This window comes from Capricornis sumatraensis, chromosome 7 (assembly GCF_032405125.1).
Source record: "Capricornis sumatraensis isolate serow.1 chromosome 7, serow.2, whole genome shotgun sequence".
Lineage (NCBI taxonomy): Eukaryota > Metazoa > Chordata > Mammalia > Artiodactyla > Bovidae > Capricornis > Capricornis sumatraensis.
The window spans coordinates 22,280,804-22,424,982 of record NC_091075.1 but is presented as its reverse complement, the minus strand read 5'-3'; the positions used below and the strand labels follow the sequence as shown (position 1 = coordinate 22,424,982).

Below are 144,179 nucleotides of genomic sequence, written 5' to 3'. Positions count from 1 at the left end.
GGAATATTGATGATATTAACCAAATTTACAATGTTAATATTTTAGAATACATGTAAAGTGAGTCCCTTGGACTGCAAGAAGATCCAACCAGTCTATCTTAAAGGAGATCAGTCCTGGGTGTTCATTGGAAGGACTGATGCTGAGGCTGAAACTCCAATACTTTGGCCACCTCATGAGAAGAGTTGACTCATTGGGAAAGACCCTGATGCTGGGAGGGACTGGGGGCAGGAGGAGAAGGGGAAGACAGAGGATGAGGTGGCCGGATGGCATCACCAACTCGATGGACGTGAGTTTGAGTGAACTCTGGGAGTTGGTGATGGACAGGGAGGCCTGGCGTGCTATGATTCATGGGGTCACAAAGAGTCAGACACAGCTGAGCGACTGAACTGAATTGAAAGTGAAAGTGAAGTTGCTCAGTTGTGTCTGACTCTTTGTGACCCCATGGACTGTAGCCCACCAGGCTCCTCCATCCATGGAATTTTCTAGGCAAGTGTACTGGAGTGGGTTGCCATTCCCTTCTCCAGGGGATCTTCCCAGCCCAGGGAACCCAGGTCTCCCTCATTGCAGGCCGACACTCTACTGTCTGAGCCACCAGGGATTCCCTACATGTAAAGATACATGTGATTTAAAAGTTATATAGTTCTTGTATTTGTTTTATCTACTGTTTTAGGTGTTCAGTCATGCTAAATGTGGAATTGCTGTTTATCTTTTTAAAGTAAATTTAGTTAACTAACCCATCAATGTGAATATATGAGTTTAGTAAGTAAAATTATGAATTCAGTAAGCTCTCCAGGTGTCTCATTGGTAAGGAATCCTTCTGTCAATGCAGGAGCCACAGGAGATGCAGGTTTGATTCCTGGATCGAGAAGATTACCTGGAGAAGTAAATGGCAACCCACTCCAGTACTTTTGCCTGGGAAATCCCATGGACAAAGGAGCCTGGCAGGCTATATAGTCCATGGGGTCACAAAGAGTTGGACACTACTGAGTGACTAAACAACAACAACAAAGCTGAAAATCAAATGAAGGGCAAACACTTTTAGTTGTTCCTCTTCATACACAAAACTCAAGGGCATCGAAAGACGTGTAATCAACTAGAAATATATGAGGAGCTTACCAATACATAAAGCTCAAGGTTAAATACTTTGCTCCTAGCACAGAGCCTGACACAGTAAGAATCTGGTAAATATTTGTTAAATAAATAACACAAGATAAACTGTGAAGAGGGAATTAAATTACAAACAGACTTCTAGGTTTACAAGCCATGACATGTTTCATAAATGTATATTTTCTAATGGCTCCACAGAGCATGATGGATTGCAAAGGGAAGCCAAGATAAAATGTTAATTTTTTTAAATAAATGAAGCACAGTGTGACTCACTTATATTTAGCAAATTACAAATTAATTGTGATAAAAATTGAGAGACAGTGAGTTTTCTTGAAGAACAGATGTAAGATTCTCAGTTACAAATCTAACCCTTGCTGGACTAAATTAGAATATATATTTATCACTTCATTCAAAAAGATAGTCACCATGATGGTATTAACATATATATTTCAATGAAAAATTCGATTTACATTTTTCACATTGTTCCAAATTTGTTTCTTAGTTTGGAAATCAAGAACAACTGCATAAATTACAATGCATTTAAAGGTGGGAATTTTGTTTCTTATACAATGACTTTCAGAGCAATGTTCTGTTAGTAACTAACTCAGCCATGAGGGTTTTGGAAAGAAAAATATGTTGCAAATAAGTATAAGTATATTGTCCATAAAATGCACACAGCTTTCAGAGATACAGTTTTATATCTCAAGGAATATAAAACCTCATAGAGAGAATTTCTGTACTTTCTACAAACTAATAAAAAAACATAAGATCCTGGAAAATGTTTTGTGTTAAAGTTTGAGAGACAAAATTAAATTTGTTACTTTTCCTAAGATTTGGCTTATCAAGGAAGCTTATATCCCACAGGTTTAGACCTTTGACACATCAACAGTTTTAATGTTTACCAGTAACACTGAACTTTGCCTTCCATTGAGTGGCATGCTTTGCTGAAAAGGGTGTGTGTGATGATCATAATTCAACAGTTCTAAGTATTGTGGTCGTTCAGTCTCTCAGTTGTCTCTGACTCTTTGCAACTATATGGACTGCAGCATGCCAGAATTCCCTGTCCTTCACCATCTCTGAGTTGGCTCAAACTCATGTCCATTGAGTTGGTGATGCCATCCAACCATCTCATCCTCTGTCACCCGCTTCTCCTCTTGCCCTCAATCATTCTTAGCATCAGAGTCTTTTCCAGTGAGTTGGCTCTTTATATCCGGTGGCCAAAATGTTGGAGCTTTAGCTACAGCAGCAGTCCTTCCAATGAATATTCAGGGTTGATTTCCTTAGGGTTGACTGGTTTGATCTCCTTGCTGTCCAAGGGATTCTCAAGAGTCTTCTCCAGTTTGAAAGCATCAGTTCTTTGGTGCTCAGCCTTCTTTATGGTCCAACTGTCACATCCATGTGTGATTATCGGAAAAACCATAGCTTGACCTATATGGACCTTTTTCAGCAAAGTAATGTCTAAGTATAGTGACTGCTTTATTTTCAGGAGGCTATTTAGGTCAGTGGAAACTCTGCAGCCATGTCATTTAATATGGCCCCAGAATCACTCAACATTAACAAAGTTGCAGAAGTGGAAATTGCCAATATTCTTTTGTTTTCCAGCTTCTTTTCAGACTTAAGTACATTTGCCTTTTTTTTTTTTTTTTTTGCTTATATTCCATAAAAGCCCTCAAAAAGTAGCTGTTGGAGAGTTGTGTATTCAGATAAATAATATTTTATCAAAGATCAAAGGAGCATAAATGTAGTATTGTCAAATGAAGAGAATTTTAAGGAGGGACTTCCTTGGTGACCCAAGGTTAAGACTCCATGCTTCCACTTAGGGGGCACAAGTTTGTTTCCTGGTAGGAGAACTAAGTTCCCATACGCCTTATGCAGCAACGGGCACGTAGGGGAGAGGGTGTTAAAGAGGCTCATCCCATCGTTAGCATCTCATCTCATTCATTTCTCACAGTATCCATCACCACTTCCCCCTTCCCTTAACTCCTTCTCAAGTCCTTATTCCCTGTTACCTATTCTACTTTTCTGGATTCTTTTACCAGAGCATAGCCTTGTAGATGCTTGTAATTACCTATACAATATCATTTTCTACTTCTTCTTTAGGATAAAACCCTCAGAGCTACAATACGCCCAGCTAGAAAAATCATTTGCCAGCCTTGCTTGTAGCTAGGCAGAGCCACATGATGAAGTCTGGCCAAAGAGATGGAAACAAAAGCGGTGGGGGAGACTGCCTAGAAGGCTTCTTGAAGATGCTGAGAAGTGGACCCTTTTTGCCCTCCTTCCTGCTGGATTCCCTGGTGGCTCAGATGGTAAAGAATTTGCCTGCAGTGCGGGGACCTGGGTTCAATCTCTGGGTCAGGAAGATCCCCTGGAGGAGGGAATGGCAACTCATTCCAGTATTTTTGCCTGGAGAAGCCCACGGACAGAGGAGCCTGGTGGGCTACAGTGCGTGGGGTCACAGAGAATCGGACATGACCGAGTGACTAACACTTTCCTTTGCACTGCTGACTGTCGGGTAGAGGTAACAGGCAGCGTTTCCACAGGCATATGGGAGCAGCGCTAGTGTGTAAAGGATTATGGAGCCAAGACACAAGACGCCCACAAAACCACCACACTGGCCCTGGAATGCCCACTTCCGTGACTTCTTTTGAAAGAAAAGTGAAAGACCAAGTTTTAAATACCAAGACTGGACTGTTTTCTGTGGCACACAGTTGCAGTTTTTGTGGCAAATGGATAGCTGGCTTGAATATGGTAACTGCGGACAGTTTGGGCTTCCCCTGCGGCTCAGAGGTAAATAATCCACCAGCAGTACAGGACATGTGGGTTCAATTCGTGGGTCAGGAAGATCCCCTGGAGGAGGTAATGGTAACGCATTCCAATATTCCTGTCTGAAGAATCCCATGGACAAAGGAGCCTGGTGGGCTATAGTCCACGGGGTTGAAAAGTGTTGGACACGACTGAAAGGACGGAGCACGCACACACACAGGGGACGGTTCAGTGAGGGGACTGTTTACAAGCATGTGAGCAGGACTAAAGAAAGTGAACACATTTACCAACTTCAGAGAAGCCTGTTTGGCCTCTAGGCCTAAGAAATCAAGGAAGCAGACACACCCGGCAGGGAGTGAGTGACTCAGGATAACAGTCACCCTGGTCTCACCTTCCACCTGCTCTTTTCTTCTGCTGTGTCTCCTATTGGCCAAATTAACCATAAATTAGAAGGTAAAGGTAGTCTGTCGAAATAGTCTATAAAAGTCAGCCTCCAAAGGCCTAAGGCAGGTCGGAGGACAGAGAATGAACCTGGAGGGGCAAATAGGAACCGTTCAGCACAATGGCTTCATTACTTTCCTGCTTTCAACTCCATTCCCTTACCTGCCCCCAGTTCATCCCACATTCCATTGTGGGCCTAATATTATCAGTAATATTATCTCTTTGCTTAACATTCTGCAGGGTATCCTAGTTGCCTAGCAAGTCAAGTCCAAGCTCCACTGTGCAGACAAGGCCATCACACTCCGGCTCCACCACGCTTTCCCAAATCTATTTTTCCGCAAGTTCTGGCATGTGTTACAACCTAACCACAGTGATCACCATTCCAAGTAATAGCCCATGCTTTCACATTTCGTGTGCCTTTTCTCTCTGTGCTTAAGAAACAGAGTATGCTTCTTTCTACTCTATGAAAACCTTACCCATATATTAAGGCATAGCTTCAGAGTATGTACTCTATGGCCCCTTCCTGAACCTTTGGGCAGAGTCTCTACCTCCTTGTGAATATTAGCACTTTGTTTCTCTCCCCTGTATGGACTGCCAACTACCAACTCCCTCCTTTATTCCCTGCGTGTTCTTTCTCAGTGAATGGCCTGCTGGTTGCCTAAGACAATACTTTGGAATCATATTTGACACCTCTTTTCACTCTCACTTCTCATATTCAATCCTCCAGCAAATCCTAGTTCTTGTATCTCCAACACATATATGTAATTCAACCCCTTGTCCGGGTCCACCACCCAGTTCCTGCTGTATTGTTAATAGTCTTTACATCAGTCCTTCTCTACTGCCACTCCCTTAACAGCAGAGCAGTGAGACTCATCCTTCTAAAATCTAAATGAGATAAATCACTCTTTTGTTCAACATTGTCCACTGGCTTCTCATCTCACCCAGAGGAAAAGCCAAAAGTCTTGCAATGAACTACAAAGTCCTAAGTGATATAATCCCCACTCCCTCACACACACACACACACACACACACACACACACACACACGCACACAACCTCTTACTTCATTAGCTCTTTTTTCTTCATAATTCCTGTCTCACTTACTTCATTCCAGTGATGTTTGTGTCTTGCTATTACTAGAGTCATCAAGCCTATGTCCTCAAACTTTTGCACCACTCCGACTTAAATGTTATCATCCTCCCTACTCCCATCCCACATGGTTTATTGTGAATTCTTGAAGTTTTCTGTCCAATTATCTTCTTTCTAGTGAGGCCATTCCTAACAACACTATGGAAAATAGAAATGCCTCTGCTCCCCTCATTGCTGGCATGTCCTCTTTTCTTTACCACAGCTCTTATCCACATCCCACTGAGTGGCTAGAAAAACAAGAATGGGGGGATGAATTCAGGAAGAAGTGCAGAGAGGCCTGTCTCTCTGCGGTGGTGACATCAGGTCAGAGAGATGGGAAGCACTATAGCGTTTCCTGGAGAAGGAAATGGCAACCCACTCCAGTGTTCTTGCCTGGAGAATCCCAGGGACAGAGGGGCCTGGTGGGCTGCTGTCCATAGGGTCACACAGAGTTGGACACGACTGAAGCAACTTAGCAGGCATGCATGCATTGGAGAAGGAAATGGCAACCCACTCCAGTGTTCTTGCCTGGAGAATCCCAGGGACAGAGGAACCTGGTGGGCTGCCGTCTATGGGGTCACACAGAGTTGGACACAACTGAAGCAACATAGCAGCAGCAGTAGGGTTTCCTGGTCTAAAGTCCCCAGTGGAACACCAGTGAAGTGTGTTTTTCTGTTCTGGTATCAGTAGAGGCTAATGGTACTCATCAGTGGCCTGATGAACAGTCACAGAACTTTGTTCAAAATTGCAAGTTAATTTGTGGTCTCCTCAAAGCAAATTCACAGGTTGTCATTCAACTGAATCAGAATGACAACACAATGGAAGAAAGCAGATTGGTCAAATTTATCTCTAATATTAAGCTTTTAGTATTTTATAGAAAGCTTTTTACTCACTGTTTAACCAAGAAGAGTGTCATGGCCATAGCAGAGGAGATGCAGGGTAGTTTTCCCTATAATTCTTTCAGAAGGTTTGGCAAAGAAATCAATGTTGGCAAAAGAAATAATATCCCAGTAATAATACTATTTGAAATAATAAAACTTGAAAGGATAAGAAAATTTTGCTATTTCTCCTATCCACTATGCTACCCATGGATTTTCTAAATATGGTATGGTGGGAGGGAAAGGGAACAAAGACAGGCACACTGTTATTTAGCTAGTATAGTTTTTGCCATTTGGTCCATCAAAAAGTTGATGATTTCTTTCCCTGGGGCTTCTGTTGGGGTCAACTCACCTTCCCAGGAGGTCATCTTGGGGGTCCCCTTTCCAGATAGCCCAAGGGATCCACACTTGGTCCATGTGACATCTGGATGCATCCTGTCCTACCAAATTGTCCCATCAGAGTCACGCCTTTTCTTTCAGCCATCAAAGCTACCTTCAACTTGCCTCTCCTTTAGACATTCATGGGAACTGGACAGCATGTCAGCCCTGAGCCTTTGACTTCAAGTAAGAGGGAAGCACCCCATCCTGTTCCCTAGGTAGAGAGGAGGAGAAATGTCATAGCACTCTGAAAATAAATAAAGACCACCTTGATGAAAACAGATCCTATTTGTTCACAGCCAATTAGAGTAAGGAAGTCAGCAGCATCACTTGAGTTTGGCAGAGAATCAAAGGCAGGCAGAGGAATAGGCAAGCTCCAGAGTATGGGACGATGAGTGACTTCAGGTATGCCCTGATTGGAGATGGTTGCTGTAGGGAAGAGCCAGAGGAGACCTAACTAGAAGCAGGGTATCTTTTTTTAAAATTATTTTTAATTGAAGTATAACTGTTTTACAGTATTATATTGGTTTCTGCCAAACATAAACATGAATCAGCCATAGGTATACCTATTTTCCCTCTCCTGAACATCGCTCCCACCTCCCTCCCCACAGAGCTGAAGCAGAGCATCTTTATGTGATGGGTTTGAGGCGCATATTTGGATTTTTCTGACTAGTTCTCAGTTGAAAGTGAGGTTAAAAAAATAGGAAGCTGGCAGTAATGGACCAAGTCCTAACTAATCTGGCTGATTGTTGCAGAGGTTGGTCTTTGGCTTTCCCAGCTGGTTGCTGCAGAGAATGTGGGTGAGTGTTCTTTTGATATATACGATCTAGTCTTTGTTCATTTGTATATTTAGTCTCTTATAATTCTCCCCCTAGGGAAGTTCTACTTACTCATTTCCATTAATTTCTAAGCTTCTCCTTAAAGTGTCTTTAAGGTAGGCTAAGACTGGTCCCAAATAGGAAAAGGAGTACGTCAAGGCTGTATACTGTCACCCTGCTTATTTAACTTATATGCAGAGTACATCATGAGAAACGCTGGACTGGAAGAAGCACAAGCTGGAGTCAAGATTGCTGGGAGAAATATCAATAACCTGAGATATGCAGATGACACCACCCTTATGGCAGAAAGTGAAGAGGAACTAAAAAGCCTCTTGATGAAACTGAAAGTGGAGAGTGAAAAAGTTGGCTTAAAGCTCAACATTCAGAAAAGTAAGATCATGGCATCTGGTCCCATCACTTCATGGGAAAATGATGGGGAAACAGTGGAAACAGTGTCAGACTTTATTTGGGGGGGCTCCAAAATCACTGCAGATGGTGACTGCAGCCATGAAATTAAAAGACGCTTACTCTTTGGAAGAAAAGTTATGACCAACCTAGATAGCATGTTCAAAAGCAGAGACATTACTTTGCCGACTAAGGTCCATCTAGCCAAGGCTATGGTTTTTCCAGTGGTCATGTATGGATGTGAGAGTTGGATTGTGAAGAAGGCTGAGTGCTGAAGAATTGATATGCTGGCGACGGAATGAAACACCAACACTGCAGAGTGGTTTGAATCTTTATATTTTAACACTTGTTTCTTACAGCTGCTTTATTTTATATCTCTTGCACAACAACCTACAGGGCAAGCTGCCAAGCACTAGGATTCAGAGACTATACAGTGCGCAGGCGCAGGGCGAGATAACCTTTACCTTGACTTATTTACTGCAGCTAAGACTTTGTTTTGGGGAACTTCCTTATCAACTTAGAATCCGTTTTGTCCCAGGGTCTGTTCCTTTTGAGGAATCAGAGAAACATCCTTGTGTGCAAGAAATGTTCTTTTCCCACAGGAACAAACAGGATTCTTAGCTGAACATCTCGTTTGCAAGAATGTTCAGCCCTGGCTGAGAGTCTCGTTTGCAAGCACTTCTCAACCTTCTTTATACCTTGTTCCCTACATCTCCCCCTTTCTTTTCTTGTAGATGCTGAATAAGCACTTGAATACGCAAAGCTTCTTTGTTTAATTGTTTCCCTTTTCGCCAGCGCCAGTAGACTATAAAAGCAATAAAACATAAAGCAACAATTAACAAAGTATTCACAAAGGCTGTTGTTAACAATGCAGACACATGCCCTAAAGGGTTAAGGGTATCTAATCTTTCTTGAAGACTCTTCAGTATATCAGAACCAATAATATCAGGCAGCGTCTTACTAAAAGTTGACAATATAGTTTGTTCCAATTCCATAATTTCAGCAGTTAAATTCTGGTGTCCCACTAAAGACCTTTTCACCTTTTCCCAACCCTCACTCATATTAAAGGGAACAGGGGTTACACATAGGTGAGATGAGTTCCAATCACATTTTAACACACTCTTTGTAGCTAACACAGTCACTTGATCTCCTAACCAGGAAACAGTATGTTGTAAATTCAATACATCAGTAGCCAATTGAGAGTCCAAATCATGCTGTTGTTGCCACAATAAATGAGCATCTTTATGCCATTCCCTGACAAAATCAGCAGTCTGTATGCCCTGATGCAAAGCAAGACCTGCTATAGTTGCTGTTGCTGTTACTGAAGCCACGGCGAGAATTGATGCGATGACAATGCCAAGCATTCTTCGAGATCGATGGAGAAGAGTTTGTACAGCATTCACAAGATGAGTGACAGCAAAAGAGTCCGACCAAGGTCGAGTAAGATTAACAGGCAACCAAAGTTCAGTCCGTGCTTTCACAATGACCAAAGAATAATTACTGGAATGGACCATCTTGTTTTCAACATTTTCCCACCAGGAACGATTTATACATTGAGTCAAGTTGCAATCAGAACATGATATCACTCCCAAAATTTCATTCCAAATCCTGGAATTATTCACAGAAATAAAAGCATACCCTCACCCCAAGAAGTGAAGTACTGATGGAATCCATCTCTTTATCTCATCTTTATACCATACCTGGGAATGTTCAAAGCTTTTTGTCTTTTCTGAATTGCCAAAATGCTGTTCTGCTGGAGTAATCTTACTTTTTCCCCAGACATTCAAAAAGTTAAGAGTTAATAGTGTTTTATTTAATACATCCCTTGGTGATATCACACCTTTTTCCCCCTTTCTTATTTTTTCAATGTATTCTCGAAGAGTCCGATTAGCTCTTTCAATTATAGCTTGTCCTTGACTATTATAAGGAATACCAAAAGTGTGCTTAATATGATATTGTTCTAAAAATTGAGATAATTTAGAGGATTGATATGCGGGAGCATTATCAGTTTTTAATTTTATAGGTATGCCCATAATAGCAAAACAAAATAGAAAGTGGGTAACAACTGAATCTGCCTTTTCTGAACTTAAAGCTGTAGCCCATTGAAAATGAGAATAAGTATCTATAGTATGATGAACACATTTCTGTTTACCGAATGAAGAAATAAAAACAACATCCATTTGCCAGATTTGGTTAGATTGTAGTCCTCTGGGATTTACTCCAGGAGGGGCAAAGGGCAAAATAAATGGTGCACATATGGAACAAGAACGAACAATGCGTTGAGCTTGTTTTCGTGTTAACGAATAAGTTTTTTGTAACCCTTTAGAATTAGTGTGATGTAAGCAATGTTCTTGTGTTGCAGACTGTAAAGGATAAAGTAAGGCATCTATATTTGCATTTCCTTGAGATAATGGTCCAGGGAGAGAAGAATGAGCTCGAAGATGAGTAAAAAAGACAGGGTTAGTTCGCCTAATTAATAATTGTTGAACCTGAAAAAATAATTTATCAATATTAGTTTTTAAAGTTACCGGTAGAGTGGCTTTAGGAAGATAAATACATGAAAAGACTGCATATTTAGAATCAGAAACAATATTAATAGGAATATCAAAAAAATCCTGTAATGCCAAACAAATGGCCCAAAGTTCAGCAGGCTGCACAGAAGAAAAGGAATGTGGAACAACTTTAGAAGTAGTATCAGTCCAATAGCCAGCAGTATTTTTATTGGCATCTGTAAAAATAGTTTTTCCTTCAACTGGAATATTAGATATAGGAGATTTACAAACCATTGATGTATGTCGAAGAAAATCTATCATTTTAGATTGAGGATATTGATTAGAAAAAGTCCCTGAATAAGATGCAAGAGCTATCTGCCAATTTTCATTAAACTGTAAGCAATTAGAAATTTGGGTGGAAGTAAGTTGAGTAATAATTGTTTGAGGGTCACTTCCAATTAACTGAGTAATACGGCCTCGACCTTTCAAAATAAGGAAAGCAATTCTATCCATATAAGTAGTAAGCTTTTTTGTATAGTTATTGGGTAAAAATACCCACTCAATCAACCCTGCAGATTGAGCAATAACTCCAGTAGGAGAATAGGGAGTATGGAACACTATGAAATATATAGGTTGATCCTGTTGTAGATAAGTAAGAAACCCTTCATTCAACCGTTGCTCTACAAAGTGTAATTCCTCTTTTGCTTGAGAAGTAAGAGATCAAGGACTGTTAAGAGCAGTATCACCCTCCAAAGTAGAAAATAAATGATGCAATTGATGTGTAGGAATCCCTAACATGGGACGTAACCAGTTAATATCACCCAAAAGCTTTTGAAAATCATTAAGAGTTTTCAAATTATCTTGTCTAATTTGGACCTTTTGAGGTTTTATTCTTTGTCATTCCAAAATAGCACCTAAATATGAAATAGGAAATTCAGTTTGAATTTTTTTAGGAGCAACTTGAAGATTAAAATCATTTAAAGCTTTCTTTACTTGAATAAAAAATTTATCTCATTCCTCTTTACTAGGAGCTGCCAATAGAAGATCATCCATATAATGATAGAGAAGACAATTAGAAAATTGTTGTCTCACAGTAATAAGAGCACGATCAACAAACTCCTGACAAAGTGTAGGGCTATTAATCATTTCTTGAGGCAACACTGTCCATTGATAACGTTTTACAGGCTGTCCATGATTATACACTGGAATAGTAAAAGCAAGTTTATTTCTATCTTTTATTTGCAAAGGAATATTAAAAAAACAATCCTTCAAATCTAAAACTATCAAAGACCAATCCTGTGGAATCAAAGCAGGAGAAGGGAGACCTAATTGCAAAGCTCCCATAGGTTCTATACATTTGTTAACTTCCCTTAAATCAGTCAACATTTTTCATTTACCAGATTTTTTCTTAATGACAAAAACAGGAGAATTCCAAGGAGACGTAGAAGGTTCAATATGGCCAGATTGAAGCTGTTTTTTTACTAATTGTTTTAAAGCCTCGAGCTTCACTTTTGGAAGCGGCCACTGCTCAACCCATTTAGGGACATCAGTTAACCATTTCAATGGGAGAGCTCGAGGAATTTGAGCAGTGGCTACAAGTTTTCCGACGAGATGGTAAGCGTTGTTCCTAAAGAAAATAAAAGATCTCTTCCCCAGATATTAATAGGTATATTAACAATGTAAAAAGAAATAAATACTTTTTTTCCATTAGACAATTGGCATGACAAAGGTTGAGGGCTTCTCCACATATCTGCTATTGATCCTAAGCCTGTTAAAACAAGAGGAATTTTTTCTTTTTTCCAGTCATTAGGCCACTGCTGGAGAGAAGTAACCGAAACATCTGCTCCTGTATCCACTAATCCTTCAAACTGTTTACCTTCAATAATCAGTGACACTAAAGGATGAGAGTCATTAATAAGCATTTCCCAAAATATACTTTTTTCCTGTACTTCCAAAACCATTGACTCTTTCTCCCTACCTCAGCCTTGTCAGCAGCTACTGGAAATAGGGATGTGTAAGGTGGTGCAGAAGGGTTAACAGCCTTGGAAGTTCGCTTTTTATTTAATAAAACCTTCCAAAAGGCAGTAGTCATTGCCTCTACAGAATCTGAATCCTCCCCAGAACTCACTCTCTATCTGGCTCAGTGGATGAATCTTTACTATCATCTGGAGGTTTGGGCGGAGGCGGAGGTGAAGCCCCCTCCTCAAGATAACATGAGGCGGCCTCACTATCAGCAGCCATTAATTTTAAGGCCTGTGTTATAGCGCTACATAGAGTCCACAGCCTTAAAGGAATCACATTTCCTTTTTGATGCTGCCTTCTTAACTCTTTTTGTACCACTTTCCATTCCGTCAAATTCAGCTGTACTTCTGTTTGATATTGAAACCAACAGCAATGCTGCTCTATAAGACAGAATAACTCACTCAAGCGGCGAGTAGAGGTTTTAATTCCTATAGAATGCAGGAGCCCCTTAACCAGCTCCATATATTGTGACTTTAAAGACGGGGAATTCCCCATAGTATTTTCTTTTTCTTTTCTCTTTTTTCTGTCTTTTTTTCTCTTATTTTTTTTATTTTCTCGAAAGTCCCCCTTTCAGCGTTTCGCTCCGGGGTGCTCTCCCTTTCGGATTTTTATTCTTTTCTCTTTTTCTCGAAAGTCCCCCTTTCAGCCTTTTGCTCCGGGGTGTTTACCCTTTCGGATTTTTATTCTTTTCTCTTTTTTTCTATTTCCCGAAAGTCCCCCTTTCAGCCTTTTGCCCCGGGGTGCTTACCCTTTCGGTTCCGTCGAGCCCCACGTTGGGCGCCAGATGCTGGCGATGGAATGAAACACCAACACTGCAGAGTGGTTTGAATCTTTATATTTTAACACTTGTTTCTTACAGCTGCTTTATTTTATATCCCTTGCACAACAACCTACAGGGCAAGCTGCCAAGCACTATGATTCAGAGACTATACAGTGCGCAGGCACAGGGCGAGATAACCTTTACCTTGACTTATTTCCTGCAGCTAAGACTTTGTTTTGGGGAACTTCCTTATCAACTTAGAATCCGTTTTGTCCCAGGGTCTGTTCCTTTTGAGGAATCAGAGAAACATCCTTGTGTGCAAGAAATGTTCTTTTCCCACGGGAACAAACAGGATTCTTAGCTGAACATCTCGTTTGCAAGAATGTTCAGCTCAGGTTGAGAGTCTCGTTTGCAAGCACTTCTCAACCTTCCTTAAACCTAGTTCCCTACACTGGGCAGAACATCTCGTTTGCAAGAATGTTCAGCCCTGGTTGAGGGTCTCGTTTGCAAGCACTTCTCAACCTTCTTTATACCTTGTTCCCTACATTGATGCTTTTGAACTGTGGTGTTGGAGAAGACTCTTGAGAGTCCCTTGGACTGCAAGGAGATCCAACCAGTCCATTCTGAAGGAGATCAGCCCTGGGATTTCTTTGGAAGGAATGATGCTGAAGCTGAAAGTCCAGTACTTTGGCCACCTCATGCGAAGAGTTGACTCATTGGAAAAGACCCTGATGCTGGGAGGGATTGAGGGCAGGAGGAGAAGGGGAAACTGAGGATGAGATGGCTGGATGGCATCACGGACTCGATGGACGTGAGTCTGAGTGAACTCCAGGAGTTGGTGATGGACACGGAGGCCTGGTGTGCTGCGATTCATGGGGTTGCAACGAGTCGGACATGACTGAGTGACTGAATTGAACTGAACTGAAGAATGCATCACCTCATTAATTTTCAAACTGTCTCTTTTTCAGTGATTTAGTCACTAAGTGTGTCTGACTCTTATGATCCCATGGACTGTAGCCTGCCAGGCTCCTCTGTCCATGGGATTTCCTAGGCAAGAATACTGGAGTGGGTTGCCATTTCCTTCTCCAGGAAGGATTCTTTTTTAGTCATCTCTTTTTATAATTTGTCAGCAATTCAACATTCTGTTCTCAAGTTTAGAGCCTCACCTGAAGCTGAGGAAATAGTAACCATCCTACTTTCATATCCTGCTACATAGGCCTCAGTACAGAGGACACATCTGAGAAGTTTGGCAGCAAGAAAAGGAAGAGAAATTAAATGGAACTTAGAACGCACAGGCAGGCAAATGAGTCCTTTTTCCTTCTCTTCTTGTTTTCTTTTCTAAACTGTAAGCCTTCACAATAAAGTTCAAATTCCTCAGCATGGCTAGATCCTTTGACCCCAAGACTTGGTCCAGCCTTGCTCCTCTGGTCTCATTTGCTACCACTTCCAAACACCACCTTGTGTGTCCACTGCCAGAAGTGAAGCTGAGCAGGACCCTGAGGGGTCTTGCCAGGGACAGACCCCTCCCTGCAGTCCCCTGCCTCTTGTTTGCAGAAAATCTGCAGGCTCCTAGGCCTTCCCTGAGTTCCAAAGAGAAAATTCAATCAGAAAAGTGAGAAAATGGAGAAATAAAGTAAAATAGTCAAGTGAGACAAGATAATACTAGTTTAGGCATAAAACAAAGTGGAGGATTTTTAGTTCCCTGTCAAGGGCTATAGAGACTATTCTGAGTCCTATCCTTGAGTTGTTTTGCAGATATTAAAACCCTCACCAGGTGGAAGAAATTAACTGGATGCTAAACACCCTCACATAGACCCCAGGCCAGTTGGAATGCAGAAGACTGATGATGTTGACCCCTAAACTACTGGCTGGGTTACCTCCCATCAACCAAGAATGTGAATGAGCTGATCACTCATCCTGCAACCATTTCCTTATCTTGCCTTTAAAATTGCTTCTCTGAAAGCCATTTGGGAGTTCATGTTTTCTGAGCGTAAGCTACCATTCTCCTTCCTTCGCCCCACAATGGGCGCCTTGCAATAAATGCTGTACTTTCCTTCACCACAATCTGGTATCAGATTGCTTTGCTGTGCATTGGGTAGGCAGATTCGAGTTTTCAGAGTTCCAAAGAATATCAAGGAGAGATAAGAGAGTCCTCCTCAGTGATCAATGCAAAGAAATAGAGGAAAATAATAGAACAGGAAGGACTAGAGATCTCTTCAAGAAAATTAAAGATATCAAGGGAACATTTCATGCAAAGATGGGCACAATAAAGGACAGAAATGGTATGGACCTAACAGAAGCAGAAGATATTAAGAAGAGGTGCCAAGAATACACAGAAGAACTACACAAAAATGATCTTCATGACTCAGATAATCACAATGGTGTGATCATTCACTTAGAGCCAGACATCCTGGAATGCAAAGTCAAATGGGCCATAGGGAGCATCACTATGGACAAAGCTAGTGGAGGTGATGGAATTCCAGTTGAGCTATTTCAAATCCTGGAAGATGATGCTGTGAAAGTGCTGCACTCAATCTGTCAGCGAATTTGGAAAACTCAGCAGTGGCCACAGGACTGGAAAAGGTCAGTTTTCATTCCAATCCCAAAGAAGGGCAATGCCAAAAAATGTTCAAATTACCACACAATTGCACTCATCTCACACATGTCCAAAGTAATGCTCAAAATTCTCCAAGCCAGGTTTCAAGTAGTACATGAACTGAGAACTTCCATATGTTCAAGCTGGATTTAGAAAAGGCAGAAGAACCAGAGATCAAATTGCCAACATACATTGGATCATAGAAAAAGCAACAGAGTTTCAGAAAAACATCTGCTTTCTGCTTTATTAACTATGCCAAAGCCTTTGACTCTGTGGGTCACAAAAAACTGTGGAAAATTCTTAAAGAGATGGGAATATGAGAACACCTTACCTGCCTCCTGAGAAAGCTGTATGCAGGTCAAGAAGCAACAGTTAGAGCTGGACACAGAACAATAGACTGGTTCCAAATTGGGAAAGGAGTACATCAGGGCAATAAACATATTGTCACTCTGTTTATTTAACTTATATGCAGAGTACATCATCATGTGAAATGCCAGGCAGGATGAAGGACAAGCTGAAATCAAGATTGCTGGGAGAAATATCAATAACCTCAGATATGCAGATGATACCACCCTTGTGGCAGAAAGCAAAGAATTGGAGAGCCTCTTGATGAAAGTGAAAGAGGAGAGTGAAAAAGCTGGCTTAAAATTCAACATTCAAAAAAAGAAGCTCATGGCATCCTGTCCCATCACTTCATGGCAAATAGATGGGGAAATGATGGAAACAGTGACAGATTTTATTTTCGTGGGCTCCAAAATCACTGCAGATGGTGACTGCAGCCATGAAATTAAAAGACGCTTGCTCCTTGGAAGAAAAGTTATGACCAACCTAGACAGCATATTAAAAACCAGAGACATTGCTGACAAAGGTCCATCTAGTCAAGACTATGTTTTTTCCAGTAGTCATGTATGGATGTGAGAGTTGGGCTGTGAAGAAGGCTGAGCACCAAAGAATTGATGCTTTTGAACTGTGGTGTTGGAGAAGACTGTTGAGACTGTCCCTTGGACTGTAAGGAGATCCAACCAGTCCATCCTGAAGGAAACCAATCTTGAATATTAATTGGAAGGACTGATGCTGAAGCTGAAACTCCAATACTTTGGCTTCCTGATGTGAATAACTGACTCATTGGAAAAGATGTTGATGCTGGGAAAGACTGAAGGCAGGAGGAGAAGGGGACAACAGAGGATGAGATGGTTGGATGACTCGATGGACATAAATTTGAGCAAGCTCCAGAAGTTGATGATGGACAGGGAGGCCTGGTGTGCTGCAGTCCATGGGGTCGCAAAGAGTAGGACATGACTGAGGGACTCAACAACAACAACAACAGAATACTACATAAATTTACTTGATAAAGCAGCATCAGGGATTCCCGAGGACTGACTCCAGTTTTGAAAGAAATTCTACTGTAGACAAAATGTTATCAAATAGCACTGCATGCTACAGAGAAATCATTCATGAAAAGAAGTCAATCAGTGTGGCAACCTTCATCACTGTTTTATTTTGAGAAATTTCCACAGCCACCCAACCTTTAGCAACAATTCTCTGATAAGCCAGCAGCCATCAACAATGAGAAAAGACTCTTCTCTGGCAAAAAAAATTATGACTTGCTGAAGTTTCAAATGATGGTTACCATATTTTAGCAATAAAGTATTTTTAAATTAAGATATGCACATTGTTTATTTAGACATAATGCTATTTCTCATTTAATAGGCTACAATATATTGTAACCATAACTTCTATATGCACTAGGAAACCAAAAGATTCATGTGATTCCCTTTATTATGATATTTGGTTTATAGCAGTGGTCTGGAACCAAACTTGTAATATGTCCACATGCCTGTATTTAGAAAGAAAATTTTCTATAGTTTCCCTAATTTGTAGATCTTTTCAGAAAGGCTACCTTAGGGTGCAAATAGTCCATTAATTCAGTCAACTGACCAACAACCAAAATGCCAAATATACATAGGGCCATTCTAGGTTTGAAATACTAAAGTGTGTAAAACATAGTCTCTGTCTTCAGTGAGGTTTCATTTCAAGGTGTGATAGCACTAAGAAGATAAAATGTGGGAAAGCCATTCAGACTGAGTGAGGGGGTTGCTTTAACTAAGGTAGTCACTTCTTTGATGTTACATTTTGATCGATACTTGAATGATGAGTAGGAGGCAGACATGTGGTTAAGGAAAAACAGATGTCAAAATCCTGAGATGGAAAGAAGCCGACTGTTTAAGAGGCAGAAAAAGCACTGTGGCTGGGGAGTATGGAACAAAGGGGAGGCAGGGCAGCAGGGGAATGAGCACGCGGGCATTGCAAGGATGGCGGATTCTTTTTTCTGGTTATAAAGAGAAGGCATTGGGTGATTTTAAACCCAGGTATGGCAGGGATTGTATCACCCTGTAGAAAGCTCACTTTGGCGTCTGCGTGCAGGATTAAGGAGGCAAGCATTCTCAGAAGCACAAGATTTCCCTACTTAAGATTTGTTCTGCTAGAAGACCAATTTAGAGGCTGTTGCAACCCACTCCAGTGTTCTTGCCTGGAGAATCCCAGGGACGGGGGGAGCCTGGTGTGCTGCTGTCTATGGGGTCGCATAGAGTCGGACATGACTGAAGCGAATTAGCAGCAGCAGCAGCAGCCAGCCGTAGTTTGAACAACAACAAAAAATGGTAGTTTTGCAGTATTAATGGCAGAATATATTGGAGGAATAGAACTTGTAGATTCTTATGTGTGTGTGTGTGTTAGTCACTCAGTCACGTCCAATTCTTTGCAACCCCGGGGACTGTAGCCCACCCGTCTCCTATGTACATGGGATTCTCTAGGCAAGAATACTGGAGTGGGTAGCCATTCCCTTCTCCAGGGGATCTTCCCGACCCAGAGATCAAACCTGGGTCTCCTGCACTGCAGGTGGACTCTGCAATCTGAGCCACCAGGGAAGCCCAGATCCTACTGATGAATTAGATGAATTAGAAGAAATCAAATACTTGATTTCTTGGTTCTCCTAATTGTCCTATGTGCAGTAGTATCTTTCTGAGCCCTCTATAAAAAAAAAATCCCAAACTCCATTTTTGCTGAGTATTCATCCTAATTTGATAACCAAGGGATAATCATATTAGGTGTTTTGTCACAGAATAAAGATTTATCTAAAAGTGACATGTAATCTCCACTCTTAAATACAGGGAGCCCAGCTTTATTTTTAAGAACTCCCAACCCACAGAATCGTATTTACAGTTTTAACCAACACTTATTTCAATATACTAGAACAATTTTTCCATTTCTTTTTCATTTGTTTGGCTTCTCATTTGGAGTTCAAATTCCTATGAAAGCACACACACATTATTTATCCCTGATTCTCAGACCCAGTTCAGTTCAGTCGCTCAGTCATGCCCAACTCTTTGTGACCTCATGGACCCCAGGATGCCAGGATTCCCTGTCCATTACCAACTCCCAGAGTTTACTTAAACTCAGGTCCATAGAGTCGGTGATGCCATCCAGCCATCTCATCCTCTGTCGTCCCCTTCTCCTCCCACCTTCAATCTTTACCACCATCAGGAACTTTACAAAGGAGTCAGCTTTTTGCATCAGGTGGCCAAAGTATTGGAGTTTCAGCTTCAGCATCAGTCCTTCCAATGAATATTAAAGATTGGTTTCCTTCAGGATGGACTGGTTGGATCTCCTTGCAGTCCAAGGGACTCTCAACAGTCTTCTCCAACACCACAGTTCAAAAGCATCAATACTTCGGCGCTCAGCCTTCTTCACAGTCCAACTCTCACATCCATACATGACTACTGGAAAAAACATAGCCTTGACTAGATGGACCATTGTTGGCAAAGTAAAGTCTCTGCAGTTTAATATGCTGTCTAGTTTGGTCATAACTTTTCTTCCAAGGAGCAAGCATCTTTTAATTTCATCGCTGAAGTCACCAATTGCAGTGATTTTAGAGCGCAAAAAAATAAAGTCTGTCACTGTTTCCCCAAGTATTTGCCATAAAGTGATGGGACAGGATGCCATGATCTTAGTTATCTGAATCTTGAATTTTAAGCCAGCTTTTTCACTCTCCTCTTTCACTTTCCTCAAGAGGCTCTTTAGTTTTTCAATTTCTGCCATAAGGGTGGTGTCATCTGTATATCTGAGGTTATTGATGTTTCTCCCGTCAATTGATTCCAGCTTGTGCTTCATCCAACCCAGCATTTCTCATGATGTACTCTGCATATAAGTTAAATAAGCTGGGTGACAATATACAGTCTTGACGTACTCCTTTCCCAATTTGGAACCAGTCTGTTGTTCCATGTCCAGTTCTAACTGTTGCTTCTTGACCTGCAAACATATTTCCCAAGAGGCAAGTCAGGTGCTCTGGTATTCCCATCTCTTTCAGAATTTTCCACAGTTTTTTGTGATCCACACAGTCAAAGGCTTTGGCATAGTCAATAAAGCAAAAGTAGATGTTTTTCTGGAACTCTCTTGCTTTTTCGCTGATCCAGCGGATGTTGGCAATTTGATCTCTGGTTCCTCTGCCTTTTCTAAAACCAGCTTGAACATCTGGAAGTTCATGGTTCACATATTGTTGACGCCTCGCTTGGAGAATTTTGAGCATTACTTTATACTAGTGTGTGAGATGAGTGCAATTGTGTGATAGTTTGAGCATTATTTGGCATTGACTTTCTTTGGGATTGGAATGAAAATTGACCTCTTCCAATCCTGTGGCCACTGCTTTCCAAATTCACTGACATATTGAGTGCAGCACTTTCACAGCATCATCTTTTAGGATCTGAAATAGCTCAACTGGAATTCCATCACCTCTACTAGCTTTGTTTGTAGTGATGTTTTCTAGGGCCCACTTGACTTCACATTCCAGAATGTCTGGCTCTAGGTGGGTGATCACACATCATGATTATCTGTGTCATGAAGATCTTTTTTGTAGTTCTTCTGTGTATCCTTGCCACCTCTTCTTAATATCTTCTGCTTCTGTTAGGTCCATACCATTTCTGTCCTTTATTGAGCCCCTCTTTGCATGAAATGTTCCCTTGGTATCTCTAATTTTCTTGAAGAGATCTCTAGACTTTCCCATTCTATTATTTTCCTCTATTTCTTTGCACTGATCACTGAGGAAGTCTTTCTTATCTCTCCTTGCTATTCTTTGGAACTCTGCTTTCAAATGGGTATATCTTTCCTCTTCTCCTTTGCTTTTTCTCTTCTCTTCTTTTCACAGTTGCTTGTAAGGCCTCCTCACACAGCCGTTTTGCTTTTTTGCATTTCTTTTTCTTGGGGATGGTCTTGATCCCTGTCTCCTGTACAAGGTCACGAACCTCTGTCCATAGTTCTTCAGTGCTCTGTCTATCAGATCTAGTCCCTTAAATCTATGTCTCACTTTCACTGTATAATCATAAGGGATTTGATTTAGATCATACCTGAATGGTCTAGTGGTTTCCCCTACTTTCTTCAATTTAAGTCTGAATTTGGTAATAAGGAGTTCATGATCTGAGTCACAGTCAGCTACCTGTCTTGTTTTTGCTGACTGTATAGAGCTTCTTCATCTTGGCTGCAAAGAATATAATCAATCTGATTTCAGTGTTGACCATCTGGTGATGTCCATGTGTAGAGTCTTCTCTTGTGTTGTTGGAAGAGGGTGTTTGCTATGACCAGTGCGTTTTCTTGGCAAAACTCTATTAACCTTTGCCCTGCTTCATTCTGTACTCCAAGGCCAAATTTACCTGTTACTCCAGGTGTTTCTTGACTTCTAACTTTTACATTCCAGTCCCTTATGAAAAGGACATCTTTTGGGGTGTTAGTTCTAGAAGGTCTTGTAGGTCTTCATAGTACCATTCAACTTCAGCTTCCTCAGCATTACTGGTCAGGGCATAGACTTGGATTACCATGATATTGAATGGTTTGCCTTGGAAACGAACAGAGACCATTCTGTTGTTTTTGAGACTACATCCAAGTACTGCATTTTGAACTCTTTTGTTGACTATGATGGCTACTCCATTTCTTCTAAGGGATTCTTGCCCACAGTAGTAGATACAATGGTCATCTGAGTTAAATTCACCCATTCCAGTCCATTTTACTTCCCAGATTCCTAAAATGTCGATGTTCACTCTTGCCATCTCCTGTTTGACCACTTCCAATTTTCCTTGATTCATAGACCTAAAATTCCAGGTTCCAATGCAATATTGTTCGTTACAGCATTGGACTTTGCTTCTATCACCAGTCACATCCACAACTGGGTGTTATTTTTGCTTTGTCTCCACTGAGTTTTCAGTGAAGAAATAACTCAGACCCAGAGAGAATATCAAAAATTGGTAGAAGAGAGAGGAAGAAAGGTGGTTTTTGAGGGGAATTACCTAGCTAATTTTGATTTATGGCTATACCCATTACTAAATGGGACATCTTTTCTTATTTGACACAAGAAATATGGGTCACTTGATCAGAGAGAAACATAGAACTCAATTGGTGCTAATTTTTTAAATATATTTTTGGGGACTCATCAGTTAAGAAAACTGGGTCTACTGAATACTGATGTTACAAAGTATCTTAAATGCCACATTCTCTACACTCTTTAGCCATTCAACTTTCCCAAATAATCACCATCTTCAATATTCTATTTTTATTGCCGTCATTCCACTCATTTAGAAGTTTCTACTCTTGTCTACTAATATTTCCTATATTGTCTACTAATACACCACCCGACTAATATCTTGAAATGAATATTTTAAAAATTTCAAGTTACTCTGTTAGCTATCACTGAAGTGTCAGGTAAATACAGTAATAAGAGCTATTCAACAGCATTAACTATTAATTTCTTTCTTAAAAATTTTGTGTTATATATTTTAAACAAATGATAAATTTAAAATATGTAAAATTATATGTATATATAATATTTAGGTACAATAGTGTTACATGCCCACTGTAAAATATCTAAGCAATATTGAATGTATAAGGTAAGAATTTACTTTTCCACAATTCCACCCTCAAGAGACAATCACAAGTTTTCCTTTGAGACACAGTCTTCTGGATTTCTTAAATGCGTGTTTAAACCACTGTATCATGGATTTCATAAAAATGTGATCAAATTATACATACTCTGTCAGTTTACAAAATCATTTATGTAGTTATCTTTATCTTTTCTTGTCACTAAGTATAGATACATTATTTTAGAAATTGTGTTATATTCCATAGATGACTGAAAGTGAAAGTGAAAGTGAAGTCGCTCAGTCGTGTCCGACTCTTTGCGACTCCATGGACTGTAGCCCACCAGGCTCCTCCGTCTATGGGATTTTCCAGGCAAGAGTACTGCAATGGGTTGCCATTTCCTTCTCCAGGGGATCTTCCGAACCCAGGGATCGAACCTGGGTCTCCCGGATTGCGGGCAGACGCTTTAACCACTGAGCTACCAGGGTAGCCCCCATAGATGACTAGTATATGTTTTTTAACTTGATCTCAACTGATGGCCAATTAAGTGGTTTCTTTTTTTTTTTTTTTAAACAAAGTTGCAATGAATACCTTTGTACATACATCTTTTTACATTTGTACAATTATTTCTTCAGGAAGAATTCTTGCAGTTTCTGAATCTAAAATTATCAATATCTTTGATTTTACTTTAAATAGATTGTTCCAAAGTGCTTTTTATAAAGTTGATAAAGTACTAATTTACACTCCCATCTCCTAAAATGGTCTGTTTTCACCACTAAGATATCACTTATTTTTAACCTTTTCCAAGAAAAAAAATCTTATTGTTTGAATTCACATTTCTTTCCTTAGTAGTCAGATGGAGCATCTTTCATATGTTTAGTGGTTATTTGCACTCTTTCTTTGTATTGTTTTTTCTGAATTTTGCCTTTTCCTTATTTTATTTGGTTATTTGATATTGATTTGTAGTAGTCATAGTAATTTATGGTAATTAACCTGTCAATCATATATGCTAAAATATTAATTCTGAGTTCACTGTATCTACTTCTTCCTTTGTTAGGCATTTTTATCTGCAGTTATTTTAATTTTAGGTAGTCAATTTATCTCTTTTATATGTTATATGTTTTTATATGTTATATTGATTTTTATGTTACAGCTAGGTAGAATTTTGTCAACTAAGATATAAATTATTTAATCATATGTCTCCCTAGCATCTTATTCTTTCATTTTTCATTTAATTATGAGCTTACATTTAAAAATAACCTTGTTTATACACTTATTTGGTAGTAAATCACTATAAATTTCCAAGTAACATAATAGCAGAATATATAATTTGTGCTTATAACTTTCAAAATAGAGAAATACTTAAAAAGCATCATTTGAGAACTAATGAAAATACTTCTAGTAAGAAAGGTTCAAATTTAGAAAACAAGTGAATAAATTATTTGTTAAATTTTATAAGAGGAAAAGTATTTTGCTTCTAACAAATATTGAGCTTTTGATACCCTGCTGAGTGTTTTGTGACTTTATTATTTGTGGAGATTCAGGTCAGTTGAACAGTTTTAACTGAGCTCCTCCACTTTACCTGGTGCTGGGGATACAGCAGTGCAAAGGCCCTGTGATAAAGAGATTTCTGGAGGCTTCTGAAGAAAGATTTCTCTTTTCTTACAGAAGGGCTTCTGTGTCTCTCCCCGGTCATGAACCGGAGAAACACTGAGCTTGGAGATTTGGTAGTCATGTGGCACCACAAGGGGGAGCCCGCAGTGGAGGTGAGGCTGAACTGACCCGGGAGGACTGCAGAATCGAGGGAGAGAAACTTGCGGTTTGATGTTTTTAGTTGCTGAATCAAACCTATCCTGATCCATCTGTAAACTTGCCAGCTATTTAAAGCAATATATCCCTGTAATTGTGTAAGCTATTTTCTGTTCCTTACATCTAAGACATCGTAACTAACACAAGGGTCGGTCCTCTCATATACCTACCTTAGTACTGTGCACTTCTCTATGTCCGCACATTTCTCATGGTATTATATCAGTTTACTTGTCTGAATATTGTATGCTAATTCATACACATGGAATCTAGAAAATGGTACTGATGACCCTATCTGTAGGGCACACATAGAGTCACAGGTGTGGAGAATGGGCTTCTGGACGTAGTGGGGGGAGGAGTAGAGGGAGGAATCTGAGTAGCGCTGACATACATACGCTGCCACGTGTGCAACAGACAGCTAGTGGGAAGCCGCTGTATAGCACAGGAAACCCAGCCTGGCGCTCTGTGACAACCTGGAGGGGTAGGATGGGGGTGCGGGGAGGAGCTCAAGAGGGAACGGATATGTGTACACTTTTATAGCTGATTCACATTGTTGTACAGCAGAAGCCAACACATTGTAAAGCAATTATCCTCCAATTAAACATTTAAAAAAATTACTTGTCTGTATAGTTTCAACGTTTTAAGCAGCAGTTGTATTTATTCTGTGTACTGATTTCTACTCACTCAGTAAAGAGCTAACCAGGTCTAGACACCTCAGGTATTTGTCAAATGTGTAAGAAGAAATTGTGCTATCAAGAGATCTTGTATTAGTTGATTTCTTAGCTTCCACTTATTATGCACCGTTTTCTTTATTCTCTTTTATAGTCAAAAACACAGAAAATCACACAGATCCATGTAGATTTGTGTTGCATGTGTTGCACAACCCCTAATTTTCTCTCTTTTTATCCAGAAAAAAAAATATTATCATCATCTGCCAGTTTAGGCAGGTCAAGATTTTAGAATAGTATTCTTTTGTATATCTTAAAAATGCATACAAAAAGAATTATATTATATATACTATTCAGGTCAATTCAGTTGCTCAGTTGTGTCCGACTCTGCGACCTCATGAATTGCAGCACGCCAGGCCTCCCTGTCCATCACCAACTGCTAGAGTTCACTCAGATTCACGTCCATTGAGTCCGTGATGCCATCCAGCCATCTCATCCTCGGTCGTCCCCTTCTCCTCCTGCCCCCAATCCCTCCAAGCATCAGGGTCTTTTCCAATGAGTCAACTCTTCGCATGAGGTGGCCAAAGTACTGGAGTTTCAGCTTTAGCATCATTCCCTCCAAAGAAATCCCAGGGCTGATCTCCTTCAGAATGGACTGGTTGGATCTCCTTGCAGTCCAAGGGACTCTCAAGAGTCTTCTACAACACCACAGTTCAAAAGCACCAGTTCTTCGGTGCTCAGCCTTCTTCACAGTCCAACTCTCACATCCATACATGACCACCTGAAAAACCATAGCCTTGACTAGACAGACCTTTGTTGGCAAAGTAATGTCTCTGCTTTTTAATATGCTATCTAGGTTGGTCATAACTTTGCTTCCAAGGAGTAAGCGTCTTTTAATTTCATGGCTGCAATCACCATCTGCAGTGATTTTGGAGTCCCCAAAAATAAAGTCTGACACTGTTTCCACTGTTTCCCCATCTATTTCCCATGAACTGATGGGACCAGATGCCAGGATCTTCGTTTTCTGAATGTTGAGCTTTAAGCCAACTTTTTCACTCTCCTCTTTCACTTTTATCAAGAGGCTTTTTAGTTCCTCTTCACTTTCTGCCATAAGGATGGTGTCATCTGCATATCTGAGGTTATTGGTGTTTCTCCTGGCAATCTTGACTCCAGCTTGTGCTTCTTCCAATCCAGCATTTCTCATGATATATAATATTAGGCAACCTATTTTTTGGTAGCTCATTCATTTTAACTGCTGCATAGTTTCTTCATCACAGGAAGATATCATATCTTATTTATGCTGCCATTTATTAGTGGAGATTTGCATTGGTTCCAGTTTTCATTATTAAATGATACTTCAATGAATGACTCTGTTTAGGTCTTCTGTGAGAGCTTTGCTGTGATAATAGGCCTAAACAAGAAACTGATGGTCAAAGGGTACCCGCATTTGAAAGTGTACTGTATACTGGATATTGCCAAACTCCTTTCTTTCCAAAATGGCTGAAAACTTTCAGATTTTTATGTATTTAAAATTACTGTCCAAAATAGTTGTACCAATGTATACTTTAATCAATAACCTGAAAAGGTAATCATTTATCCACATCACTGCATCACTGCTAAAACTTGGAATTGTTAGAAGTTTTATATTTTTGCTAATCTGATGGATGTGAAATCATTATTATTGTTTTAATATTTTGCCCAAATTACTAGTAACAATGCAATCTTTTTATGTATTTAATCATCAATATGCTTTCTACTATTTCAAGGACTAACCTGCTCAAATTCATTGCCTATTTCCAACTCTGGATTGGAAGGGGCTAGATTTTTTACTCTTTTTTCTACTTTATATGTAATAATTTATTAAGTATGTTTGATATGAATCCTTTATTTTTTATGTTGTGAATATATTCTCCTTGTCTGATAATTAACTTTTCAGTCAGTCAGTCAGTTCAGTTACTCAGTCATGTCCGACTCTTTGCAACCCCATGGACTGCAGCACACCAGGCCTCCCTGTCCATCACCAACTCCCAGGGTTTACTCAAACTCATGTCAATTGAGTCAGTGATGCCATCCAACCATCTCAACCAAAGTTGTTCAACATGTGGCTTATAAATTCAAAACATATTAACAGAAACAACTGCCACCATGTATACACCTGGGTAATGATTAGATGAAAAACAGCATATAGGTAAAGAACAGCCAATCAAAATGTTGTTCATGAAATATTTGCTAACATGGGAAATTGGATATGCTTTAGCACCAATTATTTTACATATATATATGCATATATAGAACAAGTTCCAGTACTTGGTGATGGACAGAGAAGCTGGCGTGCTGCAGTCCATGGGGTCACAAAGAGTCAGGCATGACTGAGCGACTGAAATGACTGACTTGATACATATATAGAAAATATGTATGAAATAGTATATCAATGAAAATTTATATAATGATATAGATGTACAATGATAACCATGATTTTTAAAATGACGCCAAAATTAAGAAATAGCTTCTGGGCAAATATCAAACCCAACCACTCTCAGTAAAACATGTTCTAAAGATAAAATTGAAAGTGTGACTTTAAAGTCTTCTGGTGAAACCTCAGAAAACTCTAAGGGGAATATTTTTGTTGAACATAGGCTTTTAAGAAGCACATGGTATTATTCTTAGGCCATCTTAGCAGAAGTCTAAGGTAGAGAAGGATTTATCTTAAAAAGATTTGTGCGTGTGACTTTTGTTTAATGAGCTACATTTCAATGAGATTCATGAAAGACAAAAAAAAATTTTAAGAGACTTAACACTGCAGAAACATCACCTGTTTGGATGACAAAGGTTAGAAATAGCACAGAATGAAAACAGGCCTTACATTATCTCAGATTTATAGAGAAATGTAGTATCTCATGCGTTGCTGTTGTTCAGTCACCAAGCCATGTCTGACTCTTCACGATTTCGTGGGCTACAGCCCACCAAGCTTCCCTGTCCCTCTCAATATCTCATACATATTAAAATGTAAAGGGATTCTATAAAAGGTGTTGAAATGAATTCTCTAAAATATCACTACTGTTTCTGGATGGTGGGACCTTGGGATGATGTCTTCTATCTCCTTATACTAATCGGTACTTCTCAAATTTTCCATGAGTGTGAGTTATATTGCTTATCCTTCTAAAAATGCATAGAAACAAACTAACAGGAATGTAGGAAGCCAAAACAAGATCAACACTCAGTGTCTGCTAGACACATGGGGAGGTTAATAACCATTTCCCCTCCTTGTTATTGGGCTTCCCTGGTGACTTAGATGGTGAAGAATCTGCCTGCAATGAGGGAGACCCAGGTTTGATCCCTGGGTCAGGAAGATCCCCCGGAGTTGGAAATGGCAACCCACTCTAGTATGCTTGTCTGGAGAATTCTGTGGACAGAGGATCCTGGCAGGCTATATCTATGGGATCGCAAAGAGTTGAACACAAGAGAGCGACTAACACACAGTCCTAGCCATTGTTGTGTTTTACTCCCTTTCCTTGACAAGCTTCTCAAATGTGTGGATTATATTTATCCTGAAGTTGTTTCTTACAATTATTTCTTTAAACCTCTGAAATCTAGCTCATGTCACTCTACTCTTCTGAAAATGATCTTCAGTCATCACCAATCACAGACTGCTGTTTAATGAACATTCTCTCAGTCTGTGATACTGTAACCCCCTTCTTACAAAAGTTGAAAAGCACTTAGAATATGGAGAAAAAACTGCATCAGGGGAGTAAATATGATCTTGTTTTAGAAAAATGACTCTGTTGTCCTTTGTGAGGTAAAGGGAGCACAGTTGCAGAAGAATTACCATTTGCACTTCCTTTTTTGGGAGATGTCTATTCATGATCTTTGCCCACATTTTATTACTGAGGGGTTGTCGTTGTTAAGTTGCTAAGTCATGCGGGACTCTTGTGATGTCCTTTTTATCAGTTCGCTTGAATTCTTGCCGTTAAGATATTATTAATGATCTCAACTCTTTCATATTTGTGATTTTCTCATTTGCCTTATGATTCTATTTTTGCATTTTTGAGTCTTTGTTTTTGTTATAAATATATGTTCCGTATAACAAACTCAAACACAGACATGCATAAAACACAAAGCAGAGGACAGGATAACATGGTATGAAAAAATCATCCTAAACTAATCCTTCCCCCCTTTTCATGCCTCCTCAGTTTGTTTACAGCATTGTTTAAGATCATGTGTGTATCAGTGTGCTTTCAATAGAGATTTTCATTTCTCCAGGATGGCCTGGTGTTTTGGATCGGAAGGAGAAGAGAAGGGAAGGCTTGGTGCCTCTACTGAACCCCTAGTGTCCTTTCTGCCTGAACTCTGAGTGGAAATGGTACTGATCTAGAACTTCCATGGAAAGTATGGCAAAATATTTTGGTGACTAAAGAAACACTATGAAATGACCCTTTGTTTCAGACTTGATTTGTCAAGTCATCTATGAAAACAAATTGCAAAACCATTAAAAAGCATTAGGGAAAGCTATATTAACGTAGCTTTATTAATACGAGTTCCTCTGCAAACACAAACCCACCAGACATCTGTTTCCACAAGAAAGCACTAATGAGTCTTCTAGTACTGGTCTCTACAGTTCTATATAACGCATTGTTCGCTGCAATCGAGGGAACACTCTAAAGCTTGGCAGGCACACAAAGACAGATATTTTGGCTGCTAGTATTTGCTGATCTTTGTTTCCTTTGAGAGAGGGAAGAAAGGGAAACAAATTTGTCCAAAGGACCCAGATATACAATTTTTATTTTACCTAGGTTTAAAACCTCCATGAATTTGCTACTGTGATGAATTTCGATTATACTGTTGAGGTTTGTATTTTGTCTACTTAACTGAGCAGATTGTTTATCAGGTCCCTGAACACAGACAATGAGAGTCATTGCAGTCTGCTTTTAAGACTACAGATATAGAACTCTCTCCCTCCCTTTCTTTCTTCCCCTTCAGGGAAAATAAGTCCAGGAGCCCAGGCAATAAATTCTCCTAACCTTCTCCCCTTATCCCAGAACAGAAAATATAGCTTCTTTGTGGAGATGGTAGACTTTGCCATTCACTTATTCATTTATTCTTTAAACATTTATAAAATAACATTTATATAAGCTCTCCTTTAGTCACCAGAGATGCAGAGATGAATAGAATACAGGCCTTATCTTGAGTCCCTGCCAGAGGACAAGTCAGAGCTACAAAATATTATTGCCAGTGAGGTCAAATTACAATACACAAAGAAAAGAGCCAGGATTTGTAGAAAGTGGCTAAGAGAACTCACACATAGAATCACCACATAGACATGGGAGATGATGTTACAACTGCATGGAGATTTAGGAGGCTGAAAAGCGTTGCTTAGGTAGACAAGACAGGGACAAGTATTCTAGAAGAAGAAAAGAATGAATGAAGCACCAAAGATTACTTCCCCTTTTTTGCTTTCTCTATCCTCTCACTCGGTAAACTCTTTCTTGCCACTTTCTTTCATTCCCTTCATTTAAAAAAAAGCTGACCCAACAAACAACAGGAATTAAGTTTAATGTATATGAAACTTCTCAAAATGCTCAAAGGAAGGATGCCCTGGAACTATAAATATATTCAAATAATTTACAAAATATCATTATGTTAATGAATTAGTGTTTCTGGAATCATATTTTAATTTTATGCAAAATATTTCTAGTCTATGGAAAGGAAAAAAAAAGAGTGTGTACACAAAGATTTATGTGCAGGGAAGTTTAATGTTACATCATTTATAATAAAAAATGGGAATATCCAAGTTCTAACTTGAGACAACTAGTTATATAAATTATACATATTAATATGACACAGAGAGATGCTCATTACATTTTCTTAATTGAAATAGTTACAAAAATCTGCAAAAAATGGTCTCATATTTGTATCAGTTCAGTTCAGTTTAGTCGCTGAGCCATGTCCAACCCTTTACATACCCATGGACTGCAGCATACCAGGCTTCCCTGTCCACCACCAGTTCCTGAAGCTTGCTCAAACTCATGTCCATTGAGTCAGTGATGCCATCCAATCATCTCATCCTCTGTTGTCCCCTTCTCCTCCTGCCTTTAATCTTTCCCAGTATCAGGGTCTTTTCCAATGAGTCAGTTCTTCACATCAGGAGGCCAAAGTATTGGAGTTTCAGCTTCAGCATCAGTCCTCCAAAGAATATTCAGGACTGATTTCCTTTAGGATGGACTGGTTTGATCTCCTTGCAGTCCAAGGGACTTTGAAGAGTCATATTTGTACAGAAATGCATAAAAGAAATTGCACAAAGGATGTACTGTCTGTGAAAGAAATACTTTTATTTCCAGGTCCTGGAGTTGCAGTTAATTTTTATTACCTCTTTCTGTGTTTTCAGTACTGTCTATAATAAACGTGTCTCATTTTATAATCATAAGAAAAATCATAATAAATTTCAACAGCAGGGGTTGGGTCAAATAATAGTTTAATGGACTTACAGAATTTTAACTCGAATCTTTGCTTTCTGAATGAAATATCAAAGGGAAATATACACAAGGAACATCTGCTTGTCTCGTAAAGGAGAACTGTGACATTGGGTTTTAATCGATTGGATAAACATTTGAAAAAACTAAGTGGAAACTGTTATTCAGATTCAAACACTTTGCTTGCAATCAAAATTTCAAATATTTTTCTGTCTTCAACTTTAAGTAAAAAAAACTTTTAAAAGCATAGCACATATTTTGAATTAAGCCTGTTCACCTTCAGATGAACTTCAAGATATAATTTTAAAACATATCTTTCAAAAGATAATTAAGATTGAATTATTACTGGCTTAAAGAGTATTCTTTTCGTATAGTACAGTTTAGCAGCCAGATACAGATTAGTATTTATCAATCCAAGGTGACCTTTGCTCTGTCAATAACATTGCTTGGAAATGAACTCTCAAAATTTGTCTTCCTTAGCACCTGTTCTGATTTTTAAAGTAAAGTTCTAGCATTGTAAAAGCTATTTTCTTCTTTCACAGATGACAAATATGTCATCAGTGAGGTTGTGATGTATTGATTTGTTGAAAATCATAGTAATAATTATATTTCCTTGTCATTAACTATATGCCAGTGTCACAGAGGTGGTGAGGGAGGTCTAATTATGAGAATTTAACTGGGCCAAAAGTTATGACCAACCTAGATAGCATATTGAAAAGCAGAGACATTACTTTGCCAACAAAGGTCCATCTAGTCAAGGCTATGGTTTTTCCAGTGCTCATGTATGGATGTGAGAGTTGGACTGTGAAGAAGGCTGAGCACCGAAGAATTGATGCTTTTGAACTGTGGTGTTAGAGAAGACTCTTGAGAGTCCCTTGGACTGCAAGGAGATCCAACTAGTCCATTCTAAAGGAGATCAGTCCTGGGATTTCTTTGGAGGGAATGATGCTGAAGCTGAAACTCCAGTACTTTGGCCACCTCATGTGAAGAGTTGACTCATTGGAAAAGACTCTGATGCTGGGAGGGATTGGGGGCAGGAGAAGAAGGGCCCGACAGAGGATGAGATGGCTGAACGGCATCACTGACTCAATGGACGCGAGTCTGAGTGAATTCCGGGAGTTGGTGATGGACAGGGAGGCCTGGCGTGTTGCAATTCATGGGGTCACAAAGAGTCTGACATGACTGAGCGACTGAACTGAACTGAACTGAACTGGGCCAAAATAATTAGAATGTAATTTCTTTAAAAGATAAGTATTTTTTCAATAATGTTACATGTATATGGCATAATAGTTAGAAATTTATACCTGAGTTTGGATTCTGACTCCATAACTTACCGTTTATAATGTTGGCAAATTACTTAAACTCTCTAACCTTAATTTTACTCTTTGTACATCAAGAGTCATTGTATCTATCTCATGAGGTTCTTGTGAGAATTAAGTGCCAGGATCCATGAGAAGTACCTTGCTTATAGCTTGCACATACTGAGCACTCAATAAATCCTAGCTAGTGATATGTTTCCATAGCATCCTTGACACAAAACACAGAAAGAAGCATAAAGCACCTCTGTTTATGTTTTGAATCTCTTTTATTCAATTGCATGCTTACAGGATACCTTTTCTCATTCTCTGGTACGCAACGTACTAAACAGAAAAGGTAAGACATTAACTTTCTCTGGCAAGTGTTGAAAGCTCTTGTGATTTTCCTCAAGTAGTTGTTCTTAGATCTGGGCTAAAAGATTTTAAATTGTCAGACTGTCCAAACTGAACTAACTCAATATGGGACAGTTCTGAATATGACATACAGGGTTCTGAGAATGTGCTCATGGATCCTGCAACAATGAAATGTTTTCCACTTATTAAAAAACAAAACTGTAGTCTGCCTTACAGATCCATTCTATTCTTCCATTTGTTTAACATGTTGGATGCACAGGAATTTTTATTTAGGGGAAAAAATCTTGCCCTAACTGCCACCCCACCACACCATAAATAAATACATTCTATATTCTGGTCTAAGAAATAGTAATTTAGGTGCCAACTTGAAGCCATTGTTTTCTAGGCAGTCCTGAAGCCACAGTGAAGACACTTTTCCTTTCTTTTATCTAGAATGCTTACACTGACAAAAATAAAAATAAAAAGTAGAGCGTTGAAAGCTGTTCTTTACTGATAGGAGTTTTTTGTTATCTTTTTTTTTTTTTTTCTCCAATCACAGTGCTTTGATGTAATAAGGTAACTGAGATACCAACCTTCAGGAATGAGAAACTTTCATTTCTATCTCTCCATCTCAAGTTTTCATAATTGTGCTAACACTTACAGCTTTTGTCCAAGACTCCAATCAGATGGTATTTGAGAAAATATTTACTTTTCCTTTGAGTTTATATGCAACTTTATTTATTGTCACTTTTGTGGATAAATATGTAGAGTGCTGCTGCTGCTGCTACTAAGTCGCTTCAGTTGTGTCCAACTCTGTGCGACCCCATAAATGGCAGCCCTGCAGGCTCCCTTGTCCCTGGGATTCTCTAGGCAAGAACACTGGAGTGGGTTGCCATTTCCTTCTCCAATGCATGAAAGTGAAAAGTGAAAGGGAAGTCACTCAGTCGTGTCCAACCCTCAGCGACCCCATGGACTGCAGCCTACCAGGCTCCTCCGTCCATGGGATTTTCCAGGCAAGAGTACTAGAGTGGGGTGCCATTGGCTTCTCCAAAATACGTACAGTATCTCTCTTCAAATCACAAGATGAAGAGATAGAGAAGCTACCATACTGATCACTCTTTTCTTCTCTGTTTTGTTTACAATTAAATCAGTATCACCTTCTTCATTATTAAAGGGAGGAAATAAGACCTTGGTGATTTACTCTGAGAAATAAATCATCCCAAAGACAGAAATTTCCAAAATTAAAGTCTGTATTTTAATATGAAATGAAACTTGGTAACTCAGCATTTGTATTTAACAGGAGCTTTTTATTGACTAAAAGAAAGATACTGATTTGGATTTAATATAACAATATACTTCTAGAAATGTTTTCTATGAGGGTTATACAGATATTCACTGGTAAAGTTAGAGGTACCCCATTTTGTCTGTTTTGTTTAACATTTTAAGTAACTTTAAAGATACACCTTAAAGGAAATTTAATCATCTTAAATTATTAGGTTCTTTCTCAGCTTCATAGTTGCCGACTAAGGTCCGTCTAGTCAAGGCTATGGTTTCTCCAGTGCTCACATATGGATGTGAGAGTTGGACTGTGAAGAAGGCTGAGCGCCGAAGAACTGATGCTTTTGAACTGTGGTGTTGGAGAAGACTCTTGAGAGTCCCTTGGACTGCAAGGAGATCCAACCAGTCCATTCTAAAGGAGATCAGCCCTGGGATTTCTTTGGAAGGAATGATGCTAAAGCTGAAACTCCAGTACTTTGGCCACCTCATGCAAAGAGTTGACTCATTGGAAAAGACTCTGATGCTGGGAGGGACTGGGGGCAGGAGGAGAAGGGGACGACAGAGGATGAGATGGCTGGATGGCATCACTGACTCGATGGACGTGAGTCTGAGTGAATTCCGGGAGTTGGTGATGGACAGGGAGGCCTGGCGTGCTGCGATTCATGGGGTTGCACAGAGTCAGACACGACTGAGTGACTGAACTGAACTGAAGCTTCGTAGTTATCACTAGTTATCACTTAGTGGAGAGTTCCGTAACGAAGACAAGTCTCATACCATATTCCCATTCTCTCTCTCTCTCTGTCACACGCACACACATACATACACTCACATTTACTAAACAATATTTGTTAGCAAACAGGTAAAAATCAGTTAATACAATGTGTATTAAATTGGGTGATGCAGCCTATCACCCCTGTGGGTGGAGACAAATAGGAGACACTCAGTGAGTTTTCAATGACTGATTCTGTGACTTCACCTTTCACCTTAATTTCCCTTCAGAACAAACTATTTAAGTAACGTAAATAATTTCTTGAAACTAAAATCAAAATGAGTCTCAGTTAAAGTGATAAGATAAAGTACACAGGTACATGTTGGTCAATTGACCTTGTCGCTAGTTTATAATGACTACCTACTTCTGACTTTCTTGTGACTTTTTCTAAATCTTCACATGAATTGTCACACTCATCTTTCTATTTACCCTTGAGCATTCTCACTTTCCCCTTCTACCTCCTGATACATACGCAGCCCTGCACCTTGCCATAATTATATACTCAAGGTTTCTCTTGTAACCTGTCAGCAGAGTCAAGATTCCTTCTGTTTCCTTGGTAATAGGTTAAAGCAGTTATCCCAGTCTGCCCAAGTTGGATTAAGTATCACCTTGTTGAATAGTCTGCTTACTGAATTTCCCTGTATAAACTTCTCTCTTTGGGTGTACACAGTCCTAGTTCAGAATCTCTGAGCAGTTTCTTTTCTTGCTTTTGATAGTCTCACTAAATCTCTGATTATTGCCTTCTAAAAGGTCCTTCTATTTTCTCAACTTACTTGCATTCTAAAAACTTTTGGCTTTCTTACGATTCTTATTTCCAGCCTTTATAATCTCACCCAAAATGGTCTGCACACTTCATTTATACATTATTCATACTAATATTAGGGCAACACTTAGAATATTTAAAATCAAGTGGCATATTTGTTTTTAAGTTTGTCTCTGGTTGCTCTGGATTACTCTTAATCTACATATATATTGTCACAAGGAAAGGAGGAGGGAGATATCTGTGTAAAGAATGCCTACAAAATGAAATTTTTGAATATGAGAATCTAGGCCAGTTATATCACAGTTTGCAACCATGGGGGCTTCCCTGATAGCTCAGCTGGTAAAGAATCTGCCTGCAATGTGGGAGACCTGAGTTCAGTCCCAGGGTTTGGGAAGATCCCCTAGGGCAGGGAAAGGCTAGCCACTCCAGTATTCTGGCCTGGAGAATTCCATGGACTGTATAGTCCATGGGGTCACAAAGAGTTGGACACAACTTTCACTTTCACTTTGCAAACATGAAATAGAGAAGAAATTGTGTCTAGATTACCAACATATTGTTGAAAGAGGGAGAAAACAGTTTTGGCATCAGAGACTTCATTTAGTTCTGGGTTTGCAACTAGTCAATTGGATGAACTTTCACAAGCGCTCGAGTTTTTTGGATGCCAGTTTCCTAAGATGTGAAATAGTGAAATATGTAGCTTAAGGTTGAAAATCTAATTCAATATTCATTCACTCTGACAATCAGGCATTGTTTTCTTCTGGAAACACCTGATCAGAGACTACAGAACAGGCAGGGACTTCTCTTTTTATGAGGAAAAATGCTCTTCGATGGAAAAAGCACAGGTTTGAGAGCCTAACACTCCTGGGCTAGAATCTCATGACTGCCCTCAGCCAGACATTCTAGAAAGAGGTCTGGAACTTCCTTCAGTCTCAGTTCTGCATCCAAGCAACAAGAATGGCAATATTTGCCTCCTGGAATTGTTTTGAGGATTGCCTGAGTTATAGTATGCAAATAACATGAAGATGGTCAGTGCTCTATAAATGGTCACTAGTCTTGACACTCTTTTTGGCTGTTTGATTTGAAGAGGAGACAGTATTTTGACTGGGGTAGTGACCTGAAGAATTCAGTGCTATAGAGAACTTGGTAACTTGTAGGGTGTTTAAGAATGTCCAATACAACCATGAGAACAAATGAAATAATGCTGTTTGTAGCAACACGGATGGACCAAGAGATTATCATTCAAAGTGAAGTAAGTCAGAAAGAGAAAGACAGATACCACACGGTATCACACGTGTGGAATCTAAAATACCACACAAGTAAACCTGTCTACAAAACAGAAACAGACTCATGGATGTAGAGAATAGGCTTGTGGTTGCCAAGGGGGACGAGGAGCGGGGAGGGCAAAGGTAGGGAGTTTGTTATTCGCAGATGCAACCTATTATAAACAAGATGGACAAACAGGTCCTGTTGTATATAGCACAGGGAATGATATTCAATATCTTGTGATGAACCATAATGGAAAAGAATATGAGAATGTATATACATGTGTGTGTGTGTGCAAAACTGAATCACTTTGCTGTCTAGCAGAAACAAACGCAACATTGTAAATCAACTATACTTCAAAAACATTTTAAAAATTGTCGAACACAGAGATATTTAAATGTTTTAAGAAAAAAAAGAAAATTCCCCTCTGCTCCCCTCCAGGTCCTCTGTTCATATATGTATCTGTCCAAACTTTTCCCAAATGTGCAATTTTATGTACATAAATGTAATTGCTTTCTTTCTTAGAAATATATCACATTATATATACTGTTAAATAAAAATACTTAAATGATGAGTGGAAAGGTACAATGATTATTTCTTGGTTTAGTAAGAAAATAGTATCTTTGGGAAAAAATATTATCTGTGACCAAAGTGGAAAGAAGAGATCCACATGTCACTCCAATTCTTTTTACAAGAATTCTGCAGGTGCTATTTTCATTAGACATTAGCCACAATATTTTAAAAGAAATAACTCTCATTTTTCAAATAATCAAGGTGGTTGGGGGATTTATATAAAAAATCATATACACATTATCTAATTTGCATGAAGTTTTCTGAGCATGTGGATCACAAATAAGAAAATAACTCTCCCAGATGCTACTAGGCCCTTTTCCTGCAAAGCCACTTACTTTCAGCAGCCTAACAGAGTTTTGAAAACAGAGGCTGGTTGGGAAAGGATATAGATGTTCTGCTGTTATTTGTTACTTCAAGTGCAGACTGACCTAGTTATGGTTGCCATGGATACTGTAATTTTGAATTTTATAATATTCTCTGAAGGAATAGTAATACAGATCCTGAAAATGCAGAGCCTGTCCTGAATCTCAGCCTTGAGAGGTAAAGAAACTGAGTCAGACAGGCTGAAGGATATATTCCATGGCAAGACAGAAAGTGAAAGAGTCACAGAGAAATCTCAGAAATAGTGAGACTAATGTTTTTGGTTAGTGCAGTAGCCAATGTGCTTTTAAAAAGCTTCTGCACAACAAAGGAAACTATAAGCAAGGTGAAAAGACAGCCTTCTGAATGGGAGAAAATAATAGCAAATGAAGCAACTGACAAACAACTAATCTCAAAAATATACAAGCAACTTATGCAGCTCAATTCCAGAAAAATAAATGACCCAATCAAAAAATGGGCCAAAGAACTAAATAGACATTTCTCCAAAGAAGACATACAGATGGCTAACAAACACATGAAAAGATGCTCAACATCACTCATTATCAGAGAAATGCAAATCAAAACCACAATGACTTCACACCAGTCAGAATGGCTGCAATCCAAAAATCTGCAAGCAATAAATGCTGGAGAGGGTGTGGAGAAAAGGGAACCCTCCTACACTGTTGGTGGGAATGCAAACTAGTACAGCCACTATGGAGAACAGTGTGGAGATTCCTTAAAAAATTGCAAATAGAACTGCCTTATGACCCAGCAATCCCACTGCTGGGCATACACACCGAGGAAACCAGAATTGAAAGAGACACGTGTACCCCAATGTTCATCGCAGCACTGTTTATAATAGCCAGGACATGGAAACAACCTAGATGTCCATCAGCAGATGAATGGATAAGAAAGGTGTGGTACATATACACAATGGAGTATTACTCAGCCGTTAAAAAGAATTCATTTGAATCAGTTCTGATGAGATGGATGAAACTGGAGCCGATTATACAGAGTGAAGTAAGCCGGAAAGAAAAACACCAATACAGTATACTAACACATATATATGGAATTTAGAAAGATGGCAATGACGACCCTATATGCAAGACAGGAAAAAAGACTCAGCTGTGTATAACGGACTTTTGGACTCAGAGGGAGAGGGAGAGGGTGGGATGATTTTGGAGAATGGCATTCTATCATGTATACTATCATGTAAGAATTGAATCGCCAGTCTATGTCTGACGCAGGATACAGCATGCTTGGGGTTGGTGCATGGGGATGACCCACTGAGATGTTATGGGGAGGGAGGTGGGAGGGGGGTTCATGTTTGGGAACACATGTAAGAATTAAAGATTTTAAAATTAAAAAAATAAATAAATAAAATTAAAAGCACAGACAAAAAAATAAATAAATAAAAAATTGTGTACCAAAAAAAAATAAATAAAATAAAAGTCATTCAATCCATAAAAAAATTCTTCTTAGCTTAACCAATATATGAGACCTTGCTGTGCTTACTGAAAACACACTCCTTCTTCTAGTCATCTACAAATACTGGTTTTCAACTCCAAACTAAGAAAGCACAAGCATCTGCTTGGAGTCAATGTACTAAGCTCTTACAACAAACAGGTTTCTGCACAAGTGAAAATGAAGTGAAATAAAAAAGAAAATGCCTTGGAGGTGGAAGAACAAAAGGTCTTTCCTTTTGATTCGAATCCCTAAGATCCTTTAATGGTCATATATTATGAGTCTGCAGCATACAGTCCCGCCTATAACACATGGTACAATGGCATATACAATTACATATTTAACTGAAATATTAAGACTTGATTTTTCAATAAATTGCTTCTGAATTATTCACATCTACAATAAAAGAAACAAAGTTGACCACTTACAACTAAAATTCTTTACAGTTCTATCTCCTACTTAAAAGCTCCTGCTGCTGCTAAGTCGCTTCAGTCGTGTCCGACTCTGTGCGACTCCATAGACGGCAGCCCACCAGGCTCCCCCGTCCCTGGGATTCTCCAGACAAGAACACTGGAGTGGGTTGCCATTTCCTCCTCCAATGCATAAAGTGAAAAGTGAAAGTGAAGTCGCTCAGTCGTGTCCAACTCTTAGCGACTCCGTGGACTGCAGCCCACCAGGCTCCTCTATCCATGGGATTTTCCAGGCAAGAGTACTGGAGTGGGATGCCATTGCCTTCTCTGATTTAAAAGCTAGTTAACATGAATTAAGCCTAGATTTTAGGGAATAAAGATAGGAAAAATCAAAGAGAGGGAGTCAAAAATAAAAATCTTCTGGATTCTCCCTGGGAAATGAGAATACCTCATCTCCTATATTGATCATACTGACCAAAGTTGCTGGCCTGCTGGAATAGCTGTTAGATAAAGCCAGAAGAGCATTGGAAATTGAACCAGTGCTCCTAGATACTGGCATCATTAAATAGAGGGTTTCAAAGATTCCATGGACACTCTCTCTTGCTTACACAGCTGGTTTCGATCATACCAAGGCTATCCCAGGCATTTGCAAAGATTCTTCCCCTTCCCAAGATAGATTTCCCCCTGGACAACCTTGAAAATCTTGTAATGGATGAATCATGACAGCTGAGACAAAGGCCCAACTGTGATCATATGTCATTGCCAAAATTTCTTCAGTCAAGAGGATCAAAACATTAGAAGGTTTCCCTCCCTCCAGAGCTCAGCTCCCATTCATTGTTTGCTGACAAGATCGTTATGCGGCTGCGTGGTCAGTGCATTAACAGAAATTGTTGCTTTCAGGAAGCACAGCAGTGAGTATAAAAACCCAGCTACAAGATAACAGGGTCACTGTGAACAATTTATAGTTGAATAGGGAGCACTCAGAGCTGGCTTTATGGTCATATCACAGATGCATTAATGACCTCATATCTGAGGAAGTAATGTTCCCTGATTTTCTCCTTTGTTTTCAGAGCCATATCTTTCTTTTCTGGGAAAGAAAATACTAATCAGAGAGAGAGAAAAAAAATTACAGCAGTTTATATTGATCTCATATTACTCGTCATAAGATTTCAAAGGCAAATACCTCGAAGGGCTCATAACCTAACAAGTCACAGAATATACGAAGCTCCCTCTGCTACGATGATAGATATATGCTGCTTTGTATTTCCAGAGGAGGGTGTGAGTAATTGTTCTTAGGGGACAGGAAATCTATGTCACAGAAGAGGGGACATTTAAGCTGGGCCTTGAAGAATGAGTAGGACTTCATAGGGTGGGGAGAGTGATTCCAAGTAAAAAAAGCAGCTTGAACAAAATCAAACCTAAAAGAGAACAGAAATTGGTGTATGTGATGGGTATATATGAGTCCAACTGCATTTTCTAAAGATAGCCACAGCAATTTCTCCCCTTTGGTAAGCTCTTCTCATAATAGGACTTTGATATTCCTCCCGTTGAGAAGGTAGGGGTCTATGTTCCTTCCCCCTGAATCTGGTCAGGCTCTCAGACTCTGGTGGAAGTGACACTATGTGACTTCACAGGATAGGTCATCAGAGTGCATATAATTTCTGCTTGGATTTCTTGAAGCCCTGAACCACAGTATAAGCATTCTGATTTCCCAAAGACTGCCATGCTGTGAAGGAAGCTCAAACCAGCCACATGGAGAGATCAAAGAGGCCCTGAAACCACAGGAGGAGAGAAGGCTGCCGGTCCACCCACGGCTGTTCTGACTGCCTGCTATTTCACCTCCTGCCAACATCTATCTACTAGGACATGAGAGAGCTGAGTCAGTACTGCTTGGCTGAGCCTTCCCTGAATTCCTGACCCACAGAAGCTGTGAGCATTAATGCAATGATAGGCATTGTTTTAAGCAACTGTTTTGAGGTGATTTGTTGCTCAGCAATCGATATCTGGAACAGTAAGTAATGGACACAAAACTGGACAGTCTGACTGAAGCCTAGAGAATGTTTGCACCTCCTTCTCTGTGCAGTGGTGAACCATCCATCAAGCTTTTTAATCTGAAGAATGACATGACCTGATTTATGGTTTAGGAATGAAATTCAAGAGGCACTGGACATGATGAATTGGAGTAGAGACTGGGAGAAAAGGAGAATGCTTGCAGGAATTGTCCAAGTTTAACTATGCATGGAGAGGAAGTGAGATGTTGATAAGATTTCAGATCCCTCAGATTCATCCCAAAAAATAAAGGATAGGTAAGAGAGAATTGTTCCTAGATTCTCTTAATGCTGAAAAGTGCATTTGTGAGTACTTGTTTTATATCAGACAATTTGCTGGCACTTTATATCAAACAGAGTGGCTAAGATATCAGGCTCTGCCATAAAAGAGAGGTCTGAATTTGAGTATTTATTCCATTATTTATGAGTTGTGTCATCCTGGGAAAATTACTCAACTTCTCTGAATCTGTTTCCAATTTTGAAAATATGGATATGATCCTTCCTTTCTCACTATTCTACCTAGATATAATCCTTATGTATACTAGCTGTCTAATAATAAATTATTGCAAACTTCTTCAGAAGGGTTATTCTCTTGGATTTCAACTTTCTTATCTCCTTTCATGGAGTTCCATCCATTCTGGCTTATACTTCTACCCCATCACTGAAGCTACTTTTGAAAAGCTTGTAAAACAGCTGTGTCAAATTAAAACAATCATTTCTTGTGTGTGTGTGAAATGGCTTAGCTTTATCTGGAAAACATAAATGTTCAGACCGTAAAACTCTAAAAATAGATACATTATAATTTTCTCATATGCCTTAAACCTAAAATTAAACAAAACTAAAATGATAAAATTGTATAAGAACTACATATGATAAAAGTAATATATGTACTTGGTTAAATAATTCCAAAGGTATAGAATGGTAGTTGGTGGAAAAATTAGAAGAAAAAAAAAATTTCCTGCTTCATTCCTCAAACCTCTCCCCAAGCCCCATGTCTCACCACCCAAAAGTAACCACCTTTAAGAAAGTTTTTAATTCTTTTGATGGTTAGCACTATAATTATATATATATATATATATATAAGCACTATGCTTATGTCACTGTTTCTTAATTTATATATTTTATCCAAGGTCTGTTAACCCCAAGCTATGAATGATAATAAATCTAGTTCACTGAAAGTATCTCTCTGTTAAAGAATCATTTTCTATTTTCATTTTGTTTAGCCTCTCAGCAGACTGACTACTGGTTCATTTTGGAAAAACATGCTTCCAGACTTCTATGATGCAATATCCTTCTGCTTTCTTCCCACCTCAATGGCATTTCTGCCTCTTTTGCTGGGTTTCCTTCTTCAAGGCTTGATTTTGATCCTTCTCTTCTGGGTACATTTTCCTCCTAAATGATCTCATCAATGCATGGTTTTAAATATTGTATATATTATGATGACTTCCAAATTTAATCTAAAATCTAAATAGTGCATCCAGATTTATAAATCCAATGTCTACCTGACAGTTCCCCTGAATATCTTACAGCCATCTTAACCTTAATCTATTCCTAAGCGGAATTCTTGACAACCCCATCAAACTTCCGCTTCCTCTTGTCCTTCTGTTTGAGCATATAGCACCAATTTCCTCACAATTAGTCACTCTTAAAACCTGGAATTCATCCTTCATTTCTCTTCTTACTCACCTCCATCACACCACATACAAGTTCTGTCAGTTCAACTTTTAAAACGTATTTGAGTCCATCAGCGTTTCTCCATCTCTACCACCACTACTGTAGTCCAAGCGTTTCTTGCCTGGACTCTTGTAATACATTTCTAACTTACACTGATAAGGCCTTTTCCTTTGTCCAACCCAATGTATTTATGATTTTATTCAGAGATGTGATTTCTGTTTTGGAATTAGGAGTTTTACAAACTAAAATCACTGGGTCTTATAAAGATTTATATATCATTTAATCTATTGGCTCAGTTCAGTTCAGTCGCTCAGTCATGTCCAACTCTTTGCAGCCCCATGGACTTTCCTGTCCATCACCAACTCCTGGAGCTTACTCAAACTCATGTCCATTGAGTCAGTGATGCCATCCAACCATCTCATCCTCTGTAGTCCCCTTCTCCTCCCTCCTTCAATTTTTCCCAGCATCAGGGTCTTTTCTAGTGAGTCAGTTCCTCACATCAGGTGGCCAAAGTACTGGAGCTTCAGCTTCAGCATCAGTCCTTCCAATGAATATTCAGGACTGATTTCCTTTAGGATAGAGAGACTATGCCATTGGTAATGTCACACAGAAGAAATGGAGTAGCCGTTATGATCAACAAAAGAGTCCAAAATGCAGTACTTGATCTCAGTTCATTTCAAAGGTAAGCCATTCAACATCACAGTAATCCAAGTTGATGCCCCTACCAGAGATGCTGAAGAATCTGAAGCTGATCAGATCTATGAAGAGCTAGAAGGCCTCATAAAACTAACACCAAAAAGAGATGGTCTATTCATCACTGGGGATTGGAATGCAAAAGTAGGAAGTCAAGAGATACCTGGAGTAACAGGTAAGTGTGGCCTTGGAGAACAAAATGAAGGAGGGCAAAGGCTAACCAAATTCTGCCAAGAAAATGCACGGGTCATAGCAAATACCTTTATTCAACAACACAAGAGATGACTTTACACATGGACATCACCAAATGGTCAATACCAAAATCAAATTGATATTCTTTGTAGTCAAAGATGGAGAAGCTGTATACAGTCAGCAAAAACAAGAGACCTGGAGCTGACTGTGGCTCAGATCATCAACTTCTCAGAGTAAAAATTTAGGTCTAAACTAAAGAAAGTGGGGGAAACCACTAGGCCAGCCAGGTATGACTTAAATTAAATCACCTATTAATATGCAGTGGAGGTAATGAAAAGATTCAAGGGATTGGAACTTGTAAACAGTGTGCCTGAAGAACTATGGCTGAAAGTCTGTAATACTGTAAAGGAGACAGTGAACAAAACCATCTCCAAGAAAAAGAAAAGCAAGAAGGCAAGTGGTTATCTGAGGAGATCTTACAAATAGCCAAAGAAAGAAGAGAAGCTAAAAGCAAGGGAGAAAGGGAAAGGAATATACAAATATATGCAGATTTCCAAAGAACAGTACAGAGAGACAAGGACTTCTCCAATGAACAGTGCATAAAACTAGAGAAAACAACAGAAGGGGAAAGACTGCAGATCTCTTCAGGAAAACTGGAGATATCAAGGAGACATTTCACCCAAAGATGGGCTAAATAAAAATTAGAAATGGTAGACCTAGTAGACGTTGAAGAGATTAAGAAGAGAAAGAAAGAATACACAGAAGAACCGTACAAGAAAGACCTAAATGAACCAGATTACTATGAGATGGTGTGGTCAGCCACCCATAGAGCAAGGCATTCCAGACAGTGAAGTCAAGTGGGTCTTAGGAAGCACTTCTGTTAATAAAGCTAGTGGATGCAATGGAATTCTAGTAGAACTATTCAAAACCCTAAAGGATGATGCCATCAAGGTGTTGCATTCAAAATGTCAGCAAATCTGGAAGACCGAGCAATGCCCACGGGACTGGAAAAGGTCAGTCCTCATCCTAATTCCCTAGAAGGCTACTACTGAAGAATGTGCTAACCATCAGACAGTTGCACGCATCTCTCATGCTAGTAAGGTCATGCTTAAAATCTTGCATGCTAGGCTTCCCAGGTGGTGCTAGTGATAAAAAACCTTCCTGCCAATGCAGGAGAAGTAAGAGACATGGAATCAATTCCTGGGTTGGTAAGATTCCCTGGAGTAGGAAATGGCAACCCACTCCACTATTCTTGTCTGGAGAATCCCATGAACAGAGGAAACTGTTGAGCTATAGTCCATAGGGTCACAAAGAGTCAGACACTACTGAAGCAACCTGGCAAGCATGCAGGCTTCAGCATTATGTGAACAAAGAACTTCCAGAGGTCCAAGCTGGGTTTAGAAAAGGAAGAGGAACCAGAGATCAAATTGCCAACATTTGCTGGGTCATAGAGAAAGCTAGGGAACTCCAGAAAAACATCTACCTCTGTTTCATCCACTATGCCAAAGCTTTCAACTGTGAGTATCATAATAAACTGTGGAAAGTTCTTAAAGAGATGGGAATACCATCTGCAGATGGTGACTGCCGCCATGAAATCAGATGTTTACTTCTTGGCAGGAAAACTGTGACAAATGTAGACAGTGCATTGAAAAGCAGAGACATTACTCTGCTGACAAAGGTCCATGTAGTCAAGGCTATGGTCTTCCCAGTGGTCACATATGGTTGTGAGAACTGGACCATAAAGAAGGCAGAACGCCAGAGAATTGATGCTTTTGAACTGTGGTGTTGGAGAAGACTCCTGAGAGTTGTTTGGACAGAAATGAGATCAAACCAGTTAATCTTAAGGGAAGCCAACCCTGAATACTCATTGGAAGGGCAGAAGGAGTAGAGGGAGTCAGAGGAGATGGCTGGAGCGCATCACTGATGCAATGGACATGAACTTGGGCAAACAGGGAGATGATGAGGGACAGGGAGGCCTGGTATGCTACAGCTAATGGGGTTTCAAGAGTCAGACACAGCTGTGTAACTGAACAACAACAACAATGTCACAAAGTTGATTTATGTCATGAAGCTATTTTAGCTGAAACTAAAACTGGGTCCTGGATTCACTGTACAGTGCTTTTTAAAATAATGAGCCATGAACTGCATGTTCTTTACTCCTAATAAAATTAATTTAAGAGAATTGATATCAATATTTTATTAAGTAATATAAAAACCTCATATGGAAATACTTTTGTACCTCTTCCGTAAAATATAAAGCAGACAAATTAGAAGCCTTGTTCCTTCAGTCTCATTCATTTTCTAGCAAAATATTCCAGTGACAAAGCACTCAAAATCTCTTTAATCTAGCCATTCATACAGGCAGAAAAACTAAACCATGTTTTTTACGTTGATGATTCTAAACACACTGGCTTAAACCATGTCCAAAAGATAAGCAAGAGAACAGTGATTCATTTTATTTCAAGGACTCTCTGTTGAATCCCTTAGAAATGTGTTGAAAAGAACTCCAACTAACAATATCTGTAGGATAGAGGTTCCTTTTTATTCTCATAACAAGAAGTCTAAAGGTGGATGGCCACTCATATTTATTCAGTAGCTCAATGTAACCAGAGCCCATGGTTCTCTGGTCTTTCCTTTCGGACACAGTGTGGCTGTAACTTCATGCATTATACCCGGAATCAAGTTTAGATGAAGGTGGAAGGTTGAAGCCAGCTGTAGAAAAGAAATGCTTTCCCAGAATCAACTCCTTGTCCCCACATCCTACCAGAGGTCTCATTTGCCAGGACTAAGATTACACAGCCACCTGTAAAGGACTAGGATTACATGGCCACCTGTACATGGTCAAGGAGTACGTCAAGGCTGTATATTGTCACCATGCTTATTTAACTTCTATGCAGAGTACATCATGAGAAATGCCAGGCTGGCTGAAGCACAAGCTGGAATCAAGATTCCTGGGAGAAATATCAATAACCTCAGATATGCAGATGACACCACCCTTATGGCAGAAAGTGAAGAGGAGCTAAAGAGCCTCTTGATGAAAGTGAAAAAGGAGAGTGAAAAAGTTGGCTTAAAATTCAACATTCAAAAAACTAAGATCATGGTATCCAGTCCCATTACTTCATGGCAAATAGATGGGGAAACAATGGAAACAATGACAGACTTTATTTTCTTGGGCTCCAAAATCATTGCAGATGGTGACTGCAACCACAAAATTAAAAGACACTTGCTTCTTGGAAGAAAAGGTATGACCAACCTAGACAGGAACTAGAAAATGGACACAAAATTATCATTATAATTGGCCAAGCCTAATGTCACCTGGAACAAAGTAAGGGTCTGTTGACAAGGAATAGCATGCAGTGGGAGGTGGTAGGAATGAACATTGAGAAAGCTACTAACAAGGTCTGCCCCATTCGTTGATTGATTAAAAGATGGTTTTGAAAGAATTTATCTATTATTTTTTAAGTTGACAAAGAAACTGTTGTGAATAAATTGCAAAATATATTTACTAGTGAATTCATAGTGTGTGTGTTAGTCACTCAATTGTGTCTGACTCTTTGTGACTCCATGGACTGTAGCCCGCCAGGCTCCTCTGTCCATAAAATCCTCCAGGCAAGAATACTGGAGTGGGTTGCCATTTCCTCCTCCAGGGGATCTTCCAGATCCAAGGATCAAACCCAGGTCTCCTGAATTGCAGGAAGATTTTTTTTTTTACTGTTTGAGTCACCAGGCAATTCATGGTAGCAATTCAATTCAGTTCAGTTCAGTCACTCAGTCATGTCCAACTTTTTGCAACCCCATGAATCACAGCACACCAAGCCTCCCTGTCCATCACCAACTCCTGGAGTTCACCCAAACTCATGTGCATCGAGTCAGTGATGCCATCTCATCCTCAGTCGCCCCCTTCTCCTCCTGCTCCCAATCCCTCCCAGCATCAGGGTCTTTTCCAGTGAGTCAACTCTTCACATGAGGTGGCCAAGTATTGGAGTTTCAGCCTCAGCATCAGTCCTTCCAGTGAACACCCAGGACTGGTCTTCTTTAGGATGGACTGGTTGGATCTCCTTGCAGTCCAAGGGACTCTCAAGAGTCTTCTCCAACACCACAGTTCAAAAGCGTCAATTCTTTGGTGCTCAGCTTTCTTCACAGTCCAACTCTCACATCCATACATGACCACTGGAAAAACCATAGCCTTGACTACACGGACCTTTGGCAAAGTAATGTCTCTGCTTTTGAACATGCTATTTAGGTTGGTCATAACTTTACTTCCAAGAAGTAAGCGTCTTTTAATTTCATGGCTGCAATCCCCATCTGCAGTGATTTTGGAGCCCCCCAAAATATATTATATATCTTCTCAACTGGTGAAATTTTAAAATATAATAAAGTTAGCACAGCCAGTTCTGCTATTCTTGCTTTGAAAACATAAATTTGTTCCAACAAAAGTGATATATTAGGGAACTCTTTGAGCATAACACAATTTCACATTTGCTTATGGGTGATTTCATCCACTTGAAACATTAGGTGAATGCAGAAAACCACATCCAGATGCCCTGAGCCATGGTGGTGTACACAAAACTCATGCATGAACACCCCTCAAGATTACCAGGCCCTTCAGTTCAGGGCCTGCAGTACTAACCACACCCATCTACATCTGGTGATGTACATTTCCATCTGACTTTAAATGCCACGGCTTTCATCATTTCCTCATGACTTACAGCTGTAACCCTTCTAATAGCCGCTTCCACAAGCAATGTTTCGTACTGATTCAATACAAAGTGCCACATTTATTGTAGTATTTATGTATTTCTTAACCATTTATCACAAGGAAAACTGTGCTACCATTTTTTTTTCAGTTTTTTAATCTTTTTTCAGTTGGTCACTGACAAAGTTTCTGAGTGTTCTAACCCTAGCCACGTATTTCCCGTAAGTCCTGTGGTTCCAATTGCACACTTTTGCAGTAGCACTATATCTAACAGCATAAATCTGCCAGTAACCGGGTAAATAAACACAATATACATTACACATATATGTATATATAATAGTAGAATACAACTGAGGCATTTTTAATGTGAATTAAAAAAAAAAAAGCAAAAGCTCATTTCACCTCTTAGCAGTGAATGTGCCTTGAGAAGCATTTATTAAATGTATTTGGGAGGGCTTGTTTAAAAAGACTATCAATTATATTAAATACAAGCCATTCAAGATGCCAAGCTATATATAGATGTCTCTATAGTGGGTGAAGATTTGTCATTTATCTTTTAAGGTAATTATGCAAATTGTATTCAGCCCACACACTCAGAGTTGGAAATATTTTTTTCTCTTTGTCTTCATTTTAAAATCTTGTCTAACAAGAATTAACCATGATTCAAAATGGGCAGCACAAAGCTAGATTTTGGCGGTCCCTTTACAACAAAAAAGGAGTCTATTTTTCTCCTTAGGGTCTCTCTTTTCTTTAACGAGGGCACACAAAACACTGCACATTCCCAGAGCTTCTGAGAACCTCCCCCTTGAGAAATCTCAGAAGATACAAGGAAAAACAACTTCAAAAAAATTAATGAAAGGCCCATCACTATTTGCCTCTCTACCCTCCCTCTTCCCCAGGCCTTTCCAATTTCTAAGTGACTTTTCTCACTTTCAAACCCTTCCCCTTCCTCTCATTTTCCCAAGGTCAGCTGCTTTTCTCCAGCACTCCATCTGCAAAAGGGAGGGAAAAGATCCTTCGGACATCACACACAGGCACAGTGCTGATTTTCCCCAGGACCAGGGCATAGAAGGATGGGCCTGGGGCTGTGAAAGGACTTATTTGAACCTAGGGCAGCAAGTGGAGAGCAAGATACTGAAAAGGCTCCAGGTCTTTCCCACAATGCCAAGTGCCTGACCAGTGTAAATCCTTGTTTTCTCAGGATTGTGAATAAGGGCTTGGCACGTATGTTTTTAGCAAACAGTCTGTGAGTGCTCAGTGTTCAAAGGCAGAAGCATGACTGCTGCTGCTGCTAAGTCGCTTCAGTCGTGTCCAACTCTGTGCGACCCCATAGACGGCAGCCCACCAGGCTCCCCCATCCCTGGGATTCTCCAGGCAAGAATACTGGAGTGGGTTGCAATTTCCTTCTCCAAAGCATGAAAGTGAAAAGTGAAAGTGAAGTCGCTCAGTCGTGTCTGACTCTTAGCAACCTCATGGACTGAAATCTACCAGGCTCCTCCATCCACGGGATTTTTCCAGGCAAGAGTACTGGAGTGTGGTGCCATTGCCTTCTTGAGTGAGCACAATAATCCTTTAAAAAAAGAAAAAAATCTGTCTCCAATGTTGTGATGTAAATGCAAATTCTCACGGCCCCACACAAGCTCCGCAGTCACATGTGGGTGACTCTAGCTGAAAGTCACATAGGAGTTCAACCTGCCTCCAGGCAGAGAAACAGCTCCGTGTCCCAGCGCACCTGTCCACACCCAGAGGCTCACACTAAACCCATAAGCCGCAGGTTACACAGGCGTGCTTCCCCTCCTCCCTCCTCACCTTGTTCACTTTCCCCACCCCCCGCACCCCCAGCCCTCGCCCCGCACAATGGGATTTTTGTTTGCTTCAGCAGCGTGTGAAGGCGGAGTCCCTGCTTTGCCTAGCTTGGTGCGGCAGGTCGCTCAGGTAACAGGTGGCAGCTTCCCCTGTTGGATTCTAGGTATAAAAAAGAATGACCTCATAGGGGTGGAGCCCTGGGACTCCGTGGAGGTGGCAGTCACAGACAGGTCACCCTGGAAAGAAGCTGGTTGGTTGGAAGGAGGCAGTTAAACTCCTCAGGCTGGGGTTGTAACCTTCACCCCGGAGGCCCTTTAGCAGCCAGTGATTGCCCGCCGGCCTCTAGAGGTGGTCTCAGCCTCTAATGGAGCCCAAAGAAGCTCCCGGGAAAGAAAACATGGGCACCAAGAAAAAGAACCTGTCCTTCCTGAGGCCCAGGCTCTATATGCTGGAGAGAAGGAAGACTGACACTGTGGTTGAGAGCAGTGTTCCTGGGGACCACTCTGGTACCTTGAGGAGGAGCCAGTCTGACAGGAGCGAGTACAACCAGAAATTGCAAGGTAACCTACAAGAAACCAATGGGCCCGGGGTTACTGCACTCCCAGCTCTTTCCTTCCTACTCTTCCATTTATGAAGAAAACACTCAAGGCACAGGAGAAAAGCAAATAGTACCTTCCTCTATAAGAAGTAAGAAAATAAGAAAAATGAAGGAAATGTAATTCATAAATTATAGTACAAATTTATTATGTCCTTTCAGAGTTAAAGAGCCACTTCTAAATTATTTTTGATACTATCATGTCTTTTCTTTCTTTTTTTGTCTACCACCTTCCCTTCCCTTGCTTCTCCCTCCTCCACCCAATTTAAGAAGCAGGAAGCCCTACAAAGCAAATGATTTAGAGCCCTACCCAAGATAGTTTATCTCAACAGATAGGTGTGAGATGTCACACCGTGAGATCTATCCAGGTAATTGTAGTGAACTGTGATTGTGGTTATTTTAAATAGGGGCATGAAAGTACAACCACATCTATGAAAAATAAGGAATGTTATAGTCATTGGATAGTATAATAGGATTTCTTGAAAAATCACATAGGTGTTCATTCCTTTAGAGTGAATCGAATAACATCCAAATATGGTAAGAGATGCTTAGCATGCTTAGACTGAATTACTTTTGAGGAAATAACTTCAGTTTATTTTGTGATGGTCATAAGATAATCTGGCACAGATATTATAACACGTCCTGTTTCAGGTCCTGAATTGCTCTTCCTTGCTATGCACCCTCTCTTTTTCTTCTTCTTTTCTCTTGAAGGTCATTTGTTCTAGTCAACTTCATTTTGATGTGGATATCATGCAACATTTTATTTTATTTTATTTTTTCATGCAGTATTTTAATCAGATACCTGTTATGTGATCCCTGGAACTGGTCTCTCCCTCTTTGAGGCACACTGTGTTTAACGGCTCATTATCCCAGCATGAGCTGTCATTCTGGACTGAAAAACTACCATGAAACTAGAAAGACCAATGGGACAAGCTTATATTTGCTGCTGCTACTGCTGCTAAGTCGCTTCAGTTGTGTCCAACTCTGTGCGATCCCATAGACAGCAGCCCACCAGGCAAGAACACTGGAGTGGGTTGTCATTTTCTTCTCCAATACATGAAAGTGAAGAGTGAAAGGGAAGTCACTCAGTCGTGTCCGACTCTTAGCAACCCCATGGACTGCAGCCTACCAGGCTCCTCCGTCCATGGGATTTTCCAGGCAAGAGTACTGGAGTGGGGTGCCATTGCCTTCTCCGGAGCTTATATTTAGAAGGTCCCTTTCATAAAAAAAAAAAGTGCTTGGATTTAGTGATGCAAATTAAATTAAATAAGTTAAATGCATGTAAATTAAATATTTAAGCTTCCTGCTATGAGTTCATACTTTAAAAAAGAATATAGCTCAGGATGAAAATGCAAAGTTGAGTCTTATAACTAAAGAATTTTTTTAATAGGGAAGGGGTATTGTTAGAACTTTGAAATAGTTTATTCTCAAGGCTATGATAAATTGGAAAGCGTGCAAATTTTTTTTTTTCATAAACAAAATTTTATTTATTTATTTTGGGGGGACTTTTCTTGCACTCACATAATTTTGAAGCTAATCCAAGATATGATAATATCAAATATATCAATATCTGTTTCTGCAATATCTAGATATTTCTGCATGTACTTGTAAGTATAAGAAAGTTAAGACAAAACCATAACCACAATATGATAATCATACCCTAAACTCTCCAATAATCCCTTAGTATCAACAAAGATGCAGTCAGATTAAAAGACAAAGACATCTCATAAATGTAATAAAATTTTAAAATAGTGTTTGTTTAAATCAGGATCCCAGTAAGTTTTGCACAGTGAAATGGGTTACTTTTAACTCTCTTTTTAACATATAGGGTTCCTTTTCTTCTCTCGCCTTGCAATTTATTTGTTGAAGAAATCTGGCAGTTTGCCTCACACTGCTTCGGAGTCAGGGCTTTGCTAGCTGCATCCATTCCCCCAGTGTTGCAGACAAGCTCCACTGTGGTCTGCTCTTCTGTCTGTTGGTGGTCAGATCTAGTGTTGATCAGATTCAGGTTTGATTTCCCCTGGCAAGACTGCTTCATGGGAGCACCATGCTTTTTCACCTGGAGGCTTATAATATCTAGTTCTCTTCTCCTTCTCTGATCTTAGCAACTGATATTTAGATCTGTTCAGGCATGGCTGATTCCAGCCAGGAACCAGGAAACATAGCATCTTGAAGAGGCTCCCAAGAACCAGACTGCCATTTCTCCAAGGAGACTGTTTCCTTTCAATGAAAGTCACTCAGTTGTGTCCAACTCTTTGCGACCCCATGGACTATACAGTCCATGGAATTCTCCAGGCCAGAATACTGGCGTGGGTACCCTTTCCCTTCTCCAGGGGATCTTCCCAACCCAGGGATCGAACCCAGATCTTCCACATTGCAGGTGAATTGTTTACCAACTGAGCTATCAGGGAAGCCCCAAATATCTATCGATTTCAATGGGGAATGGTATTTGGAGAACATGCTCTGGGTGCTAGGAGTGTTCCTTACACAAGACGTTGTTTTTGCCAAAGGTGAACAACAAGTTAAAACCCATGCTTTAGGTACACACTCAGCCTCTGGGGCCCAAGAAATCACTGGCCACCAGCACTTCCTTCTGCTTGAACAGATCTGGATGTGAGAGGAGCTGTTTGCCTGAGGGAAAAGAAAGTTACCCTCCCCAGTGGAGCAGGGCAAAACTGTGGGCAGTTGCCTCAGGGGTCTTGGTTCTCCACAAGAGAACATCAAAAGGCGCTGGAAGAGGGTGATCCCACACTCCCACTCCAGCCTGGGAGAGGCTCGCTGCACACGGCCACAGGGAGGAGCCTGGGAAGCCCAGAAATGGAGCCAAGGAGGGAATCTGGGGAAGGATTCTCTCCCCTTCTTTGCTGGAGCAGTGTGCGTGCGTGCGTGCATGCATGCTCAGTCATGTTCGACTCTTTGTGACCCCATGAACTGTAGCCCACCTCTGTCTGTGGGATTCTTCAGGCAATAATAGTGGAGCGGGTTGCCATTTCCTTCTCCAGGGGACCTTCCCATCCCAGGGATCAAACCCGCATCTCTTGTGTCTCCTGTATGAGCTTTCATAACCTACCTGAGCCACACTGGGCCACTGGGGAAACCTTACTGGGGCAGGCAGGGCTGCTTTTCTTCCCCAGTAAAGAATGAAAGTGCTAAAGGCATACACATTCTGTTTCCAATCCTGGCACTTCAATTTACTACCTATAAGACTGAGTAAATCACTGAAATTTGTCTATGAAAGTAAGAAAATTACACTTACCACATAGTGTTATTGGGAGAATGAAATTAGATAATTATATGAAACATCTAGAATATTGGTTGACACATCATGCTCCATAAACAGCAGTTATTTTCAATTTTAGAAATGATGGGTACTGCAATGATAGAACAAGACTTGCCCTTTATTAACCCACATTTTCTAATCTACCAGTCTATTTCAGGCTTCCTTTGTGGCTCAGCTGGTAAAGAATCCGCCTGCAATGTGGGAGACCTGGGTTCAACCCCTGGGTTGGGAAGATCCCCTGGAGAAGGGAATGGCTATCCACTCCAGTATTCTGACCTGGAGAATTCCATGGACTGTATAGTTCATGGGGTCACGAAGAGTCGGACACGACTGAGTGACTTTCACTTTCGCTTTTAATCTGTTTCGACTCTTTTCTGTCTTTTGAGAAAGAGACCACAAATAAGAAATTCAGGAAAAGCCCATTGCTTTATCTCTAATAACGTTTCTTCTCGGTGAGATTCACTAATTCAGTATCTTTTTGATCCAGAGTTTCCATTAGCAGAATAAAAGCAGAAAATATTTTTTGCTTTTACTTCCTAAACTCAGCTAAAAGAAAGAAAAGTCTGTGGCCACAAATTTTACAGTAGATATTTATTGGTTATTCTGCAGAAGACTTCAGGCTTCTCATGTTTGCCACTGGAGTTGTGGTTTTTCTATGCTCTGTTGGATCCTGTCTTAGAAGGAAAGACTCAGGAGTTAATCCATGGTCCTGGACCTGTCAGAGTACAGAGGAACACATTCGACATGGTAAAGATAGGCTGGCCTCCTGATGAGTAAGATTTTAAAGATGTAATTCAATAAAACCCATGGCGAATCTCTGAAACCTAATAGCACTTTTAGTATGATTCTTCTATAATTGCTTTGGCAGCAATAGAAGGCATTTCTCCTTGATGTTGGCAGCAGTCAGTTCTGTGGTTTGCACTCTGGTCTGTACTATCCCCACTATCACACAGATGAGTCCGAAGTCACCTTGCGTGTGTGTGTGCTCAGTTGTGTCTGACTCTTGCAACCCCATGGACTGTAGCCCGCCTTGCTCCTCTGTCCATGGGCTTTCCCAGGCAAGAATATTGGAGTGAGTTGCCATTTCCTATTCCAGGGGATCTTCCCAACCCAGGGATCGAACCAGCATCTTGTGTCTCCTGCCTTGGCGGGCAGACTGTTTACCACTAGTGCCACCTGTGAAGCCCTAAGTCACCACAAGAAACTCTTTATTATTGCAATGCCAAGAGTTTTTCTTCTGCCTACCTTGGAACTGATAGCTCCCTGGGAGGCATTGAACAAAGACCTGAGCTGGTTAGAACCCACAGACAGATGGCCAAAGCCATCATGAGGTCACAGTGGTTTTCCAGTAGTGGAAAGCAGCCTCAAATTATTTATTGAGCACTGCTTGTCCTTCAGCGCTGTGTCACTATCTGAGTAATACAACTCACTGCTCTGTCTCTGTAAGCAAGTTCTCTAAGGTTCTGGAAGATGTTAGATCAGTCTTCAGCATCTCTGGGCTCACCTCTCAATTATACAGTTTATGTGTTCTATTCAATTTCTGACCAACATCACTTTAATAGTGTGAATCTTAAGTTGTAATATTTTAAATACAGTAAGGGAGGGGTGAGAGCTACTAAGTTAAATGATAGACCATGATTCCTATGAGAATATCATAAAATCTTTGTAAAAGGTTATAATCACATCATTCCTACTAAGCCTTAAGTTGTACAATAATAGTTCGATGCTAAGCCTACTGTTAGTGGCTTATTTTTTCAACAGATTCATTCAGTTAATTAGCATTTATTGAATATGTTATATGGTAAGCAAAAAACAATATGTGCCAGGAATTACAACTTCAAAATCAATAAGAAAAAGCGTTTGACCTTTACCAAAGGAGCCTGGATCAGGTTTGGGCAGAGAGGTTGTTAGAAAACACTGTCACTCAGAGATGATAAGGAGGAATGGGGTGAAGGTGCAGAATTGGGAGAGAAAGGCATTTTAACATCTTCGTTGAGCTTATCTCTGCCTGAAATAATGGTGTTTGTTTCCTTGTTTATTGCTTATTATTGACCCATTTCCTCTCCCATCTCTTGCCACTCCCACCCCTGCCAGTTGGTACAAGAGGCCCTATCTGTCTCATTAACTGTTCTGTCTTTGTACTTAGAATCATGCCCAGCACATGGGAAGCCCTCAGTAATTCAAATAGAATGAATGGCTTGAACCATCCAGTCTAGGCAGGGAATCAGTAGGAGGAAAGATATGAAGGCTGAATTAAGAGCCCTGTGTCTATGTGAGGATATATGTCTCTGTTCATAAACAAGATTCTTCAATAAAAATAAGCAAATATATTAGAGATAACAGTGCACAGAGCTGCCTTTTTGATTCTGCCTTTTAGAGCACACCAGGCCATACCTCAGCTCACTGCCCTTTTTCCAATCATAACAACAAAAGTTACATCATTTTAGTTTCCCAGCTTGCTCAGCCCCTCACTGGGAGCTGAGAGTTTTTTACTGGGAGCCATGGAGAATGACCAAAGCAAGGGAAATGTACTGGCTAGTTGTTAAAAGCTTTTTCTTTGGGAAATGATTTTGTATATGACTGTGCGTGTAAACTCTATATTTGAGATGCACCTCATTTAAACAGTTACGCACAAGTGTCTGTGAATATGCAGATCATTCATCTGTCTATGTGTCTACTGTATGTAGCTACAGATTAAGTTGTATGTGTGTGTGTTACTTGAGACATATTTCTTTAATGATTGAAACTTTTTATAAAAAGTTTATTGATTAACATTCAACAGCCTTTTCTGCAAACCCTATATGATTGATATAGCTGACATTATTGGTTTCCTTTCAGTGTGGGTGCTATGGGATGAATGTTTATGTTTCCCCAAAATGCATTTATTGACGCTTAACCCCCAACGTGATGGTATTTGGAGGGGGACTTTTGGGAGGTAATTAGCTCAGGAGGGAGGAGCCTTCATAAATAGGTTTAGTGCTGTTATAAGATATGAGAGATTTGCTCCCCCTCTCTCCGCTCTTTGCCATGTGAGGATGTGAAATGACAGACATCTGTCCACCAGGAAGGGGGCCTTACCAGCATCTTGAACCTTGACCTTGGACTTCTCAACTGTGAGAAACAAATGTTTGTGGTTTAAGCCACCCTATTTACGGTATATTTGTTACAACAGCCCAAAATGACCAAGGTAGTTGGCAGTTTCATCCTCTATGGCTTCAGTAAGCCTCTGGTGAATTTTTTAGCCAATGCGTATTTTTGCTTATCAAGTGTCAGGTGAAAGAGTGAGAATGGTGGGTTAAATGTCCTCACACTGGCAGATAACAACACAAAAGCCACATCTCCAGTTCATGTTAGTTCTGCGGTGCTTTCTTTTTTGAGAAGCCTATCATATCATTTTCATTATGAAAGGACTGATGGCTTGTTTTTATGAAAGCCTGAAATGTTCTTACCATGGATGTTAATGAACAAACCACTCTTCTGCATGGACTTTATACAGAATAATATATTTTGCAGTATGAGGAAAAAGACTAGACTTGGTCAGATTATGGGAACATTTAATTGGTAATGACTTTTGAGAATACAAAGTAACTGGTGAGCAAGCAAGAGGAGCCGTTAATACTGGCAGATTTGCTGATTTTTGTTCAAGGAGTAATGAAGGGTGGAATAAAGATAGTTGTCCAGCTGTTTGTCCCAGTTTCTATCCTGGGGCTGTAGGTCTTTTTCGTGGCTGCCTTTGTTCTTTGAGTGGAAAGTAGCTCATTCCCCTTTATTTGCCTTTAGTGAACTGGGAAGTACTTGGATCAGTAATGTGACACCAACAAAAATAAGGTGCGTTTCACAGTTTGAAGGGCAAATATTTATAGAAGGCAGCTGCTGTATAGCGCAGGGAGCTCAGCTTGGTGCTCTGTGATGACCTAGAGGGATGGGATGGGGGAGGGGGAGGGAGGCTCAAGAGGGAGGGGACATAGGGCTGATTCATGTTGTGCAGCAGACACTAACACAACATTATATTCCAATAAAAATAAGGTAAAATAAATAAGCTACAGAAAAAAAAAGGCAAGGGACTTTTGAAGCTAAGTAATTTCTCTTTCATCATGTGCAAAGAAATTTTAAAAAGCATATTTTACTCTCTTTTTCAGTAAAGGCATTTCACAGGTTTCAGAGGACACATGAATCAAATAAAGAGAGTCCTAGGAATCAAGAAAGTTTGAGCTATTCCACTGAGATGGGAAAATGTATTCCTTCTACATTTAACTGATGTACCTCCAGATATTTCTCCAGGCAAGAATACTTCCCAACTCAGGGATCAAACCTGGGTCTCCCACATTGCAGGCAGATTCTTTACTGCCTGAGCCACCAGGGAAGACTTATAAGTTTCTTAAAACTAGCAAATTCAGCCTCTAATTGTATTTTTTTGTCCATCAACATGATGGGTTTATCAAAACACAAAATGAGAAATCAAGAGGGAGGGAGGAGTGAATGAAAGGAAGGAAGAAGAGAGGGAGAGTGGGAGAGAATTCAGATGAGATAAGCAGGAGTAGAAATAGAAATCACTTTAAAATAGTGATAGAGCTGGGGAAAAGATGAGTGAGTGAAAAGCACTCAAGCTATATTCATCTTTGTTTCTGTTGATACAGGAAAAGTAGAAAGTAGGTTTTTATAGAATTATTTTTTCTTGATACCATAATCATATTAACTTCAGTATTTTTGTGGGCATCGGTTTCCTGGTGATGATGCAATTATTGCAGGAATTTCTAAACTTTTCAACAGTGTCACTCTGAGAACCAGGCAAGACTTGACCTCAGGAGAGGCTTTAGAGTGCCCCCCATTACCTTCTTTCTACCAAGCAGGTGAGGAGTCCTCAGGGCCCAAGGTTCCTGTCTGCCTGGGATCCTTATTCTCATTTCTAGACTAAGTTCAGGGTATCTAGAACCACAGGATTTTCTGTTCAACAGCCCCAAACACTGGCTCCAAGACCCGCTGGAACCTCTTCCATTCAATTTCTCCTGTGGCTGCAGGTGTGCACACCCTTTGACTCCAGGGCCCATTGCTTATGAAGATGTGTCTGGAGCTTGATCATGCTGGGTGTTCACACCATGCCTAGCAGACCCCTTGTGGGTGGGGAAGTGGGTAGAAGGAAGGGTAGGGATACAAGCCTCATGACTGGGGAGAAGGATTGTGCCCCAAGGGCCTCCTGCCAGATTTTGGCATGAAACTCTGAGGGACCTGAGAAATCTAAACATGAACTTGGCCTTCTGGATTGTTATGAAAGTATATTTATCAAGATAAAAGGATATAACATATTTAACAATTTGCCAGCTTGATTTACAACTTTTTAACTTGTAGATAAGGGATGTTGGCCTCCATTTGTACACTTGCTCCAGGCCCCAAAGGAAGCTGCTTAGTACTGTTGTCTATGTTCAAGACATAGCCTTTCTTCTATGCTAAGCAGTGGAAAGAGAAAAGGAAGGGAAGGAAGACAGCATGACTGCCATCCTCCAGCAGCCATGTCATGCATGCTAAGTCACTGCAGTTGTGTCCAGCTCTTTGCGACCCCATGGACTGTAGCCCACCAGGCTCCTCTGTCCATGGAATTCTCCAGGCAAGAATACTGGAGTGGGCTGTCATGCCCTCCTCCAGGGGATCTTCCCGATCCAGGGATCCAAGCTACAACTCTTGCGTCTCCTGCACTGGCAGGCAGGTTCTTTACCACTAGCACTACCTGGGAAGCCCTCAGCCAGGGGCATTCACACATTGTTATTTGATCCCAACACTTTATCAGCTCTGGTTTTATAGTTGAAAAAATAGATATATAAGGGAGAAATGACTTTCTCTCTACCCTCCTACATTCAAAAGCTGGATCTATGAAATAACAGGTGGATTAATAGGAGAAAAAGTATACAAGCATATTCATTTTAAATATTATGTACTGGGGCGGAGGGGGCTGGCTTCAGAGGAAAAAAGAAGTAAATACCTCAAAAAAGGTTAGAATCAGAGAGCTTATAAACTATCTTGCTAGAGGAAGGGGAGGAGGAATATAGGTCACATGCTGCTGCTGCTGCTGCTGCTAAGTTGCTTCAGTCATGTCCAACTCTGTGTGACCCCATAGATGGCAGCCCACCAGGCTCCCTTGTCCCTGGGATTCTCCAGGCAAGAACACTGGAGTGGGTTGCCATTTCCTTCTCCAATGCTTGAAAGTGAAAAGTCAAAGTGAAGTCGCTCAGTCGTGTCGGACCCTTAGTGACCCCATGGACTGCAGCCCACCAGGCTCCTCCGTCCATGGGATTTTCCAGGCAAGAGTACTGGAGTGGGGTGCCATTGCCTTGGAGTGGAGTAAATAACTTAAGGAAAGATGGACTTAGAAGAATTGCAGAGAGAGGTTGATGACAAAGTCCGTCCACCTGCGGTGTCACTCCTAGTTTCCTGTCCCGTAAGAGGAGTCAACCTCCCCTGGCTGAGAGCTGAGCTCCTTTTGGAGGATCTGTCTCCAGGCAGATAAGGGGGTGCATAGAGAGCCTCTCCCTGCATTTGCTGCTTTTCAAGCGCTTTCAACTCAAATGACCAAGGTAGCAAATTTGGGGGTGGCATGTCTTGAACTCCTTCAGGTGGCAGAGTTTAGATTTGGTCACAAGTGCTTTAAATATATGCAAAAATCGAATGCATCTCATTCATTGTCTTACTAGATACTTTGTCTGTGTGGCTTATTAGTAATAAGAAGTCAAAGCACTTTGAGGATTGTGATACATGCTGTGTGATGTGCTGACAACCTTCTGCTACTACAATAAAACTAGATCTGCTAAAATTTTCACTTTGGAATGCACATTCTTTCTCTGGCATTATTGTGACATTCCTCTGCTGGCGTATTGTTGCTATTTAATAAGTGCTATCTCTTGGTTTAATTATTAGGAAACAAAATTATAAAGGTAGGTTAAGCAAATCTGCCCTATAGTAATAGCTTAATCATCTCCTCTCTATTTTCCACTTCCTTGTGTATCTTGACACCATTTCCTTAATTTTATGCCTGTTATCATTTATTTGCATCTCATTAAAATTTAAATACATCTAAAAAATTAAAACTCCTATTTTATAGCAATGGGTGGTGGTGGTGTATGCATTTGCAAATTAAAAGAATGGAATTATATACTGAAAATAAGTAGTTCTTCATCTGGGTAGGTGATATTTCCATAGAATTCTATGTAGTTAGTCTAAATTGTGAGTCTTAAATGCAGCAGGAAATAGAATGTTATGATTAAAAGCCTTTGTCCCAGTTTGTTCCAAACAATTTTTTCCTTGATTAATGAGTCAGAGAAGAAATGGAGACTTAGTAATACCTGCACTGAGGCCCTTGAGAGTAGATACGATCTTGACAGTCTGACATCTAGCTCTTAAAGAAGAAAACCTAAAGGTCATGTCGTCTAGCTGCTGCTTTAAGTGCGCTGAGACACTGTGCCCCTCACAGAAATTGTCTTTTCTGAATGCTTCTTAATGTTAGGTCTCCCATGTCACTGCAAAAGCTGTTGCAGATTTCTGCTTCAGTCTTTTGTTGTTGAATAGTTGATGAAGACATCATTCATCTCTTTCAGTGCCATCCAGGTTTATTCAAGGAAAAACTTTGGCTCCTCCTAAGAATTAGAATATGTTGTTGTTGCTAAGTCACTTCAGTCGTGTCCAGCTCTGTGCGACCCCATAGACGGCAGCCCACCAGGCTCCTCCGTCCCTGGGATTCTCCAGGCAAGAATACTGGAGTGGGGTGCCATTGCCTTCTCCTAGAATATGTTACCTTTCCAGATAAAAACAAGGGATTTATCATGTGTAGCCACCTGAAACTCAGACTCGCTTTTGTACCTAATTCCTGGCCTTTGTATCAGCTGCATCTTCGTGCCCCTACTAAAATTTTCTTCCTCCAAATATCTGAAAGGATGGATTCTCCTCACTGAGATCTTTGCTCACCTGGAAGAGTCATTCCTGACCATACTACCTGTAGTGATGGAGGGGAGGACAGACTTTTCCTTTATTCTCTGAGGTTCTGTGGCTGAGGGCCTCAAGAGACAGAATAAAAGGAGAAAATGCATGTACATTTTATTTGATGTTAATATTTTTACTTGGCACAGAGGGCTTCATAGAAAGAAGTGAGAATCCCAAAGCAGTTAGACCCAGGGGCTTATATATCATTTTAACAAAGAGTGATAAATTGTGGAAGTGTGGCAAGACAAAGGAAAAGGGGTTTTGAGCTAGGGGTATTAAATTGTGAAGAAGTAAAAAGGAAACATATGAGGCAAACTAAGGGAATACAAAGGTTATTTTAGAAATGTTTGTTTGTACAGACTCATCATGATGTCAGCTCCTCATCTCTGGTGATAAGAATTCTCTCCTCTTCCTGATACAGGAAGGGCAGAGAGCCCTGCCTGAATCTGGTGCTTCCCAACTCCCTTCAGCTCAAAGTAATGAAAGTGCCAGTGAGGCGTATTTGGGGGATGGTATTTGCTGATCTCCTTCAGTGTCCTTCACACCAGCTCTCTAGAATTATGCTATTTTATTCTATTGTTGCCTTTCTCTTTCACTTGAACAGAATTTTCCTTGGGGGAAGAGTTAGTCTCATTTGAACATTTAAGCCGTGCTTGGTATATGGTAGATGCTCAGCTCAAAGACTATTTAATGATTGAAAACTATTCAATGACTCATGACAACTATATTGATCCTTAGCATTGGTATACTGGCTTTTACAATTCTGGCATTCAATTTCCCCACTACTTAATTGGAGCCAGTTTCTGAGTTAACTCCTCTCATTTCCTTTTTGCAAAAAAAGAGAATATAAATAAATAAATTTAATTAAATAAGAAAATAGAAAAAATTTCTTGCCCAGAGATTATGAAATCTCAGTTTTATTGAATTTATCCAACAAGTGGATACCTAGTTCATACCAACTAGGTACTAACTAGATCCTGAGACTATAAAGATAAACCAAATTAAACCCAGACTATACAATGAGACACACTGTGAACCAGTAACTGTAGCAATAAGTGCATGAAGTAAGGCTGCAGTTTGGGTTCCTGGGTTGCAGATTCTGAGATAGAAATTTGAGTGCAGGAGGTTTATTAGGGAATGTCCTTATGACAACCTGGAGAAGAGAAAGGACAGGCAGAGGAAAGGGAGAGAAAGAGAGAAGTTTAGCTGTGACTTGGTCTCAGTGGAAGCCTTAGCCTACTCTAAGGCAAGTTCTGAAGATGAGATGATCCTTTGGAGTTGTCTCAGTGTTCTGGAGGTCCTAGACCATTATATCACCCTTCAATTATTAGATGGGGACACCTTGGGGAGAGAGATGACCTGAGAGGTACTCTCATCTGAGATGATTCCTAAAATGGAGCTATTGGCTCCTGGAATAGGGGTAATAAGTCCTTTTTTTCCTGAAGGGGAACTGGTCAGCTCATCACAGCACTGACCCCTCTCCAGGGGATCTTCTGGACCTAGGGATTGAACCCAGGTCTTCCACATTGCAGGCAGAGGCTTTAATCTCTGAGCCATGAAGGCAGAGCCCATTATATTAGAGACATAAGTAAATCAGTATAGGAATTGTGATGAGAAACAGCTTAATTGGACCTTTAAAAATGTCAAAATAAGAGACACTGAAATCTGAATCTTGAAATCCAGTTTGGATTTTCCGAGGGGAGAGGGGAAGGAAGAGAGCATTCCAGAAAAAGGGATTAAATATGTCCTAGTACATGGAGAAGGAAATGGCAACCCACTCCAGTGTTCTTGCCTGGAGAATCCCAGGAACGGGGGAGCCTGGTGGGCTGCCATCTATGGGGTTGCACAGAGTCAGACACAACTGAAGTGACTTAGCAGCAGCAGCAGCAGCAGTACGTGGAACAAGGTAATAAAACTGGTTTTCCTGTTTCGCCTTCATAGATGGAAAAGACGATACTAATACCAACTAGCATCTGTAGAAGGCACACAGGCACATTACATCATTTCATACTCTTAACAACTTTGCTAAGAAGTTATTGTCAGATATTTATAGATAATAAAATGAAGGTTAACAAAAGTATAGGTATCTGCCAAGTGTTACACAGCTAGTAAGTGGTGATGTCAGAGTTATACTGAGGTCTCCTTGGCTCCAAGGTCCATACTTTTTCAACCAATATGAACTCTATTGTTCTAACCAGTTTTTAGTGGGCTTCCCTGGTGGCTCAGATGGTAAAGCATCTGCCCTTCTTGCCTGGAAAATTCGTGGATTGAGGAGACTGGTGGGCTACAGTCCACGGTGTTGCAAAGAGTCGGACACGATTGAGCGACTTCGCTTTTGCTTTCACAGTTTTTAGTAGTACCTTTTTTTGCGGTTTGTTTTTAAAGAATAGACTGATTTTGATACAATTTTGAACAATACTCAAAAACATTAAGAGACCCTTAAGTTCTACAAGCATATTCACCTGCAATCTTAAAATCAACAGTGACCAGTCAGTACTTTCCAGTAGCTGTATTTTATGCTTTCAATAAAATGTTTTATGTGGACTGAAGTTGGAAAGATATGCAATTGCAATGAACGAGGGATACACTTGATAAATTCCTTAGAAGCTTCTATTCTAAAAATATAAATCAAATGATTTGAATTATCTAGTCTTGGAAAACTACCCCTCCTCACTAACTATAGAGCAGGAGGAGAATGTTTGATGGAAAACTCGGTCAGAATGTTAAACTATATCACTCCTCTGCTTCATATTCCCCTCAATGCTTTCTCATGTTCTCTAGCAGTGGTATCCAAAGAAAGGTATGGGCAGTCCCAGAGATTTTGAGACAATTCATTATAAAAGGAAAAATGAGTTTAGTTTTTAGCCTTATCTTTTGAAAATATCTATTTTTGTCTATTCTTTATAATTATGTAATACATTAATACAGTCCATATATTGGAGGTACAGTTAATCCAAGTGATTTAACTGACATGTGAACAAAAAAGTTTGGGATGAAATTTTAACACGTGCTACAACAGGGATGAATCTTGAAGACATGATGCTAAGTGAAATAAGCCAGACACAAAAATACAAGTATTATATGATTCTGGGCTTCTCTGGTAAAGAATCTTCCAGGGGTAATGAATCTGCCTACCAATCCAGGAAATGAGGGTTTCATACCAGGGTCCAAAATATCTCCTGGAAAAGGAAATGGCAACCCATTCCAGTATTCTTGCCTGGAGAATTCCATGGACAGAGGAGCATGGCTGGCTACAGTCCATGGGGTCACAAAAGAGCTGAACACGACTGAGCAACTAAATAAAAACAAAATTATATGATTCCAAGTAAAAGAGGTACCTGAGATAGTCAAATACATACAAACAAAAAGTGGTTGCCAGAGACTGGGGGCAAGGAGAGGAGGGAGTTAGTGTTTCATGGGTCCAAGAGTTTCGGTTTGGGAAGATGAAAAAGTTCTGGAAATGGATGGTAGTAATGGTTGTACAACAATGTGAATGTACTTATTGAAGCTTAAACATGGTTAACATGGTAAATTCTATGTTATATATATTTTACCATGATAAAAAATTAATGAAGCTTGGAGACACCATGTTATAACAGTAAAATAGATATAAGGCCACTCAACTGTGACTATATCTTTCCATCTCTGGCCTGAGGGACAGTTTTACTTCAGATTGTCTTGCCTTTATCCTTGCTGTTTCCTCAGCCTGGAGTGTTTTCCCTCGCCTTGGTTGTTTTATAAACTCCTATTAACCTTTTCAAGTCTACCTTTCTGTTATGACGCCCCAAATATATTTGAGTGTCCCCTGCTGTATACGTTTCTCATATTCATTATGCATAGGTCAGGGTTTCTTACTTTTGATCGAACTTCTCTAGGTCAGGAGCATTGGTATCACCAACCAGCACCTAGGGAAGGCTGACCTGTACTCAACAATCCTGTGTGTTAAGTAAGTGAGTGAGTAAACGAATGAGTGAATGAACAGTAAATGGGTGGTGTGGCCATGAAATCCAGAATGTGTGGTGAAGTCCAAAATGGTTACAGGAGGACCTTCTCGTGGGGGGCTTCCTTGAAGCCAGATCTGATTCACTTCTGCACTGACTTTAGGGTCACAGCCCCTGGGTAGGGATTTAACTCACATGAGGGAATAATTTTTATCATACTGCATATTTCCCTCCTTCATGGTGTGTTTTCTTGGTCACCAGTCACAATTCTGTTCTCATTAGCAAAGGCATGCAAACATCACATGTACCTCATCCTGGGGAACCTATAGATTATCTCCTGAAATTAATCTTATACTTTTATAACCAAATTTAGATAAAGAAATTAAATTATTTTTGTTCTGGGGTAAGTGAAGATTCTGAGTGATTTCCTTTTTTTTGATTAACAAAATCTATACATCAAAAAATATAAATATTGTATTGAAAATAAATACTCTCCTAGAGTTTGACTTGCTTGTTAATGTCACACCAATCAGACATTTAAGATGGGCATTCTGTTATAATGGTGCTACCATTTTTTAAATATTCAAAACAAAAAATATTTTTAAAATAATATAATTATAATCTCATAGGTGTATTTTCTTTTTGATTCTGAGCATTTCTGTGTAGAAGGAAAATATTAAATTAAGATATGAAATTATATTTCTGTTAATTATTAAATTCTTGGAAAGCAAAGTCAATACTTCTCTGACAAAATTTAAGCTTCATTATATTGCAGTTGCAAATGAAAATTTTTCATGCCTTTGACATTTCATACAGAGAGTATAATTAACATAGAACTATAGTTAAATTTTTTTTTAATGAATTATAAATCAAACAAGATTTTGGAGTGGGATAAACCTACCAGAGAAGCTAAGGTCCTGTATCTTTTTTTTCATACATTCTTATCTATATGTACAAACTACCAACAACAAAAATAATCATACCAAACAAAAAACTCAAACCACAATTTGATCTTATTTCCAAAATATTCTTCTCTATATTTGTGTTTGTGTTCAAACTCTGATAATTTTTCCTATTCTCAGATTATATCATGTATAGGAAGAGCCTTTTCATATACTCACTGTGTATACCATGTGGATATATACTCACTGTATATACCATGTGGATATATACTATATAATTATATACACTAACAATACAGACCTACTACAATTTCTTGTGCTTCACCTTATTGTTCTTTATAGATATTCCATTTTTTTTTTACAGATTGGAGTTTTGTAGAAACCTTGTGTCAAGCAAGTCTATTGGTACCATTTTTCCAACAGCATTTGCTCACTTTTTGTCCCTGTATCACATTTTGGTAATGCTCACAGTATTATTTTAGTTTTTATTATTATTACATTTGTTATGGTGGTCTCTGATCTTTGATGTTACTATTGTAATTGTTTAGAATGCTAGAAATTGCACTTATACAAGACAGCAAACTCAATCCATAAATGTTGTATGTGTTCTCACCACCCCACCGACAGGCTCTTCCCCGGTCTTCCTCTTCTCAAACCTCCCTAATTCCTGAGACACAAGGGTGTTGAAAATTAGACCAGTTAATAACCCTACAATGGCCTCTAAATGTTCAAGGGAAGGGAAGAGTCACACGAAACTAGATATGATGATGTCAAAAACAAGCTAGACCTTTTGCACCACGCAGTTAGCCAAGTTTTGAATGGAAGGGAAAAGGTTTTGAAAGAAATTAAAATTGGAATTCCAGTGAACACATAAATGATAAACATGTGAAACAGCCTTGATGCTGAGATGGAAAAGGTTATAGTGGTCTGGATAGAAGATCAAATCAGCCACAACATTCCCTTAAGCCAAAGCCTAATCCATAGCAAAGCCCTAACTCTTGAATTCCATGAAGGCTGATGGAGGTGAGGAAGCTAAAGAAGAAAAGTTAGAAGCCAGCAGCGCTTGGTTAATGGGGTTTAAGGAAAGAAGTAGAAGTTGCTTAGCAAGCTATCCAGAAGATCTAGCTAAGATAACTACTGAAGGTGGCTACACTAAACAACAGATTTTAAATGGCCTTCTATTGGAAGAAGATACCAACTAGGACTTCCACAGCTAGAGAGCAGAAGTCAATGCCTGGCTTTAAAACTTCAAAAGACAGGTGGACTTTCTTATTAGGGGTTAATGTACCTGGTAACTTTAAGTTGAAACCAGTGCTCACTTACCATTCTAAAAATGCTAGGATCTTGTGCTTCCCTTGTGGCTCAGTGGTAAGGAATCCACCTGCCCACACAGAGGAGACATGGATTCAATCCCTGTTCAGGGAGGATCTCACATGCCTCAGGGCAACTAAGCCTGTGCTCCGAAATGATTGTGGCTGCGCTCTAGAGTCCAGGAGCCGCAACTACTGAGCTCACATGTCACAACTACAGAAGCCCGTGTGCCCTCGAGCCTGTGCCCCGCAGAAACAGAAGCCGCTGCAATGAAAAGCCTGCACACTGCAACTAGAGAGGATCCCTTGCCCACCACAACTAGAGAAAAGCCAGTGCAGCAATGAAGACTCAACACAAACAAATAAATAAAAATAAAATTATCTTTAAAAATCCTAGGGTAAAAATGATTCCCAGTCTTCTCTTCCTGTGTTCTATAAATGGAACAACAAAACCTGGATGACAGCACCTCCATTTACAACATGATTTATTGAATATTTTAAGCTCACTGTTTAGAAGTAGTGCTCAGAAAAAAAAATTTATTTCAAAATATGATTGGTCATTGACAGTGCACCTGTTCACCCAAGGGCTCTGATGGAGATATACAATGAGTTTAGTGGTGGTTTTCATGCCTGCTAACATAACGTTCATTCTGCAGCACATGGATCAAGGTATATTTCAACTTTCAAGTCTTATTATTTAATAAATACATTTCATAAGGCTATAGTTACCATCAGTAGCAATCTCTCTGATGGATCTGGGCAAAGTAAATGGAAAATGTTCTGGAAAGAATTTACCATTTTAGATGACAGTAAGAACATGTGTGATTCATGGAAAGCAGTCAAATATCAACACTAAAAAAGTTTGGAAGGAGTTAATTCCATTCTTCATGGATGACTTTGAGGGGTTTAAGATTTTAGCAGAGGAAGGAAGTGCAGATGTGGTAGAAAGAGTAAGAGAACTAGAATTAGAAGTGGAGCCGGAAAATGTGACTAAATTGCTTCAATCTCATGCTAAAGCTTCAACAGATGAGGAGATGTGGTTTCTTGAGATGGAATCTACTTTTGGTGAAGACGCTGTGAAGATTGTTGAAATTACAGTAAAGGATTTAGAACATTACATACACTTAGTTGCTAAAGCAGCAGCATGGTTTCAGAGATTAACTCCAATTTTGAAAGAAATTCTACTGTAGGTAAAATGCTATCAAACAGTTTTGCATGCTACAGAGAAATTCTTTCATGAAAGGAAGAGTCAATTGATGAGGTAGCCTTCATCATTGTCTTATTTTACAGATTTGCCAGGCTCAGTAGCAGTTTCCTTAAGAGCAGGTAGTGACTGCTTTTTGGAGATTAAGAAGGAGGCCCAAGTTGCAAGGCCATGCTTGTGCATAGACCACCCAAAATTCTTTGTTTAGAGTCAGTGATATTTTAAGACTGGAGGGAGACCCACAGAAATAAAATCACTGACTCAGAACCAGAGGAAAAGTAAACAGTAAGACTAGACTCGGCCCCAAGTCTTCAGATAGAGTATATAGGCCATTGTATCATACTGACTCTCAGGCTTCTGGAGCAGTAAGATGGTGGAGTAGACTTGAACTCACCTCCTCCCAAAAAAAAAACACCAAAATTACAACTCACTGCTGAACAACTATCAATTAAAAAGACTCAAACCTTCCAAAAAAGCTATTCTACAGACAAAGACAAAGAAGAAACCACAGTGAGATGGTAGGAGGGATGCTTTCACAATATAATTCAAATCCCATACATGCTGGGTGGGTGACCCACTAACTGGAAAATTATATCACATAGCTTTTCCCACAATAGCGAGAGCTCTGAGCCCCACTTCAGACTCCCCAACCCGGGAGTGTGGCATTGGAAGAAGGACCCCCAAAGCATTTGGCTTTGAAGGTCAGCAGGGCTTGAGTGCAGGAGCCCCACAGGACTGAGGGAAGCAGAAACTCCACTCTGCAAATCAAGGGTTCACATGTACTGGGACTCAGGGCAGACCAGTGACTCCATAGGAGGACCAGACCTACCTGTGGGTCTTGGAGGGTCTGCTGGGAAGGCAGGCATTGGCTATGGCTCACTGTGAGGGCAAGGACTGACTGGTGGCGGACACCCTGAGAATAAACATTGGCATGAGCGCTCCTGGTGGTTGCCGTTTTGACACCAAGACCCACACAATAGCCTGCAGGTTCCAGTACTGGATCACCTCAGGACAAACAACCAACAGAGTGGGAACATAGCCCCACCCATCAGGTTGCCTAAAGTCATCCTGAGCTAACAGCTGCATGTAAACACACCCTTTGACAAGGTCCTGCTTATCAGAGCCAGAAGACCCAGCTCCACGCACCACTGGGCAGGTACCAGTTCCTCCCACCAGGATCCTACACAAGCCCTTGGACCAGCTTCACCCATCATGGGGCAGACGCCAGAACCAAGAAGAATTACAGTCCCACATCCTGAGGAATGAAGACGACAAACACAGGAAGTCAGACAAAATTAGATAACAGAGAAATATGAAATAAAATAAAATTGCAGAACAACAACTAAGTGAAGTGAGAGGGGCAATCTGCCTGAAAAAGAATTCAGAGTAGTGACAGTAAAAATGATCCAAGATCTTGGAAAAAGTATACAAGCACTGGCCAAGAGAATGCAAGAAATGTTTAATAATGAGTTTAGAACCTTTAAAGAATAAATAAACAGAGATGAACAATATAATAACTGAAATGAAAAATATGCTAGAAGGAATCAGCAGAATAAATGAGGCAGAAGAATGAATAAGTTAACTGGAAGACAGATTGGTGGAAATCACTGCTGTGGAATAGAATGAAAAAAAAGAATGGAAAGAAATGAAGACAGTCAGAGACCTCAGGAACAACATTAAATGCATCAACATTTACATTATAGGGGTCCCAGAAGGAGAAGAGAGAGGGAAAAGGGCCTGAGAAAATATTTGAAGAGGTAACAGCTGAAAACTTCCCTAACATGGGGAAGGAAACACTCACTCAATCCAGGAAGCACAGAGAGTCCCAGGCAGGATAAACCCAAGGAGGACCACACCAAGCCACATAGAAATCAAGCTGGCAAAAATTAAAGACAAAAGCAACAAGGGAAAAGCAACAAATAACATACAAAGGATTTCCCATAAGTTTATCAGCTGATTTTTTCAGCAGAAACTCTGCAGGCCAGAAGGAAGTGGCATGATATATTTTAAGTGATGAAAGGGGAAAACTTATAACCAAGAATACCAGCAAGGGTCTTGTTCAGATTTGATGAAGAAATCTAAAGCTTTATAGACAAGCAAAATCTAAAAGAATTCAGCAGCACCAAACCAGCTTTGTAGCAAACACTAAAGAAATGTCTCTGGATGGAAAAAAATTGGCCACAATAGAAATGATAAAATTACAAATGGGAGAGCTCACCAGTAAAGGCAAACATACAGTAAAGGCAGGGAATCATCCACTCACAAATATATCAAAACCAGCAATTGTGAGAAGAGTACAAATTAGGATACGAGAAATGCATTTGAAATTAAGAAACCAGCAAATTAAAGCAATCTTGGGTATATAGAGAGAGACTGCTATACCAAAACCATATGATAACCACAAACCAAAAATCTACAATAGACACACGTACACAAAAGAAAAACAACCCAAAAACAACACTAAAGATAGTCATCAGACAACAAGAGAAGAGAGCAAAAGAGGAAGGGAAGAAAAAAAATCTACATAATCAAATCCAAAACAATTAACAAAATGGAAAAAGGAATATATATATATTGAAAATTATCTTAAACATAAAAGGATTAAATGTTCCAATGAAGACACAGACTGGGAGAATGGATACAAAATTAAGACCTGCATATATGCTGTCTATAAGAGACTTACTTCAGACACAGGGACACAAACAGACCAAAAGTGAGGAAATGGAAAAAAGCATTCCATGCAAATGGAAATCAAAAGAATGTTGGAGTAGCAACACTCAGACAAAATAGACTTTAAAATAAAGGTTGTTTGAACTGTGGTGTTGGAGAAGACTCTTGAGAGTCCCTTGGACTGCAAGGAGATCCAACCAGTCCATTCTAAATGAGATCAGCCCTGGGTGTTCTTTGGAAGGAATGATGCTAAAGCTGAAACTCCAGTACTTTGGCCACCTCATGCGAAGAGTTGACTCATTGGAAAAGACCCTGATGCTGGGAGGGATTGGGGGCAGGAGGAAAAGGGGACAAGAGAGGATGAGATGGCTGGATGGCATCACCAACTCAATGGACATGAGTCTGAGTGAACTCCGGGAGGTGGTGATGGACAGGGAGGCCTGGCGTGCTGCGATTCATGGGGTCGCAAAGAGTCGGACACGACTGAGCAACTGAACTGAACTGAAATGAACTGATAAGAGACAAAGAAGGGTACTACATAATGATCAAGAGATTGACCTTCTTCAAGAAGAAAATATAATAATTCTAAATATTTATGCACCCAACATAGGAGCATCTTAGCATATAAGGCAAATGCTAACAGTCATAAAAGGAGAAATCGACAGTAACACAAAAATAGTGAGAGACTTTAACGCCCCACTTACATCAATGGACGGATCATTCAGACATAAAATTAATAAGGAAACACAAACCTTAAATGAAAAATTAGATCAAATAGTCTTAATACTTATAGACCATTCCATCTAAAAGCAGCAGAATACACATTCTTCTTAAATGTACACAGAATATTCTCCAGGATAGATCACATGCTGGTCTATAAAGCAACCCTCGATAAATCTAAGAAAACTGAAATCATATCAAGCAACTTTTTCAGCCACTACACTATGAGATTAGAAATCAACTACATGAAAAAAAACTGTAAAAAACACAAACGCGGAGGCTAAACAATACATTACTAAACAATCAATGAATCACTGAAGATGACACAAACAGATGGAAAGTTATACCATGTTATTGGTTTGGAAGAATCAATATTGTCAAAATAACTATACTGCCCAAGGCAATCTACAGATTCAGTGCTGCTGCTGCTGCTAAGTTGCTTCAGTCGTGTCCAACTCTGTGCGACCCCATTGACAGCAGCCCACCAGGCGCCACCATCCCTGGGATTCTCCAGGCCAGAACACTGGAATGGATTGCCATTTCCTTCTCCAATGCATGCAAGTGAAAAGTGAAAGTGAAGTCGTTCAGTCATGTCTGACTCTTCGCGACCCCATGGACTGCAGCCTACCAGGCTCCCCGTCCATGCGATTTTCCAGGCAAGAGTACTGGAGTGGGGTGCCATTGCCTTCTCTGCAGATTCAGTGTAATCCCTAGCAAATTACCAGTGGCGTTTTACACAGAACTAGAACAAAAAATTTTTTACATTTGTATGGAAAAACAAAAGACCCTGAATAGTCAAAGCAATCCTGAGAAATAAAAACAGAACTGGAGGAATCAGGCTCTCTGCCTTCAGACTATTTCACAAAACTACAGTCATCAAAAGAGTTTAGTACTGACACAAAAACAGAAATACAATGGACAAGATAGGAAGCCCAGAAGTAAACCCATGCGCCTATGGTCAATTAATCTATGACAGAAAAGGCAAGAATATACAATGAAGAAAAGACAGTCTCTTCAGTAAGAAGTGCTGGGAGAACTGGACAGCTACATGTAAAAGACTGAAATTTAAATATTCGCTAACATCATTCACAAAAATAAACTCAAAATGGATTAAAAACTTAAATGTAAGATCAGATACTATAAAACTCTTAGCAGAAAACATAGTCAGAACACTCTGACATATTTAGCAGCAAAAACTTTTTGGATACACCTTCTAACATAATGAAAATAAAAACAAAAATAAACAAATAGGATCTAATTAAACTAAGAGCTTTTACACTGCAAAGGAAATCATGAACAATATGAAAAGACAATCCTCAGAACGGGAGAAAATGTTTGCAAATGAAGCAATTGACAAGAATTTAATCTCCAAAATATGCAAACAGCTCATGTAGCTCAACAGTAAAACAACCACAACAAAAACAAACAAAAAACTCAATTAAAAAAAATCAGCAAAAGATCTAAATAGACATCATTTTTCCAAAGAAGACAAATAGATGACCAAAAAGTATGTGAAAAGATGTTCAACATCACTCATTATTAGAGAAGTGCAGATCAAAACTACAATGAGGTATCATCTCACACCATTCAGAATGGCCATCATCAAAAAGTGTACAAACAATAAATGCTGGAGAGGGTGTGGAGAAAAGGGAAGCCTCCCATACTGTTGATGGGAATGTAAATTGTGCAGCCACTATGGAGAACAGTATGGGGATTCCTTTAAAAACTAAATATATAGCTACCATATGTTCCAGCAATTCGACTCCTGGGCATACATCTGGACAAAACTCTAATCCAAAAAGGTACCTGTATTGCTGTTTGTAGCAGCACTGTTTACAATAGGCAAGACATGGAAGCACCTAAATGTCCACTGATAGAGAAATAGATAGAGAAAATGTCTTGTTTGTGTATATAGTGGAATATTACTCAGACATAAAAAGGATGAAATGTCACTTGCAGCAACGTTGATGGACTTTGAGATTATTATGCTAAGTGAAGTAAACCAGACAGAGAAAGACAAATATCATATGCTATCATAAATATGTGGAATATAAAAAATGATTTGAGAACTTATTTATGAAGCAGAAATAGACTCACAGACTTAGAAAACAAACATGATTACTGAAAGGGAAAGGTAGGGTAAGGGACAAATTGGGGGTTTGGGATCAACATATATATATAATTATATTTAACATAGATAAACAGAGACCTATTGTATACCATACCATACTTCATGCTTTGTAATAACCAATAAGGAAAAAGAATCTGAAAAAAATAGGTTTATATTTATATAATTTAAATATATATAAAATTATATATGAATTTCTAAATTATATATATAAATTTATAATTATATATATTTTAAATATATTTATCTATATATTTACAGAATTTTTTCAGATTCTTTTCCCTTATTGGTTATTACAAAGCATGAAGTATACTGTGGCACAGAGTAGGTCTTTGTTTGTCTGTGTTAAATATAGTTATGTATATATGTGACAGACTTTATTTCCTTGGGCTCCAAAATCACTGCAGATGGTGACTGCAGCCATAAAATTAAAAGACACTTGCTCCTTGAAAGAAAAGTTATGACCAACCGAGACAGCATATTAAAAAGCAGAGACATTACTATGCCAACAAAGGTCTGTCTAGTCAAAGCTATAGTTTTTCCAGGAATCATGTATGGATGTGACACTTAGACCACAAAGAAAGCTGAGCATGAAGAACTGATACTTTTGAACTGTGGTGTTGGAGAAGACTCATGAGAGTCCCTTGGGATCCAAGGAGATCCAACCAGTCCATCCTAAAGGAAATTAGTCCTGAATATTCATTGGAAGGACTGATGCTGAAGCTGAAGCTCCAATACTTTGGCCACCTGATGCAAAACTGACTCACTGAAAAAGACCGTGATGCTGGGAAAGATTGAAAGAAGGGGAAGGGGATGACAGAGTATGAGATGGTCGGATGGCATCACCAACTCAATGGACATGCATTTGAGCAGGCTCTGGGAGTTGGTGATAGACAGGGAAGGCTGGTGTGCTGAAGTCCATGGGGTTGCAAAGAGTCAGATACAACTGAGGGACTGAACTGAATTGATATATGTATAACTTAATCAGTTTGCTGTATACCTGAAACCAACACAACATTGTAAATGAACTAAACTTCAATAAAAAGTAAATTAAAAAAAAAAAAAAGGAACTGTCAGTTACCCCGTGTGTGTGTGTTCAGTCATTCAGTCAACCCCAAGGATTGAAGCCTGTCAAGCTCCTCTGTCCATGGGATTCTCCAATCAAGAATACTGGAGTGGGTTGTCATTTCCTCCTCCAGGAGATCTTTCTGATCCAGAGATGGAAGCTGCATTTTCTATATCTCCTGCACTGGCAGGACGATTCTTTATCACTGAACTACTGGGGAAGCCCATTCGTTGATGAAGCTCCAACCTTCATCAACCACTGCCTTAAGGAGTCAGCAGCTACCAACATCAAGGCAAGACCACCCATAGCAAAAGGACTATGACCTACTGAAAATTCAGATGATGATCAGCTTTCTTTTTGCATAAAGTATTTTAAAATTATGGTATGTACATTGTTTTTTAGACACAATGCTATTCCACACATTAAAAGATATAGCATAGTGTAGACATAACTTTTATATATACTGGGAAATGAAGAAATTCATGACTGGTTCTATTGCAGTGGTCTATAAATGAACCTGCAATATTTCTAAGGTACGCCTATACACATATGCAATGTTACATGGATCACTGTTTTGTATACGCTGTTTGGAACCTGTGGGCTGCAATAATTAAGCTGAATTAAAAGAGTCTGTTTCAACTGATTGTAAAGAAAGACAACTTTCTTACTTGTATAAAATATATACAACTTGAAGAATGATATATTCTACATCTAAACCAGCATAACGTTTTTGTCACTAAAACAGAGGAAAGCAATGACACTCGGCTAATTTGCCCACCTTAAATTTGTCTTTATCCCCAATTCATGCATGATTAGCACACACACATATGTTTTTAAAGACAAGAATGGGATTAATCCCCACTCCCAGACCTTATTTCCTTCTTTCCTGGGTTCTGCTCTAAAGTCCTCTTATTAATGAGGCTTTCTTTGACTTCTTTCTATGCAGGAGTAACCACTACCCACCACTTGGTTTATTTTCTTTCATAATGCCTCATCACTTCCTGGTATGCTATATATTTATTTCTTAACTGTTTGTTTGTTTCTCTTCTGTCACTAAAATGTTTCATAAGTACTAATGTTTTTCTCGCTTTTTTTCATTGTTGTATTGTCAGCATCTACAAATGGATTTCTCAGTTCAGTTCAGTTCAGTCCCTCAGTCGTGTCTGACTCTTTGCTACCCCATGAATCGCAGCACGCCAGGCCTCCCTGTCCATCACCAGCTCCCAGAGTTCACTCAGACTCGCGTCCATCGAGTCCGTGATGCCATCCAGCCATCTCATCCTCGGTCGTCCCCTTCTGCTCCTGCCCCCAATCCTTCCCAGCATCAGAGTCTTTTCCAATGAGTCAACACTTCGCATGAGGTGGCCAAAGTACTGGAGTTTCAGCTTCAGCATCATTCCCTCTAAAGAAACCCCAGGGTTGATCTCCTTCAGAATGGATTGTTTGGATCTCCTTGCAGTCCAAGGGATTTCTCAGGGTTTTCACTATTTGGGATAGATAATTCTATGTTGTGGGGTGTCATCCTGTGCATGGTGGAATATCAGAAGTATCCCTTACCTCTACCTTCTAGATGCCAACAGCACCCTCATCCCCAAATTGTGACAACCATGAATTACTCCAGACATTGTCAAACATCCCAGGCAGATTGTGCGAGGAGGCAAAACGAGATTGAAAATCGCTGATCTAAAACAATGCTTGGCACAATGAGCACTCAATAAATATTTGTTGCATTAAAAAAAACAAATGGATGAAATCAGTATTCGAGTCAAAAGTTTGCCTTCTCAACAGTAGAACAGTTACAACAGAAAAATTAAATGCAAAATAGAAAAGTTCTCAAATAGAAAAGTTCTGTTCCCATTCAGGGCTTCGAATTTGTCCTCTTTTTTCGTCTTTTCCTGCCGAATACTTTAACTAAAAACAGTTCTCATTTGTTCAGTTTCTAATTGTTTTTGCTCCCCATGCTGATCACCATGAAAAGCGAAAGTGATCACCAAAGAACTCTGTAAACTCGAACCAATGCCACTTAAGCATTTTTCAAGCCAGGTAAGCTTTGTTGAATTCCCTTTTGAAATCCGCTTCTCTACTTTCTGCAGCAATTAGCAGTCAGAGGAAATAAATCACATGCCTTTTGAATGAGGATAAAATATTTCCCTGCCCCAGTGTTTGAGCTTTCAAATTCAGAGCAGTGGAGGGTCTGCTCCACCATATTTTCACTTAATACTTCACTGGCTTCTCTCCAAAACCTGCCTGACATGCAATTATTTGCAACCTATTTCACAGAAGGCCTGCTCCATTCATCTTTCTGTGGATCAGCTTTCCACTGAAACTGATAAAAAGATTTTACTGTGTGAAGCTTAAGTCTGTAGGGTTCAATGCAATGCTAAGCCAAGGGATTTGGATTTTATTTTATTTTTTAAGCCAAGGGTTGTTTTGAGGTTTATGGGGGCAGATATGACATGCAGCAGGGAGGGGGACAAAATTAATTATATTGGTGGTTTGGTAATGATCTACTTGCAACAAAACCCTCGGTAAGAATTATGGGTGAGTGTTCACACTATATTGGTAGAAAGGAGACTATGGGTGAGGGTGATGGTCAGAAGATCTGAACTCAATTTCTGACCCTGTTATTTAAGGTAAAAGACATACTTTCTCTAGAAATTAGATTCCTTCTCTGTATAATGTGATTGAACTCGATAGACTCTATCACCTTAAGTCCCTTACTGATTCTTTCTCAAATATTCCATATTTCTTTAAATGACACCTGTATCCCATTAATAGCCATAAATCTGAGAGTCAGCTTTGACTTCTCTTCTCCTTTACACCTAGCTTGATTGCTCACCAGTTCATGTTAATTTCATCTCCTGAATTTCTCTTGATCTGTTCATTCTTTCTATCCTCTTGACAACTAGACAAAGCTTAATTTCCTCCAACTCTCCCCTAGCTTCCCTGATGGCTCAGCTAGTAAAGAACCTGCCTGCTCTGCAGGAGACCCCAGTTCAATTCCTTGGTTGGGAAGACCCCCTGGAGGACAGGACTGAGCAACTAAGCACACACAGATCCAGGTTCATAGCCAATTGCCTGTCTCCTTGCCGTCATCTTTTTCTGCCTTCTTCCCCCAAATCTGGTTCTACTGAGGTCAAAGTGATCTTGTGAACACAAGTTGATGTCACTCACATGTTTAAAATTTCCTCCTTCATTTCCTATTGTTCTTAAAAATTCCGTATTCCACAGGACTTCCCCGGTGGCACAGTGGATAGGAGCCTGCCTGCCAATGCAGGGGAAATGGGTTTGATTCCTGTTTGGGGGCGGATTCCACATGCTGTGAACAAACTAAGCCCATGAGCTGCAACTACTGAAGCCCATGTATCTAGAGCCTGTGCTCTACAGCAAAAGAAGCTGCTGCAGTGAGCAGCCTGCCCACCATGACTAGAGCAGCTCCTGCTCACTGCAACTAGAGAGGGCCTGCAAGCAGCAACAAAGGCCTGTGTGTGGGCACTAGCGGCTCAGTCCTGTCCGACTCTATGACCCCATGGACCATAGCCCATCAGGCTCCTGGGTCCATGGGATTCTCTAGGCAAGAATACTGGAGTCAGTTGCTATTTCCTCCTCCAGGGGATCTTCCCAACCCAGGGTTTGAACCCGGGCCTCCTGTATCACAGGAGGATTCTTTACTGTCTGAGCCACCTAGCACAACCAAAAATAAAATAAATACATAAATTTTTTTTAAAATTTTTATCCCCTAATAAGGCCTTCAGGATCTGTCTCCTGATGATTTCTCTAAACTCAGCTCCTTAGCACATTCTTTAACATTTGTACTTCCACCACACTAAGCTTATTGCAAACCTTTGTTGGTCGCCAAGCATTTGGACATGCTGCTGCTTCTGCTCAGAATCCCTGATCTTATCTCCTCACCAGTACTACTCTCTCAGACTTCCCTCGTGCATCTCTTTTTCAACAGGTCTGACCACTAGGCTATGTTCTGCTTAGCATATGGGTCATAGTTTATTGTAATTATACTTGTACACCAGTTTTGAAATATTGACTGATATTTTAAATTGCAAAGTGGTTTGTTTGCAGAATCTTTCTCAATAATTTTCTCCTATTTTACGTTGTCTCATTCAACTCCTAGTAGAGCAGCAGTGTTTTGGCAACTTAAATTTTCAAATCATTTCAAAGCATTAAAGCAGTTTTCATGGAAACACACATACTCTTTTAACACTAGTTAAGTTTGAATTAATGCAATTATAAGAAGTACAACTGACATAATCAGGTTTGCTGTTGAACACAACTAATTATTGGAAAAAGTGCAATTTGATCATTAAATGGATAAGTGCACAGGCATCAGTGGCTACCTCTTAGGGAAGAAATGGAAGGTATTGATTTATCCTGCTACTTTAATAACCTACCTTTGCTTCTAGATTATACATTTCTTGACAGAAAGGACTGCTATTTTATTCACTACAATATAACCAACATAAAGCATAGTCCCAGCTCAAACCTACTATGTAATTTAAGAAATCAATATTAAATTAGATACAAGATTTCTTTAAAAATACGGAATTCATAAAATTGCTAAATTGTCTTCAAATTCTGATATTTTTATTTAATTATAAACATGTGTTGTTGTGATTAAATTATGGATTAGGGTCAGGTTCTTACCTATGTTATCCTTGTATTGTCCACAGTCAAATGACTCTGTGAACTACATAAGTATGAGTTGCGTGGTGTAGGTATACTTGCCTGGTCTGGCCTTGGGGGCATGAAATGGGTGTGAGGGCAGATGTTAGTAAGCAAGACTTTAAGTAAAACTTTAAGCTTTGTGTATGAAAATATTAGCTCCAAACTTCCTTAAGTGATAAATGAGATTTCCACATCATAATGGAAATAAAAATCCATGATCATTTATTGGTAGCCATTGATAAATAATATCAGCTAGGGTCCTTAACCCAAATAAATAAAGACCTAGAATATTAAAAAGCTGTGTATGTTAGCAGGACATATTTTAGTCATCTTGCTTTTCAGCTTTCTTGAGAAGCATATTTTCAGTGAATTTCTGAGAAACTTATTTGCACTGGTGATTTAGCTCTAGGACAAATGAGAGAGAATCAGATTTTTTAAAATTCAAGGGTTTATACTATGCTAAACAAGAAAGAAGGACTGTTATCCCTACCTCATTTGAATTCAGCCAGAATAGGAAGCGGGCATATTAGGCCTGGTATTGAACAGACTTTGCAGAAGATCTTGCTGTTCTGTGCTTTTTTTTTCTAGAGCAGGTCCAGAGCCAAGAAGAATCATTTCCTGATGGTTGCTCCATGACCTCTCCCACACTTGGAACATTTCTGAGGAGGGGAAAAAAGGAGGAAAAGCAGGTGCAGCCATTCTGAACCAAATATAGAAATATGACAAGTAAATCATGGTCATGAAAATAATGGCGAACATTCTTTGAGAGGGTTCTGTGTGTTAGACACTGAGTTAAGCAGTTCACCTGCTTTATCTGGACTCTCACAACCTCCTAGCAGTGGGCAGTGATTAAAATGCAGCTTTAGAAACCAGGCTGACTAGGTTTCCAGTCTGAATCTGCTTACTATGGTGTGACCTTGGGCCTTAACCTTAACCTGTGTTTCACTTCTTTGTGTGTGCTCAGCCGTATCTGACTCTTTGCAACCCTATGGACTGTAGCCCACCAGGTTCCGGTGTCCATTGAATTTTCCAGGCATGAGTACTGGAGTGGGTTGTAACTTCCTCCTCCAAGGGATCTTCTCCTGACCCAGGGATCAAACGCAGTATCCTGCATTGGCAGGCAGATACTTTACCACTGAGCCACCTGGGAAGTACTTCACATGGAGTTAAAAGGAAGGGAATTAAAATGTTTCCATTGTATTATCTTTAGAAAGATTGGATGGATGTAGTTTGCACTAACTCCCCTGCATTATCTGAACACATGAAAAAAATAGGTATTTTTATTTTGCTTTTAGGAAACATTAACGGTGAAGGAGTTTGCTTTGTCTTAGCCTAACATAGGTGGTCTAAATCCTTCATGATTTACTAACAAATAAGATGAGACATTGTATAGAATAGTTGAAATAGAAAACAACTTCCATAGTAAACATCAGCTTTTTCCCCTTCTCCTCTTCTTTTCTGTTTACTAATGTGAGACCCCATCCCCTGGAAAAATGTCTGGTTAATAGAGACTCAATAAATATTCATGGAACTTAAAAAATCCATTATGTAGTATTTTTGTAAGGATTGAAGAGCTAATTCAGGACAGGCTCAGTATTTAGCACAAAGTGAGTAACCATCCCTTGGAATCTATGGGAAATTGGTTCCAGGACCCACACAGATACCAAACTCCACAGATGTGCAAGTCCCTCATATAAAATGGCATAATATTTACACATCCTCCAGTATATGTTATATCATCTTTCCTGCTAAGTCACTTCAGTCGTGTCCGACTCTGTGTGACCCCATAGATGCCAGCCCACCAGGCTCCCCCGTCCCTGGGATCCTCCAGGCAAGAATACTGGAGTGGGTTGCCACTTCCTTCTCCAATGCATGAAAGTGAAAAGTGAAAGTGAAGTCGCTCAGTCGTGTCCGACTCCTAGTGACCCCATGGACTGCAGCCTTACCAGGCTCCTCTATCCATGGGATTTTCCAGGCAAGAGTACTGGAGTGGGGTGCCATTGCCTTCTCCGTAAATCATCTTTAGATTACTCATAATACCTAACACATTGTTAATGGCATGTAAATAGTTGCTGGGCACTCAGCAAGTTCAAGTTTTGCTTTTTGAAACTTTCTGGAATTAAAAAAAATTTTTTTCTTGATCCTTGGTTGTTTGAATCCATGCATTCAGAACCCACAGATACAGAGGACTGACTGTATTCAGAAATGTTATGTTTTATTATCATTACTGGGGGCTTCCTGGTGGCTTCCTGGTAAAGAATCTGCCTGCAATACAGGAGGTGCAGGGGACATAGGTTGGAACCCTAGGTTGGGAAGATCCTCAGAAGTAGGACATGGCAACCCACTCCAGTATTCTTGCCTGGAGAATCCCATGGACAGAAGATCCTGGCAGGCTGCAGTCCATGGTGTTGCAAAGAGTCGGACACAACTAAGTGACTCAGCATGCATGTCCATATCACCGCTATCATGATTGTTCTTATTCTTCCTCTACAGAGGAAGCGATTCAGTGAGTCCAAATGACTTGGCCAAGGTCACACAGCTAGTGGGTGGCAGAGTCAGAATTGAACTGTGTGTCTGCCTGTCTAGCACAATTTTATTGCATATAACACAGCATACCCTGATCACAGTGCAAGAAGACTGGTTAAGGAGGGAAGACAGCCTGGGCTTCAGAGTTAAGTGTACCTGGTTTGAATCCCATCACTTCTGCATACTCTGTGAGCCCCTGCATTCACTTTCCTCATTTGAAAAATTAGTGTGATATTCCATTCGCAGCGCTGTGAGGAAGATTATAGATACAGATCTAGGTATATAGATATCTATATATAGATAAAATATATATTTTTCATTGGTATATAACAGGTACTTGATAACTGTTGCTCGTATAGGTGATCACAATATAATTAGCATAATTGCAGTCACAGTGTATAATGCTGTACTATCAAAAATATTCTTTAAGAAAATATACTGGTGCTGGGAAAGACTGAGGGCAAGAGCAGAAGGGAGCAACAAGATGAGATGGTTGGATAGCATCATCAACTCAATGGACATGAATGTGAGTAAACTCAAGGAGATAGTGAAGGATAGTGTCCATGCGGTCACAAAGAGTCAGACACAACTGAGTGACTGAACAACTTCTATTATATGAACAAAATATGCTCTATACTTGTAGTGAAATATTATTTGACCTTAAAAAGAAAGAAAATAATTTTTAAAATTGAAGTATATTTGGTGTACAATATTATGGCAGTCTCTGAAGTTTATCAAAGTGACTCAATTATACACATATACGTTCTTTTTTAATAGTCTTTTCCATTACAGTTTATCATAGTATAGTATACAGTATATGGTACACAGTTTCCCGAGCTGTACATTAGCACCTTGTTGTATATGCATTCTAAATGTAATAGTTCGCATCTACCAACTCCAAACTCCCAGTCCATCCATCTCCTCCACACCCTCTTGGCAACTGCGAATCTGTTGTCTACGTCTGTGAGTCTATTTCTGCTTTGTAGATATGTTCATTCATGACATATTTTAGATACCACATATAAGTGATATCACATGGTATTTGTCTTTCTCTTTCTGACATACTTCACTTAGTATGATCATTTCTACTTGCATTCATGTGGCTGCAAATGGCATTATTTCATTTTTTATGGCTGAGTAGTGCTCCATTCAGAGAAAGCTATGGCACCCCACTCCAGTACTCTTGCCTGGAAAATCCCATGGATGGAGGAGCCTGGTAGGCTGCAGTCCATGGGGTTGCTAGGAGTCAGACACGACTGAATGACTTCACTTTCACTTTTCACTTTCATGCATTGGAGAAGGAACTGGCAACCCACTCCAGTGTTTTTGCCTGGAGAATCTCAGGGACGGGGGAGCCTGGTGGGCTGCCATCTATGGAGTCGCACAGAGTTGGACACGACTGAAGCGACTTAGCAGTAGCAGCAGCAGAAGTGCTCCATTATATATATGTATCACATTTTCTGTATCCATTCATCTGTCAGCAGACATTTAGTTTGTTTCCATGTTTTGGCTATTGTGAATAGTGCTGCTATGAACATAGGGGTGTGTGTATCTTTTTGGTTTATAGATCTGTCCAGGTATATTCACGGGAGTGGGATTGCTGGATCATATGGAAATTCTATTTTTAGTTTTCAGAGGCACCTCCATACTGTTTTCCATAGTGGCTGTACCAGCTTACATTTCCACCAACAGTGCAGGAGAGTTTCCTTTCCCCACACTTTCTTAAGCATTTGTTATTTGTAGACTTTTTAATGATGGTCATTGTGACTGGTGAGAGGTAATATTCTTTGTAGCTTTGATTTGCATTTCTCTAATAATTAGCAAAGTTGAGCAATTTTTCCATATGCCTACTGGCCATCTGTATGTCTTCTTTGGAGAAATGTCTATTAAGGTTTTCTGCCCATTTTCTGACATTTTTTTGTTTTTTTGAGTTGTATGAGCTGATTGTATATTTTGGAGCTGATCATATACTAAGCCCTTGTCTGTCTCATTGTTTGCTAATATTTTCTTCCATTCTGTAGGTTATCTTTCAAATTTTTTTTAACGGTTTTCCTTTGCTATGCAAAAGCTTATAGGTTTGATTAGTTCTCATTTATCTTTTGTTTTTGCTTCTATTGCCTTGGGAGACTACTCTAAGAAAACATTGGTATGATTTGTCAGAGAATGTTTTGCCTGTGTTCTCTTTTGGAGTTTTAGAGTGTCTTGTCTTATATTTAAGTCTTTAAGCCATCTTGAGTTTATTTTGGGGCATGGTGTGAGGATGCGTTCTAACTTCATTGATTTACATGAGACTGTTGAACTTTCCCAGCACTACTTGTTGAAGAGAGTGGCTTTTTCCCATTTGATATTCTTGCCTAAAGAAAGAAAGGACATTCTGACATCTACTATATATAGATGAACTTGAAAACATCATGCTAAGTGAAATAACCGATTCATAAAAAAAGTTCTACGAGTCCGCTTATATGAGGGATGTACAGTAGCCAAATTCATTGGACAAAAAGTAGAATGGTGGTTGTCATAGGCTGGGAGAGGAGAAAACAGGGAGTTATTGTTTAATGGATGTGGGTTTCCCTTTGAGAAGATGACAAAATTCTGGAGAAGAATGGTGGTGATGGTTATACAATAATCTTAATGCACTTAATGTTGCTGAACTATGCCCTTGAAAAAAATAGTCAACATGGTGAATTTTATGTTATCTATATTTACTACAATGATAGGGAAAAAAAGATTATATTTTTGTATAAGAGGAAAATATTATTATTGAACTTATTGAAATAAGAAATGAGTCTTAAGATTATCCCCTGCTTCTTCAGTAATATTTTTGTTGTTTTATATTGAGTTTCACCGAGAAGTCACTTTAGTCTTCATATTTTATAAGAGGGAGAAAGTGTGTGTGACTATTTTTATCCACAACATATGTTTCTATATGAATTGGCAGGTGAGTATTAATCAACGTGGATATCATTCTAATGATACTGTCAAAGGAGAAATAATATTGTTGTGACACCAAGAGAACATTTTATTATACACATTATCTTGAAATAACATTTTTGCCAGGAAATTTGATGCAGCACACATATGGATCATGATAGAAAGAAGCCAAGCTAAAGTGCATTAGTTATGTGTGATGTACATGATGTACAGGCCAAGCTCCTGTGAGATACAAGGATATAGTAACTCTGAAGGTCATTCCAGCACCAGTATAATATTTGAAACAGTTATGCTGTTTATACATCAGGTTCTCGTTTTTATAAGCTTTCCTTTCTATGTGATTTTTTAAAACTCCTGTAAAGCTTTTTTTTTTTTTTTTGGAGAGGAAAAGGTCCCTTTTGTTTAAATTGTCTTGTCCTCCAAATCCAAACCATTTTGTACTTTGCAACATGACTTGCTTCTGACATTGAAACTCTTTTTCTTTCTTTTTGAAATTACTATAATGTTAAATTTTGAGAAAAAGTTTAATATACTCATAAGGTCATCTGTGTGTCTGTTCTATTTGCATGTTTCAGTCTCATTACCCTCATACTTATTGATGTTCTCTTTTATCTCTCACATTAGTTCTGCCTTGATAAAATACCAGCTCTATTTGCTCACCTTAGGTTCCTTTCTGGACTTATATCAGACCCTTTGGGGCAGCAGCAGGAGCTGTAGGCCTCTGGTCTCTGATCCAAACTCCTCCAAGGCCTTGTTTTCTCTCTAGACACAAGAGTGAGCATTTTTGCCCATCTCTTCTCTCTCAGAGAACTCCTAGCCTCAAAGTACTGATACTGCTAAACTTTCTAGCAGTATCCTGTTAGAATGTTGACTGTTTTTGTTGGGAGTTTGGAGAGAGTGAGTCTCTACAAGAAGTCTCTCTTGTTTCATCTCTGCTCTACTGAGATGTTTGGGTCCTATCTCCACTTAACTGGTACTCTTACTAAAGTGATGTTTTCAGAGAGATTACAAGGGTGGCTATTTGCCAGATTCTCCTGTACTTGAAAGTAGTGGCCCTTTCACATAAATAATATATAACAAGGGGGAAAAAATCAAAATCTTTTCTTCTCAGAATTCTTTATACCTGATTCTAGTGAATTCTAGCATCCAGTGTTACATACATGAAATTTAATTCAAGTCCTACTCTCACTTGAATTTTTTTCTCTCAGGAATCTTATAAGAGTTTCTCTTTATACTTAGAGTTTAAAATTTTCTCTATAATATGTTTAGGCGTGCTCCTTTTTACAATGTGTAAAACATAAAAGGCAATTAAATATTTCAGAACTAGAAAGATAAGATAATTTTATCAGTTTCATTGGTTACTGTTCTAACATAACCTCTCCACCTATTCAGATTCCTTCTTTCTAGATTAACATTCCATATAATTTATCTTTCCCTATTTCTATCCTATTCCTTTTTGCACTTCCTTCTCCCCTTTGGGACCATCTGCCCTCTCAGTGGGCTTCTCCGGTGGCTCAGCGCTGTGTGCATGCATGCTAAGTCACTTTATCATGTCTGACTCTTTGCGACCCCAGGGACAGTAGCCCGCCAGGCTCCTCGGTCCATGGGATTCTCCAGGCAATCCTGGAGTGGGTTTCCATGCCCTCCTCCAGGGGATCTTCCTGACCCAGGGATCCAACCCACATCTCTTATGTCTCCTGCATCGACAGGCAAGTTCTGTAACACTAACACCACCTGGAAAGTTCCCAGCCTTCCGGGCAAGGTATGTCTTCTAGAATTACTTTTAATGAGGCTCTTTTGGTGGTAAACTAAGATCTTATTTTTCTAAAATGTGCTTATTTTACCATCATTTTTGAGAAGGTTTTGCTAGGCAGGCCGACAGTTATTTCAACCATTTTTCTCTCAGCTCTCTAAAGGCATTACTCTTCTATATCATGGCTTGTGGCAATGCTGAGGTAAAGGCAGCCACGAGTCTAATTGCTATCCCTTTGTTGGTAATGTGTCTTTACATAGTATTTTTATTATTTTAATGGTTGGCCTCAAAATTTTGACAGGTATTCTTAATTGAAAAATATCTAAATTACATCAATGCCTTTACATTTTCTGCAACCCTACAAAGATGCTTAGAAGTTTAAAATACTTTTAAAATTGCCCTCTCCTCTGGTATCTCCTACTTCCTCTCAGCCACCTACCCACTTCAGTTATTCATGTATCTAGGGTACACAGTTTTTAGCAAAGGAACCAACCAGTGGAAGGTTTTAAGGTGAGAATGTGCCCTGATCAAGGACCAGGAAGGAGTCAGATACATGCATTACTCTTTGTCCCCTTTCAAGTCTTTGCTTAATTTGAGAACTTCCCTGTGTCTTATTTAAAATTTCTTACCTTTTGAATACTTCCCTTATGGCTGTATTTTCCTCCATACCACTTACTACCTTGTATATACTGAATAACTTACTTATATTCTTCTTCCTCCACTAAAATTTATCTCCATGAGAAAAGGGATTTTTAAAAACATATTTTTAAAATTACTGTATCCTCAACTGCTGGAACACTTTCAGGCTTATAATAGGCCCTTAATCATTTGTTAAACATTCATTGAATCCAGGCCCCAAACCCACATGAGAGCCAATTACTGTTCTGGATCTATTAGGGAGCATTCCTTCCTGCCCCCACTTTTTTTCCTGTCATTACCCAGAGCCATGGACAAGACAATTTTTACGGCTGTCTCTCCCTCTGGAGCATTATTTGTATTGAACCAGTTCACCTTTCCTTGGGTGTATTTCCTTTCTGTTCCTGGTTTTATGCTGTTGTCTAATCAGGCTCCCCCTCCTGCCCAGAGGCCTCGCCCAGATCCACGCCCTGTCTCCTTATTGTGAACAGAGTTCCCATCTTCCCAGGACACGAGTATTTGTAGATGTCTCCAGGGTAACTGGTAGTTGCAGCCTCCAAACTTAATTCCCTGGTCTGAGCTTCAAGTCTACTCCAGACCTCAGAGGACTTCGTAACCATTTTGGAAGGCTTATTCATTCATTTAAATAGTTTTAAAAGTTGTACCTGTTGTTTTGTAAACTCTCTGCGCCTCTACCAGCAAGTTGGGATTCATTTTTCACGACCTGAGGAATGTGCCTGAAGCGGCGTGCCTTCCCTCTACAGTTGTTCATTTCTTCTCTTTCCTGTTGTCATCGCTGAAACCTTCAAAGCCACTGCCACAGTAGCAACTGCCACTGGGGCCGCTGTGTGGTTGCTCTGGGAAACCATTAAAGTGAATTCAAGACAATAATTCATCAGATCGCAGGGACTATCTGCTTTATTGTCGATGTCTCTCGAATAGAAAATTTCTGCGCAATTCTGTACCTATCGTCCAAGGGTGGTTTTTATGGCCTATATTGGAAACCAAGACACTGAACAAAAATGAAAAACTGTATTGACAGAAAACATCTAACTGACAATCTCATGTCTATTTCATTATCAAAGCTCAAGCTACTGTGATGCAGGCAATCTTGGACAAGTAGCTCAGGAAGATTCAGTGATAAACATGGAAAATTGGAAGGAATCTTCCAACGTGTAGTTCAATGTTCTTCAAAGGGCAGTCTAAACACAGACTGATCTCTCAGGGGTCAGATTATTTAGGGATTCTGGTTTCCTATCCCCTCTGTAACAAATCACCACAAATATAGTAGTTTAAACTAACACAAACGTATTGTCTCAGCTTCTGCAGGTTAGAAGTCCAGAGTCTCCGCTTACTAGTCTCACAGCTGAAAGCAAGGTGTGAATAGAGCCATGCTCCTTTCTGGAGGTTTGAGAGGGAAAGCCATTCCTCGCTCTTTAGGTTGTCGGTGCCTATTTCCTGCCAGCCTGTTCTCACCTTCTGAAGGCCACTCACGTTCCTTGGCCCTTAGGCCCTCTTCCTCTCTCTTCAAAAACCAGCAATAGTGAGTTAAGTCCCTCACAGTCTTCACCTATCCTCTGCTCTCTTCTTCTTTGAATGGTGAATGTGATTAGATTGGGTCCACCAGGATAATCCAGGATAACTTCTCCATCTCAGAGTCTGTAACCTCAGTCACATCAGCAAAGCCTCCTTTGCCTGGTGAGGTAACATACTCGCAAGTTCTGAGGACTAGGATGTGGACATCCTTGAAAGACCATTTTCTGCCTATTATAGTGAGCAAAAATCCAGATTATAGAAACCAGGAGAAAGTATGTTAATAATTAAGAGGTAAATCAGGACCGCTAATGGCCAGAGATACTTTCCAAAGCCCAGAAGTCTCTCCATTCAGAAGGACAGCAGGGTATTAGCAGAGTTCAATTTTTTTTTTTTAATGGGAGAATAAATATTGCTCAGGCAAATAAATGGCAGTGTCTGATGATCATACTGTTATTGTAAAGAATAAAGATATATGTATGTACATGTATATATACATATATATACACATATAATATGCTCACCAAAAATATCTATTATAACTTCTGTATGTACATTTACATGTGCATGAAGATATTTTGAGAAGGTTACACACTAAATTAGAATACAGCTAAAAATACAGGGAAAACTATATTATAGCTAATAAACAGGAATTGCCTCTAATAATAATAGAGGCAATTAACAGAGTATCTACTATTCTTAAAGACACTATTGTATTTAACAAACACTAACTCATTTCATCTTCACAATCACTTAACTTACAGATGAGGAGACTGGTGCACAGAGAGTTAAATAACTTGTTCAAGGTCACAGACCTAATGTTAGAGGTGGAATTTGAACCCAGGACACAAAGTTCTAGGCACTTAACCTCAAAAATATAATTTTATAGCTTGAAAAAACTAATTACCTCTCCTTCAAATCACCCCAATAAGAGCAGCAGCAGCAATAGCAACAGCAACAATAGCAAAGCCGAAAGAGCGCACACAAACTCTAAGCAAAACATGGGCTATCAGTGAAGACTGTCATCAACCTCCTCAACCACGCCCCACACAAGCAACCTTTGGGGGATTTTTCATCCCTCAAAAAGATGAGGGTTCTCCCCATGCATACAGCTCGCCTAGGAAAGCTGCCCAGGATTCCAAACGTCAGCTCTAGTCTCATGCCGCTATTTCTCCTTCTCTCCCATCTGAACATAGCTGTCCACCCACTTCAAGTCATACATTTTTCTTGACAAGTTGATAACTATAAAATAATAAGATCATTATCTGCCCTAGGTGGTGGAAAAGGTCAAGAGTAGAGAAAAAGGAAGCCTATTATTCCCGTGTCTGGAAATAACTAACATTTATATGGTTTTAGGCAATGGCACCCTGCTCCAGTGCTCTTGCCTGGAAAATCCCATGGATGGAGGAGCCTGGAAGGCTGCAGTCCATGGGGTCGCTGAGGGTTGGACACGACTGAGTGACTTCACTTTCTCTTTTCACTTTCATGCATTGGAGAAGGAAATGGGAACCCACTCCAGTGTTATTGCCTGGAGAATCCCAGGGACAGGGGAGCCCGGTGGGCTGCCATCTATGGGGTCGCACAGAGTCGGACATGACTGAAGCGACTTAGCAGCAGCAGCAGCAAAGACCCTATGGAACATCCATATACCATTGCTCATTTAATGTGATGGTTTTCGTTCCTAGTTTACAGATGAAGAAACTGAGGCTCTGTAAGGATAACTATTTTTTTTATCCACCAAGTTTTCTTAGTGGCAAAGCTGATCTTAAGTCTGATTATCCTTTCCCCAAACTGCTGCAAAATCCTTTTACATAAACTTCCTTGGCCAAGAATTTCCACATATGTTCCTCATGAAATTTGTGGCTAGAATAGTGAAAATTCATCATCACTGCTGGAAAAATAAAACTTGAGGGTGAAAGAAAGAGGCTGGAGTTGAGGATCAGTTACATGATACAGTTTCCATGCATGGTAGCAGTATTCTGGTTAAAACAAACTAATGGGTTTTTTTGTTTTGTTTTTTGCTGTTGGCCATTTTTAAAGTCTTTATTGAATTTGCTACAATATTGCTTCTATTATTTTATGTTTTGGTCTTTCATCATGAAACATGCAGGATCCCAACTCCTTAAGCAGAGATTGAACCTGTAATCCCTGTGCTGGAAGGTAAAAGTCCTAACCACTGGACCACCACTTAAGTTTCAAGACTATCTAAATGTTCTTTTAGCTTCCATTTCCCTTTAGTTTTGGCACAGTCTTTTAGTTTATGCTAGCTCCTGGAAAATAGTCATTTTGGAAGTTTTATTTTTCCTTCTTTCTTAAATATTCAGCTCTTCTGTGGCTTTATCTAGAAATAAAAGATTATTATAGCTGACTGCTGACTTGGTAATCTATGTTGGTTGTATTCATGTGTTACAAATAGTTTTATATAAAAACACAGTATATGTAAAAACAGTGTATAATTAAAAGATAAAAGTTTTAAAGGTCAAGAAGGACCTTATAACAACAAAGCTTGTGCTCACAGTGTATCATGAAGAGTTTGTTGGTTTAAGAAATGCAGATGTAGAATGTGTTTAGAGACTAGATGGGAAAATGATGCAAGTCTTTGTTCCCACAGTAAACTTGAGTCAAAAGAGCAAACAAGATAGCTCACAAGATCACGCCACTCTGAATTCTCTAAGGTTTTTATACCTGAACAGAAAAGTTTCTGAAGTTAAATATCTTGACTAACACTATTTCCACCACTGTGACCTCCTAACTTGGTTTTGAACAAGATACTGTGCAGGATTAGAACATATAATTTTAATTAATAAATCTAGGATTGTACATTTAAAGTGCAGCAACTGGAGAAATTGGTAAAGTAAATTAAATTGATGAAGTAATTGAGTTCCAGAATTGAGAACTAACAAGAACCTCACAATGTATTTTTAGAATATTTCTTGGCCAAAAATTAGAAAAGACTCCCTTCTCTTTGCTAGGCCCCCAAAACCGACAGATTATTTCAACCCCCATTATTCCCCTTTGCTCTTTGACTCCAAACCACTCAGCTTTTAAAAGGAGCAGTCAAAAGGAGGCTCACAAAGGTCACAAGGTCAGTTTATAAATACAATCTGCTCACTACATATCTCCTCACCTCCTGACCTGCCCTCCTCTTTTATATCCAATATAGTTCGCAATACTGACAGCTCACTATAACTTTTCCTTCAAATCTGGGGTGCTGAAAGACAAGCTTTTTATACCTTCCAGTAAGAGTACTATAAATTATCAAGCACCCCCAAATTCTCAACATTTGCTTCAAGATATGAAAGCTCTTTCCATGATTGTCTCCTTCGATAACTGATGGAGATTATTTCTCTAGCACTGAACGGCCCAAGCTTTGTAAAACCATGTGCTCTTCGATGGTATTTGTCAAATCCTTCTTTCCTGATGAAGGAAGAATAGTTTCCAGGCAAATGACCCAGAAGCATATTCACCTTCAAGTCAGGATTGTCCAAAAACCAAACCAGTACACCTTTCAAATAATGATGGAATTACCTTCACAGCATCATTCCAGCCTCTGCCTGGACTCCTGAAATTACTGAGCAAGAGAGAGAGGACTGCTCGATACTTCTTGTGTCTCTTCACATTCTTGGGGCAGTCTCTCTTTACGTGGAATCATTAGCTCTGCTATTATATTTCTTCGGTTTTCTTGGCTCTTTCTGGAGTCAGCCAAGAGAAGATCCTGCAACTCTGTGGACCATAGCCCACTAGGCTCCTCTGTCCATGGGGTTCTCCAGGCAAAGAACACAGGAGTGGGTTGCCACGCCCTCCTCCAGGGAATCTTCCCCACCCAAGGATCAAACCCGTATCTCTTTAAGTTTCCTGCACTGGGAGGCAGGTTCTTTACCACTAATGCCACCTGCAAAGCCCGAAAGATGTCTTACTTACCAGTTACTAGAATCATATTGGTTTTAAAGGAAATAAAGTTACTTCTGCAACTACAGAGACTATAATGAAAATTAAGTTTGTAATGACTTCAAGTCGGAAGTGAATTCATTTACAGACACACATACTTGCTGCCCCACTATCTATCACTACTTTGATTCCATCTGTGACCTAGTTTGTGGCTTGCAAAATTTTACATCACTGTGGGAAACTCATCCTTGAAGATATTTAGCTTGCTCACATTATACCTTCTATAAAACCCTGGATACATGTGAGGCTTCCCACTTATTTCAGCATCTTCTGAGCACTGTGATGTTTTTAACAAATATTTCCATTTGGCAGTTCAAAAATTTTGCAATAACAAGATTTGCATAGTATTGAAGATGAGGCATAAGAAATCTTGGTTGAAATTTATTTAATCTACCACTGCCTCACTCCTCATGGATTCTGATTGTGAACTGAAAGACAAATCTCAATCACATGTAATTGTTTTCCATGCTATAGAGATTTGCATACCACCTACTGAGAATGAGGGACAATTATTTTTAATAGATACAAAATTGGAAAGTATTCCATTTACAAATTAAAAAAATCTTCCCTTGATTTAAGAGCAAATGTGTCGAGAAGTTCCATACTATGATTTTATACATTTTTTACCTCTAGCTGAAGATCAGGTTTATAACCTACTATAATAGCAATGGGGTATGTTAAAGACAAGACATGTCAAGTATTTTTTAACTGACTTGTTAGAAATATTCATTCTTAAACCCCACTCCTGCTCACAGTTTCACAGCATTCCAGCCTGAAGGAGAACATCCACACATCACTTCCCAAGAACACAGGTGAAGACACCTAAGCCTTCTTCCTTGCTATCAGTAATTCTGAGGTGATGGGTGTTTGTAACAAAGGAACAAGAAATCCTAACAGAATGTCTCAGGTGTATTAATACACATTTTCATTTAACAGAAAAGATGACACCACAGGCTGGGTGTTCCACGGCTGAGACCCTAACTCAGGAGGATGAGCATCAGATTCGGAGAATGATGGCAAAGCGTGCGAAAATCATCAAGGAGCTGATACAGACAGAAAAGGACTATCTCAATGACCTAGAACTGTGCGTTCGAGAAGTGGTTCAGCCCTTGAGAAATAAACAGGTAAATGCAACTTTGAGGGTCCCTCCAGCCCCATCCTAAATAGGATCACCAGAACCGGGAAATCACAGAATCCAAGTGTATCCAAGGATCCTTATCCTCTACCGCTGCGATGGCAGGAGCAATGGGCCCTTCCCCTGAAGCCCTGGCTTCAAGACAGCAGAAGTCATCACCAGACTCAGACTTCTGTCAGCACAGGGACACCCAGCATCAGGGAAACTGTATTCTAAGATATGGGGAAATGGAAATTCACAGTTTTTGCCACTTTGAAATTTCGATGTGTTCTTTCTTGAATTCCCAAGGAACTGCCAACAAACTCTTGAGTGGTTGAGTTTTTAAGCAGTTTAAGAACAAAGCACTTAATTTGATCTAAAGATGGTCAAGTTTTCAGAAGAGAAAACTATGTGGGTTTTTTTCTCCCCTATGTTGAGCGCTCAATTGAATTTTGCCTATTAGCTAAGTAAAATGAAGCATAGAAGTGAACCTGAATGTAAGGTAACAATTTTCTCTTAGGTAGAACTAGCCTAAGACAAAACTAGAGGTGTTTTTAAGTTAATGTTTCTCCTCCTCTTTATTCAAGAACTTTTCAAGGAATTAGAATAAAGGTACAAGAATTTTCTTTTGTGAGGACCACTTCTCAATGTTTTTCTACCATTACTGATGCTGAAACACACATATTTTGGGTATTGTCACCTTATCAGCTTGGAATAAATTCTTAGGAGTGGAATGGCTAGGTCAAAAGATATGCATACTTAGGATTTTGATAAAAATTGCCAACTTAAAGCCAAAAAGGTGACAGTGTTCTAATTTTCATTGCCACATACGTTGCTTGAGCTGGTATGCTGCTGTGTTATCTTTACAGCTGAGCATTATTGGTTTATAAACAACAGTGAAGACCAGGTACCTTTGGTTTCTTCTGACAAGTATATATTCATGAGCTGCTTCTTTTTAATCCTTATTCATATCCATATCTTTTGCCCTTTTGAAAAAAATTATGGCTTTTCTTTTTCTTATTGTTTTATAAAACCTCCTTTTATCTATATGTGGCAGCTGATTTTCTCAGTTTGTCTTTTGCCTTCTAACATTGACTAAGGTTAAAAAGTCAAAACCTTCTTTAAGGCTTATTCATTTGTTTTTGCCATATTTAAGTGGCCGGATATATCCAACTTTGTGGATTCTGGGTTTGGCATCTTAACATGTACCCCACGGTTATAAAAACATGGTAAGTCAGTTGTTCTAACATCAGTTATTAAATCTCTTCCCTAATAGTTTACATTTCTTAGCAAAAGACTCTTCTCAGAAATGACAGGTAAAGTATCTGGTCTAAAAATCAGGGAAAACCAGTGTAGATCAAGGTGACCTTTGATGTAAAAGTTTATTTTTTTTTAAATTTAAGCCAATGTATAAAGCAAAGAGGCCAAATAGGCAAAACATTTTCCCTTGATCAGGAGTCATCTTTCATCTTCCTCCTTCATGACTTTTTATTAGGTACTTGCTATTTGTCAGGTCCTGTTCCAAACACTTCATTGGTATTCTGATTCAATCCTCTTGCAGTTCTCATATTAGAAGACAATTTTATGAATCTGGAAATTTCTTAGTAATTCTGTAAGAGTAAGAATAACATTTACAATCATGATAAAAAGCTGCTCTCGATTCATTGCTAAATATAGTAAAGTATTTTTGGTGTGTTTTTCACTTAATTTAAGCTAGCTGCATTGATGCAACCTCTATTCTGGCAGATAGTCTTGGTTGTTAATACAATGTTTATTTACATATTTATTCAAATATTTATTTTTAAATGCAGGTGGCCTCAGACTCTATCAAATATCCACCCTCCCTTATGGTCCAGTCCTTACTCCTATTCTTCAGAAAATTTTATACCTAACACACTGTCTCCATAATTTCTCTCTGTACCTAATTTTGCCATCCATTTTCAGTAATTTCAACATTCAGGCACAGACTCTCACTCAGTTCTTTGACTTGTTCATTATATTCAATGAGATTTCCTCAGCCCCATCTCAGCCGCTCTCTCCAGGGGCACATCCTACAGCCATCACTCCCAGTAACTTCACGCCTTCTGAATCAGGTTTCCAAGCTTACCTTTCTCTAACCCTCATGTCCTCTCTTTCAGCTCACTCCCACTGGTCTTGTTTCCAGCAATTTCTAGAGCAATTTCTCCAGCAGTGCTGCCAGGGCCAGCTACTGAGCTCACCACTGTCTATTCACGTGTTCATCAAGCCCACACCTGGTCTAATTTCCATGGCTCCTTCATTGTAAAATCACTCCTTGCAGATGAATTCAATTCCCTTTTCTTGCTCTCTTTCATTTACTTGCCTGAAAAAAAGCTGCCTTTAATGAAGTTCAATTGTCTGTATACTTTCTACCTTTACCGCATGCAGCTGAACCAATCTCTTTAAAAATTCATAACCATTTTCTTCAAGTGAGGCCCCCGTAATATCTCTGAAACTCTTTCATATCTTCTTCTTGCTCCTCACACCTCAAACAATTTTTTCTTCTCTCAGTTAGCATCCTCTTCCATCATTTCATGGAGAAAATAGTCATAATAAGAAGGTGCACACAGTCTTCAACAAGTCTAAACCTACCTGCATCTCCACTCATATAACCTGGCTGGTGGATCCTGCTTCTAATTAAGGAGAACCTCTCTACTACACAGGATTTTATCTTCTCAAGCTTACTCCTGAATTTTGGTCCTGCCAGTGTCCTTTTTCTGTCCTGTGTAATTGGTTTTACTCTGCCTGTTGGATGGATTTTTCTCACCATCATCAGCTATCTTAAAAACTACAACCAAAAATTCTCTCTTGATCCTAAAAGAATTGTCTATATTCTGTCTTTACTTCTTTCTCTTTTTAAGTTGACTCTGAAGTATTTAATATGTATAAAAGCATGTGTGACTGAAACATGTGTTAAAATAAATACAATTTACCAAAGCTCTGTCCCTTGATAAGTTAATGATCAATACCCCCCAAAAAAGACTACATATACAAGAAAATGCCTTCCTTTGAATTAATAATCTTTTTTTGAATCAAATGGAATAAGATATTTATTTAGAATGTCTTCGCTTTTAAACCATCAGCTACATTGGTGAATTAAATTGGTGCCACCAGTATACATGCCTTTGCTGAGCTGTACACCTGGGTATGCTCGTTAATTTGTTCTTGTGTTTTCACTTCTGTTGTCTTATTTTTTTGCTTCCTATCTAACTCTTAGGAGCAAGGCTAAGACTTGGTGCTTCAGACCACATAAAATAAAATGTTTCTGTTATGTAATATGTTTATTTACTTGGCTTGTTTAATTTTGACTCAATAATTTGAGTTACCATTTTCATAATTCTAACTAATATTTCCTTTGTCATTCTATTTGGATTGTTTATAGCTTGTTGATTTTTCACATCCGGCATTTCCCAATGTTTAGTTATCTTTCAGTGCTCTCTGCCTTCCGCTTTGTGGAATTAGCTTCAGTCCAGTAGTCTATGTCCTTTCCACTAATGTTATAATAGCAATCACTTGGAGGTTTCTCAGAATTCTCATGTCAGATCCACCTTTTCCCCACTTCATTATGCTTGTAAGCTTTGGTTAAGTAAAACACAGGTTCAGGAATTCAAAGGAGTCAGAGGATTCTGAATCTAAATCTAAATCATTCTAAATCTATATGCCTGCTGAGGTAGTTCATTTACAACACCAATTCATTAACTTCACTGCCTTTTCCTTGGACATTCACTCTATGTGTCCTGTTTCCATACCATGGCTTTGCACATAGGCCACCTGTCATTAGTGAGTGTCAAAATTTAGAAATTAATACATAGTTTTCATGTCACTCTGGAAATGATCTGCAAACCACGCTTAGCTAAACCAGAGGCAACATAAATAAATATTTCACATGTACAGGTTAGGCTGGAAGGGACTTTGGGAAGTCATCTGATGGATGTCTTTCCTCTTGCTGAGAAGACTCTTCACCACTTTGGACTCCCTCCATGTCTTCTCTCTATGCAGCTGATTCATGCCTTTTCAGCCCCAGAAGAAGCAAGTCCATTTATAAGAGTGAAAATTGGAAGAAGGAGGTTGAAAACTGAGAAAAGCCCTGTGCTTGTCTGAGTGAACTTGCCTGAATGAATCAGGGTACAGATGACTGTCTGGAATAACCCAACAATGGAAAACAGTTTTATGTGTAAGGAAAGGACCAAGAAGTGATTGAAAAGAATAGTCAGATAAATTTAAATACATGTTTTTCCTTTTTTTTTTTTAATTTGTGAAATTCACATAATACAAAAATACCAAAGATCTCAAAGACAAAATACCATCTTACAGCTATTCAGTTTCATTTTCTAGAGGCAAACATCATTAGCAGCTTCTTTTTACCCTTCCAAGGATATCCTATTTATGTGTATATATTTGAATACACATTTAGTCTGTTTCCATTTATGTAACAAGAAAGTTATGTGTATTTATTTTGGATTTGTTCATATCTGCTCTAATTGTGTGAAGTTATACTTGACTTTTTGTCTTTTATGAAAAAAGGACAAATCATTTTGTAGTGATAAGAGCTCAGTTGTGATTTCCTGTTAGAATTGGGATACTCTTTATGGCAGCAATTTTGTAAAATAATTTTCATTTGAAAAAAGATATAGAAGAAAATAAACACGTATAGCTTTACCACTTAAAAATAAGCACTATAAATATTTTGGTTTATTGTCTAGACATATATGAACATACCCAAATATTTCATGATACTGTAATCATACCATATATATATATTGCTATTGCTAAGTCACTTCAGTCATGTCCAACTCTATGTGACCCCATAGACGGCAGCCCACCAGGCTCCCCCATCCCTGGGATTCTCCAATATATACACCCTTATGGAAACTTTTCCCCCTGAAGAGTTTATTTACATGTTTTATTTTAAACCACAAATAACAAGTACTAATTTAAATGGAGAAATATTTTATTTTCTTTATTGAAGGAGCATGCATTTGAGAGAAATATCAAGCTCTCTCTGGATGGAGAGCCATCAAGTGGAAAGTGGTGCCTACCAGTATTGTCATGCAAGTCTAGATGTTGCGATGGCCATTGTGCTGTGTGGCATATGTGCCCTATGACACACTGTACTGACATCCTATCCAAACCCTCCCCTTCAGGGTCCACAGTGGGCAAGGGAAGGCCTGGAATAGGAGAGCACAAAAGACAAGGAATTAAGACAAATCCTTAATTTGCCCTTTGTTTTCAAAGTGCAAGAGAGGGAAGGGACCATGGGGCCCAGGGAATTCAGTTTCCTGCTCCTGTCCTCCACCTGAGTGAAGCTGTTATAGCTTAAACTATGGCATCAATCCTGATAGAGAAGCTTATGCATAAGGAGAGAACATAGAGTAGATCAAATCATCTCTGAAAGGAGCCAGAGAGGAGAAGGATGTAAATGCATGATGGTAATAAAAATACTTTTCAAATATGGCAATGCCATGGAAATCTGTCTGTGGGCCTCCCAGGTGGCGCTAGTGGTAAAGAACCTGCATGCCAATGCAGGAGGTCTAAGAGATGTGCATTCTGTCCCTGGGTCAGGAAGATCCCCCAGAGGTGGGCATGGCAACCCACTCCAGTATTCTTGCCTGGAGAATCCCGTGGACAGAGGAGAGTGGCAGGCTCCATAGGGTCACAAAGAGTCGGACGTGACTGAGTGACTAAGCACACACACAGCAAAAAGATGGTCATGGCTCAGCTGCTGTCCTGCACACTTTAAGTTGTACTTACTACATTTTAGTTTGATGAATGATTTTTATTTTCCTTTGGAGTTTGCTGTATTTTTTTAAAGTATCTATTTATTTTGGCCATGCTACGTGGCATGTGAGATGCTATTTCCTCAACTAGGGATCAAACTGATCTTTGGAGTGGAACCACGGAGTCTTAACCACTGGACCTCCAGGGAAGTCCCAAGTGGCCATATTTGTAAGGACTCCCTCCTCACAGAATGAGTCCATTGCTGTCCTACACGAAAGGGACTGCAGCTTCAGCACATGTTCTGGGAACTTCTCAAGTTTGCCCTCTCATCTGAGGTTTCTGGTTTGACATAACTGGTGTCTTCCTTGACCTCTCAAGGCTGGGTTCTACCTCAATATGCAGCCCTTGGATGGCTCCTTAGATAAAAGGTGCTCCCAGGAGTTATACAGAGCACAGAGGCTGTGTAGCAAACCCACTGGACAGCCTGCCTGTCTCTCAATTTTAGTTTTGCTCCTTGGATGCATTCTCTGAGATTCCCCTTCCAAAACCACCACCATACTCTTCACTCAGTCATGTCTGACCTTTGTGACCCCATGGACTGCATGCAGCCTGCCAGGCTGCTCTATGGAATTCTCCAGATAAGAGTACTGGAGTGGGTAGCTATTTTCTTCTCCAGGTTTCGAACCCAGGTCTCCTGCATTGCGGGCAGATTCTTTACCATCTGAGCCACAAAGGAATCCCTGAGATTACCTTAATTCTGTCTGAACCTCCTCCCTAATCCCCACCCAGCTCAGCTCTTACATACCCACTTCTCCTTAAAAGGATTTTAGACAGTAACATGTAATGAAATTTTACCAATCTCACTGATCAAAGAACAGAATTATGATCATGATAATTCACTGAAAAACAAGATAAAAGAACCAAGACAGAAATATTTTATCTAATAATTATTAAAATATACCCAGTTATCACTTATAGATCGATATATATATCATTTATATATATATCTTGTTTATATATTTCATTCATAGATCGATGTATAGCCACCAGGGAAACCCTTATCGATCGATAGGTAGATAAATTAGACTTCTCAAAGCTATTTGTTAAAACTTTGCCTACATAACAAATAGAGGAAATCATAGGTGAGCAAATTTTTTTGTCATGAGTTTTGAAATGTCATAGAAGGACTCTGGTCAAAATTGTCCTCTCTAGCTGTCACGTCCACTAAAAGACTTTAACTGTTCCCAAAAATAAGTCATTCATTTTGAACAGGCAACCACATGATTTTTTCCCCTCCTTTTTTTTTTTTTATATTATCCAGCTACTCTTTTTTAAAAAACTTTTTTTTTTTTTTTGAGTACTTTTGGTTCATAGCAAAGCTGAGGGAAGATTTCCTGTATTGGCCTGACACCACATATAATTTTCCCCATCACCAATATCCGCCACTAGAGTGTTAGTTTTGTTACTCTGACACCGGGGTTAGCTTTGTTACAACTGATGAATATTAGCACACTGATATATTGTTACCACCCAAAGTCCATAGTTTATAGGATGGCTCACTTTCAGTGTTGTCCCGTTGACAGAGGAGCCTGACCGGCTATGGTCCACAGTGTTGCAGATTCTGACACAACTGAAGCTACTTAGCACATGTGCACACATATGGAATTTTACAAATGTACAATGACATGTCATTGTGGTATTGTGGAGAGCACTTTACTGCCCTAAAAATCCTCTCGTCTTCCCAGAATGTCCCACAGTTGTAATCACACAGTATGCAATCTTTACAGATTGACTTCTTTCACTTAGTAATATGTATTTAGGATTCCTTCTCACCTTTTCATGGCTTGATAGCTCATTTTCTTTTAGGACTGAACAGTATTCCATTGTTTGGAGGCCCCACAGTTTGTTTATACATTCACCTACCGAAGGGCATCATAGTTGCTTCCAAGCTTTGACAATTATGGATAAAGCTGCTACAACAACATTGTGCAGTTTTGTGTGGACGAGTTTTGAGTCCACTTGGATGAAAACCAAGACACATGATTTTGCGATCATATGGTAACAATATGTTGAGTTTTGTAAGAAACCACCAAATTGTCTCCCAAGGTGAATGTACTATTTTGCATTTCTGCCAGCAATGATTGAGAGTTGCTGTTGCATCATATTCACACAAGCATTTAGTATTATTGGTATTCTGGATTTGGGCCATTCTAATGGTGTCTCATTGCTTTAACTTGCATTTCCCCAGTAACAAATCACGTGAAGCATTTTTTCATATGCTTATTTGTTATCCAGAGATCTTCTTTGGTGAGGTGTCCATTAATATTTTGGCTCATTTTTTTAAATGGGTTGTTTGTTTTTCTGTTACTGAGTTTTAACAGTTTGTATCTTTGAGAATATTTTTCCTAGTCTATGGCTTGTCTTCTCATTCTCCTGCTCTTTCATGGTTTTGTTTTTTTTTTTTTTCTTTCATGGTTTTTTAATTTAATTTAATTTTTTTTATTTTTATTTTTTTTTTCATGGTTTTTTAATTTTAATAAAGTCCAACTTATCAACTATTTCTTTCATGGATCACGCCTTTGTTGATGTACCTAAAAAGTCATTGCTATCCTCAAAGTCATCTAGTTTTTTCTATGTGAGATGTTTTTCTTAGTTTTGCATTTTCCTTTTAGTTCTGTGATCCATTTTAAGTTAAATTTGTGAAGAGGGTGAGCTCTGTGTCTAGATTCCTTTCTTTACACACGGATGTCCAGTTGTTTCAGCACCGCTTGTTGAGAAGACCATCTTTGCTCCATTGTATTTCCTTTATTCCATTGTCCAAGATAACTATCTTTGTGTGACTCTACTTCTGGGCTCTTCTATTAATCTATTTGTCTTTTCTTTTACCAATACCATACTATCTTGATTTACTGTAGGTTAATGCTAAGTCTTGAAGTCGGATGGTGTCAGTATTCCAACTTTGTTCTCTTTTAATCTTGTGTTGGCTATTCTGGGTCTTTTGTCTCTTCATATAAACTATATAAACTTTGAAATTAGTTTAAATATCCACAGAACTGTTGGAATTTTGATTAGGATTTGATTGGATCTATAGATCAAGTTGGGAGGAAATGACATCTTGATAATGTCAAGTCTTCCAGTCCATAAACATGGGCTGTCTTTCCACTTATTTAGTTCTTTGACTTTGCTCACTAGAGTTTTTAGTTTTCCTTGTACAGGTCTTGTGCATATATTGTTAGATTTATATCTAAATATTTCATTTGCAGAATGCTAATGGAAATGGTGTTGTGTTTCTAATTTCAAATTCCACTTGTTCATTGCTGGTATATAGAAAAGCAATTAACTTTTGTCTATTAACCGTGCAACCTGCAATCTTGTTGTAATCACTTATTAGTTCGAGGAGGATTTTTGCTTGATTATTTTGTATTTCTGCATAGACTATGAGCAAAGACAGTTTTATGTCTTACTTCCCAATCTGTATACCCTTCATTTCCTTTCTTTTAGTGCCCTAGCTACAACTTCCAGTACAACATGGAAAATGTGTGATAAGAGGGAACATCTCTTGCCTTGTACCTGATCTTAGTAAATATGCTTCAAGCTTCTCACCATTAAGTTAGCTGTAGGTTTTTTGTAGATATTCTTTATCAAGTTGAAGAAATACCTCTCTATTCCTAGTTTATTGAGAGGTTTTTTTAAATCATGAATGGACATTCATTTCAGTTCAGTTCAGTCGCTCAGTCATGTCTGATTCTTTACAACCCCATGGATTGCAGCATGCCAGGCCTCCCTGTCCATCACCAATTCCCGGAGTTTACTCAAACTCAAGTCCATTAAGTCAGATGCCTTCCAACCATCTCATCATCTATCATCCCCTTCTCCTGCCTTCAATCTTTCCCAGCATCTGGGTCTCTTTCAATGAATCAGTTCTTCGCATCAGGTGGCCAAAGTATTGGAGTTTCAGCTTCAGCATCAGTCCTTCCAATGAACATTCAGGACTGATTTCCTTTAGGATGGACTGGTTGGATCTCCTTGCAGTCCAAGGGACTGTCAAGAGTCTTCTCCAACACCGCAATTCAAAACATCAATTCTTCGATATTGGATTTTGACAAATGCTTTTTCTGTATCTATCATATGATCATATATTTTTTTTCTTTTTAAATCTGCTGATGTGATAGTGAAAGTCACTCAGTCATGTCCAACTCTCTGAGACCCCAGACCCCATGGACTATACACTCCATGTAATTTTCTAGGCCAGAATACTGGAGTAGGTAACATTTCCCTTCTCCAGGGGACCTTCCCATCCCAGGGATCGAACCCAGGTCTCCCACATTGCAGGTGGATTCTTTACCAGTTGAGTTACAAGGGAAGCCCACTGATGTGTTGGATTATATTAACTGATTTTTGAATATTGAACTGTTACTGCATACCTGGGATAAATCCCACTCAGTGATAATGTATAATCCTTTTTATACATTTTAAAATTTGATTTGCTAATATTCTGTTGGTGATTTTTGCTTCCCTCTTCATGAGAGATACTGGACCATAGTTTTCTTTTCTTGTTTGGTTTTGACATTAGGATAATTCTGGTCTCATAGAAACTCCCAGCTACTCTTCATGTATCTGTTAACTTCCAAATTTTTCAGATTGTATTCTAGGCCTCAAACATATTCCACCTTAGTTCACTAACCATAACTTTCTTAAAAATCAACCTCATCTCTTCCATGACATTGACCTGAAATAAGTAGAGTCAAGATATTGATTTTTCATAGACATGTCTTATTTATGCAAGCAATCACCATACTCCATTCATATGTTCTATCAGTTCAGTTCAGTTCAATTCAGTTCAGTCACTCGGTCGTGTCCGACTCTTTGCAACCCAATGGACTGCAGCATGCCAGGCCTCCCTGTCCATCACCAACTCCCGGAGTTTACTCAGACTCAAGTCCATTGAGTCAGTGATGCCATCCAGCCATCTCATCGTCTGTTATCCCCTGCTCCTCCTGCCTTCAATCTTTCCCAGCCTCAGGGTCTTTTCCAATGAGTCAGTTCTTCATATCAGGTGGCCAAAGTATTGGAGCTTCAGCTTCAGCATCAGTCCTTCCAATGAATATTTAGAACTGATTTCCTTTAGGATGGACTGGTTGGATCTCCTCGCAATTGAAGGGACTCTCAGGAGTCTTCTCCAACACCACAGTTCAAAAGCATCAGTTCTTCAGCACTCAGCTTTCTTTATGGTCCAACTCTTACATCCATACGTGACTACTGGAAAAACCATAGCTTTGACTAGATGGACCTTTGTTGGCAAAGTAATGTCTCTGCTTTTTAATATGCTGTCTAGGTTGGTCATACCTTTTCTTCCAAAGAGCAAGTGACTTTTAATTTCATGGCTGCAATCACCATCTGCAGTGATTGTGGAGCCCAGAAAAATAAAGTCTCTCACTGTTTCCACTGTTTCCCCATCTATTTGCCATGAAGTGATGGGACTGGATGCCATGATCTTAGTTTTATGAATGTTGAGCTTTTTCGCTCTCCTCTTTCACTTTTCATCAAGAGGCTCTTTAGTTCTTCTTCACTTTCTGCCATAAGGGTGGTATCATTTGCATATCTGCATATTGATGTTTCTCCCGGCAACCTTGATTCCAGCTTGTGCTTCATCTAGTCCAGCATTTCTCGTGATGTACTCTACATTTAAGTTAAATATGCAAGGTGACAATATGCAGCCTTGATGTACACCTTTTCCTATTTGGAACCAGTCTGTTGTTCTACGTCCAGCTCTAACTGTTGCTTCTTGACGTGCATACAGATTTCTCAGGAGGCAGGTCAAGTGGTCTGGTATTCCCATCTCTTTAAGAATTTTCCACAATTTGTTGTGATCCACACAGTCAAAGGCTTTGGCATAGTCAGTAAAGCAGAAGTAGATGTTTTTCTGGAACTGTCTTGCTTTTTTTGATGATCCAACAGATGTATTCTATATCAAAATTCAATGCACACATAGTCTTGCAAGATATAATCAGAGGAATTTGTAAAGGGCATCCCTCTATTTTTTTTTTAACAGCTGCATGTGAATTTATAATTATTTCAAAATAAAAAGTTAAATTTAAAATTATAATGCCCTAATTTTTTTCTTTTTTCCTTTCTCTTTTAAAACTACATTATCCTTTTTAAATATACATGTAAAATTTTATATGCAAGAATAAAAACCTTTTCTATGACTCTACCTTATTTACTTTGCCAAACTTTCCAATTAATTCTCTTTTTATTGTGATTTTAGGGAGGAAAAGACTACATTTTAGAATAAGGATATACATTGAGTTGTTTATAATAAAATTTGTACTATTTAATAATCTCCCGTATATGTTGGCTCTTTCTTGTGCTATGCTTAGAATACTAGAAATCCTTCTATATTTTAAACCAAAGGGAGGGGAAAACCAACTGAAGTCCCTCTCTCCACTTCTGCCTCCTTCTCAATCTAGTCCTTTCCCCTGTAGAGTCCATCACCACCTGTGATCAAACTTCTCAATAACAAGACTTCACAGAGTGAGTGCAGAGATAAAAGACAGGCTGATAATGTAAAAACAAAAGCTGCCCAGAAAGTCAGAAAACACAGCACTTTATTTTAATTGCTATATTAAATAAAAACCTGAGTAAATCAAAGCAATTCCTACTAACTATAATTGAGATGCTGGGAGCAATGACTCAGAAATGCATTTGAATTTCTGATTCTGCTTTGTACTGGCTTTTCTGAGCTAATGTGCTGACTTTAAAATACTATACTTTTGCTGGAAATCTGCTCGAGGCATTGATACATATATTCTTAAATCCTCTGAAAATATGGATTTTCGTACTTCACTAGTGGTCCAGTATTTAAGAATCCGCCTGCCAATGAAGGGGACATGGGTTTGATCCTGGTCCAGGAAGATTCAAATGCTGAGGGGCAACTAAGCCCGTGTGCCACAGCTACCTACCTAGTCCAAGCTCTAGAGTCCATGAACTGCAACTGCTGAGCCTAAATGCCCAGAGCCTGTGATTGCAACAAGAGAAGCCAGGGCAATGAAAAGCCCACGCACCACAACTAGAGAGTAACCGTCACTCACTGCACCAGAGAAGTCTTGTGCACAGCAGTGAAGACCCAGCACAGCCAAAAATATACACACATAGTCATTAAAGAATACTGATTTTCGTGGTTACTAAGATCATATCACAATGAAGAATCTCATGATCTATATGGCCAGGTTAGAACTCCCTGTTCTTTAAGATCAAAGACTTCATTTTCACATTCATTGTAGAATCTCAACATTTATTACCTTATCTGGCCTTTGTTCCTCCATTATAAGGTCAAATAATTGATGTCACATTAGAAAGGGGGGGAAGAAAGTCAATGAAGGTTTCCTCACTTTTTAAAAAGTTTGTCAATCAGATTGGAAAAGGCTATAGTCGTGGAACATTAAATTTAAAAATAAAAATCACACAAGTAAACAGTGCTGCCAAACACAAGGTCACTGTGTTAACATATAATATGTAACTGACACTGAGTCATCACTGTTCAGATTTTCCCTGGGAGGAACCTTTCTGTTTCCTCGTCTTGGAAGACAGTTTGCTGTCAGATTGGATTCAGATTTACTTGGGTATGGAAGTGATACATCAATATTCCAGTATGTGAAACTCCTTTTTATAGGTAAGAAAAGCTCTTATCTTTGCTTGCTCAGAAGTCCTCAGCTCAAAAAATAAGGGATTTTAAAAAATCCTTGAATTACAGTTTTATGATGGAAACTCTCCCCCAGTTCGTTACATTTATAATCACCTTATAAGCTTCATTTTAAGGCAACTACAGTTTTCTCTAAGTTTTATAATCTATTGTCCAGATCGAAACCTGATAGGCCAAGCGAGGAGATAAATGAATGCATTTTCCATTTCAGTGCAGGGTCTGGAAAGCCCAAAATTGAAAAAAGGAGAGATGTGATAGGCAAAATCTATTTTAATATCTAGGAAAGTCATCCCTTCAGCCTGAGTAACAAGATCATGCTCATCATCTCATTGCTCAGAACTAAGGTGCATAAACCACTATTTTAATTTGCTTTTATCTGTAAAAATAAGCAACAAAATTTCAGTGGCTGTGATTATTATAATGATGCTAAAACTCTAACAGGATACCAGAGATGTGGAGCACCTTTCCACATAGGTGAACTAAGCATAGATGAGCATTGCTGTGCCTAGGGCCATGAATCCTGGATTCCAAAGAAAAAATACTAAGTCAGAAAGGAAGCATATATTGGGGAAACATGTATTTATTAATAACACTTATTTAGGGTACTTTAGATTCAGACAAGATCATTGATTACATGAGTCAATAATTTGAGGCTATTTGGAGTACACAAAGACATGTGAGAGTCATCGTTCATCATTGAAGGACTAGTTAGAGCTGTTAAGAATCCTTAGTTAGAGGTGACAAGATTCACAGCTGTGAAAAGATAACTTGGAATGCAAAGCAACAATTGATAAGTGCAGACAATAAATCCAGTTGGAGTTCACAGAAGGGACAGATCACTTCCAGATAGATTAAGCAGGCAATATTTCATGGAGAATGAAACATTTTAGTTGAATATGCAAATTAAAACATTAAATGTTTGTAAAGTGTCTAGGCCCTTTGTTGAATTCTGCATGGAAATCGTGGAAATTTATGTCATGATCCTGCCCTAAAAGAGTTTATAATATGGTCAAGAAAATGACTCATAAACACATAAAGGGCCAAGTAACAATCAAAGATACATTTCAAGGCAGTGCTAGAAATGATCACGACAGAAGGCAGTTTGTTATTAGTTATGCTAATTACTTATGCGGTAAACAGTTGCTTTAGACATTAGCAGAAAAATGATACCAGCATTTGATAGCAAAGCTATCTCTTTTTGTGTCCCAGGACTCCACATACTCATGTTTTTCTCCCTACTATTCCAAAGCCTCCTCTTCAATCTTTTTTGTCTTTTTTGCAGGTTGATCCTTACCTGTAAATGCTGAAGTAGCTCAGGGCTCAGCCTGTGGCCCTCATCTCTCTTGTCTCCATTCACTCTGTTGAGGATCTGATCTGGTTTCATGCCTTTAAATTCTATCTACATGCTGAGGGTTGACAAATTGTATCTCCAGCCTGGACATTTTCCCTGAAGGCTTGCTTTGCTTATTTTCATCTTCCCATTCAAACCTCTACATGATCGTCTACAAGGCAATTCAGGTTTAATGTTAAACTGGAGTTCCTAATTTTCTCTTTACAATTTGCTCCCCTTACAGTCGTTCTCTCCTCAGTAGAGAGGGGAGTTGCTTGGGCAAAAACTCTGGAGTCATTCTTGACTTTTTCTTTCAAACTGTCTATAGAATCTATCAGCAAATGCTATTAGCTCTGCCTTCAAAATGTACCCCAAATCAGACCACTTCTCACTTCCTCCTTTATTTCCATTCTGCTTCCAGAACCAATCAGGAATCAGCTAGATTATCAAATCTGCCTCCTGATGCAACTCTTCTCCATCCTTGTTTCAACAAAACAGTAATTTTTAAAAAATATTAGTCAGAGCCCGTCCCTCTTCTACTCAAAGCCATCCAAAATGACTTTTCATCTTACTAACAAAATCTAACATTTTTATGTGACCTACATGGTCCTAAAATGAGACAGTCCTTCGTTCTCTCTGACCTCACCTATTTCCATATTCTTGCCTTCTTGGTGTTCCTTAAACAAGCCAGAGGCACCACTCTTTCAAGCCCTTTGCTCTTGCTGTTTTGTTTGCCTTGAACATTCTTCCCCAAGATAACTTCAAAGCTTACTCCTTCAAGCCTTTACTCAATAAAATATTCCCTGGCCACCTCACTCTGTCTTACACTGGGTTCCCTCAAATAACTCCGATAGAAAGATTTTAGAGCAAGTTGTTTATTGGGGAGGCAACCCCTCGAAGGGCAGGAAAGGAATGAGAAACGAGCCAGGGAAAGGAGGATAAGATAGAGAACATTTGTAAGCAGATTACTTCTGTGGCCACTTGGGGCTCATATCCTACTGGGAGCTTGAGGACACTGTATGGAACCTGCCTGAGGGCTGGTCTGCGTGCAGGGTATCATCCACCGTTTCCTGTTAGACGTGGCTGGACAGATGCTCCTGGTCATTGGTTCTGTTCTTGAAAATTAGAACTCTGCAATTGCGTTATTAAGGGGGAAAAAATTGGCCACTGTTGAGTCAGTCCTTTCTAACATCAGTAATTTCTTTCAGATATTAGATCTGAAGGAATGAGATGTTCTGTTGAAAAAATTATAATTTTGTTTCTTTGGTTGGTTATTTCTGACTGGTTGGTTTTTATACCTAATAAGCTCTTAGTATGCAGGGAGAAGAAAGGATAAACATACAAGTATACACACACACAATGAATACTCAAGTGATCAAAACACAAAAATGTTTACCCCATTAATTGTGCTCAGCAAGAAGCCCTTAAATATAATTTGGTGCATAAAAATTTTACATGTTCTTAAAATAACCTCAGTGATTCAAACAGTTTTCAAATTATTTTCTCTTGTGTTTTCACAATATAACTCGGTGTTTATTCCATACTTTTAAAAAGATTTTCTAATGGGCCACAAAATTTACTGAACCTTCAACTCAGAAGGGCTATTCCTAACAGGATTATTTGTCCTCTGAACATTTTATATAAAATCCCGAGCAGGAAAGGACAGGAAGCCCAAAGAGCACCTCCAACCCCCATCAAGTAACTCTTTCCTGCTTGTCCCTGAGTTAAGGCAGATTCGAGAAACAAAGCAGAAACCCTGGGTCGACGTTCTACCTTTCATCCAAGATATCAAATTGAGCGTCTTCCTTTTATGCTATTAGTCAAAATAAGTTTGGGATGAACTTCTCAATCCTCTTCCTTTGTCAGTTCAGTTCAGTTCAGTTCAGTCACTCAGCTGTGTCTGACTCTTTGCAACCCCATGAATCGCAGCACGCCAGGCCTCCTTGTCCATCACCAACTCCCGGAGTTCACTCAAACTCATGTTCATTGAGTCGGTGATGCCATCCAGTAATCTCATCCTCTGTCATCCCCTTCTCCTCCTGCCCCAAATTCCTTCCAGCATCAGGCTCTTTTCCAGTGAGTCAACTCTTCGCATGAGGTGGCCAAAGTATTGGAGTTTCAGCTTTAGCATCAGTCCTTCCAATGAACACACAGGATTGATCTGCTTTAGGATGGACTGGTTGGATCTCCTTGCAGTCCAAGGGACTCTCAAGAGTCTTCTCCAACACCACAGTTCAAAAGCATCAATTCTTCGGTGCTCAGCTTTCTTCATAGTCCAACTCTCACATCCATACGTAACTACTGGAAAAACCATAGCTTTGACTAGACGGACCGTTGTTGGCAAAGTAATATTTCTCCTTTTTAATATGCTGTCAGGGTTGGTCATAACTTTCCTGGCAAGGAGCAAGCATCTTTTAATTTCATGGCTGCAATCACCATCTGCAGTGATTTTAGAGCCCCCCAAAATAAACTCTGACACTGTTTCCACTGTTTCCCTATCTATTTACCATGAAGTGATGGGACCAGATGCCGTGATCTTTGTTTTCTGAATGTTGAGCTTTAAGCCTATTGTTTCACTCTCCTCTTTCACTGTCATCAAGAGGCTTTTTAGTTCCTCTTCACTTTCTGCCATAAGGGTGGTATCATCTACATATCTGAGGTTATTGATTTCTCCCAGCAATCTTGATTCCAGCTTGGGCTTCTTCCAGCCCAGCATTTCTCATGATGTTCTCTGCATATAAGTTAAATAAGCAGGGTGACAATATACAGCCTTGACGTACTCCTTTTCCTATTTGGAACCAGTCTGTTGTTCCATGTCCATGTTGTTACATGTTGTTCCATGTACATGTTGTTCCATGTTCATGTTGTTACATGTTCTAACTGTAGCTTCTTGACCTGCATATAGGTTTCTCAAGAGGCAGGTCAGGTGGTCTGGTATTCCCATCTCTCTCAGAATTTTCCACAGTTTATTGTGATCCACACAGTCAAAGGCTTTGGGATAGTCAATAAAGTAGAAGTAGATATTTTTCTGGAACTCTCTTTCTTTTTCCATGATCCAGCAGATGTTGGCAATTTGATCTCTGGTTCCTCTGCCTTTTCTAAAACCAGCTTGAACATCTGGAAGTTCACAGTTCACATATTGCTGAAGATTGGCTTGGAGAATTTTGAGCATTACCTTACTAGAGTGTGAGATGAGTGCAATTGTGCAGTAGTTTGAGCATTCTTTGGCATTGCCTTTCTTTGGAATTGGAATGAAAACTGACCTTTTCCAGTCCTGTGGCCACTGCTGAGTTTTCCAAATTTGCTGGCATCTTGAGCGCAGCACTTTCACAGCATCATCTTCCAGGATTTGAAATAGCTCAGCTGGAATTTCATCACCTCCACTAGCTTTGTTCGTAGTGATGCTTTCTAAGGCCCACTTGACTTCCCATTCCAGTCTGTCTGGCTCTAGGTGAGTGATCACACCATCGTGATTATCTTGGTCGTGAAGTTCTTTTTTGTTCAGTTCCTCTGTGTATTCTTGCAACCTCTTCTTAATATCTTCTGCTTCTGTTAGGTCCATACCATTTCTGTCCTTTATCAAGCCCATCTTTGCATGAAATGTTCCCTTGGTATCTCTAATTTTCTTGAAGAGATCTCTAGTCTTTCCCATTCTGTTCTTTTCCTCTATTTCTTTGCATTGATTGCTGAGGAAGGCTTTCTTGTCTCTCGTTGCTATTCTTTGGAACTCTGCATTCAGATGTTTATATCTTTCCTTTTCTCCTTTGCTTTTCACTTCTCTTCTTTTCACAGCTATTTGTAAGACTTCCCCAGACAGCCATTTTGCTTTTTTGCATTTCTTTTCCATGGGGATGGTCTTGATCCCTATCTCCTGTACAATGTCACGAACCTTCATCCATAGTTCATCAGGCACTCTATCAGATCTAGTCCCTTAAATCTATTTCTCACTTCCACTGTATAAAAGGGATTTGATTTAGGTCATACCTGAATGGTCTAGTAGTTTTCCCTACTTTCTTCATTTTAAGTCTGAATTTGGCAATAAGGAGTTCATGATTGGAGCCACAGTCAGCTCCCGGTCTTGTTTTTGTTGACTGTATAGAGCTTCTCCATCTTTGGCTGCATAGAATATAATCAATCTGATTTTGGTGTTGACCATCTGGTGATGTCCATGTGTAGAGTCTTCTCTTGTGTTGTCGGAAGAGGGTGTTTGCTATGACCAGTGCGTTTTCTTGGCAAAACTCTATTAGCCTTTGCCCTGTTCCATTCCGTACTCCAAGGCCAAATTTGCCTGTTACTCCAGGTGTTTCTTGACTTCCTACTTTTGCATTCCAGTCCCCTATAATGAAAAGGACATCTTTTGGGGGTGTTAGTTCTAAAACGTCTTGTAGGTCTTCGTAGAACCGTTCAACTTCAGCTTCTTCAGCATTACTCGTTGGGGCATAGACTTGGATTACTGCGATATTGAATGGTTTGCCTTGAAAACAAACAGAGATCATTCTGTCGTTTTTCAGAGTGCATCCAATACTGCATTTTGGACTCTTTTGTTGACCATGATGGCTACTCCATTTCTTCTAAGGGATTCCTGCCCACAGTAGTAGATATAATGGTCATCTGAGTTAAATTCACCCATTCCAGTCCATCTTAGTTCCGAGATTCCTAGAATGTCGATGTTCACTGTTGCCATCTCCTGTTTGACCACTTCCAATTTGCCTTGATTCATGGACCTGACATTCCAGGTTCCTATGCAATATTGCTCTTTACAGCATTGGACCTTTTTTCTGTCACCAGTCACATCCACAGCTGGGCGTTGTTTTTGTTTTGGCTCCATCGCTTCATTCTTTCTGGAATTATTTCTCCACTGATCTCAAGAAGCATATTGGGCACCTACTGACCTGGGGAGTTCCTCTTTCAGTATCCTATCATTTTGCCTTTTCATACTGTTCATGGGGTTCTCAAGGCAAGAATACTGAAGTGGTTTGCCATTCCCTTCTCCAGTGGACCACATTCTGTCAGACCTCTCCACCATGACCCGTCCATCTTGGGCGGCCCCACACGGCATGGCTTAGTTTCATTGAGTTAGACAAGGCTGTGGTCCATGTGATCAGATTGGCTAGTTTTCTGTGAGTATGGTTTCAGTGTGTCTGCCTTCTGATGCCCTCTTGCAACATCTACTCTCTTACTTGGGTTTCTCTTACCTTGGACGTGGGGTATCTCTTCACGGCTGCTCCAGCAAAACGCAGCTGCTGCTCCTTACCTTGGACGAGGGGTATCTCCTCATGGCCGCCCCTCCTGACCTTGAACGTGGAGTAGCTCCTCTCAGAGGCCTCCAAAAGCTCTCACATTTGACCACTGTCTCTGGTCTAATGAAGCCTCTCCTCACTCACCTCTCTTGGCTGTGCTCCTCTTGCTCATCCTGAGGGGTCTGTCCCAGGGTCCCAGCCTTACTTTCTGCACTGATCAGGCCTTTCCACGTGAATGTCTCCCAGCCTGGGACTGTTTCTGGTGTCAGGTAACTGGGGCATTTAACTGTGAGATTAGTGAAAAGGCTTGCTGTCTAGCTGTGATATTGACTTAACTTGCAGTTTAACTCAATCAGCCAGTGTAGAGTCTAGTTTCACAGCAGGAGAGTTCACACATACAAATCAGTAGTTTTGAGAAACCTGATGAAATAATGGCTAGTTTACCCCGAAAAGCTTTGTAATCTAGAAGCCAACCATCTGAGTAAATGCCATCATAATTAGATAATTATCCCAGCCCTGTGGTTGCCAGGGCCTTCTGCCAACATCCTTCTACCCAACTTGCAGCAGTTTCTGTCTCACAAGGCTTCCATTTCTCAGTTGCCTCACCAAAAAATAAAACTAAACCTGGTTCTTCCCTTTCAGAACATCCCCACTGGGTCCTCACTTCCTAGAGTTGTTTTTAATACATTTTCACTGTTCTTCCAGTCTTACCTTGTAACAGTTAAAATCTTAATATCATTGGGCCTTTAGCTTTCAACATTAATAGTGGAGCAAACTAATTTTAGTGACTATGCCCAGGCTTCACCATAATGCTGTGCATGGGACTGGCTTATAGAAAGGACAGATAGGACCCAGGTTTTCTGAGACTGAGTCAGATGATATCCAAGGTGGATTTCTTCTATATGAACTCTAATACAGGGTCCAGAGTTGGACCTTATATTGAACCTACTTTGTGTGTGTGTGTGTGTGTGTGTGTGTGAGCTCAGTTGTGTCCCACTCTTTGCAACCCCATGGACTGTAGCCCACCAGGCTCCTCTGTCCATGGAATTTTCCAGGCAAGAATACTGGATCAGGTTGCCATTTCCTACTCCACGGGGTCTTCCCAGCTCAGGGATTGAACCCACATCTCTTGCATCTCCTGCATTGGTAGGTGGATTCTTTACCACCTGGGAAGCCCATATTGAACCTAGACTTATTGTCAAACCACATCAAATAGAAATATTGAAGTCTTCTCTAGAAACAATTTCCAGAGAAGCCTTTGGATGGTGGCAATCACCATAGTCCTCAAAAGCAGTGTTGTTTATTTTCTTCCTTCTTCTAAAACTGTTGTATGTATATACATTGAACATTAAAGTTGTGTGATTTTGATCATCAAATTAGAAGCTTAAATCACATTTGCACATTGAGGTCAGGGCAGTAATATCCAACTGTGGGTTTTTAATTCACTGGTTTTTAGAAGAAAACAATGTAATTACTGCTATAATTTGCCAAGACTTGTTAGAAAGCCTTGCTGCTGCTGCTGCTGCTAAGTTGGTTCAGTCGTGTCTGATTGTGTGCAATCCCAGAGATGGCAGCCCAGCAGGCTCCCCCATCCCTGGGATTCTCCAGGCAAGAACACTGTAGTGGGTTGCCATTTCCTTCTCCAATGCGTGAAAGTGAAGTTGCTCAGTAGTGTGTCTGACTCTTAGAGACCCCATGGACTGCAGCCCACCAGGCTCCTCCGTCCATGGGATTTTCCAGGCAACAGTACTGGAGTGGGGTGCCATTGCCTTCTCCTGTTAGAAAGCCTTAAGAAATATTAATAACTTTAGCTCAATAATTACACTTAAGAAATTTATCATAAGGAAATAATCATGGGTGTGTGAATATGGTTTTAGTCAGAAGAGCTGTTTAACATAGTGAATACAGGAATCTATCTAGATTTCAAAGATTTAATGACTGATTAAGTAGACTACAGTATTTCCATATAATGTTGACATTTAAAATAGTGCAATTGTGAAAAATTAATGACCTGAAAAGATTTTCATATTCATTAAGTTCATGTTCATGTTCATATTCATTACGTTGAAAAAACTCAACTTAAAACAGGGTTGAAACTATATAAATCTTTTGTACAGTTGTACACACACAGAGAGAAAAACAATATGGCAGGACATGCCTCACAATGTTAGTGGTTATTTCTGTGTGGTAGAATTATATGCAACTGCATTTTCTTTCTTTTAGTTACCTGTGTGCGAGGTTGCTTCAGTCGTATCTGTCTCTTTGCAGCCCCGTGGACTGTAGCCTGCCAGTCTCCTCTGGACATGGGGTTCTCCAGGCAAGAATACTGGAGTGGCTTGCCATTTCTTCTCCAAGGGATCAAGCCTATGCCTCTTATGTCTACCTGCATTGGCAGGCGGGTTCTTGCCACTAGAGCAACCATCTTCTACAGTATACAAGAAGTACTTTTCTGAAGAAAAAACAATTTTTTAAAGAGTTTGTTTCTCAACTTCTTTTCAATGTTCACTTTTAAAGGTGTTTCTGGTTGGGGTTTGCACAACACCTGAGAAGGTTTGGTTATTCCTGTCTGTGACTATGTTTAGGTTGACCATCCCAAGGCTCATTAAATAGAAGACAACAAACAGGGATCTCCCAGTTGTAAATGAAGGGGGAAGTGTAGCCTTTGTTAGCAAATCTTCCAGGCTTAGTAATGGCCAAACTGAGCACAACAGTTTTCTTTGCAGATAAAATTTAGCAGAAAATTATAAAATGTCCACTAAATGTGATATTTTGAACAACCATATGAAATGATTTTGGCTTTTTTTTCTTTAAACCACTTTGATCTCCTCATACCTGTGACTCAAGGCCCTAGTAGAGTGGAGAAAAAGGATATTTATTGACGGTTCCCACAGAGAAAATAGATCATTTCAATTGTAGTGATTCAATTCAATTCAAATTGTCAAACTTTTATTGAGTAACTAGGTGGGAGTCTGGCACTGGATTAGAAACAGTGGGCATTCAAATAACTCACGAAGACAAATGTCCTGGAGGAACTCACAGTTTTTACATAAAGACAGACAAATTAATAAATATCTCCTAAATATAAAATGGGCTTCAATATAAGCACTGGGTCATCAGAGCAAGTCATGGCAGCTCAGGAGAGGGAGAGGTTAATTCCAACCAGGGAGCAGGAAAGATTTCTTAGAGGAAGTGAGATTCTGGCTCACTTCTGAGTAAAGAGAAGTGTATTAGTCCCCTGTTAGTTACAGGAAACAAAATTCCAACTAGCTTGAATTTTAAAAAGCAGCTCATCAGCTTCTATGATAAGGATGTCTTGCTTTAGGCAAGGTAGATACAGGAGCTAACATGATGATGTCAGATTTAGTTTCCCTCTCTGGGCTGACTTTGCAGCAGTCAAGTTCTCCACAAAGATGACTGCTGAAAGTAGAAACTTATATTCTTAGGGCTGGTAATCTAGGGACTTCTGTTTCCCAACAACCATTGATTAAAAATCAATGAAGATTCTCATTGGCTCTGCTTAGCAACCTGCCATCCTAGGCCAATTGCTATGGCAGTGGGTCACGTGTTCACCACTGGAGGGAGCTGGGCAGGGGCAGACACCGTGACTGACAATTCCACCAGATCAGGTAGAACTGGGCAACTGTGGCTTCTCCCAAAAGCAACAGAAAGTACAGGGAGCTGAGCAGAACTACTGGGCAAATACTACCATTACCATATTTCATTTCAGATGGGTAGAGTGTTGTAAGGTATATGGGGGCAAAGCCTTTGTGAGCAAAGGAAAGAGCTTGGGGCTGGGATGTGATTGTGGGAAAATGCAAAATAAGTTTTGAAAAGAGTGGGTACACGATGCTGGTGGTGACAGAGGAATTCTATACTGATGATTACAGTCTCTGAATTGAGAAAATTTTAATTATGTGTTTTCTTTTACTTATGACTGGGCAGTTTTGCATATACTTGCAACCATACATACAGCAATTATTTAAATGTAATGGGGACTTACTATTTGAAGTATATCCTGTGAATACTTTCGTGAAGCAAAAAATTAATCTGTCACCAAAACACTGACCTTTAATGTTTCTGTCTTATATTTTCAAAAGATTATATATTGACTTTGCTTAGAAAATGTATACTTAAACTAAATCTCTTTATCAAAAAGTGAATTTTATTTCATTCAAAATATAACTCAGCCTAGACTGTGTACTGCCCATTTCTAGTAAATAATAAATGTATACAAATGCTTCCTTGAACTTACATCAGTAATTATAAAATCATCTACCAGTTTTAAAAGCCTATTTGGATAAGACATTTGTTTGTTCCTTGGCATAGGAGAGACTAAATGTAAATTCATCTCATGATTCACAAGATCCCCATGGGCTATGGTGATATTGGTGATTGAAACTGTACCAATTGATGTTTTAATTCTTTCTGTCCTTCAGAAAGAAAAGAAATCAAAACCTATGTTTTTGTTATTTATAATTCATTGCATCAAGCTCAGATTGTAGATAGAATACAGAGTTAGATCCTTACTAAATGAATTTAAAATATAAATTAGATATGTGGGATTCTGACCTTGAGAAATAAATTGTAGAGGTGACAAATTGGTGAAAAATTCAAGCTAAAAAATCCAAACAGAGATGATGAAGTATTCTATTATTTGTAATTGCTGGTCGTGGACTGTGGCATAGAAATAAAAGGTCAATTTCCAGCTCAAACTCTGTCTTGAACTTCATAATTTTGGGCATGGTAACTCTCTTCATTCTGCATGAATTTCTCTGTTTTCACACGGATTCATATTTTACAGAGAAGTTGGAACAATATAGGAAATAATAAATATGAAGCACTTTATGTCCTTCAGAATGAAGACCCCCAAATAAATGAAATAATAGTAAGATTGTTGTTCAGTCGCTCAGTGTGCCCAACTCTTTGTGACCCTCACAGACTGCAGCACGCCAGGCCACCCTGTCCATCATCAACTCCTGGAGCTTGCTCAAACTCATGTCCATTGAGTCGGTGATGCCATCCAACCATCTCATCCTCTGTCACCCTCTTCTCCTCTTGCCTTCAATCTTTCCTAGCATCAGGGTCTTTTCCAGTGAGTCAGCGCTTCACATCAGAAAGCCAAACGATTAGAACATCGGTTTTAGCATCAGACCTTCCAATGAATAGTCAAGGTTGATTTCCTTTAGGATTGACTGGTTTGATCTCCTTGCTGTCCAAGGAATTCTCAAGAGTCTTCTCCAGCACCACAATTTGAAAGGATCAATTCTTTAGCATCAGCCTTTTTTATGGTCAAATAATAGGGTACACTATATGAAATAACTCCTTATAAAACAAGTAAATTAGGGATGGAATTTGATACTTTAGAAGGATTAATTTCAAAATATGATTTTACAAAATGTTAAACTAGCACATCTAGAATCAATCAATCTAGAAAAAATTGACTCATACGGAACTTTTGTAAAACATATTTTGCAATATGCCAAGTTATGCCTTTGTGATTTAATTAATGCTCAATATATTACTCAATTGATATGTGTACTCAAGAGATATGTGTCATTTAAAATTATGATTAACAAAAAGTCATATGATTGTTATCTGCCTTTTAGATATTTTGTATAATACTAAGCATACTTACTAATATAAAATAAATTCTTGAAAACCCATAGATATTAGGCAGAAGAGCCATGTGTGCCCTATCCTGTAGTTTTCTTGTGGACCAGACTAATGATAGTAAGGTAAGGAATTTCCCAAGGTGGTTGAAATCCATATATCCAGCCAGAATATATTCCATAGGAGGCAACTGACATAGTCACAAAATTTTAAGCAAGGTGCAATATGTAGTATTGCTTTCATGTTTAATAACAGAACATCCTGATCAACTTGGGCTTCCCTAGTAGCTCAGTTGGTAAAGAATCCACCTGCAACCTGGGTTGGGAAGATCCCCTGGAGAAGGGAAAGGCTACTACTCACTCCAGTATTTCATGGACTCCGTGAAAGTCCATGGAGAATTTCATGGACTGTGTAGTCCATGGGGTCACAAAGAGTCATACAGGACTGAGTGGCTTTCACTTTCATCCTGATCAAACTAATATCCATGTCCAGTTGTGGAACAAGGTTTCAAGAATGGGATCAATGTCCAAAAAAGATGGGATAAAAAATGAGCAGCCCGCCTTCTCCCTGCCTCCTAAATAGACGCAGCACACCTGAAGAAACTGTTGTTCAGTCACTAAGTCATGTCCTACTCTTTGCAACTCCATGGACTGGAGCATGCCAGGCTTTCCTGTCCTCCACTATCTCCTAGAGTTTGCCCAAATTCACATCCACTGGGTTGGTCATGCCATCTAGCCATCTCATCATCTGTTGCCCCCTCCTCCTCCTGCCCTCAATCTTTCCCAGCATCAGAGTCATCTCCAATGAGTCAGCTTTTTGCATCAGGTGACCAAAGTATTGGAGCTTCAGGATCAGTCCTTCCAATGAATATTCAGGGTTTATTTCTTTTATGATTGACTGGTTTGATCTCTTTGTTGTCCAAAGGACTCTCAAGAGTCTTCTCCAACACCACAGCTTAAAAATATCAATTCTTTGGCACTCAGCTTTCTTTACGGTCCAGCACTCACATCTGTACAGGACTACTGTAAAAACCATAGCTTTGACAATACAGACCTCTGTTGGCAAAGTGATATTTTTGCTTTTGAATATGCTGTCTGGGTTTGTCATAGCTTTCCTTCCAAGGAGACCACATCTTTTAGTCTCATGGCTCAGGTCACTGTCTGCAGTGATTTTGGAGCCCAAGAAAATAAAATCTGTCACTATTTCCACTTTTAATATTTGCCATGAAGTGATAGGACCAGATACCATGATGTTCTTTTTTTTTTTTTCAATGTTGAGTTTTGAGCCAGGGTTTTCACTCTCCTCTTTCACCCTCATCCAGAGGCTCTTTAGTTCCTCTTCACTTTCTGCCATTAGAGCGGTATCATCTGCATATCTGAGGTTATTGCTATTTCTACCAGCAATCTTGATTCCAGTTTGGGATTCATCCACCCTGGCATTTTGCACGATGTACTCTGCATGTAAGTTAAATAAGCAGGGTGACAATATACAGCTTTGTCGTACTCCTTTCCCAATTTTGAAACAGTCAGTTGTTCCATGTCCAGTTCTAACTGTTGCTTCTTAACTCACAGAAGAAACTGATGTTGAAAGCATAAAAGAGAAGCAGCAATTGTTGGCCTTCATTTCCAAGAATTCTTCCAGGTCTGTCTCTTATTCTATATCCTGTTCCCAATTTCTCTTCATTTCTTGACTCTTTTTCCTCTGATCCTTAGGTGAACTTGCTGTTTGTCTCTCACCCCTAATTTTGTCAACCTTGTTTTGGACAAGCAATTCTGTTTTTCATCTTTTAAGCTTCTCCATGACTTGACTATTGATGACTTAGCTATCCATCTATTTCTCTTGTACAAAAAAACCATGAATAAAAGACATCTGCTCCTTTTCCCTGTGGCAGCCCAATGGAGCCTGAACCAAGATGCTGTTTGATTATGAAATGAGATCTGGTTTAAAATCAACAAAAAGATTTTGAGTAGGATCCAGCAAAATCTGGCACATAGGTCACCATGCTCTTCTTGGATGGGTTAGGATCATTGGCCATCCCTTACTAACCACCCAATGCCTGTGACAGAGATTGGCCTCCATTGCAATTCTTGGTACATAAAAGGACTTCAGGAATTATTTAGTAAAAGAATGAATAAATTATTATAAGCACCAGCTATAAGATCTGGAACGGATTACACTGGTTTTTGAGGGTGTGTGTGTGTGTGTGTGTGTGTGTGCTTAGTCACTCAGTTGTGTCCCTCTCTTTGCAACCCCAAGGACTGTAGCCTGCTGGGCTCCTCTGTCCATAGAAATTTCCAGGTGAGAATACTGGAGTGTGTTGTCATTTCTTTCTCCAGGGGATCTTCTGAACCCAGGGATCAAACCTGCATCTCCTACATTGGCAGGCAGATTCTTTACCACTAGCGCCACCTGGGAAGCGCTTTTGAAGGTGTGCATGAATTTATAAAATGTGATGAATCTTTAATTAGTAGAACATATTTGGTGAAGATTTCCATTCACATTTCTTTTAAGGAAAGAAAGCAGGAAACAACTCAGCACATCTACTTGTCATCACTTTCAGAACATCTGTGGTTTTAAAACAACTTTGAAAATAGTCACTTGCTTGGAGTAAGGTCTGACTTCTGCTGTATAGGCAGTAAAATGTTCTAAATTCATATGTACTCGTACGTACCCTCATAGAGGGCAATTAATAAAACACCAACTATGGAGCCCAAATCTTCTTCACACTCTGGTTCTTACAGGGGGTTATGTAGATGTATACTCAACTCATTAAAATTAAGTCAAAATAAAGAAAAAGAGGAAGGTAACAACAGATGCAACATCCCAATCTCTTGCATGAAAAACTGCACATTTCCTCTAGGAATCCCAAATAAGAATGTTTACAGAAGCAGCTGATGAAAGCAGTATGGGCTGGCATATAAAATGCTTACTGTTTAGCAGGAGGAAACATCTTAAATAGCGTGCATCTCTCTCTCCATCAGCTGGTGCTCAGTGTTTGCATTTCTTCAGGTTGATCGGCTGGATGTGGATAGCTTGTTTAGTAACATCGAATCGGTGCATCAGATATCAGCCAAGCTGCTGTCATTGTTGGAAGAGGCCACGACAGACGTAGAACCAGCCATGCAAGTAATCGGTATGTTTATTCTCTTCTCAAGTTCTCCAATACAACAGGAAATAATATTTTAATAGCCTCCCATTGCTTTGGTTTTATGTTTCTGACTCACCAAGCTTCCCAGGAGATATATAAATGCTAAACGCATCTTAGGGCTCATTGTAATTACACACACTCTGTATTTATTTTCACATGGGTTTCTATCTATTTGCTGAAGTCCCTCAGTAGCACTAAGCACACCATTTGCTTTTTAAATTTCCAATCTTTCAACCTCTTTGCCTTCCAGATGTTCTCTTATTTAGTTTTATGGCTAACAGTTACTTGATTCTTAAAGAATTAAACATTCAAATACTTTAATAGCTTTACTGATTTTAGTCACAATGTCTCATTCATCTTATGACTAGGAATCCACTGATTCTGGGACTGTAACATTTGCAAGCAGAGTTTACATGATCATTAAAACTTAACAATTACTTTTCCATGCTTTTCCTTTTTCTCTATATTGTTTGCTTTCCAAATATGTTTCTATTCTCACACAGTCATAGATAATTTTCCTATGTTGATAAGATTTTGAAAAAAAAAATACAGAGAAATCACTGGAAAAGTGTTGGGTCAATTTTTTGTTCCCTCTATATTCTCCATTCATTGGGCATTTATGTATCAAATCACCTAATGAATACCTATTAAGCAGTAGCATATGCCAGGATTCTTAGGAGCGTCAAGGAAATACTGTGTTGTGAACTACTTGAAGGCGATTGCCACAACCAAGATACCACAGACACAGTGCCATGTAGGCCAAAATTGTTTTAATGTGCTGTAATCATTTTTTTCTGTTTCACACAAAATATTCAATATATGCTCATTACAAAATATTAAAACAATTTGGGAGTACACAGTGTAATTCAACCCACCAACGCAACGAGCATCCCCTTAAATAACCATTATTATCAGTTTGATATGCGTCCTTCCTTTGAGACACACACACACTCACACCTTATATTTTTATTCCCCCTCATTATGTCTTTGTTAATGGGGCTTCCCAGGTAGCTCAGCAGTAAAAGAATCTGCCTGCAATGCTGGAGCTGCAGGAGATGCAGATTTGATCCCTGGGTCCGGAAAATCCCTCAGAGGAGGAAAAGGCAACCCACTCCAATATTCTTGCCTGGAGAATCCCATGGACAGAGGAGTCTGGTGGGCTACAGTCAATAGGATCTCAAAGAGTTGGGCACGACTGAAGAGACTTAGCATGCACACACACAGTGGAAAAATGGCATGAAATTGATTTTGTTTCATATTTAAGGAAGATCCAAAATTTAATAAGCAAGACTGATCTTACACAAAGGTGAAACAATCTGGGCCATTTGTAGTGTTTTACATGTCAAAAGGCCAGCCCACTTAAAAATATTCTCCCACAGGCAGTTTTTAATTGTCATTTCTTGTGATTAAATGTCCCCATTATATACTGCAGAACTTGAGGCCACAAAGAGAATACATTTATATGGGGAATCAGAGAATTCTTGAAAATGTTGCTTGGGCTTAAAGTATTAAGTCATATTTCAGCAAGTGAGGTCCATGTTGAGAAGACTGAGTGGAAATAATAGCGAGAACAAAACCATGGACAGCAAATGCCAAGTGTGTTTAGGAAATGGTGAGTGACCAAGCGGGGCTGGAGTGAAGGATTCATGTAAGGGAGGAGTGAGAAATGAATCTGTTAAGTGTAGAACAGGGGCCAGCTGTACCTGGAATCAAAGTCTGGGATTACTCTGCAGGTAATGAGGAGCCATTAAAAGATTTTTCAGCAAGGATGTGATGAGACACAAAAGTTTCTGGAGAAAAGAAACTATGGCAGGTATGAACAGAATGGATAGAAAGAGAAAATGAGTCCTGGACCAAATAAACAACTCGTAGATAATTTAGCCATGTGGTAAGAAGCAGCTAGGCTAACGTGGATACACTGAGAATAGAAAATAGGAGTCAGATTCAAGAGAAATGTGGAAAAAGCACAAACAAAATGTAGGGGTTGGTTGTATTTGCTGGAATCAAAAACAGTTCCAGGTGTAAAGAGTCTTGTATTCTGATTTGTCTAGAACATCTTGGTTTTAACCTGTTCAAGCATCCAGTCCAGTTTAGCATTTGTCCCGGACTTCCTCATTTTTTAAGGATGATCGTTATTTATAGTTGCACCACAGAGATTTGGTGAGACCTCTTCATCACGCTTTAATTTCTGACATGTCTTCTCTTAGCAGAGTCAGGTGCATTTGAAAGAGTTCTCATGTGGTAAACTCTGAAAGAGAGCCCGTCGCCCTTTTCCCAACCTTTTCTAGTCTCAAGGATACTTATATCCTCCTTTGAAGTACAGCACGCAGGGAATCGACTGATAAAATGAAGCCTTTTGGAAATGAACAGCTAGCTGCTTCCTGTTCTGGTGGGGGCAGGAGATGTACTTGATGCTATAAGTTCTGCAGCCACTGGGTAGAGCAGCAAGAGGGGTCATGACCCACACTGGGTGGCTTACGCCCTATGCCATGACTAGTGGGAGGCATGAAGCCCCTAGAATGACAGTCAGTGGGTTTAGAGGGACACGTAGAGAATTAAAGATTAGATGCAAATGAAATACGTGTAGGAAGTGGAGGCCATTTGTGTCAAAGGTGAATTTTCTGACCATATTGTAAATGCTGCTGTTGACTTTAATTCAGAAAATGCAATGTGTTAATGCAGATTATCATATGAATACATATTTTGGTGGAGCATCACAGTAAAATAATGCTTTTTACTAAAGTAAGAAATCTATGGACAAGAAGTATTGTAGTGCGTATGTAATATACCTGTGATATTCTATTTATTGAAATGGTAACTGTAGTTAAAGTTCATATGCAGTTTTATGTATATAAAATTGAAGTGAACTATATATAATATTCAGACAATGTGCACACTTTTTTTGGTGTTGGTTGGTCACTAACTGGCTTTTAGAAATTGCATATTGTTCAAAATCAGTTAGAAGTCTTTAGTTAAGATATTCAACAAACAGATGGAAAAAGTAACTTCAGTTTGTTAGTCTTCACGATTGCAATTACTGAAAACAAAATTTATCCCTAGGGAAACAAGGAATTAACTGAAAGATAATTAAACAATGAGAGATCATATTGTATAACAGATTTAATTGTGAAACTTTGTAATTGTATTTTGGAAGACTTGAATTATGAAAAGAAGCTTTGGCAGAACTTCTATTTAGTAGGATAAAGTTTTGTACCCTATACCAGATTTCACAATATCTAGAAAAATATTTCAAAATCACAGAGAGAAACAACTTGTTTAATGAGTTTCACTTTGCAAAAAGAGAGAAGAGAAAATGGAAGCAAGAAGACAAGAACTTTGAAAATATTTAAGCTCAAATATTTATATATTTTAATATAGAGAGATATAATCTGAATTTTAATATCTTACATTTAGTAGAATTTTCTCTGAGCTTATGAGGTGCCTCTGTGTTAGGAGGAAAGTATTTTCACAATTAAAAATATTATGGTTTGTATATTTGAGCAGCCAAATAAATACTGCTAGCATTAGATTTTAACCATAGAATAAAACAGAGTCCACACTGATATGAATAAATGAGGAGAAAGGAAAGCTCTTCCTTGCTTAAATTTCAACAAGTAAGTATAAAGGAAAGAGGAAAATTTTAAATCTCCATTAGGTAAAAACTATAGTCATAGTCATAATTATTATAGAAGATGCTGCTGAGTGATGCCATATTTATTGAGTGAAAGTTTGAGGAGATATATATTTTCATAGTTTCAAAGTGTCTCCAACATAAGTATTAACTTCAAAGGAAAAGACGGTAACTTTTCCTTGAGAAACCAGGCAACGAGTATCTTAACCAAGCGAGTGATCAAGGTCAACAGTAGCAGAAATAACACACATTCATATCATGAACCTTGTGACACAGGGCACCACATCATATCTGTGGTACTTTCGTCCAGAAAGATGTGCAATCAGGTCCAATCATTAGAAAACATTAGACAATAGCAAATTCAAGTGAAAGACACTGACAGTAACTGATTAATATGGTTGTAAAATGCCAAAGTCGTTAAAGACACTGTAAGCTGCGGAGGAGCTCTTGAAGACTGCAGAAGACGAGGGAGGAGTAACAAAAAAATGCAAGCGGGAGCCTGTATAGACTAGAATGGGAAAATCCCATTAGTGTCAAAATTCCAAGTAACGTCTTTAGCTAACAGTATTAGAGCAAATGTCATTTCCTATTACTGAAAATTGTACTATGTTGATGGAATATTGAGGAGAATGAGTGAGGGATATTTGAAAACTACTGGTACTATTTTTGCAACTTTCCTATAAAACATAAAATTAATTCAAAATGCTTAAAATATAATGGTTTGCAGAGAAAACCCAACTGAAGTTGTTCACATTTTCAAGTTTACTAAGGATAAATTGCAATACTGAGGAAGATTATATAAAATTTATGAAAATAAAAAGTAAACCAGTAAGACCATAGTTGAAAAGAAAAAGTTGGAGGCATAATTTTAATTTCCCTACCCTTTATATCTGGCCTGGCTTCATGACTTTCTTTGACCAATAAAATGCAACAAAGTGATGTTCTACAATGGCCTTGTGACAGTCACTGCTCAGGGAGAGAGACGTTTCAAGTAACCCAGTCAGGCCAGTCAACACAGTTAAGGCCTTGAACATGTGAGTCAGGCCCTCCTTGGCCAGCTGACTTCATGCTACAGACTGCAAACGTATCAATAAATCCCATTAACACTACAGGGAAACAGGCCATCCCAGCTGAGCTCTACTCATATCATCAACCTGGAGAATCATGAGCAGATAAATGGTGTTGTTTTAAGCCTTTAAAATTTTCTTGGTGTGGGGAAGGGGGGTGATTTCCTGCATCAACAGCTAACTAATACAAAGAAGATACAGCTAAGATACAGAGAAGAAATTAACTAATTCAGCTCAGATAATAAAGAAAAACTTGATTTGAAAGGTGGCTTTTAAGCGAGGACTTGAATTTACAAAGATGGAGATTTGAGCAAGGAACTTCTCAAATGACATAGCACAGAGGCAGAAGGCAGAAGAGTATGGGAAGTTCCTATAAAGGACAGCAGTTCAATGTGACTGGAGCATAGTGACAAGGAGAACAAGTCACCATATCAGTGGAGTTCACTGCCACTTTCCATCACTAAATCTTTCATCTTGCATTCCAAAAGGTAAACCGATTTGGGGTGACATTTTCCAAAATCATGCTTCCTAAAGCACAGCCGTTCCATTTCTTTGTCCTTAGATCGCACGAAATGGTCTGTGATTCACAGTTCTAGTGCCAAAGGAGAAACTTTCCTGATACATAGATAAGCCAGGAGAGCTTTACTCAATAAAAAAAAAAAAAAACAACTTGGGGTTTGGATGAGGTTCAAGTTTAAGCACAGCAAAGCACATGTTTGTAGATCCAAGAACTCTGGGAAATTGTCTGGACTATCATGCCAAGATAGAAACTGGATTTTAAAATCTTGACTTAGGCAACCTGCCTAGATAGGAAATGGGTTTGAAATGTTTAGGAAAGGGAGTGTGAGAAGTGACTCTTGTTTCCACTTAAAGATCATTTTGTAACAAATGAATAGTGAACGAGGACCCAACAAGTAAAGTGATAGTGCAGAGTTGGAGAACACACAGGCTGCAATCTCAGGTTGATTTAGTTTATATCCAGGCTCAGCGGTCACTAGATGTGGGCTTGCAGGCGAGTCACAAAGCCCCACTGAACTAAATTTGAGGCAATAATACCTATCCCACAGAGTGTTTATGAAGATTAAATAAAATAATGTATATGATGATAACCAGTGCCCATCCTTCATCAGTAGCCAATGCACGATGTTACTAACTTGTTACGACCCTGAGAATATTAAACATACCCACCTATTCACAAAGCTTGATTTCTTATATACAAAATGTGAACTTTTTAGAGATCCTGATCATGTTTTTCAATCAAAGATTCCTGGGCGTGTGTGGTTTCCAGGTGTTCCCAATACCTGTGCATCTTGATAATTTACCTATCTATTGATACTTTGGCAACGTGTTTCCTCCTATGGAGGATGATTTGAGATACTGAGTATCATTTCCACATTTGAAAGTGAGCAGCAATTACAGTAGTGGTCCTCAAGGAACTGTGCCTTCTGGTATTCACACTGCCATGCAGTCTGGTCCCATAACGACTCTAGATGGTCCTGAGAGTCATCAGCTAATACAATGCATAGGAAGAGACCCTGTGCCGAAGTCTTAAGGCTGGCATAGCCTTGAGAAAGCTGGACGTTTCTACATTTTGTTGATTTGGGGAGCCTGCCATTTAAGAAATCCAGCCACCCCAGTGGAATATCACATGGAGAAAGATTAGAGCTGAGACTATCCTAGTGAGAAAGTGGTCCCACTGTCCCAGCCTCCCTGCCAAGGCACCCAGGCTTGGAAATGAGCCATCTCGGACCAGCCAGCCAGTTAAGCCCCTGAATGACCGCAGCGCCAGCAAACCTCAAGTAAAGCAGAACCACTGAGCTGATACCTGCCAACCCACAGAATCAGGAGAAGAGATCAAATGGTCACTGGTCTTAAGACACTAAATTTTAGGGTGGTTTGTTACATAGTGACAGAGAACCAAAACAGGGCTATGTCCTCTTCTATAAATTTTCAACAATGTTGTAATGTTTCAAAGTATTTTTAAAAGACTGAGTTCTGAACATGTGTGAGGTTGGTTACTTTCTCTGCTTACTTCACACACAGGGTAAAGAGAACCAGAGCTGACAGAAGCTTGTGGTATAGGAATTACAGTTTCTCACTTGCTTTTTCCTCAGGGTGAGTTTATCCTCGGAGACAAATACGGTATAGAGCTTTCTGTTCTTTGAAGATGGAGTGGGTGAAGCACTGTTACTCTGTGGCAGTCCTTTGTTCTCCTAAAGCTGTGTCTCTTGTATGTCCCTGAAGCAGGAATCTGTGCCCTTAGCAGTGATTCTGTGAAAAGAGATTAGTCATTGACAATGATGCTGTGTGGGAGATGCCACAAAGTAGTTCACCTGAATCACTGTTCTGGTACTATTATATCACATGCACGTGTGTGTGTGTGTGTGTGTGTGTGTGTGTGTGTGTGTGTATGTGTGTGTGTGTTACTCAGAACATGGAAAGGCCTGGCCTTGTTCATCCTGATCAGTGAGGGCAGGTTTGGGAGCTTCACCCCTGCTCAGTGGGATATGTGATGCCAGCAGGTGGACAGAGACCCAGACACAGCAGTGAAAGTTCAGGGCGTTTTATTCCAAATACTGTCGGTAACAAGAAAGCTGTCAGCTTCAGAAAGCAGGACAGAAAGAAAGGTGGAGAGGGGTGGTTCAAGGTCAAGTACACACAAATCCACAGAGGAAAGGAAAAATCAGCAGGAGGCAGTCACCAGGATACAGTGCAAAAGTTGGACCTCCGCTCTCCTGAGCGAGGTCAGGGTGGGCCCCAGGTCTACCAGGACTTATTTCTCATAATAAAAAGAAAACCGGGAGGGCTTAGTAACAAGTTCTGTAGTTCTGTTCTCTGAGGAGAAAGTGAAGTTCTACAATGTGGAGCTGGCTCCTGGGGGTCAGTGGCTGAGTTGTGCTGTTAGCCTTGAAAGGAGTGGTGGAAAGTCAGATATTGTAGAGAATACACCCAGAAGTCCCAAACTTCTGTGAGTGTAAGAGTGCTGTGAGTCCCAGAACACTTTCCCAACTGTTAGGAAGCCAGAAGGAAAAGCTGTTAGCAGAGATGCCACACTTGAGGGGCACAAGAGCCTGGCGAGAACGTAGCCAGATCGGTGCCCTGACTCTGGCTCCATCACTGCTGCCTCCATGTTGGGGCAAGTCGCTTGATCAGTGAGAACCACCCTTGCCTGCCTGGAATAGAAACTTCACCAAAAGGACTTAGCTTTTGCCCTCACATAACAAGAAATCCATATTAGTGCTAGACTAATGCTTGAAAAGAAAGTGTAGTCATTCAGTCTTATCCAACTCTGTGTGACCCCATGGACTGTAGCCCACCAGGCTCCTCTGTCCCTGGAATTCTCCCGGCAAGAATACTAGCGTGGGTTGCCATTCCCTTCATAGGGTCTTCCCAACCCAGAGATCGAAACCAGGTCTCCTGCCTTCCAGGCAGATTCTTTACCATCTGAGTCACCAGGGAAGCCCAATTCCAACCTAGCCATCTCACTGTTCAGATGAAAAAGCTAAGAGCCTGAGTTTCTCCAAACAGCATCACTAATTCGAGACACAGTTATAAGGGAGCCCTAGCTCTTCCTAATATAGGTCTTATTACATACTACATACTGTCCATCACTACTGCCTATTATTGCTCCCCAGTTTATCCTGCCCATCTGTTACACTGTCAGTGATGGAATAGCCTTTCCTCTGAGAGACCCCAGCACAATTACGACATTGTCCTCCATTGTCCTGGATGCAACTGTGATCATGGGACAGGACCCCACCATCTGCTCTGGCTCCCTTCCTTTTTTCTTTTTTTCCTCTTATGGTCTATCAACCTCTTACTGGTCTCACCCCGTTCCCTCCTAAAACCACTTCTCTAAAATTGCTGTTACTACATCACTAGAGACCTCAGAATTGTCAAATCCAATGAACACATTTTTCTGAATTTATCATACGGTAGCACTTTTGCCTGGAAAATCCCATGGACGGGGGAGCCTGCTGGGCTGCTGTCTATGGGGTCTCACAGAGTCGGACACAACTGAAGTGACTCAGCAGCAGCAGCAACACTTCTGAAAATTTTTAACCGAATAATTCCTAACATCAGAAGAGAAATTTCATGAGCTCCAGGGAATGTGGAGTTCCAACCTGAAGCCACAGCCACAGGCATGAAATAATTTGAAATCTCATTTTATCTTAGGAATTCAAGTAAATTTTCCATGCTATCTTTTCACATGAAAATAATGTTTTTTTTTTTCCTTCAAATATCTTTACACAATTGATACTCAAGGGACATGCTTGTTTGAATCCTGTGGCTGCACATTCCACCTGGCACTTGGGTTTGGATTTCATAACCCTAACTAGCATCCCTGGAGTATCTCTCAGTAGTCAGTGTTATCCCCAGGCGAGGCAGGAACTGAATGAGACCAAAGGCAAAGGATAGTGGCTTCTGTAAGCTGCATTTACTCTCCAACCTCTTCCTTCTCGCCTCCCTCCTCATTTTGCCTTCCCCTGGAGAACAGAGGAGGCTCAGAATAAAAGGAATAAAACATATACACCTGGCATTTGGGCTGGCTGAACTGCAGCCTTGTTTAGTCCCAGTGGCTGGGCTCCCATCCAGGGAGGACAGCAGACCATGAGAAATTCTCCCAGTCAGTCTGGTGCAAGCTGCCAGGAAAGCTTTTTCATCTGGTGATGGCATATTTACTCACCCAGGAAGTGACATTCAGAGGCCTGTATTATCTTGCTCAGATCTCAGAACTTCTTTTCTGGAAGGGGGTCATACTCCATCCTCGGAGCAATCCCACTCCCGTCTCTGTATTCTGAATGCTCTGTCCTGACAATCAGATTTTACTCAGAACTGGAGAACTGCCTTTGGGGATAGAACTTAGATCGCAGTTTATGCTTGAGAATTTTTCCTTCCCATTTCATTGAGATATAATTGATATATTGCACTGTATAGGTTTAAGGTGTATTGCATAATGATTTCATTTACATACATCAAGAAGTGATTGTCACAGTGAGTTTACAGACCACCCATCCTCTTATCTAAACACAAAATTAAAGAACAAAACCTTACCAGCTCAAATAAGATGTGTGCGTGCTAAGTTGCTCAGTCATGTCCGACTCTGCAACGCCATGGACTGTAGCCTGCCAGGCTCCTCTGTCCATGGATTCTCCAGGCAAGAATACTGGAGTGGGTTGCCATGCCCTCCTCCAGGGGATCTTCCCAACCCAGGGATTGAACCCAGGTCTCCCGCATTGCAGACAGATTCTTTGCCAACTGAGCCACAAGGGAAGCCCAAGAAGACTGGAGTGGATAGCCTATCCCTTCTCCAGGGGATCTGCCCGACCCAAGAATCAAACCAGGGTCTCCTGCATTGCAGGAGGATTACCAGCCGAGCTACCAGGAAAGCCCTAATCTCTTTTCTAGATCTTCTATTTCCTGAATCCCAGAATCATATTGCAATTCCATAAAGGGCTCTTCACTTTAATATACTATGGGTGACTCAAATTCAATACTTCTAAAATTAAACTTGTTGTCTTCCCATAAAAACACCCTCTTTATCTTATCATCATTGTCTATCCACATGTTTACTGAAACCGGCTTCCTGAGATATGCCTGGAGTTATCCTCTTCATCTCTTACAAGGTCAATGTACGTTTTTTGTTCTCTCTTCTTCATCCTCCCTGATTTTGCTCTCATGGTTATAACTAATATCTAATGAACATTTGCACATGCCAAGATAGACACATTACATATTTTAACTCATTTAATCATTAAACAACCCTACCATTATGATTATTTCCTACTACAGATGAGGAAATTAAGAAACAGAGAAATCAGGTAATTTTCCCAAATGTCACATGAGTAAATGGTAAAACCAGAATCTGATACCAGGCAATTGATTTGAGAGCATTCTCTCAACTGCTGTAACATTCTACTTTAGCCTCATTATTTATTTCTTGTATACTTATAGAAACCTCTCAATTGGTTTCTCTTTTCCTATCTCCCTAACTCCTCCCTCAAATTCCATTGTTCAGATAACTAACTCCCACAGTAAACTTTCTAAGATACGGTCTCATCATGTTAATCTGCTGCCTAAACTCCATCGGTGCTTCTCCATGACCTTCAGGTTAAAGTTCCAACTTCTTAATGATGCACAAAGTCTTCCATGGTCTGGCCCCTGCCTACCTATACAGCTTCTGCTGAAACCTCCCCCCAGGTGTGGCACCAGCCAGCCAACTGAGATCACTTGCAGTTTCTGAGCAGAACTTGCTTCCTCCATGCATCTCTGTGCTTTTGTACTTACTCATAGCTCCTACTTCAAGGGTAGACTCTTACGGAAAGAGTTCAAAGTTTCTCAAGAGCAGAATGGCTCACCCTCTGTATTTATAGTTACTGTCATTCTTTTCCCATAGCATGCTAAATGGAGTTTACTCTTCTCTATCCTTTACTGACCTTCATAAGTCCCTTGAGGGAAGTGTTGATTCTTTTTCTCTGCAGACCTACCAAAGTACTTAGGGCATGCTAGTCACTCATTGGCTTTCCCAGGTAGCACAGTGATAAAGAATCCATTGCCAAAGAGCAGGAGATGCAAGAGACCCCGGTTCCATCCCTGAGTCGGGAAAATCCCCTGGAGGAGGAAATGGCAACCCACTCCAGTATTCTTGCCTGGAAAATTCCACGGACAGAGAAGCTTGGTGGGCTACAGTCCATGGGGTTGCAAAGAGTCAGACATGACTGAGCATGCACCCTCACAGTCACTCATTAAATGGCTATCAAATTAGGATGAACTAAATAAAGACTATAACTGCTTCGTTTCCTTTTATGCCATTTTCCTAAACAAGGCCTCTGATAGGCCTTTTGGGCATCACTGATTTCACCCCAGATCACCTACCTGCAAGGGCAGTTCCTCTAGAAGTGGGGTCAGAATAATACATCTTAGGGATGGACATGAGAGTCTGGAGGTAACGAAGAGGTGGGCCAAGAAGAAAAACATGACTATGTCTACATTAGTGAAGGGAGCAATGTGTCCCACAGGATAGTGAGGCCAGGACATAAAATGTGTTCAATAATCCTGAGAGTTGTTCTTAAAGGAGATAAGTAAGTGCATTTTTAAAAGTGCATTTTCTTCCTCCTTTTGCATGGCAGTTATTCTGAGGGGAAGCCAGTGTAGAAAGTCTTGGGATGCAGAATTTTTTAAAAAGAAGCACACAATAGTTATATTTATTTCATAGGATTCTGGTGCTTTTGTGACAGATATCCGGGACGGAAATTACCTTCACCGATCTTAGCTCAGTCCCTTCTCCACTCTTAATCATCCCTTCAAACTCACATACAGTAGCAGAGCAGTTGTCCTTCACCACTGAAGAAACGCAGCCCAGAGTTACGTTACCGTGGAAACAGAATCTTTTTTTTTTTTTTTTTTTTTTGCTGCAAGACACGTCGCTTCATCTGCACTATTATGAAGCAGAATACATTGGTAGGGCTGGGAGGGGAATCAAATATTCTGCCCGCCAGTATTGTGCTTGGCCTCTGGGTGAATAGATGACTTTCAATTAGAGCGCTTAAATATCTTTTAACCTTAATCATTGTTATTAGAGGCCCAACAGAATTTTACTTGGAAAAGAGGAAAAAATTCAACTCTGCTGTTCAGGAGAGAGCTATAAATTTTTTCAAGCTAGAACATTTCTCTTAAAGAAAATACAAGAGAATTTACAATTAATGGTTTCATCGTGTGTAAAATAAATGCCTTTGTCCTTTGTGTTTTGACTTTCTGACTTGATCCCATTGTGGATTTATGAGATTGTCCAGATCTCTCTCTTCCTTTGTCTCTACTCTAAGCTGCTTTGTAGTGAACATACATATTTACAATTTTCTCTGGCATTGGGCTGCAGGTATTCAGGTTCACCCTTCCTGACTTACTGCCAAGCCCATCTGAGCCTTGACTCCCTAGCCCAGCCAAAGCCCTCGCTCCCATTTGCTGCCTGCTGCAGTGACTGCAAGGCTTGCCTTTTTGCCTTTTTTTATGCCCAACCCTAAATTTAGCCACTGTCCTATTTTATTCTCTCCGCTCTTAACTCTCCTCTTTTAACTCTCTTTTCTTACTATTTGTGTTGCTAACTGTCGTGAAGGGTGAATCTACAAGACCTCCACTGGCAAAAGGATCAACTCAGTAAAATCCCAGAAATCTAATAAGAAGCCCTCATCCCTTCAGTTCCAAAAATGCTTACAGTCACTGCATTTTTTTACAAGTCCAAAAAAAAAAAAACCCAAGTAAAACATATACACACATGCAGAGTCTAATTTTAATCATAGGGAAATCCCATAAATGAAAAGAAAGAAACATCTTTTATTAGTTGTACGTAAATTAGGAAAATGGGCTTCCCAGGTGGCTCAGTGGTTAAGAACCTGCCTGCCAATGTGGAAGAAGTAAGAGATGTGGGTTCGATCCCTGGTTCCAGAAGATCCCCTGGAGGAGGGCACAGCAACCCACTTCAGTATTCTTGCCTGAAGAATCCCATGGACAGAGGAGCCTGGTGGGCTACAGTCCATGGGGTTGCAAATCGTTGGCCATGACTGAAACGACTTAGCATGGAAAAATTAGAAAATAATATAACACTTTATAATACTTTAAAACTATTAGTATCTTAGTAAAATTAAAACAAAAATAAACAAATGGAACATAATTAACTTAAAAGCTTTTGCATAGCAAAGGAAATCATAAACAAAATGGAAAGACAACCCTTAGAATGGGAGAAAATATTTGCAAATAAAGCAACCAACAAGGGATAAATCTCCAGAATATACTAACAGCTCATGAAATTCAATATTTAAAAAAAAAATAATCAAAAAATGGGCAGATCTAAATAGACTTTTCTCCAAAAAATATATACAAATGAGCAAAAAACACCTGAAAAAATGCTCAATATCACTAATTATTAGAGAAATACAAATCAAGATTACAATGAGGTATTATCTCACACTGGTCAGAATGTGCTTAGCTGCTCAGTCATATCTGACTCTTTGCGACCCCATGGACTGTAGCCCACCAGGCTCCTCTATCCATGGGATTTTGGAGGTGAGAATACTGGAGTGGGTTGCCATGCCCCTCCTCCAGGGGATCTTCCCAACCCAAAGATCGAACCCAAGTCTCCTGCATCACAGGAGGATTCTTTACCATCTGAGCCATCAGGGAAGTCTTGCCATGCCATCATCAAAAAATCTACAAACAATAATGCTGGAGAGGGTGTGGAGAAAAGTGTACCCTCCCACACTGTTGGTGGGAATGTAAATTGGTACAGACACTATGGAGAACAGTATAGAGGTTTTTTAAAAAATGAAAAATAGACCTATCATATGATCCATCAATCCCATTCCTGGGCATAGATCCAGAGAAAACCATATCTCGAAAAGATGCATGTATGCCAATATTCTTTGTAGCACTATTTACAATAGCCAAGACATGAAATTTACCTAAATGTCCATCCACAGAAGAACAGATAAAGAAGATTTGGTACATATATACAATGGAATACTACTCAACCATAAAGAAGAATGAAATAAGGCCATTTGCAGCAACATGGATGGACCTAGAGATTATTATACTAAGCGAAATAAGTCAGACAGAGAAAGGCAAATCCCACATGATACCACTTATACATGAAATCTAATTTTAAAATGATACAAATGAACTTATTTACAAAACAGAAACAGAGTCACAGATCTGGAAATTATACTTATGGCTATCAAAGGGAGAATATGACAGGAAGTGATAAATTAGAAGATTGGAATTAACATATTAACACACTACTATATATAAAATAGATAACTAACAAGTACCTACTGTATAGCACAGGAAACTTTACTCAATATTCTGTAATAACCTATATGGGAAAAGAATGTGAAAAAGAATGTGTATATATATATATATATATCATTTATGTATATAACTGATTCACTTTGCTGTACTCCTGAAACTAACACAGCACTGTAAATCAACTACACTTCCGTAAAATTTTTTAAAAGTTGAAGAACTAGTGTTTTAATTCTGGAGACAGTAGAGCAGCATTAGAAAGCAAGTGACATATATGGAGGAACTAGTCGGTGCCAGCTGATTTTACATCCACATCTCATTTAATTCTCAAATTCATCTCAAGTGTAACTATTATCTCCATTTTACAAATGATAGAAGTAAGGCTCAAATAATTTTTTTTTAAGTCATTCCTGTAGTCACCACACAATCCTAGACAATGATTTCTGATTCTGACTCCAGTGTTGCTGCCAACTGTGTCCAGCATCCAGCAAAACTCTCCTATGGGGAGGGCTAAAATCTAAGGAGAAAATGAGGAGAATGTGCCCTCTAATCCTGGCTCTCCACCTCCTGACAGAACTGTGGAAAAACCATTTATTTGTTTTGAAGTTAGATTTGTCCATCCTTATTTAATATGGATAAATAAGCCCCTTTCTCCTCATATGTATAAGGATTCAAGTAGTTAATGCAACCAAAATATGTTGAAAATCTAAAGGGCACTTTTATTTCTGTAGGAAGAATGCCTTTTGTTATTATAATAGACCAGATTAGCAGGTCCATATTACTTGCAATCAGTTCAGTCCTAATCATTATCAATCCCAGATTCGCAATGTTTTTGAGAGCAGATCTATTACATATTTTTTCTGTGTTTCCCAAATTCCCTTACCACAATTCTGGGTTGGATAGTGGATGCATTTTTATTAGATGAAGTGACAATTAAATCAAACTATTGTCCAATATGTACTTGAGCCATCAGTGATAGATCCCATTTCATCATATATCAAAAAGGACTCCTTAAATGCCTGGACATAATTAGCCCAAGTTGCTTTATGAATAGTCAGAACACTGATTTATAGTATTATCCAACTGATTTGTGACAGGAATGATGGCCAATTTTCACATTAGAGAAAACAGTTTATTTTCCTCAGCTTCATTGCATATGTTTCAGACAAACTCAGGAAATGTTAGTAAAATAAATAGAAAAATAATTGACCTAGAACCTGAAATTTCACTCTCCAAAAATATCTCTAACTAGTGGTAAAGAATCCACCTGCCATTTCAGGAGACATAAAAAATGCAGGTTTGATCGCTGGGTTGGGAGGATCCCCTGGAGGAGGGCATGGCCACTTGCTCCAGTGTTCTTGACTGGGAAATCCCATGGACAGAGGAGCCTGGCAGGCTTCAGACCTTAGGGTCACAAAGTAAGTAAGTGAAGTCGCTCAGTCTTGTCCGACTCTTTGTGACCCCATGGACTGTAGCCTACCAGGCATCTCCCTCCAAGGGATTCTCCAGGCAAGAATACTGGAGTGGGTTACCATTTCCTTCTCCAGGGGATCTTCCCAACCCAGGGGTTGAACCCGGGTCTCCTGCATTGGAGGCAGACACTTTAACCTCTGAGCCACCAGGGAAGATATCATAGGGTCACAAAGAGTTGGACACAGCTGAAGCGTCTGAGCATGCATGCACTCACTCTAACAAACTGACAATATCTGCTCCATTCTGGGCATTTGCTATCTATGTATTGTAATCTGAACGTTGCATACACTATCTCTTTAATTTTATAATGACCCTATGAAACTGGATCTATTAACGTCTCTGTTTTATAGATGAGGAGATAGATTCAAAGAGTAAAAAAATAACTTGTCCAAGTCATAACCTGTCCAAGTCTGTTGCACGGCCTGGCCCGTACCATACAGACTGATTCTAAGTGTAGCCTTTAACTCATGTCAAAGAAAAACCCACAATGTAAGAAAAACCCACAAAGTAAGCGTCGTGAGTTTTAGTTTTATTCAGGGACATACCGAGGGCTCTAGCCCAGGAGATGACCTCTCAGTGGCTCTGAGGAAACTATGCCAAAGAGGGGGAAGAAAAGCCAATTCAAACATGATTTTGGGAGCTAGGACATACATGCAATCAAGCATACATCTTGGTAAAAGATTGCTACTAGTCACAAAGAACAGATATTCCAAGTTTTTAGTGCTTTTCTATGAACGGCAAGATGCAAGAGTCTGGGGTCATTGAAATGCTTCCTGAGACACACAGCCAACTATCAAAGGGCCTATTTATCCAAAGCACCAAGTGCCTCAGGTGAGTTTCATCCTGAATTCCTCTCGGGGTGGGCGGTTACAGTGGGTGAGGACAGCCCTCATAGAAGCAGGTGGTGAGGGACGCCCTTTTTCTTTGTTTATACCAGGACTTTGTTTGCACCAGCCAAGGGCATAATCTGAGAAAACCAGCTTTCTTTTGCTGCCCATCTTCACTAAGCTCATTATCCTTTATTTTATAAAAGAAAAGAGGAAAGGGATGAAAAGAGATGAGAAGGAGGAGGGTGCAAAGAAAAAGAAAAAAAAAAAAAAAAGGGAGAAAAGAAGGTGATTCAATGTTGTCTATTGCTCCTCACCCCCCAACCCGGACTAACATGGGCATAAAATGCAGCCCACCCAACTTTTTAACACTCATCAACATTGTTGTAAAACAAATACGCAAAGTGCCAGTTTGGTCTGACTTGATGTCATCTTGCCTTTGTTTTGGATTTATCAGGAGAAGTATTTTTGCAGATTAAAGGGCCCCTGGAAGATATTTATAAAATCTACTGCTATCACCACGATGAAGCGCATAGTGTACTGGAGTCCTATGAAAAGGAAGAGGAGCTGAAACAACATTTGAGCCTCTGTATCCAGTCCTTAAAGTAAGGCCTTTTCAAATGATGGTTTCCATGCACTCTCAGTCGCCTAGCAGGGAACATTTTAACTGGATGTAGATGAAAGGTCTCCCATAAATCTTATGTTTTATGAGGCTTGCTGGGAGCGCTACTTTGTGTTCTCTTGATGAAAAGCTGACATGCCAGAAACCCTGATTGACTTTTTTTTTTTTTTTCCCTGCAAGGATGACTAAAAATAACACAGGAAAGATACAGGGCTCTGTAGAGATAGAAAAAAATGCAATATCAAAAAATGAAACATAGAAGAAAAGCCCTTCTTAAGGCTGTGGTTACTTGTCTGCTCCCACCTAGGTCAAGAAGTAAGTGAAAGCCGGTGTGTCACCATTGTCACGGGAGCACGTCAAATAATAGAGCTAGGGGATATCCCAGGACCCTCTGAATGCCCCTGGCCTCTCAGAGACTGAAGGGCCCAAAGGGAGACTGGCAAAGACAAGTCAGGCCCTTTTAGAGATAGTTTCAGGAAAATTAGTATGCCTTTCTCTTCTCTAAATTGTTCATGGGAAGTGCTATGTAACGTACAGTGTTGTTGGGTTTTTTTTAATCTGGTAGAAATATTTGTTTGCTATAAAAATCTGAAAAAGGAAGTTCCCTGGTGGCCTGCTGGTTAGGATTCCAGGCTGTGGCCCAGCTTCAATGTCTGGTAAGAGAACTGAGATCCTGCAAGCCACATATATGGACCACCCCCCAAAAAAATCTGAAAAAAATAAATTAAAAAGCATGAATAAAATAAGAAAAATAACCCTTACTATTCTATCTATTAATTCTTTACTAACCATGGATTAAGGACTTCCCTGAAGACGGTAAAGCGTCTGCCTACAATGCTGGAGACCTTGGTTCAATCCCTGGGTCGGGAAGATCTCCTGGAGAAGGAAATGGTAACCCACTCCAGTATTCTTGCCTGGAAAATCCCATGGATGGAGGAGCCTGGTGGGCTACAGTTCATGGGGTCGCAAAGAGTGGGAGACGACTGAGCAACTTCACTCACTCACCATGAATTAAAAACCACAGTTTGCACTTTTTCTGATCCTATTTGTATGCATAAATATGAAGACGTATTGGATTAATTCTTATAAGTGGAATTGGTATCTGGCTTTATCTACAGTTTCCTACCAAATGAAGTTTAAAGCCAAAATGTCTGCCCTACTCTACATCCTACCAAATGGTTCTATTGTGGTTTTTCACTTCTAAGGTTTATCCATTATCAAATGGTCTTCATTAGGCTAAGAATGAACCAAGCAGAGTGCTATGGTATTTAAATCAATGCACCCAAACCCGTCTGATCCTCCCCTTTCCTATACTCTCTTGTAGGGGCAGAGGGTGGTCCTGACATAGTACAACTGAATTAGAGTGAAATCAGGAAGCTAAATGAGACTGCTCTGGATAATGCCTTTCCAGACTGGAACTGGGGCTGAAAATGGGTTTAAATTGGACCTGACAAATTTCTTAAAATTAACTTTATTGCCCTCTACTGGCAATTAAGTAACTGCAGTTCTTTAACCATTTTTCATGCTGTGGAAAAATAACAATTTTGAGTCACTAAATTGCAAGCATTTACATAGTCCTTGTTATAGCAAGCTTTGATCTGGTTCCTGAAAATACAAAAATAAATCAGTCTTTGACCCTGCCCACAAGCAGCTCAATATGATTAGGTAATTCTTAAGACAATATGCAATGAGTAATTTCAGTTCACTATTTCTCCATTAATTACTGTTCAGTTCAGTGTTAGCAAATCAGTTTAGGTAAGCTTTAAAGTTGAAGTATCCATCTTAATAAATTCATATATTAGAAGCAACATCTAAATTTACAGGTACTTT

At 39.6% G+C, this 144,179-nt stretch overlaps 1 protein-coding gene across 1 annotated transcript; it reads left to right on the top strand.

The window, feature by feature from the left end:
• The first annotated feature begins 51,630 nt into the window (after nucleotides 1–51,630).
• On the top strand, nucleotides 51,631–142,336 carry LOC138082350 (rho guanine nucleotide exchange factor 38-like). Its single transcript, XM_068975631.1, has 4 exons — nucleotides 51,631–51,826; nucleotides 95,991–96,178; nucleotides 124,796–124,919; nucleotides 142,185–142,336. The coding sequence occupies exons 1-4, from the start codon at nucleotides 51,631–51,633 to the stop codon at nucleotides 142,334–142,336; spliced, it is 660 nt and encodes a 219-aa protein (XP_068831732.1).
• The last annotated feature ends 1,843 nt before the right edge of the window (nucleotides 142,337–144,179 follow it).

Coding starts and splice junctions, on each gene's coding strand:
- LOC138082350 (XM_068975631.1), top strand. CDS start 51,631: ATGGAGCCCAAAGAAGCTCCCGGGAAAGAAAACATGGGCACCAAGAAA. Junction 51,827..95,990: donor GTACAACCAGAAATTGCAAG/GTAACCTACAAG, acceptor TTCATTTAACAG/AAAAGATGACACCACAGGCT. Junction 124,920..142,184: donor ACCAGCCATGCAAGTAATCG/GTATGTTTATTC, acceptor TGGATTTATCAG/GAGAAGTATTTTTGCAGATT.